This window comes from Perca flavescens, chromosome 4, assembly GCF_004354835.1.
Source record: "Perca flavescens isolate YP-PL-M2 chromosome 4, PFLA_1.0, whole genome shotgun sequence".
In the NCBI taxonomy this organism is placed as follows: Eukaryota; Metazoa; Chordata; class Actinopteri; order Perciformes; family Percidae; genus Perca; species Perca flavescens.
This window is the reverse complement of record NC_041334.1, coordinates 23767553-23907663: the sequence shown is the minus strand read 5'-3', so window position 1 is coordinate 23907663 and position 140111 is coordinate 23767553. Positions and strand designations below refer to the sequence as shown.

At 39.0% G+C, this 140111-nt stretch overlaps 12 protein-coding genes across 18 annotated transcripts; 6 read left to right on the top strand and 6 right to left on the bottom strand.

The window, feature by feature from the left end:
* Nucleotides 1-1499: 1499 nt before the first annotated feature.
* Nucleotides 1500-12992, bottom strand: LOC114554778 (myosin heavy chain, fast skeletal muscle). Its single transcript, XM_028576806.1, has 41 exons — nucleotides 12938-12992; nucleotides 12682-12731; nucleotides 11961-12170; nucleotides 11620-11763; nucleotides 11374-11530; nucleotides 11207-11234; nucleotides 10917-11025; nucleotides 10696-10788; nucleotides 10557-10620; nucleotides 10372-10470; nucleotides 10177-10280; nucleotides 9941-10079; nucleotides 9721-9839; nucleotides 9448-9597; nucleotides 9182-9352; nucleotides 8786-9092; nucleotides 8612-8682; nucleotides 8438-8525; nucleotides 8169-8286; nucleotides 7947-8070; nucleotides 7708-7844; nucleotides 7346-7601; nucleotides 7002-7244; nucleotides 6748-6924; nucleotides 6022-6167; nucleotides 5824-5914; nucleotides 5352-5741; nucleotides 5145-5271; nucleotides 4819-4937; nucleotides 4526-4722; nucleotides 4250-4433; nucleotides 3999-4164; nucleotides 3741-3865; nucleotides 3267-3575; nucleotides 2965-3168; nucleotides 2750-2875; nucleotides 2411-2581; nucleotides 2222-2326; nucleotides 2038-2133; nucleotides 1752-1883; nucleotides 1500-1629 (listed from the first exon to the last, which is right to left on the bottom strand). Exons 3-41 carry the CDS (start codon nucleotides 12156-12158, stop codon nucleotides 1609-1611), a joined length of 5805 nt encoding a protein of 1934 aa, XP_028432607.1. The 5' UTR covers nucleotides 12159-12170; nucleotides 12682-12731; nucleotides 12938-12992; the 3' UTR covers nucleotides 1500-1608.
* Nucleotides 12993-23974: 10982 nt separating this feature from the next.
* LOC114554777 (myosin heavy chain, fast skeletal muscle) lies at nucleotides 23975-41759 on the bottom strand. Its single transcript, XM_028576805.1, has 41 exons — nucleotides 41589-41759; nucleotides 37297-37471; nucleotides 36756-36966; nucleotides 36481-36624; nucleotides 36223-36379; nucleotides 35972-35999; nucleotides 35758-35863; nucleotides 35588-35680; nucleotides 35207-35270; nucleotides 35029-35127; nucleotides 34833-34936; nucleotides 34453-34591; nucleotides 33681-33799; nucleotides 33440-33589; nucleotides 33179-33349; nucleotides 32783-33089; nucleotides 32422-32495; nucleotides 31978-32065; nucleotides 31642-31759; nucleotides 31435-31558; nucleotides 31194-31330; nucleotides 30846-31101; nucleotides 30508-30750; nucleotides 30254-30430; nucleotides 30018-30163; nucleotides 29836-29926; nucleotides 28886-29275; nucleotides 28646-28772; nucleotides 28412-28530; nucleotides 28113-28309; nucleotides 27837-28020; nucleotides 27596-27761; nucleotides 27182-27306; nucleotides 26738-27046; nucleotides 26430-26633; nucleotides 26222-26347; nucleotides 25475-25645; nucleotides 25119-25223; nucleotides 24480-24575; nucleotides 24179-24310; nucleotides 23975-24047 (listed from the first exon to the last, which is right to left on the bottom strand). Exons 3-41 carry the CDS (start codon nucleotides 36957-36959, stop codon nucleotides 24027-24029), a joined length of 5811 nt encoding a protein of 1936 aa, XP_028432606.1. The 5' UTR covers nucleotides 36960-36966; nucleotides 37297-37471; nucleotides 41589-41759; the 3' UTR covers nucleotides 23975-24026.
* A 4020-nt stretch (nucleotides 41760-45779) lies between these two features.
* LOC114553628 (myosin heavy chain, fast skeletal muscle) lies at nucleotides 45780-58849 on the top strand. Its single transcript, XM_028574909.1, has 41 exons — nucleotides 45780-45793; nucleotides 46065-46120; nucleotides 46407-46622; nucleotides 47358-47501; nucleotides 47594-47750; nucleotides 47853-47880; nucleotides 47974-48085; nucleotides 48169-48261; nucleotides 48350-48413; nucleotides 48529-48627; nucleotides 49001-49104; nucleotides 49386-49524; nucleotides 49664-49782; nucleotides 50278-50427; nucleotides 50558-50728; nucleotides 50818-51124; nucleotides 51296-51366; nucleotides 51508-51595; nucleotides 51680-51797; nucleotides 51961-52084; nucleotides 52248-52384; nucleotides 52544-52799; nucleotides 52905-53147; nucleotides 53231-53407; nucleotides 53862-54007; nucleotides 54434-54524; nucleotides 54617-55006; nucleotides 55125-55251; nucleotides 55381-55499; nucleotides 55623-55819; nucleotides 56002-56185; nucleotides 56269-56434; nucleotides 56670-56794; nucleotides 56875-57183; nucleotides 57273-57476; nucleotides 57566-57691; nucleotides 57805-57975; nucleotides 58064-58168; nucleotides 58301-58396; nucleotides 58483-58614; nucleotides 58714-58849. The coding sequence occupies exons 3-41, from the start codon at nucleotides 46419-46421 to the stop codon at nucleotides 58732-58734; spliced, it is 5814 nt and encodes a 1937-aa protein (XP_028430710.1). The 5' UTR covers nucleotides 45780-45793; nucleotides 46065-46120; nucleotides 46407-46418; the 3' UTR covers nucleotides 58735-58849.
* Nucleotides 58850-59682: 833 nt separating this feature from the next.
* On the top strand, nucleotides 59683-68409 carry p4htmb (prolyl 4-hydroxylase, transmembrane b). 3 transcript variants are annotated; one of them, XM_028574913.1, is made up of 10 exons: nucleotides 59683-59726; nucleotides 59908-60685; nucleotides 60799-60880; nucleotides 63447-63637; nucleotides 63726-63822; nucleotides 65293-65455; nucleotides 65642-65827; nucleotides 66081-66171; nucleotides 66340-66463; nucleotides 67633-68409. In XM_028574913.1, exons 2-10 carry the CDS (start codon nucleotides 60350-60352, stop codon nucleotides 67848-67850), a joined length of 1488 nt encoding a protein of 495 aa, XP_028430714.1. In that variant the 5' UTR covers nucleotides 59683-59726; nucleotides 59908-60349; the 3' UTR covers nucleotides 67851-68409. The 3 variants fall into 3 exon arrangements, with proteins under 3 accessions (XP_028430714.1, XP_028430712.1, XP_028430711.1); XM_028574911.1 differs by lacking the exon at nucleotides 59683-59726 and adding an exon at nucleotides 59744-59783; XM_028574910.1 differs by lacking the exon at nucleotides 59683-59726 and having other exon boundaries at nucleotides 59776-60685.
* A 545-nt stretch (nucleotides 68410-68954) lies between these two features.
* On the bottom strand, nucleotides 68955-77572 carry slc26a6l1 (solute carrier family 26 member 6, like 1). The gene is made up of 19 exons (XM_028576176.1): nucleotides 77433-77572; nucleotides 77108-77247; nucleotides 76771-76881; nucleotides 76511-76686; nucleotides 76256-76420; nucleotides 74974-75126; nucleotides 74596-74678; nucleotides 74345-74492; nucleotides 74135-74248; nucleotides 73262-73339; nucleotides 73003-73098; nucleotides 72733-72839; nucleotides 72381-72450; nucleotides 72204-72296; nucleotides 71588-71698; nucleotides 70941-71366; nucleotides 69544-69598; nucleotides 69315-69460; nucleotides 68955-69202 (listed from the first exon to the last, which is right to left on the bottom strand). The coding sequence occupies exons 1-19, from the start codon at nucleotides 77570-77572 to the stop codon at nucleotides 69176-69178; spliced, it is 2439 nt and encodes an 812-aa protein (XP_028431977.1). The 3' UTR covers nucleotides 68955-69175.
* A 1406-nt stretch (nucleotides 77573-78978) lies between these two features.
* Nucleotides 78979-82811, top strand: kbtbd12 (kelch repeat and BTB (POZ) domain containing 12). Its single transcript, XM_028576289.1, has 6 exons — nucleotides 78979-79148; nucleotides 79683-80835; nucleotides 80916-81186; nucleotides 81349-81499; nucleotides 81629-81826; nucleotides 81920-82811. Exons 2-6 carry the CDS (start codon nucleotides 79763-79765, stop codon nucleotides 82087-82089), a joined length of 1863 nt encoding a protein of 620 aa, XP_028432090.1. The 5' UTR covers nucleotides 78979-79148; nucleotides 79683-79762; the 3' UTR covers nucleotides 82090-82811.
* Nucleotides 82812-82864: 53 nt separating this feature from the next.
* Nucleotides 82865-86721, bottom strand: ccdc36 (coiled-coil domain containing 36). 4 transcript variants are annotated; one of them, XM_028576510.1, is made up of 8 exons: nucleotides 86635-86721; nucleotides 86234-86299; nucleotides 85825-85969; nucleotides 84815-84951; nucleotides 84647-84695; nucleotides 84465-84549; nucleotides 84080-84195; nucleotides 82865-83968 (listed from the first exon to the last, which is right to left on the bottom strand). In XM_028576510.1, the coding sequence occupies exons 2-8, from the start codon at nucleotides 86284-86286 to the stop codon at nucleotides 83261-83263; spliced, it is 1293 nt and encodes a 430-aa protein (XP_028432311.1). In that variant the 5' UTR covers nucleotides 86287-86299; nucleotides 86635-86721; the 3' UTR covers nucleotides 82865-83260. The 4 variants fall into 4 exon arrangements, with proteins under 4 accessions (XP_028432311.1, XP_028432313.1, XP_028432310.1 ...); XM_028576512.1 differs by having other exon boundaries at nucleotides 85825-85963; XM_028576509.1 differs by having other exon boundaries at nucleotides 86526-86714.
* Nucleotides 86722-87455: 734 nt separating this feature from the next.
* Nucleotides 87456-93988, top strand: c4h1orf159 (chromosome 4 C1orf159 homolog). The gene is made up of 9 exons (XM_028576010.1): nucleotides 87456-87658; nucleotides 89113-89193; nucleotides 89292-89376; nucleotides 90101-90196; nucleotides 90303-90359; nucleotides 90758-90892; nucleotides 91055-91080; nucleotides 91247-91271; nucleotides 91659-93988. Exons 2-9 carry the CDS (start codon nucleotides 89122-89124, stop codon nucleotides 91760-91762), a joined length of 600 nt encoding a protein of 199 aa, XP_028431811.1. The 5' UTR covers nucleotides 87456-87658; nucleotides 89113-89121; the 3' UTR covers nucleotides 91763-93988.
* Nucleotides 93989-95513: 1525 nt separating this feature from the next.
* perm1b (PPARGC1 and ESRR induced regulator, muscle 1b) lies at nucleotides 95514-102498 on the top strand. Its single transcript, XM_028575475.1, has 4 exons — nucleotides 95514-95598; nucleotides 96691-99647; nucleotides 99749-99865; nucleotides 100240-102498. Exons 2-4 carry the CDS (start codon nucleotides 96716-96718, stop codon nucleotides 100314-100316), a joined length of 3126 nt encoding a protein of 1041 aa, XP_028431276.1. The 5' UTR covers nucleotides 95514-95598; nucleotides 96691-96715; the 3' UTR covers nucleotides 100317-102498.
* Nucleotides 102499-102994: 496 nt separating this feature from the next.
* On the bottom strand, nucleotides 102995-116429 carry rereb (arginine-glutamic acid dipeptide (RE) repeats b). Its single transcript, XM_028575476.1, is given in 18 exon segments — nucleotides 102995-104052; nucleotides 105095-105266; nucleotides 105354-105491; nucleotides 105620-106322; nucleotides 106428-106632; nucleotides 107692-108326; nucleotides 108329-108841; nucleotides 111350-111460; nucleotides 111782-111943; nucleotides 112152-112345; nucleotides 112465-112551; nucleotides 112677-112827; nucleotides 112952-113032; nucleotides 113397-113495; nucleotides 113600-113699; nucleotides 114453-114577; nucleotides 115128-115176; nucleotides 116098-116429. Coding segments are annotated over 18 exon segments (3585 nt in total). The 5' UTR covers nucleotides 116124-116429; the 3' UTR covers nucleotides 102995-104018.
* Nucleotides 116430-117672: 1243 nt separating this feature from the next.
* Nucleotides 117673-132202, bottom strand: eno1b (enolase 1b, (alpha)). 2 transcript variants are annotated; one of them, XM_028575561.1, is made up of 12 exons: nucleotides 131994-132202; nucleotides 126548-126642; nucleotides 125562-125657; nucleotides 124946-125004; nucleotides 124758-124827; nucleotides 123233-123366; nucleotides 122917-123139; nucleotides 121946-122143; nucleotides 119020-119221; nucleotides 118779-118887; nucleotides 118434-118492; nucleotides 117673-118077 (listed from the first exon to the last, which is right to left on the bottom strand). In XM_028575561.1, exons 2-12 carry the CDS (start codon nucleotides 126630-126632, stop codon nucleotides 118008-118010), a joined length of 1305 nt encoding a protein of 434 aa, XP_028431362.1. In that variant the 5' UTR covers nucleotides 126633-126642; nucleotides 131994-132202; the 3' UTR covers nucleotides 117673-118007. The 2 variants fall into 2 exon arrangements, with proteins under 2 accessions (XP_028431362.1, XP_028431361.1); XM_028575560.1 differs by lacking the exon at nucleotides 131994-132202 and adding an exon at nucleotides 130813-130965.
* On the top strand, nucleotides 131508-134093 carry ppil1 (peptidylprolyl isomerase (cyclophilin)-like 1). Its single transcript, XM_028575562.1, has 4 exons — nucleotides 131508-131768; nucleotides 132006-132160; nucleotides 133349-133417; nucleotides 133852-134093. The coding sequence occupies exons 1-4, from the start codon at nucleotides 131713-131715 to the stop codon at nucleotides 134070-134072; spliced, it is 501 nt and encodes a 166-aa protein (XP_028431363.1). The 5' UTR covers nucleotides 131508-131712; the 3' UTR covers nucleotides 134073-134093.
* Nucleotides 134094-140111: the final 6018 nt, after the last annotated feature.

The window sequence follows — 140111 nt, the reverse complement described above, 5'->3', positions numbered from 1 at the left end:
AACTGCGTGTCAGTCACTGCTCATGCACACGCATTCATTCTCCCTTGTGGGGCGAGTGGCTTAAGAGACTGTTTTGGGCTTTAGTAGAAAGGGGGACTGAGAAGTTGTCAATGTTCACATTTTTTGGCTAAGTCCTGGATCTTCACAATCCTACCTACAGCACCTTTAATGCTTTTGTATACACTCTGCTACCTTATACATTTAAAGTACACTACTCCAAATTAATTCTGAATTGTGCTGTTAAAAATATAAGAAGTTTATAGTAATTAGAAGTATTGAGTAAAAACACTGCTATCATTAAACATTTATTGAATATTTATGTTAACAGTGGTGGAATGTTGTACATTGACTCAAGTACTGTAGGCCTACTTAACTACAATTTGGAGGTACTTATACTTGAGTATTTTCCATATTATGGTAGTTTTAATACTTTTATGCTAGTCTACTACATCTCAGAGGGAAATATTGTACTTTTTACTCTACTACATTTATTTGACAGCTTTGGTTACTTTTCAGATGGAGGTTATTTATACAAAATATAAATCAACTAACTATCAACTATGATGTATTATTATAGATTAACTACTCAGCAGTATATACATTAATTATAATGAGCTCCACCTTTACTAGCTGCAACATTAAAGTTATGAACACATCAATAATTATTTATTTATAATATAGATTATCCTGAAATGGGAATATGAATGCAGGACTTTTTACTGTAGTAATTTTTGTACTGCTATTTTTACTTAAGTGGCAATTTAGTGCATGCTCTCTCTCTCTCTCTCTCTCTCTCTCTCTCTCTCTCTCTCTCTCTCTCTCTCTCTCTCTCTCCCTCCCCCTGTTTGGTGTGGGTACTGAGATCAGTTAACATTCTACATTCGTGCTGGAAAGCATATGGTATGGCCCCCTTGCAGTCCAGTTTAAATTAAGAATTGACAACAAGGTGAAAACAGCAATGGAACTGGGAGGGAAGAAGGAACACCCGTCTCTTCACACTTTCTTTGAGAAAACTGTTGTCAGAATTCTGAAGCACTGGTCACACAGTCCGTATTCTGAATACAAACTATTACCTTCAGGAAGATGTTTCAGAGCCAGCATAACAACCGCTTTAAGCCTACTTTACTTCCAATGTCAATAACACAACTCAACAAGAAAACAGGCTAATCCTTACGTTTAGTTCATATGCATACGTGTATGACTTCCCTTCCGTATTTTATAATGCCTGTGTATACCTTTTTTCTCACAGGCAGTGCAATATCTTCATGTGCAATATCTTACATATCCTTGTTGTATGTAAGTTATTTACTGAGTTTTTTGTGCACCACTTTTCTATCTTGTGGCTATGTATTGTTTTGAGTTGTTTGCAGCTGTGTGTAGCACTATTGCCCAAGCAAAATTTCCCTTTAAGGACAATAAAGTATATCTTATCTTAAGCTACACTTTTTGTGTGGTAGTAAATATGTTTGTGTTGTGCAAAGAAAGGTTTAAAGACAGTCTACTGGCAACATCATTTATTTAATATAGATCTACAATATTTTGTGAGAGCAGTTCAATGATAAACCATATTCTATGATTTTCATTTGTGTCTCTCACAGAGGTTGCAGGTTATTCTTCAGCATCCTTTGCCTAAAAAATGGAAAGAAGAAATAATGAATGGCAATTGGCTCATATGTAACTATTTTTTTATAATAATATAACTGCAAAACAACATTAGCTGATGAAACCAATGCGTTTTATGAATTACTTACTTTTCCAATTTCCCGACTCTTTGCCCTCAGCTTGTTGACCTGAGACTCGGCGATGTCAGCTCTCTCCTGAGCCTCCTCCATCTCGTGCTGCACTTTCCTGTACCTGGACAGGTGAGTGTTGGCCTGCTCCTCCTATGAGGAAATTCAACACCGGAGTCAACATCCATCAAGACTGAGGACACTGATTCTGGTAACGGTTTTACATTTTATACAAAAGAAGAGCGTGGTTGTATTTTTCTGTCTTTAACTTTATATGAGACAATACAGTAACCGGTTTCTGACTCACAGCCTCCTCAGCCTGTCTTTTGTAGGCCTTCACTTTCAGCTGCAGCTTGTCCACCAGATCCTGAAGTCTGGTGATATTCTTCTTGTCCTCCTCTGTCTGCAGTTAACATGAATTCATTATTAAAATGTATTAATTTGCACCTTTGTCAGATGACTGTACCAATCAATAGGAAAAAAATGCCTACCTGATAGCTGAGCTCCTTCACTCTTCTCTCATATTTACGAACACCTTTGATAGCATCTCCTCCTCGTTTCTGCTCGGCTTCAACTTCAGCCTCGAGCTCACGCACCTGAAATATGAACGACGTGGTTACTTGGAGGGCAAGATTGTAATGTTAAAACAAAAGTTGATATCAGATCAAATTTGTCTTTACCCGAGCCTCCAGTTTCTGAAGCTGCTTCTTGCCGCCCTTCATGGCCAGATTCTCAGCTTCATCCAGGCGGTGCTGCAGGTCCTTCACTGTCACCTCCAGGTTCTTCTTCATCCTCTCCAAATGAGCGCTGGTGTCCTGCTCCTTCTTCAGCTCTTCTGCCATCATGGCCGCCTGAAATGTTGTTGAATGTTATATTATTGAATATAAGCCTATTGCAATCAAATTTTTCATATGCTATGATAAGGTAGAGAAATGGTCGAACATACAATATTATGCACTAACATGTTATGTACTATACTTACATGCTATACTACACAGAAATGTGTAAGGATGACTCACATCAGTGATGGCCTTCTTGGCCTTTTCTTCAGCATTTCTCGCTTCCTGGACAGCATCTTCCACTTCACCCTGGATCTGGGCAAGGTCAGCCTCCAACTTCTTCTTGGTGTTGATGAGGCTGGTATTCTATTATTAAAGAGGCAAAAATGAATTTTCATGTATTGAACTATAGAAGAACAAAGTGAAAATTCCTATTTGTCAACCTTTGAGCATACCTGAGAGTGCAGCAGTCCCACACGCTCGCTGGCATCCACCAGCTCCTGTTCAGCCACTTTGCGGCCTCTCTCCGTCTGCTCCAGTGCAGATCTCAGCTCCTCGATCTCAGCCAGCATCAGGTTGTTCCTGCGCTCCACCATGGCCACCTGCTCCTTCATGTCTTCCTGGCCTCTAATGGCTTCATCAAGATGAAGTTGAGCATCCTAAATTGTAAAACATTGATAGATACAGTATATCAGCAAACACTTTCAGCTTTTGTTTGAAGCAAGATGCTCTGCCAAAAATCTTTCAGTGGATTTACCTTAAGCTGTCCCTGCACGTTTCTCAGCTGTTTCTGGGCTTCGGCTGACTGGCGGTTGGCGTGGCTCAGCTGAATCTCCATCTCATTCAGGTCTCCCTCCATCTTCTTCTTGATTCTCAGGGCATCATTCCTGCTCCTGACCTCAGCATCCAAAGTGCTCTGCATGGACTCAATCACTCTCTGGCTGTTCCTCTTGATCTGCTCGATCTCCTCGTCCTTCTCTGCAAGTTTTCTGTCAATTTCACTCTTGACTTGGGTGAGCTCGAGCTGAACACGCATAATCTTGGATTCCTCATGCTCCAGGGTAGCCTGTGAACAAGTGTGATCTTTATCAACTAGAGCACAGAAGAGTTCCTTAATTTTAAATAAAGAAAATGAGTCACAGTGAAGAAAAATAGCACTGAGGTGTCAAGTCCCACACCTGTACAAGATGAGGTTCACACAGGTGTGCTCTAAAGCTCTGCTAATATTTACCTCTGCCTCCTCCAGAGCAGTCTGGATCTCTGACTTCTCACTTTCCACTGTCTTCTTTCCCTTCTCAAGCTCATGAATCGCCTTACCGGTGTCACCAAGTTGTTCAGTCAAGTCTGAGATCTCCTCTGTTGGAACAGATGTATAAAGTATACATTTTAGAATATTAAGCACCTTAACAAATAAATGAAGTAATAGAGATACTTCAGATAAACTGACTTGGTGCATATCTGTTAGGGAAAACAGAATAAATTGTCTTACGCTGCAGGTTCTTGTTCTCTCTCTTCAGGGTCTCCAGGTGGTCCAGGGCTTCTTCATAGGAGTTTTTCATTTTAAACATCTCAGTGCTTAATGACCGAGTCTCCTTCTGAGCTCCTTCAAGCTCTGCCTGGCTTTCCTCATACTTCTGTTTCCACTCTGCAAGAACCTGAACATGTAGGTAAAACAATTGAGTGTTTTTTGTCACCTTATATTAACCAGTCTAAGATGTATGTTAATACAAAAAACCTAACCTTGTCAAAGTTCCTTTGCTTCTTGTCGAGGTTAGCAGCCAGAGCATTAGCTCTCTCCACATCGATCATCAGATCTTCCACTTCACCCTGCAGTCTCTGTTTTGTCTTTTCCAGAGAGGCACATTTTGCATTCACAGCCTCAATAGATTCCTCTGCATCCTGAAGACGCTGGGCAAGCTTTTTCCTAAAAAAAAAGCAACATACAGTTAACAGGATTTATAATGATTCACAGAATCAATGCATGTGCAAACATGTGATTTCAGGACTGTTCATTACTTAGCCTCCTCCAGCTCCTCAGTGCGCTGAATGGCATCAGTCTCGTATTTGGCTCTCCACTGAGCCACCTCGCTGTTGGCCTTGGACATTGCGCGCTGCAGCTCAGATTTGGCCTCCACCTCCTCCTCATACTGCTCTCTGAGCAGGTCGCAGTCATGACGAGCTGACTGAACAGCATGAGCCAGGGCGTTCTTGGCCTATGAACCAAATGAACAACTGATTAATATTTGATACCAATCGTCTGCTGGCCTTTAACTTTTGTAATTTTCCTACTGATTTCATAGATCTGTTACCTTAACTTCCTCCTCTATGTGCCTCTTCAGCTCCTCAATCTGCTGAGTGAAAGCCTGCTTGGCTCTTGTCAGTTGAGAAACAAGAGCTTCTTTCTCCTCCAGCTGACGCGTATATTCACCTAATCAAAGATGTTAGTTGTTAATGTACATCAAAACAACATTGCAACAGCTAACGTAATAATGTATGTACGGTGTTCACATTATCATGCAAGAAAGTTTTCCTCCTGGGCCATCATGTTGAACAGAGTGGAGAAACATTAGAGGTAAAGTTTGATTTAGGTAACAGAAGCCCAGTTTTTGAATGCCCCAAACCATGATATCCATACCATTTTCAGTTTGAAGTCTTGCTTTCTGTGCACTCTGGTCGTTTAGCTGACGAACATTTTCATCATTCTTGGATTTGAGCTCACTCAATTGATCTTCTAATGTCCTGCACAGCTTCTCAAGGTTTGTCTAGTAAAAGTAAACATGTGTTAGTATAAAAATATTACCATTGTTTTTTTGCTCCCTATAAGAAAATGTAGCTCTCTCACCTTTGATTTGGCGACATTCTCCATATTGCTGCTGAGGTCATCGATCTCCATCTTGTATTCACTTTTCTCTTTCTCCAGCTTCTGTTTGACTCTCTGGAGGTTGTCAATCTGTTCTCCCAGCTCTGCCACACTGTCTGCCTGCTTCTTGCGCAGAGCTGCAGCGGTGGCCTCATGCTGCAGGGTGGACTCTTCAAGGTCACGGCGCAGCTTCTGAAACTCGGCCTCACGCTTCTTGTTCATCTCAATCTGAGCAGACGTTGCTCCGCCGGCTTCTTCGAGCCTCTCGCTGATCTCCTCAAGTTCCCTGGAGAGATCAGACCTCTGCTTCTCCACCTTGGCCCGAGCAGCTCTCTCAGCCTCGATCTCTTCCTCCAACTCCTCAATACGAGCCTGAAACACACAAGGTTTAAATTAAAATCGTTCAAGATATTTGTATGTTCATATTATCCTTTACTCATAATTCAAATTGTACCTGCAGTTCCTTTATCTTTTTCTGTAGCTGGGTTCCAAGAGACTGCTCATCCTCAATCTTACCCAGCAGCTGGCTTATCTCAAAGTCCTTCCTGCAAGGGACAGAAGAAATCGGCATATTAGAGTTACGTGCTAGTAGTGCCTCTCATGAAATCATTTATTGCAACTAGGTAGACGGATGGTGTTTGTTTATTCTTACTTCTTTATTTTCTCATCAGACTGCTGCTTGTCATTCTCTAGATCCATTATGGATTCCTGGGCCAGTTTCAAATCTCCTTCAAGCTTCCTTTTCGCTCGCTCAAGATCCATACGGAGCTTCTTTTCTTGCTCCAAAGAACCTTCAAGCTAAATAGATGTTTTATAAAAAAATTAAAGTTATATCTAGCTTCAGTGTTTACTATTCACTATTTAAAACTGTGTCAAAGCTGTTATGATTAACTGTGATCAATTATTAAAATGTGTCTACAATTCAAGACAATGATACATTTCTCAGTGCTATGACCACGGTAGTCTATATCCACTTTCTTTGTGTTGGAATAAACAACCGGTTGATTTATGTGGACTATGGTTAACTGCTCCTCAGATCTCTGCATGGTAAATTGGGACAGGTAGCTAGACTATCTGTCCAATCTGAGTTTTCTCTAGCATGACTAAAACAACTTTTGAACATACACTTTGGTTTAAAGAAATGCCAATAAACCAGAGCATGTTTTTCTCCCATCCTGGAATGCTGTGTGGACTAGCTAGACCCTCCTCCGCAGTGCTATGGAGGAAGGTCTGGCAATGCGAAACTATGGCCACGGTAACCACGAGTGTCACCAAATTAACCAGGACTGAAATCATAGGATTACCAAATTTAAAATAGAGATCTTTGCTGCTTTATAAGCAAGTTCAGCTTTTGCTTTTAAATGTAGATGTTACTCACATCGTCCACTTGTTGCTCCAGCTTGACTTTAGCCTTTGACAGAGTGTTGACTTTGTCTTCCTCTGCCTGCAGATCATCAAGGGTCTGCTGATGGGCCTCTTGGAGGGCTTTCTTCTCTTTGGTCAACTTAGCAATGGTCTCATCTTGAGATGACATTTCCTCCACCAGGTTTTTAACCTGTATTCACAATATTGTAAAAATAAGCTTAGTGTTCTGCAAAGAGCAGACTTCAATGCCTAAGGGAAGATACCAACCTTGTTCTCAGTGGCATGTTTCTCCTTTTCCACTTTGGCCAGGGTGAGCTCCAAGTCATCGATGTCTTTCTTTAACTCAGAGCACTCATCCTCCAGCTTCCTCTTCTTTGCAGTCAGCTCAGCATTCATTTCCTCCTCATCCTCCAGTCTCTCAGAAGTGTCTTTGAGTTTGGACTCAAGCTGGATTTTTGCTTTAATGAGCCCCTCACACCTTTCCTCTGCATCACTGAGGTTTTCACTTTCCTTAAAAGTCAATGCAAACAGGTTAATTGCCAAATCAGTAATTTGACGTAGGATATTTAGCATAGGCATACATGCATATGCGGTGTGATGATCCAACTTACAGCCTGCACTTGCAACAACAGGTCATTCTTCTCCTGCAGCAGAGAAACCATCTTCTCCTCCAGTTCTTTCTTCTTAGCCAGAGTCTTTGTCAGATCTTCTTTCATCTTTCCAAAGTCCTCTTTCATTTGGGCCATCTCTTTTTCAGTCTCTGCACTCTTCAGCAGAGGCTTAATCTTGAAGTACAGCTTCATCCATGGCCAGGTTTTGACATTCATGAATGAGCGGATGTTGTACTGGATGGAGAAAATGGCCTCTCTGACAATGACAAAGAAAAAATGTAGTTAGAAAATGTTGAAAAGTTGCAGACTTTAAAAACATGCTTTAAAATTGAAACAACATTTATAACAGGCAGACACATTACCTCCTCTCCATCATCTTGACGAACTCTCTCCTCATAAGGAAACCTCTGCAGAGAGCCTGAGTCATTGTGACCAGTGTAGCAAGTTTATCATCTCTCATCTCCTCCAGAACTCCCAGCAGACCGGCTTTGAAGAACACCTAAGAGTCAATGATTATAATTAATTTTAAGTAATTAAATATTGATGATAGTTAATCTTATACCTCTAAACAGCCATGTCCAGGGAAGCATTTCAACTTTACCTTGGTGTGGCCAAACTTGTACTGAGTTTGGTCCACGTCGATGGATCCCAGCAGTTTCTCTGAGGCCTTCTTGTTGTCAATGAATTGGCCTTCTGGGATGACACTGGCATTCAATACTTTATATCTAAAAGTAAAGATTTCATTCGGTTAGACACACTAGCTTAAAGATAATAAACCGTAATAAGCACTTTCCTATGACTGTTAAGGTTATATTTCTGCTACCTCTGCTTGAAGTCACCATAGAGGATTCTGCTGGGGAAACCTTTCCTGCAGATCCTGATACCTTCCAGCACACCATTACACCTCAGCTGGTGGATGACCAGGAAGTTCTGCATGAGACCTATGATATATCATTTAGTATTTGTTATTAATTAGTTACTGTACAATAAATGATCAAATCACATGATACAATTTCTTTGACTTGCTTTTTTCTTAAATTCCTATAACCTAACTTTATGAATTAAATCAACATTGACACAAAGAGCACATACCTGGTGTCTTTGATTCATTGGGAATCAGGCAGCGCACAAAATGAGGATGTGTGCTCCTCAAATTTGTCATCAGCTTGCCCAAATTCTCCTGAAGAAATAAAAGGACATTACATTGGCAAAATGCACTAAATTAGTGCCATGAAGCACATAGTAAGTCATTCTTTCCTATCTTACCCTGAACAATGCAGACACAGTCTGGAAGGAACCACCTTTCTTCTTGCCACCTTTCTTTGAGGCACCTTCAGCTGTTAGTAGAACAACAATTACATTAAATGATTAAATTCAACACAGGTAAAAGATTTGCATTTGTTGATATCTCATAATGTAGAGACAGGTAACAGCATGTACCTTCTGTTGAAGCATGTGATGCATAGAGGTGAGCCAACAGTTTGGTTGCAGACTTCTGGTAGAGCTGAACCACTGAGTCGTTCAGGGGGTCTTTGTTTTTGTCGAGCCACCCGTTGATGTTATAATCAACAGTGCCGGCATAGTGCACCAGAGCAAAGTGAGCCTCAGCTTTCCCTTTGGTAGGCTTTGGCTTTTCAAAAGCCTTGGTTTTACCAAGATGCTGGTCATACAGTTTGTTCTTGAAGGTGACGTCTGATGCCTTGGGGAACATGCACTCCTCTTCAAGGATGGAGAAGATGCCCATTGGCTGCCACGATGAAAAGATTTTTTAAGACAAAAGCTTCAAATGTCATCAGATAGATTTCTGTTTTTATGAATATACCGCATGTCGCTCACCTTTTCAATCAGCTCAATGCAGGCAGCCAGGTCCATACCAAAATCAATGAACTCCCATTCAATTCCCTCTTTCTTGTACTCTTCTTGCTCCAGGACAAACATGTGGTGGTTGAAAAACTGTTGCAGTTTTTCATTGGTGAAGTTGATGCACAGCTGCTCCAAGCTGTTAAACTGATTAATTTGTAACAAGCCAAAATTACTTCCTGTGAAACAAAATCATCGTCATCAAAAAAAAAGAAAAAAAGAAATTGCGTCATCAAACTTACATCAAAAATTTCAAATCCAGCAATATCCAGGACACCGATGAAGAACTGTCTTGCCTGCTTGGTATCCAGCATCTCATTAATTCTGACGACCATCCACAAGAACATTTTCTCATAGACAGACTTGCAGAGAGCTGAGACGGAATTGTTGACCTGATTTTACAGATACAACAATGATAAACCATTAATAAGGATGTTGCAAGAATGAACAATACAACTATTCAAAGTTTTCAGGGCTTAAAGAGGCTACTGCAGGACTTTATATGAACATTTCACCTGAGGCACAGTCTGGCCCTTAGTCACAAACTCATTTCCAACTTTCACCCTTGGGTAGCACAGTGCCTTCAGTAAATCAGCTGAGTTCAGGCCCATGAGGTAGGAAATTTTATCGGCAACTAAAAAGAAGAGAAAACTGAGAGATAAGATGCCATTTTTACAGAGAATACAAAAGATTTTAACTCATAATTTTTCACTTGTTTTCAAAAGTGCAACTGACCCTCATTGCCATCGGGCTCAGCCTGCTCTTCACGCTGCTTCTGCTTGAACTTCATTGCTCCATGATGCATCACAGCTCCAGTCAGCTTGTAGATGCTCGCCTTCTCTTCAGCAGTGAAGCCCAGGATGTCGATGGCAGTCTGTGAGCATTCAAAGAAAGGTAATAAGTTCTGCATTTACAATTCTAAATGCATACAGCTTTTTTGGGGGTGTGGCTGGATATCATAATTTTCTTACATCAGTGGCTATGAACTCCTCAACATCATCGATACTCTTGACAGTGATTTCACCCTGACTGATCATGGGATAGTCATACGGATTGGTGGTGATGAGGAGAGCCTCTGAAGAAATAAAGCACTTGTGGTTAAATATAAGCCTATACACTATACAGCAGATAATGAATGGCCTTTAAAAATAAAAAAAATGTCTCACCTATCAGCTCAGGTTTGTGGCCTGTCATGAGCTGATAGAAGATGTGGTAGCTCCTCTCAGCAGACAGCTGGAACGTCACTCTAGACTTCTCCAGCAGATCTGTCCATCACACAGTTAGAAAACCAGTCACTTCTGTTCAATGAGCTGAACAAAAACAAGCTATCTGCTTTATTATTTTGCCTTACATGTTTCAATGTCTGCTGAGGCCAGCTTCCCAGTTGTACCAAAATGGATTCTGATGAATTTACCCTATTCAAAAAAGGACTATAAATTAGAATAGTTACTTCTTACATTCTGATATTGTTTAAAAAGACAAACACTTACAAAGCGGGATGAGTTGTCATTCCTCACAGTTTTGGCATTACCATAAGCCTCCAGCAGGGGATTGGCTGCAATGATTTGATCTTCCAGCGACCCCTTCATTCAGAAATGAGTCAGGGGAACACAAAAATTCATGCTTCATACCTGTTGGTCCAAGATCACATTCAATATGTCTATGTCAGCTTTGATAACACTTTTCCCTGAAAACAGATGTGTTTATTTACCTGAATTTTCCCAGTCTGCTCCTGTTTCTTTGGTCCAGCCACTGCGATTGTCGCAAAGTACTGGATGACACGTTTGGTGTTGACAGTCTTTCCTGCACCGGATTCTCCACTTTGAGAATATAAACAGGTAATTTAGCACCAGAAACATGTTTTTTTTTAGGCAAGCTGAACCATCATTAAACAAAATTCCAGTCAATTTTACTGTATGTTGTTAATGTTATAAAATATAATGTAATGAGACTTGTCTGATCTCAGGATCACTGTTTCTCAGATCTATGATTTAAACTTACGTGATAAGGATAGACTGATTCTCACGGTCTGTTAAAAGAACAACATGTTTTCAGATTATTTACATAATTGGAAAGTTTCAAATCTGTTTTGTGTACATTACATATTTATTTTTATTTATGGTTTTCTATTGAAAACACCCAAAGTTTTCGGCACACTTCTCACATACCAGTGAGCATGAACTGGTAGGCGTTATCAGAGATGGAGAAGATGTGGGGTGGAGCCTCAATCCTCTTTTTGCCTCTGTATCCCGAGACAACCACTGAGTCGTACACTGGGAGCCACTTGTAGGGGTTCACAGTGACGCAGAACAGCCCTGAGTAGGTCTGTGGAGACATAGAGGAGTTTTACTGATATACTGTATGTCTTCCTGTAGTCATTGTTTCATCTGATGTGATGATCATGTCAAACTCACATAGATCATCCATGCTGCATAACGCTCTTTGAGGTTATACAGCACAGAAGGCTCACTGAGGTGGGTCATCATGGCCATGTCCTCAATCTTATCGTACTTTGGAGGGTTCATGGGGAAGATGGCATCGTCTTTCACGGTGAGTGTCTGTTACAGGGACAGAAAACAACACAGGACTTCAGTTTTGACAATAGACTGGTGATGTTGCGAGCTTTTCATTATTATTTGTATTACAGACAGAAGTTAGGATTTATAACACCACAAATATTTGTACCTTTTACTTTAGGGTTCACACACAGGAGCACACAGGATGTCACACTTTATTCCACTGCCAACATGCTCACCTTTCCACAGAGGGTCTCCACGGTGGCTTTGCCGCCCTCTTTCTTAATAAGTTTCCCCTTCAGGTACATCTCTGTGGGCTCGCTCACAAAGTATGCAGTTTTAGCATCAAAAGGAGTGTTTTGAGCTTCAATTCTCTCTCGTTCTGGCTTCCGGAGGTAAATGGCCGCCGGGCCAAAACATTCCATTTCTCCGTCCATGGTGACCCTTTACTGCAAGTAAGCAAAAACAGTATTTGTGTCAGACATTATTTCTTCTCATGATGGGACTTCACTTATAAACAAAGCAGTTAACGTTGTATGTAATGCAATATAGTATAGTCATTTTTACTTATTTTTGTTTCATGAAAAATGAAGAAGTTAAACACAAAAACTAAGTTTACAGTTTGTATCAACAGAGTGACATCACTGTACATTTTTCATTAATTGTGTCTTTGTTATTGTTGTTGATGCCATGACTTGTTACATGCGCTAATAAGTCCTTGTTTAAAACTATCATACACTTTGTCATAAAAGGTAAACAGCAATAACACAAAAAAAGTGACAATTTATATTTTCTATGTAATGATGCAGACATTATTGGAGTCAGATGCACAGAATTAGCTATATCAATTGATTTGTCACAGATTCCACACAAGGTTAAGGTTTAATGAAAATACATAGTCACGACTCTATAGCTATTGATTAAAAATGTCTTTAGAGAAAATGAAAATTAATGAATTACCTTGCTCCCTCCCCTCAGATGAAAGAAATATTGATGGTCTAATGAGGGTTCTGAAGAAAGATACAAATATTTTCAATTAATAACTGTAATTAAACTATTTCGTATTAAAAATGAACTTACTGTACACTGAGGTCCTGGCACAAACACGACAGTTCTGTATTCACTTTGTGGTGTCTGGTAATAAGTGGTCATGCCCGGCATTGTTCATTAAGCTGCTGGTTTTCCTCCTGCTAATAAAAGACTGCAACACACTCACCTTGACTTGCGTCTGTCTGTCCTTGGGGGCGTCCAGCCTCCCTTCTTATATAGAGAGATCAGTGTTCACTCATCAGAAATGACTTGCTTTATTTGGTCATGTATGCTCTCATGCTTGAGTATTTTCTGCCTCTTATATGATCTCAGGCATCTTATGTCATGGAACAACACAATTGTTTATCATAGATTTAACTCCTGTCACTTTTCCTCTCAGAGTCACTGGTTTAAAGAGTGAAAAGTGATAAGAATTTAAATGAGAAGTATATTCAAAGATTGTTCTTGGAAATGATTGTGGTTAGTTACAGTGTGTGCATTATAAATGGCGCATTATTGTTGTCAGCAACAGATTAACTAAAAAGTCTTGATATGATGTTTTTTTTTCATTTATAAGGCAAGGCAAGGCAAGGAAAGGCAGCTTTATTTGTATAGCACATTTCAGCAACAGGGCAATTCAAAGTGCTTTACATAAAAGATTAAAGAGCAGTTAGAAAACATTTAAAAACAATTTAAAATTTACAGTGCAGTATAATAATTTAAAGAACTGAGAGATAAAATACACGAATAAAAGTTACAGTGCAGTATAAGAAATTACTGTTATTTATTTTTCATAAGAGTCAATCAGGATCATTTGTTTCAAATAGAACCCACAATGTCCTTCAGGGCTAAAGTTTATGGACGAGACAGAGAATGTTTGTCTCATTGTAAACTATTTTACAAGAAGAGAAATGGTGCCTCACAATAGGCACAGTAAAACTAGAGACTGAATTTAAAAGTGTAGACAAACATCAAGACACTTATAATGCAGCATTTTTTAACCTTGTGTAAATATTGTTCTGGCAAGGCGTATCAGTTACTGAAGTTCAGACATTGTTTTGGCCTTATGATAATCTCCTTAATGCACCTTGGCACTGCAGAGGATCCTACTTTAGCTGTGGAGAAGCTCTCATATGTCACTGGTATTCTGTTGCAGAAGCCTTGCAAGTCTTTCCTGTGACAAAGAAGCACAATTGGGCCAACAGTTGCTAATCTAAGAACCTGTGAAAATGATGATACCTCATGATAGCAGTAACACTTGCAGAGGTCTGCGCTTTATCAAATCCCAAACTTAATTAGATTTATTCTGTAGGGAGGAAGGACAATAGGAAGAAGAATAATACCCATATTTATAGTGCTTTATTTTCCTCTGTTGTTTAATTAATGCATCCAAAGTTAGTTATGTATAAACATGACATATGCATCCTGTGAAAGATAACTTGTCAAACAAATGGTGATGGCATTTGTTTTGCAGTTCCCTTGATACAAAATCCCCAATGTCACCACATCTTAACAAAAGTGCAAATAAAAATATCCCTATTTTACAATATTTACATACAAAATATTGTATTTATACAATGACTGCAGTGTAAAATTCTGCCAGCACAGTGCCATGACATGAAAATCTCCTAAAAAGAGATACATCACTTTAAATAAATAAAAAAAAATGCCTGCCAAAGTGTCTAATTATCTCATAACAAACAATGGCAGAAATCTTGAAGCAGGGCCAATGCTGGAGTTAATGTGACAATATTACAAAATGCCACAACATCACTGTATCAAACTTTTGTGAAACATGGGGTCAAATTACAATTTTGCTTTACTTCAAGTATTTCACATTCATGAGCAGAATATAAACATTTAATAAATGATTAATTAACAATTAATAAACAATTAATTGATGGCAATATAGTATAAAACAGTTGTAATGATATAAACAAAACAACATTTTTTAGCAGATATTTTTTTAACTGGTCTAAGAAAAGCAGTCCTGTTTTGACATATTATCCCAATGAATTTGTGCAATTACTGCAGTCATTTATTGGCCTGATTATATAGTACACAAAGGAACAGAGAGGGGATGATTGCAGTTCTATTTTTGAACTTATTACTTTCCAGCAAGTCTTCAGTCTGAGTTATTTCAATTTGTATGAAATTGTGTCACACAAATAAACTTGAACAAATAAACATGAACTTCATACTGTCTGGAAAGTGAAGGGAGCCTGGATGGAGCCTGAGCTATTTCTTTTTGATTTGGGTCATGTAATGGAAGGAGATCTCTTTTACACTCTCTAGTATACATGACTTAAAGGGAGGTGTCTGGAGGGAAAACATTGTCAAGTTTCCATTAATCTCTTACTGACATGCTCTAACACAGTCATAGCTTCATTTTTACTATTTTTGACCCACAATTGACCCTAAAATCTCCAGCTACTCTTGTGAACCTGCAGGAGGACAAATATTTAGCGATATACTGGCTCAGATGTCTGACTTTTGTCGTGGTTTATGATACTCGAGCTCAGGCGGGTGACGGACACGCTCATCCAAAATGTTGTCGTCTGGCCAGGTCAAAGGGCTTCAGCTTTCTAGGACTGACTCTGAAATCTGATAGCGTGAACATCATCACTCAATGGGTGCCACAGCACACAGAGAGGTATTAGAATATTGTAACATGCCCATTATTTTGGACTAAGTTTATTTATTTTGAAATACATAAACACAGAGTTTGACTCATACAGTAATCTGTGGGGTGTTTTTCAACTGATTATGATTCAAAATACAATACCAATGTTTACAAACAGTAGTGATGTAAACAGAGCGACTGCACTAAATTAATGTAATGTTTCGTTTAGTTAGATTGGCCACCATCATCTTGTGTATTTCTCTTTCTAACATGGTCAAATTTGTATGTTTAGCTTGTGTAAATGAGTTGCTTACATGTCTTTGTGTTTGCAAAGTCGCTAGCCTAAAATAGTCAAACAAGGAAAAAAAATTTAATTTACATTTAGTTTATATTATGAATTATTGATTGGTTAAAGATCAGCATGCTAATGGAAATAAGTGATTAAACTGCAAATTAAGTTAAAAAGAGACAAACTTCCAAACATGCTAATTCAAACTGGATTTGATCAAAACTGATGATTATTTCTTTTTTTTTTTTTTTTTTTTTTTTTTTTAAATGTATTGTTTAATCCAACTAAATTTTGTCACTTTCATTTGATTTTATCATTTAGCAGGAATACATTTTACTGAAAACCCTCTTCAGAAGAGTTTCAGATTAGAAGCAAGCATTTCAGTGGCCTGCTAAAGCAGAAAAGGTAACAAACATGACTAACCAAACCATTAATAATCTATAAGAGGAACAACTTCAAATCAACACATTTGAGTCACCTCACTCTTTACTTTATTTATTTTTTACAATTTAATCATAGTGTTTCCAGTTTGACCCTCCTGAGCTTTACAGCTTGCTCACATAAACAATGAAACTTCAAATGGCTACTGAAAAATTATTCTGTTTTTAACAAATTATTTTTGTCCCTTACTTACATTATCCTGATACATTTGATGAACAAATGTAAATGTTTGTATCTAATATATTTTGTGTCACTTTCAACCTTCATATTTTCCATCATATCAGATTAGACCTCTGCATTTCTGACAGTTTAACCAGTTAGTGTGTGTGTGTGTGTGGGAGGGAGGGGGGGGTGTCAGGAGTTGACCTTCTCACTTCTCATCTCCCCTCTGTGCTGCTAGGGTCAAAGGTTTACAGGTTTTCTGTTGACAACTCAACTGTCAGTATAAGACATGAGAAACGATTTTGACCCCACTTATATCCCTTATTCCACTGGCTCTCATGACTCGGCTGGTGGCTTCAGAAGTCCTACAGTACATGTTGTGCTTCACAAAGTGTTTTATTTGTCAGTAAACTCTATTAATGTCGATTACAGTGCCATTGTCCATGTGGAATCTTCAGTGAACAGGTGATAAGATTTACTTCTGCAGGTTTTCCGAGACAGGCACTTGTGTTGTCTCAAGGGGACAGATGTATTTATAAATCCTTTCTTTAAATGGACTCGTTGTACTGTGTGTCCTGACAGATGAACTGAAGACAAGTTCAGGCTTGTAGCTTGACCTTCCCTTAAGGCAAGTGTTTGTTCCCCATACGTGGCAAGAAGAGGATCATGTTATATGATGTGTAGTAGTTTGCATTCTTTCCTTGTTGAAAGATGACACTGAACTGGCAAAGAAAGGGAGGGGGCATTAGAAGCTAAATACTGAGGACTTCACACCCTTATAAAGAGGCGTATATAGTCAATAAAAATGTGTAACTTGATCACTTATGCTCCCGGGTGTGCTTATTTGGAGAAATACAAATATAGCTGTCTCCTCAGCACTGTTCTCAGAGCTCAACCATTTGTCACTGCCTCAAGTCTTATTGGGGATCAACCTTTAATATAAAACGCTCACTTCCAGTGTGGTCTTAGTCTTAAATATAACAAACTACTAATGCTTTTATTAATATATCATAGTCATAAGACTTTAAATCTTATTGTGTTTATTCAGTGTGTTTCAGATCTTACTGAATTAGCTTTTTGCAGCAGCAAATGCTTGCACTGATCCCAGAAAAATAAACACAATTTTAAAGGATAGGTAAATAATAAGACAGAAAAATCAACCACTTTTGTCCAGTTTCTATAATTGTTCAACAAGCTTTGGGTCTCAAATAAAAGTAATAATAGAATGAGGAATGACACAGTATAAAATTAGTAAAAGGTCCTTAATTGATGGTGATAAACTTGTCTATGAGGGCAGATGTAGTTTCATACAAAATCAATAGCATGAAAGTGAATGTCCAAAAAAATCTATCCAGATTTGATTTTGTAGATAAATGTTTGAATGTATGTATGTATGTATGTATGTGTATGTGTGTGTGTGTTTGGAATGTATTCCTGGCTAATTAAGTGATTTATATTAAAAGGTACTTCATCACCCTGTAAATACAGTATTACCATACAGAAGTCTTGCTCACTGCAGATTTGCCCACAATGCAACAATATAACTCGTATAAAAGGTATAGCAAAATATCTGATGGTAGACAAATATATATATATATATATATATATATATATATATATATATATATATATATATATATATATATATATATATCTCCTCATGGTGTTTATTATTTTGTTCCCTATCTTAAATTCATCTGGGTTCTTTCCTCCCAAGATTAATTTCTTATCATTTTACCCATCTGTCCTTTTGCTAAAGTTCACTCTTCACAAAACCAGTTCTAAACAACAGGATTTCAGAAGTAAAATATATGTATGACTGAGATACATTTTAATACCAGGCCATACTCATAGACTGTAAAAAATAAGGCCAAACTTTGAAATACCTGTAGTATGTGTTAACCAGATTCCTTCTGTCAATTATTATTATCTTACTGTATCTTCTAAAACCTACTAGTGAATATTCATTCATCCTGTCTGTATAGTATTTGCTTATGATGCATACTAAGTTTTTAGATCAGAATACTGGTCAAGCTTCCATTAAGGTTGTAATTTTATTATCGGCTATAAAGCAAAATGCTTTATTTCTTTATGTTAGCTTTTTATCTATATTCTCTAAAGATTTGTCACCAATAAATTGGTGTATAATGTTAACCTACAGCAAGCAGAGACATTACAGCACACACACTCACACAAACACACACACACACACACACACACACACACACACACACACACACACACACACACACACACACACACACACACACACACACACACACACACTGATGTATCACTGTGTCTTGAGGTTCACTAATAGGTCTATTTGCATCACAACTTGACATTGTGCAACATGTGTTTTGAAGCACATAAAAAACTGTAAGGTCACACTGGACTGTCAGTAACATTATCACCATGAGGCAAAGATTTGCAGTTGTTGTAACCTGGAGAACTTTTGTGATAACTGGCGACAGTTGACAACATGGTTATTTTAATGATGAAGCTACATATGCTGCTGCTTAGACACAAATACACCACTCAAAATCTGTTTATTTCTAGTGCTACTATTAGTAATTAGATGTATGTTCTCCTGATAAAAGTTGATTGATTTGTCTGTTTTCAAATAATGATCAATAATTGTCTTCAGTTGTAGCTCATGGCATCTATCTTGATTTTGTGAAGGTGCACTAACTGGCTATGGTAAAGGAATCTATGCATGTAGTTGGTGAATTAATGAAGTGAAATAGTTTTTTTGTGTAATGACACTATGCAGTATATTTTAAATAATCCAGAACAGTTTTCAGATAAATCCTCTTAAGACACTGCCTGATTAGTGTGAAGATATTGTCAGTTCTCTGTCTATTTTAAAAGTGTGTGGCCTTACATTTAAACTTTCTGCTTGTAATGTTTTGTGAATAAATAACTCCATACAACCTTTGAATTAAAGGGATACTTTGCCGATTTCCATCCTGCTCTGTGTCATCTTTGCGTGGGCAGTGTGTTTTGATTAAAGGTGCAGTAGGTAAGCCTTATAAAACTAACTTTCTGTCATATTTGCTGGCCCTGTGTTTGAGTAGAACTACATGAAGCAGGTAATTAAAAAAAAATCCAGCTCCTCTGGCACCACCTACAGCCTACAGTAGTGCGATTTAAGATGTTAAGATGCACCAATCAGGGCAAGGGGTCAGTGTCTAACTGCGTGTCAATTGCTGCTCAGGCACATGCATTTCATAGCATCCTCCCCTCCCCCTTCCCCGCGCACGAGCTGCAGATAAGTTTCCTCCCCTTCCCCCCTCTTCACACGCGCTCTATCATGCACAGCTCTCCCTTGTGGGGGGAGGGGCTTAGGAAACAGTTTTGGGCTTTAGCGGAAAGGGGGGAGGGACTGAGAAGTTGTCAATCTTCAAATTTTTTGGCTAAGTCCTGGATCTTCACAATCCTACCTACAGCACCTTTAACGGTGTTTGGCTGCCCTCCATGGCACCAGTGCTCGGAGCAACTGAATGACCCAAAACGCATCGTTACGTGCCATCTGGTGGATCTCAACAGACCTCAGTTGCTCCGACCCCTGTGAACTGGCACTACAGAGGGGAGCCACACACTGTCCACACTGCTATGACACAGAGCTGGATTTAAATCGGCAAAAGCTACCATCTCTAGGCTCCAGGCCCTGGCAGCCCAGCTACCATCTCTAGGCTCCAAGCCCTGGCAGCCCAGCTACCATCTCTAGGCTCCAGGCCCTAGCTGTCCAGCTACCGTCTCCAAGTTCTGCTTGAGTACTGAGGCCTTCCTAGCCTCTTCAGACCCTAGCAGCTCAGCTTCCATCTCCAGTCTCTACTTGGATATTGAGGCCCTGCTAGCCTCTCCAGGCCTTAGAAGCCCAGCTGCCATCTCTGGGCTCCAGGCCTTAGCAGCCTAGTTACCATCTTCCTTCTCTAACCCAGCTCCAGACCAGCTATCATCTCTAGACTCCAGGCCCTAGCAGCACAGTTTCCATCTTCAAGCTTTATTTGGATCCAGAGGCTTTGTTAGCCTCTCCAGGCCTTAGTAGCCCAGCTACCATCTCTAGGCTCCAGGCCCTAGCAATCCAGCTACGTGGATCCTGAGGCCCTGTCAGCTCCTCCTGGTTTTGCTAACATCTTCTGCTAACATGGCTCTTCTCTTAATGCTGCTTTGTTCATTGTTTGTGCAGAATCCAATATCAAGGGATTTATACTGAGTGAGTACATCTGACAACATTTGTGGCTCTTTGGACATAGCAGACATTGGACATGGATTTAACTGTTCAGCCTTTGTGCATTCCCCTCAAATGCCAAAAGAGTTGGCAGAGGACTTAAATTTAGACTGGTTGCTACCCAGAGATATTCTTCAGCTTCAAAGTCTTTTAATTCTAAATGACTATTTAGCATTTGATGGCGGACATCACTGGGACTCTTATTTTAAAAACTCTACAGATTCTTTGTGTGCTGATGGTAAACAGAGATGGTTAATATTTTTATTGCTGCTTTTATCTGGCAATGTGCAGCCAAATCCAGGCCCTGAGTTGCAGTGTGTTCCATTGCCATCTGATGTGAAATCTATGTCTGGTTTGAGTGTAGTTCACCTTAATGTTCGCAGTTTGTTGCCCAAAATGGATCTGCTTAGAATTTGGGTGAATTTAACAGATGCAGATATTGTTGTGCTATCTGAAACCTGGCTGACAAAATCAATCACTGATATGGATATTGGAATGGGTGGTTATAACGTGTTTCGTGCTGATAGACCAAGGAAGGGTGGTGGGGTTGCTATTTATGTTAAATCTAATTTTAAAGTGAAGTTAGTCTATTCAGAATCAATCGGTAAGCAGCTAGAATTTTTGGCAGTGAAAGTGGAGTTGGCCAAGGGCCTTTATGTTACTGTTGTTGGGTGTTATAGGCCTCCTTCTGCCCTGAGTACTGCATTGCAGACTCTTATTCAACTCTTATCCAGATTGGACTACTCTGAAATTATTTTAGCAGGTGATCTAAACTGGGACTGGCTGAAACCTTGTTCAGATGAATTTAAGTCATTTTGTGATTCTGTTAATTTTACACAGTTAATCAATTCTCCCAATCTTAAGTGTCATGAGAAATCCACCTTAATTGACTTGATTTTGACTAATGTCCCGCACAAATTTTCTGCTGTTGGTGTTTTTTTGCAATGACCTAAGTGACCATTGTGTTGTTGCTGCTGTAAGGAATACTAAGATGCCTAAATATAAACCTCGCGTAATATGTAAGAGGAATCTCAAAAAATTTAATGAACAGGGCTTTTGCCATGATTTGTTTAATTGTGACTGGAGTAGAATAGAGCTGATTCCCAATGTGGAGTCAGCCTGGATCTTTTTCCGGGATAGCTTTTTGCAAATTATAAATAGACACGCCCCACTAAAGAGATTCAGAGTTAAGGGACGGGACAATCCGTGGTTTTCCTCTGAGCTTGGAGATATTCTTCATGACCGCAATTTAGCTTGGGCCAAAGCAAGAAAAACGGGCTCTTCGTCTGATTCTTGTTTTTAAGCAGTTAAGAAATAAATGTTCTTCTGACTTTTATTTGTCAGCCACTACTAACACCTTAAATGATCCCAGAAAATTTTGGAAGGCTATAAAATTACTTTCTCTAAACAAAGAGAGTACTAATATTCCTTCTTTTATTATGAAAGAATCTGTAGTAGTTCATGACAAGCTGGAGATATTGAACCATTTCAATGAGCATTTTATTCAGTCTGGTTCTTTGTTTGACACTGCTTGTCCTTATACTGTGACACCTTGTAGAGATGAACCAGTCTCTACAAGTGTCTTCAATCTCACTCCATTCTTAGTGGCTGACGTTCAAAAAGCCCTAAAAGGGCTGGCTCCTGAAAAACCTCCAGGACCTGATCTTATAGAGCCCTACTTCTTAAAAATAGCTGCTGATTGTGTAGCACAGCCTCTAACATACCTTTTTAATCTTACTTTAGAGAGCAATACTATTCCCAAAATATGGAAATCTGCATTTGTTTGTCCCTTATTGAAAGGGGGTGACCTGTCAATTTTAAATAATTACCGGCCAATTTCTAATTTGTCTGTTTTGGCCAAAACGCTTGAATCCCTGGTGAGTGATCAGATGAAAAACTTCTTGCATGCTCAGGACATTTTATCCCCAGTTCAGTCAGGTTTTAGAAAAAAACATAGTACCATCACAGCTGCAATGAAGGTGATAAATGACATCTCTGTTGCTCGTGACAAGAAGCAGCACTGTGCATCACTTTTTATTGATTTGTAAAAGCTTTTGACACGGTTGATCATGATGTTTTAAAGATTAGGCTTCTTAATTCGGGGTTTTCAGAGAATACTGTCTCTTGGTTCTCAAACGATCTTAGTGACAGAACCCAGTGCATTAAGTATGATGGTGTTCAGTCTGGTATTTTACCAATCCTTAAAGGGGTTCCACAAAGTTCTGTGTTAGGCCCTTTTCTATTTACTATTTATATAAATAACCTTAATCGGCACGTGTTTGATGCAAACTTTCATTTTTATGCAGATGACACAGTTATTTACTGCTGTGCACCTTCTCTTAAACAAGCCATTGCACATTTACAGAATGCCTTCACTGTGGTCCAAAACACGTTGCTACAGCTGAAACTTGTGCTCAATGCAGAAAAAAACAAATGTATGCTCTTCACGGGCCCTCAGAATAGACCACTGAATGTTCCCTCAGTGATTACTCTTGACGGACGTGAAATACAGACTGTTACAACTTATAAGTATCTTGGTATTGTAATTGATGATTGCCTATCATTTAAGCCTCATGTTCACTGTCTAGTGAGAAAGTTGAGGCTAAAATTGGGTTTTTACTTTTGAAATAAGCTGTGCTTTTCTTTTAATGTCAAAAGACGGTTAGTGGCATCCACTTTTTTATCTGTGCTGGACTATGGTGATATATTATATATGCATTCATCTGTTTAATGCCTTCATATGATTGACCCAGCCTATCATGCATCGTTGAGATTTATTACTAATTGTAAAGCTCGCACCCACCACTGTGAGCTTTACTCTCGTGTAGGGTGGTCTGCTCTGGCCACACGGAGGCTTTGTCATTGGTACACATTTATATATAAGGCTATTCTTGGTGTGCTTCCATCCTATTTATGTTCACTTCTTATGAAAAAAAGTGCTGGTCATTATTCTCTCCGTTCTCAGGCTGTTGTCTTGCTTTCTGTCCCACAGGTCAGTACTGAGCTGGGTAAAAAGGCCTTTGTTTATTCTGCTCCCTTTACATGGAATTTGCTGCAGAATAACTTAAAACTTAGTAAATTAATTCCTTTGAGTGCTTTCAAGTTAAGAATGAGGTGTTTTGAGTTGAACTCCCTCACTTGTCAATGTTTTTAATTGCAATTTCCTTGTAAGTGCATAATTGGCTTTCAAACTGTTTCTATTAATTTAATTTATTTGTCTTTATTTTCATGTTTCTTTTTTGGTGTCTTTGTACGTATGTAATGATGTGATGTAACTTATTTGCCTATCTTGGCCAGGTCTCCCTTGCAAAAGAGATTTTTAATCTCAATGGGCTTCTCCTGGTTAAATAAAGGATAAATAAAAAAATAAAAATAAAAAAATGTCTCTAAAAGATTGATGTGAAACCAACAGATTAATGGCACAAAAAAAGACATTCAAATGCTTGCAGATTTATTTCTTACACATTCGAAACATCAGACAAAAAGAACATATTGTATGACTTCTTGCACTGTGCCTAGACTGTTGCTCATTCTTCGGCCTCCTTTCCCTTTAAACAAATACAAAAGAGACAGTGAAAAGTTAGTGGTTAAAAACTCCGTCAAGATATAAAGATACAGAAATTCCTTGTATAAATATCAGGGTGTACTACCGAATGAAAAGAAATTAAAATGAATATACCCTGCCGATCTCACGGCTTTTGGCTCGCAGCTTGTTGACCTGAGACTCGGCGATGTCAGCTCTCTCCTGAGCCTCCTCCATCTCGTGCTGCACCTTCCTGTACCTGGACAGGTGAGTGTTGGCCTGCTCCTCCTGGAAAGTTAAAGTAGTGACGTCTTGAACAATCTTACCAGTTGTATGAGGTGAGAAACACGGAGTCATTATATCACGCTGCATCATACTGTCAGTCCTCTGGTGTTAGAAAAGGTGTTACTGGTGTGACGCCTATTTGCGTTGCATGTTTCAAATATTTCACACTCACAGCTTCCTCAGACTGCCTCTTATAGGATTTCACTTTCAGCTGCAGCTTGTCCACCAGATCCTGAAGTCGGGCGATATTCTTCTTGTCCTCCTCTGTCTAAAGGCGGTAGACAGAAGTCTGTTTAAGGCCAACATTAAAGCCAATACCATCACCCCGATGTTCTTTTAGGATTATCTTTAAAAACACTCAAGAGTATACTATTACATACAACTTAGTGAAGCAACTTTGGAAAGACTGGCAAGAGCAACCAAATAGGCTACAAGCACTAAAGATATGAATTAATGCAGCAGAGAAATTTACATATTTTCCTTTTAACCACTTGTACAATGTCTGTAGGGGATCCTTCAGTGCTGTCAATCAAGCTGCCTGAAAACTAAGTGTACTTGCAAGAGTTAAATATCACATGGTCATAATGTCAGCACATAACTGCATGTATTTATAGCTGCAATGGTAGAATGTTTATTTTTAGCTGTGGCCCACTCTATTTCACTTCAGTATGTCTGTCGGAGCTTCACACATATGATGGTGATTCATGCCCTCTAGAGGTCTGTCTTCAGCAGCACAAATTATAAAATTGCTTCAGAAGATTACTATGTGAAAATAAGCAGTTGCGCCACTATGTTTTGGTGGTGTCTCTACCTGGTAAGTCAGTTCCTTTACTCTGCGTTCGTGTTTGCGGATGCCTTTCACAGCTTCAGCTCCAAGTCTCTGCTCGGCCTCGACCTCACACTCAAGCTCTCGGACCTGGACGATAAGAAGTGCAGATGTAATGGTGACAGAACAGAATATGTTTGAACAGATAACAAATCTTTTAGGAGCTTGTTAGGTAAACATGTTTGTTACAAGAAGAAAAGAGTTCATTGCAGGGGGATGTAAAGACCCTGAAATTAAAGCTGAAAGTCAGCAATGTAACTTCAAATGTGGTTTCATTTCAAAACAAAATTGCAAGAACACAGATCCAAAACTAAAATAATTTTCCTATATAGTAAACTCACTCTAGCCTCCAGTTTCTGAAGCTGCTTCTTTCCGCCCTTCATGGCCAGATTCTCAGCTTCATCCAGGCGGTGCTGCAGGTCCTTCACTGTCACGTCCAGGTTCTTCTTCATCCTCTCCAAATGAGCGCTGGTGTCCTGCTCCTTCTTCAGCTCTTCTGCCATCATGGCCGCCTAAACATGTAGTGATCGTAAGAAGGCCAATGAGCTGAATGATCAAGGACAATAAGGCCTTATTTTTATAAATTAGGCCTTATTTTAGCCAAATGTAAAACAAAAGAGTAGATTAATACAGTGCAGTATTTAGCTGTATTAATAAAATAATAAAAATGTACTTTAAGTTATAATGGAATTATAATGTCCATAAAGTGAATGTCAGATGTCATAATGCATTCACTGAGATCACATTTTGAGATAATTGATTGTTACAGTTTAACAAAAGCAACAACTTTAAAAGTGTGACCAAGCTGCATTTCCATCATCATTTTAAATCTCCTAAATAATATTGATGGCTGTCTGAGACTGTTTTTTTCCATTACACAGGTTCTATAGTCTACTTTATTCATAACTAGTCATGAATTTCATTTAGCTGGTCTTTATTTAAAAACAGCTGGGTACTACTGGATGTTCCAAAGTAACCACTGGAATGTCTCCACTTTAAGCTCCAATCTTGGACCTGCTGTATACAGTAAGCAGCTGGCTTTTAAATGAAATAATAAGTACAGGCTAAATTACTAAAACAGGGCTCACATCAGTGATGGCCTTCTTGGCCTTTTCTTCAGCATTTCTCGCTTCCTGGACAGCATCTTCCACTTCACCCTGGATCTGGACAAGGTCAGTCTCCAACTTCCTTTTACTGTTTATGAGATTTGTGTTCTAAAGAGACAAATATATGGTGAGGTTTTCATACATTTACTTAATGTTCTTCTATTTAACAGTACTCATAACATACAGATACCTGAGAGTGCAGCAGTCCCACACGATCGCTGGAATCTACCAGCTCCTGTTCAGCCACTTTGCGGCTTCTGTCCGTCTGCTCCAGTGCAGATCTCAGCTCCTCAATCTCAGCCAGCATCAGGTTGTTCCTGCGCTCCACCATGGCCACCTGCTCCTTCATGTCTTCCTGGCCTCTAATGGCTTCATCAAGGTGCAGCTGGGCATCCTAAAGTCAATAAAAAAAATCAATTCAGCAATTTACATATATTCAAGCCATGTAGCTGTATTTGTATTTTGTACATTTTGATATATTACATATTTATGCCCGACCTTAAGCTGTCCCTGCACGTTTCTCAGCTGTTTCTGGGCATCGGCTGACTGGCGGTTGGCGTGGCTCAGCTGAATCTCCATCTCATTCAGGTCTCCTTCCATCTTCTTCTTGATTCTCAGGGCATCATTCCTGCTCCTGATCTCAGCATCCAAAGTGCTCTGCATGGACTCAATCACTCTCTGGCTGTTCCTCTTGATCTGGTCGATCTCCTCGTCCTTCTCTGCAAGTTTTCTGTCAATTTCACTCTTGACTTGGGTGAGCTCGAGCTGGATACGGATGATCTTTGATTCTTCGTGCTCCAGTGTCGCCTACAAAATTAAATGTAAGTTGGAAAACGAAAAATAATTAGTAAGTATACAGAAGGTTGCAGTTTTTGGATCAAGATTCTTAACTTCAGAGTACCTTGTTTGGATGTTTCTATGCAAACAAGTCTTTTCAAATACCTCAGCCTCTTCTAGGGCAGTCTGGACTTCTGCTTTCTCGCTCTCTGCTGTCTTCTTCCCCTTTTCCAGCTCATGAATTGTCTTTCCTGATTCAGCAATATGTTCAGTCAAATCGGAGATTTCCTCTGTTGAGAAAAACAAAACAAAACAAAACACATTCAAACAAAATTCACATAATACATTAATAATTCTTATTATATACAGTTTACTGTAGTATATATTATATATAGTTTACTGTTGTAATTATAGTATTCTTTATGTCATTTTCTCTAACTACTGAATACGAAAATTAAATTTTTGGAGCATCATGTTTACAAAAACAATTTAACTTAACAATAATTTTGAATATATAAGCCTTTGTTTTTCTTCAATGTATTTAATGTCAACAATCACACGCAAGATTTGTTGTCTTACGCTGCAGGTTCTTGTTCTCTCTCTTCAGCGTCTCCAGGTGGTCCAGGGCTTCTTCATAGGAGTTTTTCATTTTAAACATCTCAGTGCTTAATGACCGAGTCTCCTTCTGAGCTCCTTCAAGCTCTGCCTGGCTTTCCTCATACTTCTGTTTCCACTCTGCAAGAACCTGAACATGTAGGAAACTAATTAGTGTTTTCTGTCACCTCATGAGTTGAAACAGTGCATAACAAAAAAACCTAACCTTGTCAAAGTTCCTTTGCTTCTTGTCAAGGTTAGCAGCCAGAACATTAGCTCTCTCCACATCGAACATCATGTCTTCCACTTCGCCCTGCAGTCTCTGTTTTGTCTTTTCCAGAGAGGCACATTTTGCATTCACAGACTCGATGGATTCCTCTGCATCCTGAAGACGCTGGGCAAGCTTTTTCCTGTTAAGAATATTTGATTTACAAACTTTCAGTATTCGATTACTCATACTCACTAGTGGTGGGTAGACAAAGTTAAAATTGTAATGTCTTACTTAGCCTCCTCCAGCTCCTCAGTGCGCTGAATGGCATCAGTCTCGTATTTGGCTCTCCACTGAGCCACCTCGCTGTTGGCCTTAGACATTGCGCGCTGCAGCTCAGATTTGGCCTCCAGCTCCTCCTCATACTGCTCTCTGAGCAGGTCGCAGTCATGACGAGCTGACTGAAGAGCATGAGCCAGGGCGTTCTTGGCCTAATAATGACAAAATACATCATGTGGCAAATCAAATTTCTTCTTATTAAGAAATACATTAGACCATTTGTTGCTAGATTCAACAAAAGCATACTGCAGTACCTTAACTTCCTCCTCAAGGTGCTTTTTGAGCTCCTCAATTTGGTGAATATAAGCCTGTTTTCCCCTTGTAAGCTGTGAAACAAGAGACTCCTTTTCCTCCAACTGACGACCAAATTCCCCTGATTGGAAAATTATTCTTTGGTTAGTGATTCGTGCTAACTTACATTGTAAAGTTCTCTAAAACATTAGAGGTTCAGATTGTTTTATTATTCTCTTCCCATATGTTGTACTCACCATTTTCAGTCATCAGTCTTGATCTTTGAACATTAATTTCATTTAACTGACGCATATGCTCTTCATTCTTGGTCTTTAATTCACTTAATTGATCCTCAAGAGCACGGCACATTTTCTCCAGGTTACCCTACAGACACAAATCAACCCAATGTTAAGTCCACTGTAGTCATAACGCTACTGTAGATGATGAAACAGGAATTGTGATAATTATTATTCTTTAAATAAAAGCAAAACGTTTACTTTGGATTTGGCGACAGTCTCCATATTGCTGCTGAGGTCATCGATCTCCATCTTGTATTCACTTTTCTCTTTCTCCAGCTTCTGTTTGACTCTCTGGAGGTTGTCAATCTGTTCTCCAAGCTCTGCCACACTGTCTGCCTGCTTCTTGCGCAGAGCTGCAGCGGTGGCCTCATGCTGCAGGGTGGACTCTTCCAGGTCACGGCGCAGCTTCTGAAACTCGGCCTCACGCTTCTTGTTCATTTCAGTCTGAACAGACGTTGCTCCGCCAGCTTCTTCGAGCCTCTCGCTGATCTCCTCAAGTTCCCTGGAGAGATCAGACCTCTGCTTCTCCACCTTGGCCCGAGCAGCTCGATCAGCCTCGATCTCTTCCTCCAACTCCTCAATACGAGCCTGAGATGCAAAAAACAAAGTACATAGATATGTGTAAATGGCCTGTTTGCCAAGCCCGTATTTCTATAAGATTTGACTCGTTTTTTTGCATTTGTTTTTTCAAAATTATATTATCAAAAAATAAGACAATGTAATTCATGATAATACAGAGAACATCAACTGAACAACTCAACATTTCAAAACTGGTATAAAACAAATTTTCTCTTAGAATTACATTATTTGTCAGAGCAAAAAGACCTGTGAAACAGCAGTTAAACAACAGGACACTTATAAGTCTGAAGTGAAGCCGACACCAATTCGATTATTATGACGTTTAAAAAAAATAATCCTAAATGTTTTTTAATGGCTTTATTATAAACATGCAAGTGCAACAAAAATGTCCACTATATAGTTGTTTTAGTGAGTGTAAAATAACTGCTCCTGATTTGCATTCCCTCCATCCATCCATCTGTCACTTCCATAGAAAGACTGTAAACATATACTTTTGATTGACAAACAATCAAATCACAAACATTCAACAAAATTTCTTCACAAAGCCCAAACACTTATTTACACATTACCTGGAGTTCCTTGATTTTCTTATGAAGTTGAACACCAAGTGACTGTTCATCTTCTATCTCGCCAAGAAGCTGACTCATCTCAAAGTCCCTCCTTTGTTAGCAAAAATAATGAAACATGTTAGATGCACACTGTTATTTTGGGAATTGTGGAGGATATAAATTAAGTTCTCATTTTTACATACTTCTTTATTTTTTCATCAGACTGCTGCTTGTCATTCTCCAGATCCATGATGGATTCATGGGCCAGTTTCAGATCTCCTTCAAGCTTTCTTTTTGATCGCTCAAGATCCATACGGAGCTTCTTTTCTTGCTCCAAGGAACCTTCAATCTAGTGCATTTACATATAGTGTAATGAATACCAGTGGAAATATAGAAACAAATGTGGTGCACTTGTTTCAAACAAAAAACAGCCTCTTACATCGTCCACTTGCTGCTCTAGCTTGACTTTAGCCTTGGTCAGAGTGTTGACTTTGTCTTCCTCTGCCTGCAGATCATCAAGGGTCTGCTGATGGGCCTCTTGGAGGGCTTTCTTCTCTTTGGTCAACTTTGCAATGCTCTCATCTTGAGATGACATTTCCTCAACCAGGTTTTTAACCTGTATTCACAATATTGTAAAAATGAGTTTAGTGTTCTGAAAAGAGCAGACTTCAATGCCTAAGGGAAGATACCAACCTTGTTCTCAGTGGCATGTTTCTCCTTTTCCACTTTGGCCAGGGTGAGCTCCAAGTCATCGATGTCTTTCTTCAACTCAGAGCACTCGTCCTCCAGCTTCCTCTTCTTTGCAGTCAGCTCAGCATTCATTTCCTCCTCATCCTCCAGTCTCTCAGACGTCTCTTTGAGTTTGGCCTCAAGCTGGATTTTTGCTTTAATGAGCCCCTCACACCTTTCCTCCGCATCACTGATGTTTTCACCCTCCTAGATTTGCAATAACATACAATTAAAATGATATTGAGTTATTTGTAAAAAAAAAAAAAAAAAAGTAGCAAATGGTCTTATTCTATTTAACGTACAGCCTGAATTTGTAGCATCAAGTCATTCTTCTCCTGCAGCAGAGAAACCATCTTCTCCTCCAGTTCTTTCTTCTTAGCTAGAGCCTTTGTCAGATCTTCTTTCATCTTTCCAAAGTCCTCTTTCATTTGGGCCATCTCTTTTTCAGTCTCTGCACTCTTCAGCAGAGGCTTAATCTTGAAGTACAGCTTCATCCATGGCCAGGTTTTGACATTCATGAATGAGCGGATGTTATACTGAATGGAGTAAATGGCTTCCCTGGTAATACAAAACAGAGAAAAACAATATTCTTTTTTTGCTGTAAGTGCCACAGTATATTTGTACTGTAGCTTACAACATACTAAGCCCACCTTCTCTGCATCATTTTGGCAAATTCTCGTCTCATCAGGAAACCTCTGCAGACTGCCTGAGTCATTGTGACCAGTTCAACCAATTTCTCATCTCGCATCTCCTCAAGTGTACCCAGTAGTCCAGCCTTGAAGAATACCTGACAATAGATCAAATAACATTGACTTATCCACAAAAAAAGTCAGTTTCAAGCTACACAGTGGTTTTATTATTTCATGATTGTAATTGAGTCTGTTTATTTACCTTGGTATGGCCAAATCTGTATTGGGATTTGTCCACACTTATGGATGCCAGCAGTTTCTCTGAGGCCTTCTTGTTGTCGATGAACTGTCCCTCAGGGATGACACTAGCATTCAATACTTTGTATCTGAAAGGATTTACTCAAATCAGATCATCAACGGAACACAATCAACAAATGTGGACTAAGAGGTCTAGAAATAGCTAGTGTACCTCTGCTTGAAGTCAGCGTAGAGGATTCTGCTGGGGAAACCTTTCCTGCAGATCCTGATACCTTCCAGCACACCGTTACACCTCAGCTGGTGGATGACCAGGAAGTTCTCCATGAGACCTTAAACAGTAACAAGCACACCCAACGTGAGAGCAGATGAAGCCCTTTCACAGATTAGTGGTACTGTAGCGATGTGTCATTAGCAGACTTTTGCAACAGCAACTATGAGACAGACAGAGGCTAACCATACAGTAGAGGAAGTTCTGGGTTCTTAAGACCCTCTGAATTGTTGTGAGGAATATGAGACTTCTGTCTGTCATGACTTTTTTGGGACATACCTGGTGATTTTGATTCATTGGGAATCAAACACCGCACAAAGTGTGGATGAGTGCTCCTTAAGTTGGTCATCAGCTTGCCCAAGTTTTCCTGTTGATGGACAAAACATTTATATTTTGTCAAAATTCTTGACACTGACATGATAAAACTATACTATTGTACTTATTTCATAACTATTAGATAAAAGCAAAAAAATAGTATTTAAGGTTGAAGTTTCAGGTAATAGAGGTTGAAAGGGGGAGTAGCTTCCTGTATAGGGAGACCAGACTACCATGTTGAAGGTTTCCAAATCAATACACCACATTGTTCTGCAGCAATGTGCAAACCTGGCCTGCTACAAGAAGAAATCTATGGTATTACCGAGTCACTAGTAAAATACATATATGCTTCTTGTGTAAACCTTAGTGATAGGATCTCAAAAATGTATCTGTGAAAATTTACATTACCCTAAAAAGAGCCGACACTGTCTGGAAGGAGCCACCCTTCTTCTTGCCACCATCCTTCTTTCCACCTTTACCATCTGTAAAAAACATAAACAGTTTTATTTTCATTTTGCATCCTCATTTGGTATATAAATGATTTCCAAGTATGATGGTATTGATGTTGCCGAATATTCTTTTTATATTTTATCTCAAATTATTTGGGGGTGACTTTGTATAAACACCATGAGCTTCCCTAATACCTTTCCTGTAAAAACTAAACTATGAAATGTACTGGTGATGTCTGGCTGAAATGACCATGATACACTACATTTCCTTCCATATTACATGTAGTGTAGTACCTTAAATACTGTATAAAGAACTCTACCTTCTGTTGAGGCATGTGATGCATAGAGGTGAGCCAACAGTTTGACTGCAGACTTCTGGTAGAGCTGAACCACTGAGTCGTTCAGGGGGTCTTTGTTCTTATCCAGCCAGCCAGTGATGTTATAATCAACAGTGCCGGCATAGTGCACCAGGGAGAAATGGGCCTCAGCTTTGCCTTTGGCAGGTTTGGGTTTCTGGAAGGGAGCACTTTTACCAAGATGCTGGTCATACAGTTTGTTCTTGAAGGTGACGTCTGATGCCTTGGGGAACATGCACTCCTCTTCAAGGATGGAGAAGATTCCCATTGGCTGTCATGATGAAATTATTTTTTAGGACAAAAGCTTTTAACATCATTGAATAATTTTCAGTTTTTATGAATATACCGCATGTCGCTCACCTTCTCAATCAGCTCAATGCAGGCAGCCAGGTCCATACCAAAATCAATGAACTCCCATTCAATTCCCTCTTTCTTGTACTCTTCTTGCTCCAGGACAAACATGTGGTGGTTGAAAAACTGTTGCAGTTTTTCATTGGTGAAGTTGATGCACAGCTGCTCCAAGCTGTTGTACTGAAGATGGGAAAGAAGATATAGTGTCAAACTTTATTGTGCTGGTTCACTCTGTAAAACTTAACACGTGCCAGTGTTGTTTATACTTACATCAAAGATTTCAAACCCTGCAATGTCTAAGACACCAATGAAAAAGTTCCTGGGCTGCTTGGTATCCAGCATCTCATTGATTCTGACGACCATCCACAAGAACATTTTCTCATAGACAGACTTCGAGAGAGCCGAGACGGAATTATGCACCTAAAGATGGAAAGAGTTTAGGTTATATGAACCATTTTTTATATTAATTAATACATATATCTTCATAAACTAATATTTTTATGTAAATTACCTGTGGCACTGTTTGACCTTTTACCACCATTTCATTGCCGACCTTGACTCTTGGGTAACATAAAGCCTTGAGCATATCAGCAGAGTTCAGGCCCATGAGGTAGGCGATTTTATCCGCCTCTGATAAAAAACAGAAACCATTGATTATCACTCAATGATGCTAATAAGTAAAAAAATGGGGATTGGTGATGATGTGAAAATCTACAGTATTTTTTTAAAATATCCATCCATTCATCATGTGCTGCTTATTTGGATCTAGGTTCATGTGACAACAGGGTAAGTGTAGGGTAGCCCAGACATTGCTCTCCTCAGTCAAATCCTCCAGTCCCTCAGGGGGAATCCTAAGGCATTCCAGAGCCAGATGGGATCCCGCATTATCTGGGCCTGCCCCAGGGTCTCCTCCCCCAGGGTTGGATGTGCCCAGAATACATTCGTTAGGGAAGCATCTGGGAGGCATCCTTATCAGATGCCCAAACCACCTCAACTGGCTCCTGTCAATGCAAAGGACCAGCAGGTCTACTCTGAGCTCCCTCCGTTTATCTGGACTCCCTACCTTGGCCTCAAGAGTAAGCTGAGACACCCTGCAACACCCTAGACACCCTCATTTCAATGCCATCAATGTCAAGTGTGTAAAGGTGATTGAATAAGAAAATATACAGTATAAAAGTGGAACTCTGACTAAATGTATGCAGTGAAAAAAAATCATAACAGTATGTTAGTAATGATAAATTGGTTGCACAAGTATGATATCAAGAAATTTGACTGCCATTCACCCTCATTGCCATCGGGCTCAGCCTGCTCTTCACGCTGCTTCTGCTTGAACTTCATGTTTCCGTGGTGTATCACCGCTCCAGTCAGCTTGTAGATGCTTATCTTCTCTTCAGCAGTGAAGCCCAGGATGTCAATGGCAGTCTGCATGAATGATTCATCAAAAACACAGATTTGGTGAAACGTGTTTATTTACAGTATTTTTGTATTTCGGTAACGGATCCTCATTACAGACAAAAGTTTACTGGTTCACTTTGTGTTGTCAGTTGCTCCAACAAAAATCATAATGACATCTGAGCAACCCTTACAGTATGTGAAATATTTAATAACTTTAAAGTTACAGTGTAACTTTGAATGTCTTGGATTTTGCAGCATGTGTACTCACATCAGTGGCTATGAACTCCTCAACGTCATTGATACTCTTTACAATGATTTCACCATGACTGACCATGGGGAAGTCGTAAGGGTTGGTGGTGATGAGGAGAGCCTCTGAAAAATATTTATTGTATTTTATTATACAGACTCAGGTGAAGCGTGCATTAGTTCTATAAAATGATATACAGTATGGCTAAATCTCTCACCTATCAGCTCAGGTTTGTGGCCTGTCATGAGCTGATAGAAGATGTGGTAGCTCCTCTCAGCAGACAGCTGGAACGTCACTCGAGACTTCTCCAGCAGATCTATAAAACAAGCCGCTGAGCCGGTTAACAGTTTGTCCTTTCATCAAACCTTGTGGATGATAATAGGCTGGAAGCTTACATGTTTCAATATCAGCTGAAGCCAACTTTCCAGTTGATCCAAAATGGATTCTGATGAATTTACCCTACAGAAGAATGCAGTTATCAGTGTGGCCATATTTGTAACTCACTCTGCTAGTACACATGACTTATACTTGGTAGTAAATTTGTCAGATTTTAATCATATTAAAGGTCTTTCCACTTGCACCACACAGAGAGTGAGGGAAAAAAAACCTAAAAGTTCAATGTTAAAATCATATTAGCCTACCAAACACATTATTCAGTACTATACAAACAAAAACAGCATGCTTCTGAATTTTGATATTGCACTACATTCTATATTGTTAAGACAAACAAAAATACTGAAAACCAAAAAAACATAATTTTGTGAACCAAAACTTACAAAGCGGGATGAGTTGTCATTCCTCACAGTTTTGGCATTACCATAAGCCTCCAGCAGTGGGTTGGCTGCAATGATTTGATCTTCCAGTGACCCCTTAAAACAATGTTAAAAGAGATGCATTTAAATTTACACTTTCAAAGATATCATACATATTATATCACATTATTTACCTGCATTTTTCCAGTCTCCATTTTCTTTCCTCCAGCCACTGCGATTGTTGCAAAGTACTGAATGACACGTTTGGTGTTGACGGTCTTTCCTGCACCGGATTCTCCACTAGAATGCAGGAAATTAGGGACACACAAGTTGGTGTGAGTCAGACATGATACAGTACATAAAGATATCAGTCCAAATTTTTTCCAAATTTCTTTAGCATTGACTTACGTAATCAGGATTGACTGATTCTCACGATCTGTTGATAGAATGAAATTTTAACACACACACATTGTGTTATTGCATTAATTTATCCTAAATAGTATTATTGAATTTAATTTTTTTACATTATGGCAGTCAGAGTGTCACGAAAAACTACAAAAAATAAAATTGTCTTATCAAAACAGTGTATATACATGTTTGTAAATATTACTCTCTTATGACTATTCAGTACAGATTCCAGCCCAAAAACAGACCGATACCTTGGAGCATGAACTGGTAGGCATTATCAGAGATGGAGAAGATGTGGGGTGGAGCCTCAATCCTCTTTTTGCCTCTGTATCCTGAGACAACCACTGAATCATACACTGGGAGCCACTTGTAGGGGTTCACAGTGACGCAGAACAGTCCTGAGTAGGTCTGTTTGAGGAAAAGGACAAGTATATTAAATGTCAACATCAAATTTGCAATATATACTATATAGTGCAAGAAGTTTTGTTTAATGTTTAAACTGGTCTTACGTAGATCATCCATGCTGCATAACGCTCTTTGAGGTTATACAGCACAGAAGGCTCACTGAGGTGGGTCATCATGGCCATGTCCTCAATCTTATCGTACTTTGGAGGGTTCATGGGGAAGATGTCATCTTCTTTCACAGTGAAACTCTGCACCAAAATAGTGAAGAATTTGTTCTATAAATGTGCAGTAGCTACCATTATAAAATAAAGTGTGAGGATATGTAGCGATTGCCTTAACTTGTGTCTATTGTATTACATGACAGTAGATCTCTACATACCTTCCCACCCTGAACTTCAACAGTGGCTTTGCCACCCTCCTTTTTCAATAGTTTCCCCTTCAAATACATCTCAGTGGGCTCTGTCACGTAATATGCTGATTTGGCATCAAAGGGAGTGTTTTGAGCCTCTATTCTCTCCCTTTCGGATTTCCGGAGGTATATAGCCGCCGGGCCAAAACACTCCATTTCCGCGTCCGTACTCATGGCACCTCTGGAAAAATAATTAAAGTATGAATAAAATGATACAATTTGGATTAATAGAAACATATATATATTAGATATATAAATAATAAAAAGTGCATGGCTTACTAATACATTTTTAATTTGATTTAGTATCCTTTTTCCAGTCAAGTCACTTAGTCATTTACCTTTTTGTTGTCAAGTGATGCAGTTGTTTATGTAGATACAAAAACAAAGGAACATGCAAGTCTCACTAAAGCTGAAATTTAGAAACGTTATGCAATCTTGCAAAAGAACTGCTCTTGAACTACTTATTAATTAAAAGCACTGATCACAGCAAAAAGTGTGATGAAAGACTCACCTTCGTTGGCAGCCTGTCAGTTCAAACTTCTGACGAGCCTGGGAGTGCTTCTTTTATACTGAAATCTCTGGACCCCACGCAGGAGCAGCCCTCCTGTTTAGGTCACTGAGCTAGTCTTGAGAATGATGCCAGATGGCCTTTTCCAAACCATCATCACAACTCATGTCACCTTATCCTGGATGATACAAAAACAACATTAACATTAAATAAAAAAATAATTAAAGAAAATAGATCAAAATAGCAGATTCCTGTCCAAAACTCAACCACCTGGCTATGACTATGCATTTTAACACCTCATTATGTTGTACTAAGTGGTTTAACTATGAGGAATAATGGGTATTTACTGTATTTTTAATTACTATAGGATTGTTGAATCAATAATTAATAATTGAAAATTAGGAATTAAGCTATTACTTAAAACCAGTGTGGGCCATCTACATGCACTCAAGTTTGTTATACCATCAAACAAACCTTTGGGAGTGACATTGTTTCAAACATCTCTTGAGCATAGATTCAAGTGTTCAGTTGAGGCTAATTTAAGATCCCATTATGGTCCATTTGTGCTTTCTCTCCAAAGAAAGATGACACCTTGGACGCTGTGAAAGTATTCTCTTGTGGTGCGATTAAGTTAATAAAAGATGACATACAATATGTCTGGCCTTTCTTTACAGTCTTATTAGGACTTAAAGCAAATATAGACTCCAGCTCGCAAATGCCCGTGCTCTTACCATTGCAATTGTTGACAAATTCATTGAACGCTTCTGTTAATTACATGTCAGATGTATTTCAGCATCCAGTTACTAAGCACCTCAGAAAAATTCCAGGCTGTGAGCTCCTTATTCTTGCTTCAGACTATCGGTATTGTGACTAGGTCATGAAGTTCAATTTAGTTAGGTTCAGTATCGTGGTATGTAGAGGTCTATAAAAGTTTGTTGTTGTTTCTGTTCCTCTGTTGTTGGATGAGTTGTTTGAGTCCTGCAGAGGCCTCTGATACTAGAAATGCTTGAGCTGTAAGTATTTCGAAAAAATGTGCCACCCATATGAGCAATGCATAACTGAGTTGTTTATGGGCTTATAGTTAATATAGTTTAGAAAAATAAGCTATTTTTCATTTTTAACTATACCGTAAGAGTAAAGTAAGTGCAGCGTGCTGGTTGCCAGTGGTGACACATGTTGGTAACAATGGTTGTATGAGCTAACGTTCTTTACACATTTCAGTCAGAAAAATAATACAAGATAAGATTCATTTTTAATACATTTTACCTTAACATTTAAAAAATATTAAATCTATTATAGTTCATGGATTACGATCTAATCTAATACATTTATAACTCTTAGAATCTGCAAAATTTGTTTAATACATGTCTAATATTTCTTTTCTATCACATAACTAAAATAAAAAAAATAGGCCAAATAGGTCAAAATTCCAAGGCACATCCAAGATGGGAGTTCCCGGTATATTCTCTATCATCTATAAGGTCCTCTGCTGAAAAAAGATTGAAAATCTCTGTACCACAAAATATGCTCTATTTTCTGAATTGGTTTGTCTATAAACCTTCAGTTGCATCCACTGTATTAATTTGTAAAACGAAAAAAAAATAGAACCAATAATCAACTGCAAATATTTAACAACGTTTCCACATAATAGACCACCTGTTGGTTTTGGGTAAACACTGTCTAGTCTTCATGGGGGCCAAGACATTTTTGAATTCCAAAGCAGCTAATATTCCCATGAGTGTGATGAATAAGATATCTCTTTGCAGGTGTTACACAGCACACTGTGTGTGTGTGTGTGTGTGTGTGTGTGTGTGTGTGTGTGTGTGTGTGTGTGTGTGTGTGTGTGTTACCGTTTACTCTTGCGTAAGAGAGAAATTCAGATTAAGAGTGATGCTTTTTCTTTACTGTTTTCTCGAGTTGACACAGAAATGGAAACATTCGAAATTGCGTTTAGAATACTGAAAGCGGCAAGTTCAAGTAAGTTAAAGACTTAAAATAAATGTATGCATTTAGATGTGTATTACTTCTAATATTGAAGAGGTTACCTGTAAAGTATAACTCTAATGTTTGTTTTTCTTAATTGATGCATGATGCTAATATGTTTGTATTATCCGAATATCTGTTTCATTTGAGACATTATGAAATTATATAAACATGTTTGTATACAACATAATGGCTTTTAGTTGATATGTGATGCAGAAATAGTGCATGCTGAAACTCCCTGATCTGACCTGAGAGTAAAATGCCTTTTCCATTAACTAAAATTCCATAGTTGGGATATCACTTCAAACCAGGTGAAAATCCTCTGCTCCTGTTCAGGTTGTTTTGATAATTTTCAACATGTTTGTCTTCATATGCTGTAGTAATACTCAATACTTGCATAACTGAATAAAACCTGAGTAACTGGAACTGAAAGTCATGTAATAAAAAGGTCAGTGTAAACAACTTTTAACTCTTTTATGGTCAAAAGGTGGTTGCCGAGTAATGATATCACTCTAAATTAGTTTGTGAGTGTGTGCACATGCATGCACTAAACTAAGAGTAGGCTATTAAAGGCTTTCTTTTGATCACTACAACTGGGGTTAAACTATCAATGTACAGTATTTCATCAAGATTAGTAGCCTGGAAACCAGATGAATCTGCGAGCTCATACCCATTACAACCGTCTATCTAGTATGGGGCGGGTTTGAGGCAATGATTGACAGGAATGTCACAGTTCTGTATGTCCGTTCAGCGCAGCGCACCAGGCTCATGACATTTAGATCAAACTATCAAACTATGCAGTGCTGATCAAATATGAATTAGGACTCTGTTACTGTCTGTATTGCTTGTTTTTTGCCTCAAATGTTTTCAGAAACACATTTTAGTGTACTGTTTAGTTGTAATTTAAGAAAGTTTGTGACGCCAAAACGGATCAAGCACCACCCCAATTTGCATGTGTCACTCAGCGCTACGTTTCACAGAATAGTCAACTTTTTGAATATTCAACCATGAAAACTACTAATCGACGCCACACATTATTGTTGAATGTTCGTTTAACTGTGGTTTTAACATGGTGCAGTAATGAAGTAGTGGCAATGTATCAGAAATGCATGTAATTATCAGATCAGTTTATATGTAATCAGCATTTTGTCTTAAAATGTAAATACATTGTCTGTATTTGCATTTTAGCTGTCATCATTAAAGTTTTGTTTGTTTAGTTTGTTAACATGAGTATCAGAAAGTTTGTTAACATGAGTATCAGAAATGTCAGGTAACCCCTGCACATTTCCAGCTGTTTTAGATGTCAACAAACAGATAGGTGAGTGCATGAGGGTGTCAGGGATTGACTCTTCATGAATTCATTTGGTAAGTGTGCATAGTGCAAAAGTCCTACTAAAGTAACTCTTTATTTGTGAGTGGTGCATTTTACACAAAACTACGGACAACCATTATTTTTATTATTATATTTATAAATGTTTTTTTGCCTAGCCCGTTGATGAATCAGCATCGCATAATTTTGGATTCCAAACGTGAATTGAGTTGAGTGACATGCCAAGTTATAATGTACTTCTGTTCTAAGACAATACAGGTTTTTTAACACAAGACTGTTCTACATAAGATATGCGCTTTAACAAATTTTCTTGAATACACTTGTGCGTGGAATTTCAGTTACCAATTTAAGTATATATACATAGTACAGTATTTTTTTTTAATTCATTTTAGTAAAATGGTAAGATTTTAATAATTAAATTCAAATGACTATTAAATGTTCCATATGCCCATAATAAAGTGGGCATATCAAATAAATGTAGTCGTCTCTGATTTGTTAGTCTAAAAATTTTTTTTCATGTTTAATGTTTTTTCTTTCATTTTTCATAACTACATGTGTAAAGCAGTTGTGGATTTCTCTGTGTTTTGCACATTGCTTCATCTTGCATTTAGTAATATATTCATTAATTATTCATATACTGACGTGTTTGTAATTCAGGTCATTTCTGTCCCCTACAGTTAAGTTCTCTACATTGGGATACAGACAAATAATCAGTTATTCACTTCACTGAGCCTTCCCATTATACTGTATTCAAAGACAACACTTTTTATCACACAGCCTGCCAAATTATGTGTTAATTCCATGAGTGTGCACACCAATGCAAATAAAGGTCAATTAGATGATTTATTGAGAATTGTTGGTACAATTTTCCTTTATCATCGAATATTTTCTACTTTGTCCTGGAAAAAATTGCAAGCATATGTTCTTTAAATAAATTAACGACAGACTTTAATACAACAGTTTCAAGTAGTTAGTGTTATACCTTCAGCTATCTCTTTTCTTTGATGTTTCTGTCAGTTGGCATGGATCCATCTCACCCAGGTCTTTCTTCCACTTCCAGTGTACTGTAGCTAAGGAATAATATAGCATTCGTTAGTTTAAGTTTATTAGTTATTGTTACATTGTATGCATAGCACAATGTAGTGAGAACAACGGGCAGCCACTGGGGAATTTACCCTTACATACATTTTGGTGGAGGAAACCGGAGCACCTGGAGGAAACCCACACGGACATGGGGAGAACATGCAAACTCCACACAGAAAGGCCCTGCCCTGAGCCTGGATGGTTTAGTTTGTTTGTTTTCTATATTAGGTAACTGGTTTTCTTTATTGGAAAAAATGTACATGGTATTTAGCGAGGGACTCTTATAGGAGCAAAAAAGTTTATTATGCATTAAAGCAACACTAGATAACTTTTCTTGCTTCGGTCCCTCTACAGGTTGGAAGCGGAATTGTCCATTACATTCCGCTTCCAACCTGTAGGTCGACCGAAGCAGGAAAAGTTCTCTAGTGTTGCTTTAAAACTGTTAAATTATCTTCTAGTTAGTCATTATAAAATTATGGTGAAAAGGGAAACTCAACCTATTTACACAAGGCGTTTGGTTTAAGGAGTAAGACACAGCCTGTGAAAACAGTTGTACAATGTCTTCTGTGGTTCTGAAGGAGCTTTCAAAGTTTGAAAAAATACCCTGATGATGTCATCAGGGTTATCCCAGCTGGGGCTTGGGATTTTTAATGGAAAACCTGCGTCACAAACTGGTAAATGTAGGATTTTTGGTGCTTGACCAATATTAGGGACTAAAATTCCGGATATCTTCATCTGCTGCTTTGATTTTGACCATTCTTCTATTAAAAGGATAGGTTCACAATTTTCAAGTATGTCTTACAAATTGTTACATGCCTGTATGAACATTTAAACAGAAAACTCTGCCCGGGGAAACACAAAGAAGGAATTTCGTACTTAAAAGAATAACTTTAAAAGATACCTCCTTAATTTGTTTAACTCAGACTGTAGCCGCCCCATTTTGAAACATTTAGGAATAGGAACGTAATTTAACACAGAACAAGAGCTGTAGATTTTGTTCCCCCATCACAAGGGATCTCTTAATGGCCGATATGAACAGGAGGAATGGTTACAGCAAGTAATAACTGTTTCAATGTACATATGGGCATGTGAGCACTGTTTTGAGACAGACTTGAAAAACTGTGAACCTTACATTTAATCTGTTTTATGTGAGTTTCCTAACTTTAAGCAAGTGCAATACTAAATTGCTGGAGTACCCCTTTAACAAAAATATACAGTAACTGCCAAGCTCACTATTGGCCCCTTGGGACAGATAGTCTACTGAAGTAATGCAGTAAGTGACACAGCAGTCTTGTAACAGAACTCTGCACCTGTCTAAACTGGTTTTATTTTAGTTGCACATTTCAAATCATACTCTCAAAAGGCAATACAAGAGCTGCCCAATATTAATTTAAATAATGACCTATGGTACTTCCCTACATTTGAAATTACATAATACAATAGTGAAGAAATGAAAAATTACAACCAGAGACCAGAGTTTATACAGGAAAGCAATGAACTGAATTTTATCTTGGCTTCCATATCTTTGAAAACATAAAATGTATACAAAATATTTCAACACAGCTGCAGTGAAAAGAATAGGCAAAGACACAAACGGTGACATAATGACATGGATGCCTTAAAACCTCTAAACATGAATCACAATTTGTGATATCTAGATCTGTAAATACCATACCATATTTTATGTCCAATGCGTTGTGGGATAGATTCAAACATGCCTTTGTGACTCTGTATAGGAACAAAGTAAAGATGAAACATAAGTGAATTCATATTTCTAAATACGTATTTACAATGTTGTATCAATAACTTAACTTACCTCTCAATGCACTCACAAGATGGTGAGGTGCTATAATGTTAAGGGACCTGAGGTTAATGATAGAGAAGCTGGTAACAGGCAGCATGTTTACACCTTTGCAACTTGAGGCTCCCTCTGTTGTTTATATGATGCCAGTGACCCCCCGCCCCCACCACAAACATTATTACACACACATCCTTGTGACAGCCATTAACACCACCAAGGAACTGACAGCACCCCCAGCAACCACTCTCATTGTGGTCATAAAGAAAAGCTGTTACTGCAACACTGCAAAGGTTTTGATTCAGCTATTAAGTTTCATTGTGACACAGAGTGGCCAATCACAGTGTATATTGAAGAATTGTATACATAATTTGCTCAGTGGCATGATGATGTCAAATGTCATCTACGTACATGAAGTCAGAAGCTTTCAAAATATCAAGTATGACTAATAGAGTGTTGGAATCCACAGTCACCTCCCACTTCTCACCTTCTCATTCTCCCACCCTCATCCCAGGGGCTTTACTGCGAGATGGACAAGTAAGCAGGGTCAAAATCAATCACTGAGACCTAATTTTAAGCAACAAACCCTAAACCTTGTCAGAAACATAATGTTTTGGCATTCTTCAAAATGGCAGTCACTGGTTGTTGGAGAGCTATTGAGTACAGCTTAATGTGAACTTTGATGAAAGATTTCAAGACAATACTACAATGTACCTCCTGTCCTGAAGCATAAATGACACCAAAGCAGTTTTAAGACAGAAGTTCTTAAAAAGAAAAACACATTTTTGAGATGGGCGAGGACCTTGAGGCTACAGCTGCACAGTTAGTGAGCTCGACACACGCATCCTTGTTTATTAAAAACCAAACACATGGGTGCTGAAAGTTTGAATCATTTCACTTTACCATTCTAAAACAATAACATCACAATGCAGAACCATAAATACAATTCAAAAATGTATTAAAAATTTGTACTTACAATGTTAAACATGGATGCTGCTGTTACTGTAAATATATATCCATGCGCTTTGTGGCCTGCTTTTAGACTGGAATGTTACTTAATACTCACCTTGTTTTGTTATCTTGGGCCCAGTTGTTGCTGCTTGACAAAGAAACTGACAGACGGAGATCAAAGACCATAAGAACACAATAAGCCTCTTGAGCATTTGGCTCGAGCATCAACACAAGCCTGGTGCTATATTTGAGTTTTGCCCTAATAAGACAGAAGGTTTCAGAGCAGGTATCATGTAACACATCTTCATTAAAGACAGAGGCTCATTATATCTTGTGGGTAACCACTTCAGAATTTCTTCTTCTTGATCACAGCCGTAAGTAGATACTCTTTGCAATGGAAACAGTGCTGTCTACCCGCACTTTGGCGTGCCACGATCTTGGCAAATACATTTGGAGACGAGTACATTTGCCATCGATGACATCTTCTTTCTCAGCATTTACTGCAGACTTTTAATAAACAAAACAACTTAAAATTGAACACCCTAAACATTCTGAACTTGAGGTGATTTGTAAAACATAAAGGAAATAGAGCTGGAATCCATCTCTCAGCTGCTCTACATTTAGGGACTGTCTCAGTCTCCCTTGTTTATCCCTTAAGAGCAAGAATGAGACCAGCTGTTGGCACTGTTGTGAGAAACAATCCCTAGGCAATCTTTTACTTTTCTTGATAGCTCATTGGCACTCATTTCCTTTTTTAATAATTTCTGACTTGTGAGGACTCTGAAACAGTATATCAGTGACTTTTTAAGGCTTCCCCAAAGCATGGGGGCACGGGGCTACTGTTGTGCCAGGGGGAATAAAAAAGATGTATTAGTCACACCTTTGGGCTGTCTTCACTGAACGGACATTGTGCAAAAACTGAAGCAACTTCCTATCTGTATCTTATTTGCATACACAATAGTATCCACAAACACAACCAACTTCAAATCCACATGCTACACTAGCATGTATTAAACTTACTTAAGTACAAAAAAGAAATATATGTGTAAACATCTCAAAATATTGCTCCTTTCTTCACAATATGACAACATGTATTACTAAAGGCAACACAACAGCCTAGTCGTTTACCAATAATTACAGGAATATGGAGAACACCTCAATTCCAGAGATTGACAATGATCCAGCGTGGAAGACATCCCATAAACTGTGTAATGTGACAGCTAGCGGTAAGAACTACTGCACAAGCATTATGTCAGGCAACATGACCAAATACAGCAATGCACATGTGATAGGCTCCCATCACACTGGTATAAAAGGCACAGCAAACCTCCACCAAGAACAGGCACCCAGCAAAGGTGAGTTTCTTAGTGGCTCAGACATGTTTAGAGTCATTAAACTACTCCAAAACAAATTAGTATACTTATAATACTGCCATGCATCGTTTTCATCAAGTCAATATTGTGTTTAAAATATGGAAGATAAACATTTATAGGACTACAAACAGTTTGTAAAGTATTATCAATATATTTGCATTTAATTTTACTCACTATGTTTTTAAATAAATTATGATAGAGTTAACTCTCTAAGTAGCCTTTCTGGATCTTACATCTTTGCTCTTTTTTTCAGAGGTCTGCACTGAAATCTGCCAGAACAAACCTCCTGCTCTCCTGGTGTCATCAAAGGTAAATTCTTATTTGTCCTGGAGAATAACTATGGTTTCAACAATTACTATTGCATATGTACTATACTTGTAAAATAAAGCTTGTCCCCTACAAAGATCACAATCGTGTTAGTACTTTGCTAAGTTCTGGTATACCGGTACCTATATGTATTTAACCAAGGTTGATGGTAGAGCATTTATTTGACGACAGTTATAATAGACATTGTAGAAGTCACCACATGGCACTCATCTATTATCTTTCCTGGCATTTAAAATGAATGACTTTTGTTTTGTTTCCTATTGTGCAGTAAAGGGTCATCATGAGTATTGATCCTGAAATGCAGTGTTTTGGCCCGGCGGCCATTTACCTCCGGAAGCCAGAACGAGAGAGGCTTGAAGCTCAAACCAGTCCCTTTGATGCTAAAACTGCATACTTTGTGGCCGAGCCCAAAGAGATGTACCTAAAGGGGAAACTTATTAAAAGAGAGGGTGGCAAAGCCACCGTGGAGACCCTCTGTGGAAAGGTGAGCATGTTGGCAGTGGAATAAAGTGTGACATCCTGTGTGCTCCTGTGTGTGAACCCTAAAGTAAAAGGTAAAAATATTTGTGGTTTTATAAATCCTAACTTCTGCCTGTAATACCACCGTGGAGACCCTCTGTAAAAAGGTGAGATCGAACGCAGTAGAATTAAATGTTTTACAGGGCTTAACATTTTTTATGTAAAATCTGGACAGCTGTAATACATGTCAATTATTTGATGATGTAAAAGGTTTAAATGAAAATCAAAGTTTGAAGGCATAGTGCGTACTTTCTGTCTCCCCCATGAGGAGTTGTAAGTAATGACAACAAAACTGTCGGCGCCTCCACATGATACAAGCCCTCCGTGATCACGCACCACCCCCAACCCTCTTTCACGCAGTTGCTTGTAACCAAGGAGGACATGGAGCATCTTCGCTCGATTGTCTGCATGCGAAAGTCCTTGGATGACCCCATTTTCTAAACATAGCCATAATGAGAAAAACAGACAGAGGAGCTGAAAGTCTTAATTAGCTTTGTATCAACTCATTTGGCAATGGCTTGAATGTAACGGACATTCATTAATAATAATAAAAAAAACATTACGCACTAAAGATTTAAAACATAATATACCGTCAAACATTTGTTTGCAGACAGACAGATGAATAACAACAACAATACATTAGACAACACATAACTGCTTGACAGTAACTAAACATATTTTTGTGGCTCTTCTGTAACAGACTCTCACTGTGAAAGAAGACGACATCCATCCCATGAACCCTCCAAAGTACGATAAGATTGAGGACATGGCCATGATGACCCACCTCAGTGAGCCTTCTGTGCTGTATAACCTCAAAGAGCGCTATGCAGCATGGATGATCTATGTGAGTTTTGTGGAGAAGAGAGATAACTTTAATTGCATATACATGTATTTGTTGAAAAATGTATTGTTGTTTCATATCACACACTGTTACAGACCTACTCAGGACTGTTCTGCGTCACTGTGAACCCCTACAAGTGGCTCCCAGTGTACGACTCAGTGGTTGTCTCAGGATACAGAGGGAAAAAGAGGATTGAGGCTCCACCCCACATCTTCTCCATCTCTGATAACGCCTATCAGTTCATGCTCCAAGGTATCAATCAGTTTATAAGCAGCAGTGTGTCCAGAAATATAGCAGCTGCACTTCAGGAGAAGTCAACTACTAACTGTTTTACACCATTTTGATGCCTTGCAGATAGAGAAAACCAGTCAATCCTGATTACGTAAGTGACAATTTTCTATATCATCTACAATATACTGTAAGTATTGGCAACAGAAGTAAAATCATTTCAAAATATATTCATAAACACACCCAGTGGAGAATCCGGTGCAGGAAAGACCGTCAACACCAAACGTGTTATCCAGTACTTTGCGACAATCGCAGTGGCTGGAGGAAAGAAATCTGAGCAGACTGCTGGCAAGATACAGGTAAGAAAACGTTAAACAATATTAATTTTAAACATAAAATGAAAAGTATTTTGAGTATTGTCATATTGACATGTTATTTCTAGGGGTCACTGGAAGATCAAATTATTGCAGCAAACCCACTGTTGGAAGCTTACGGTAATGCCAAGACTGTGAGGAATGACAATTCTTCACGTTTTGTAAGTTATTTTTGTGATTTCTCTTTGACTTGAAATTGTGTGTTATTTACTGTGACATTAATTGAAATGTTAATCTGTTCTTGTAAAGGGAAAGTTTATCCGAATTCACTTTGGGACAACTGGAAAGCTGGCTTCAGCTGATATTGAAACATGTAAGAGTTTTCTTGGAACTCATCCAGAATTATCTGTTTTATTGCATGACCAACTCCTTCAGCTGTGCTTCACTGGAGTGTTCCCTCCATTTTTCCACAACATAAATCTATATAGATCTGCTGGAGAAGTCTCGGGTGACGTTTCAGCTGTCTGCTGAGAGGAGCTACCACATCTTCTATCAGCTCATGACAGGCCACAAACCTGAGCTGATAGGTAAGAGATTAGTGAATAATATTATCAGCTATTCTTAAATCCCTAAATTCTGGAATCAATTGCCTCTACATATCAGGCTGGCTCCAACATTGTCTGTTTTTAATCCCGTCTAAAAACATATTTTTTATTTAACACTTTACAATAGTTGCCTTTTGATATTACTGTCATTTTGCTGTTAAACTGTTGTCCTTTTGTTGTTTTGTGTTTATTGTGTTCTTTCTATGTTTTTTTGGTCAACTGTGGTTGTTTTTAAATGTGCTCTATAAATAAATAAATTTGGATGGGATTGGATTGGAAGTAAACAACAATAGCTTATCACATGTATAGCATATATATTCAGTTATATTTACATGTTTGTTTTCCCTTTCTTCAGAGGCCCTCCTGATCACCAAAAATCCATATGACTATCACATGATCAGTCAGGGTGAAATCACAGTCAAAAGTATCGATGACGTTGAAGAATTCGTCGCCACTGATGTAAGGACAACTTCACTTTGATTATTACATTTGCAGCCATTACAGATCAGTCTTATGTTCACTTTTATGATTACTATTTCTATTACGTACATTAAGTTACCAGTTACCATTATCTCTGCAATAAATCCTATCTTTATCATTTGGACTCAACTCTATTGTAAGTTTTGAAATCGTAATGTATGGTAGTGTTGTACTGGATTGCGTTAATATAAAGGAATTGTGTTTAACATCCTCCCCTATTTATAGAAGTTTGTGTTTTAAACTGACTCTTTATTTCACAGACTGCTATTGACATCCTGGGCTTTACTGCAGAAGAGAAGGCGAGCATCTACAAGCTGACTGGAGCTGTGATGCATCACGGAAACATGAAGTTCAAGCAGAAGCAGCGTGAAGAGCAGGCTGAGCCCGATGGCAATGAGGGTATGAAACCCAAACACCATGAGCTTTAATGTAGTAGTCAAGTTTTTGCCACTTAAAATAGAACTTGTGATTTAGAAGTAAATGTTTTAAGTTATGCTAGAATAGGTTTTATAGATGACTATTTGTGTTCTTCTTTTAGAGGCAGATAAAATCGGCTACCTCATGGGTCTGAACTCAGCTGATTTGCTAAAAGCACTATGCTACCCCAGAGTGAAAGTTGGAAATGAGTATGTGACAAAAGGTCAAACTGTCCCTCAGGTATGGGATGTCAACAAGAGCGCACGCACACACGCACACACACACGCACACACACACACACACACACACACACACACACACACACACACACACACACAAAAGAAATGAACACATACAAAATACTTCTTCCTTTTCCCAATTAAAAGACACTTTAACATAGATAATATTTTTTCTGAATTGTTCTCGAAATACTGAAAAAAACAGCACTAACATGAAACAGAGGAGCTTGGATTACAACACACATAAAGGCAGTGTGACTTCATTCTCTGCTCAGGACTCCATTAGTCCGCTATATTTTTATAAAGCAAATATTTGTTTGCTGCTATATTAACATTCTGAAGGTTAAGGCTCACAATGCAACTCCGACTCTCATTACGTTCTTTGGACCATAGCTTTTAATGCTTTTTAACCTGTTCAACCCCGGAAATGTTGAATAAATTTTGTTCGTTTTTACAACATCCTTATTAATATTGTATTATTCATTTGTAAAATCAGGTCAACAATTCCGTCTCGGCTCTCTGCAAGTCTGTCTATGAGAAAATGTTCTTGTGGATGGTTGTCAGAATCAATGAGATGCTGGATACCAAGCAGGCAAGACAGTTCTTCATCGGTGTCCTGGATATTGCTGGATTTGAAATTTTTGATGTAAGGATGGTTGGCTGATACGGCATAATCTTATGCAGATTCATTTAAAGCTGAGAGTACAACTAATTACGTTTTTAGTTACCTAAAGTTAACAGGCCTTTGCTAACCACTTGTATTGTAATTTCTTCAGTACAACAGCTTGGAGCAGCTGTGCATCAACTTCACCAATGAAAAACTGCAACAGTTTTTCAACCACCACATGTTTGTCCTGGAGCAAGAAGAGTACAAGAAAGAGGGAATTGAATGGGAGTTCATTGATTTTGGTATGGACCTGGCTGCCTGCATTGAGCTGATTGAAAAGGTGAGCGACATGCTGTTTTTCACATAAAACAGAAAACTATCTGATGACATTAAAAACTTTTGTTTTAAATAATCATTTCATCATGACAGCCAATGGGCATCTTCTCCATCCTTGAAGAGGAGTGCATGTTCCCCAAGGCATCAGACGTCACCTTCAAGAACAAACTGTATGACCAGCATCTTGGTAAAAGTGCTCCCTTCCAGAAACCCAAACCTGCCAAAGGTAAAGCTGAGGCCCATTTCTCCTTGAATCACTATGCCGGCACTGTTGATTATAACATCACTGGCTGGCTGGATAAGAACAAAGACCCCCTGAACGACTCAGTGGTTCAGCTCTACCAGAAGTCTGCAGCCAAACTGTTGGCTCACCTCTATGCATCACATGCTCCAACAGAAGGTAAGGATAATATTTTAAAGAACACAAGTTGGAAGTGTTTTCAGGTGTTTTCATTACATCTTTAAATACACTGGTCGATGTGTGGCTTACATACTGTATATGAATGCAGTTTAAATAAAATGTTCTATATTTGTCCAACTTAATAATTCAAATGTAATCTCCATGGTACAGCTGAGAGTGCTGGAAAAAAAGGTGCCAAGAAAAAGGGTGGGTCTTTTCAGACAGTATCTGCTCTGTTCAGGGTAAGTATCACAAATGATGAAATTATTCCATAAAAATACATAACAAGATGTAGACAACTAAATTCTCAAATCCTGAGCATCCACGGAAATAAGCCTAGTCAATTTTTATTAGGTAAAAATTTGAATGTTTCCATATTTCAGGAGAATTTAGGCAAGTTGATGACCAACTTAAGGTGCACCCATCCTCATTTTGTACGTTGTCTGATTCCAAATGAGTCAAAGACTCCTGGTAAGCCTAATATCTGTATCCATTTATGCATTTAAACACTACTGTAATTATGCAAAACAAGACTGAACTTACCATGTCTTTAAGGTCTCATGGAGAACTTCCTGGTCATCCACCAGCTGAGGTGTAATGGTGTGCTGGAAGGTATCAGGATCTGCAGGAAAGGTTTCCCCAGCAGAATCCTCTACGGTGACTTCAAGCAGAGGTACACTAGCTATTTCTGGACCTCTTAGTCCACATTTGTTGATTCTGTTCTGTGCATGATCTGATTGAGTATAACCACATTTTTGACAATATTATGATTACATATACTGTATATGATCAATACAATGAATTATTCATTGAATTATTAATTTCCCTCCAATCAGATACAAAGTTTTGAATGCCAGTGTCATTCCTGAGGGACAATTCATCGACAACAAAAAGGCCTCAGAGAAACTCTTGGGCTCTATTGATATTGACAAAACTCAGTACAAATTTGGACACACAAAGGTAATCTGTTTGTCTGATATGGGTGTGTGTGTGTGTGTATATGTGTGTGTGTGTGTGTGTGTGTGTGTGTGTGTGTGTTGTCTGTGTGTGTTTTTTTTTTTTAAACTGCCAACACTGATACTGCAACTAAGCATAAACATCATTGAGTAACACTTTGTTTTAGGTGTTCTTCAAAGCCGGTCTGCTGGGAGTTCTGGAGGAGATGAGAGATGATAAACTTGCTAAGCTGGTCACAATGACTCAGGCTCTCTGCAGAGGTTTCCTCATGAGGAGAGAGTTCGTCAAGATGATGGAACGCAGGTACATTAGATAGTTAGCTTTATACAACAAAAGGCAACTGCATATGTGTAGTATTCAAGCCAAATATTTACTTTAAAAAAACACTCCATACTTCCTGTTAATACAGCTTTAAGAATCTAAATGAATCTGTTTATTTACTTCAATACCTGTTTTCCCAAGGGAGGCAATTTACTCTATTCAGTATAACATCCGTTCATTCATGAATGTCAAAACCTGGCCATGGATGAAGCTGTACTTCAAGATTAAGCCTCTGCTGAAGAGTGCAGAGACTGAAAAAGAGATGGCCCAAATGAAAGAGGACTTTGGAAAGATGAAAGAAGATCTGACAAAGGCTCTGGCTAAGAAGAAAGAACTGGAGGAGAAGATGGTTTCTCTGCTGCAGGAGAAGAATGACTTGATGCTACAAGTTCAGGCTGTACGTTAAATGGACAATTTAAAAAGACAATTTGCTACTTTTTAAAAAAATTTTTTTTTTACCATAACTCAATATAATTTTAATTGTATGTCATTGCGAATCTAGGAGAATGAAAACCTCAGTGATGCGGAGGAAAGGTGTGAGGGGCTCATTAAATCAAAAATCCAGCTTGAGGCCAAACTCAAAGACACTTCTGAGAGACTGGAGGATGAGGAGGAAATGAATGCTGAGCTGACTGCAAAGAAGAGGAAGCTGGAGGACGAGTGCTCTGAGTTGAAGAAAGACATCGATGACTTGGAGCTCACTCTGGCCAAAGTGGAAAAGGAGAAACATGCCACTGAGAACAAGGTTGGTATCTTCCCTTGAAGATTGGCATTGAAGTCTGCTCTTTGCAGAACACTAAGCTTATTTTTACAATATTGTGAATACAGGTTAAAAACCTGGTTGAGGAAATGTCATCTCAAGATGAGACCATTGCTAAGTTGACCAAAGAGAAGAAAGCCCTCCAAGAGGCCCATCAGCAGACCCTTGATGATCTGCAGGCAGAGGAAGACAAAGTCAACACTCTGACCAAGGCTAAAGTCAAGCTGGAGCAGCAAGTGGACGATGTATGTATATAATAGGGTTGCAGCGATATAAAGGTTTCACGGCATACTGTTGTATGAAAATGTATGGTTATTGTACCGTGTACATTTGCTTACTCTACTGCACTGAATTTCTTTTCAGATTGTTTAAACCTACTTATATTAAAAAAAGAATGGTTTCAAGTTTCAAATATAATAAAGCATTTGTTCAACGAAAGAAAGCTTGGGGGGGGGTCATTGAAATGGATAATAGTAATAATAATAATAATAATGATAATAGTAATACTACTACTACTACTAATAATAATAATAATAGTGTATTCCATATACCGTGATACCGTGATACATATATTCTGAGGCAGTTATTTTGTACTGTAAAAATCTTATACCATTGCAATCTAAGTATATTATAATAAACTGATTTCAGTTCCCTTAAAAGTAAAAAACAAAAAATAACTCCTCATCTCGGTTCAAACAGCTTGAAGGTTCCTTGGAGCAAGAAAAGAAGCTCCGTATGGATCTTGAGCGATCAAAAAGAAAGCTTGAAGGAGATCTGAAACTGGCCCATGAATCCATCATGGATCTGGAGAATGACAAGCAGCAGTCTGACGAAAAAATAAAGAAGTATGTAATAATGACAACTTAATTTATATCCTCCTCAATTCCCAAAATAACAGTGTGCATCTAACATGTTTCATTATTTTTGCTAACAAAGGAGGGACTTTAAGACTCCTGTAGCCAAAGAGCATACTTATTGAAAAGGTTATACACAAACCTACAGTGAAAACAGGTAGTCCTGTTCAAATGTGGTTCTGCAAAATTTTAAGTTACCATATCACTGATTATAATCAATAAAAACGGATTTCCTTATGTTCAAAATGATGTTAGAAAACTAGTGTAATTGTGATTTTATCAATGATTTTAAGACTAACAATAGACAGTCAAGAAATTAAGCTAAGTACAATTACAAATTGCAACTCGTTTTGCTTACTTCAAGACAAAAAAAATGAACACTGAATGAAATATTTATGAATTTTTGTCCCCGCACAGGAAGGACTTTGAAACAAGCCAACTTCTTAGCAAGATTGAGGATGAGCAATCACTTAGTGTGCAGCTTCAGAAGAAAATCAAAGAACTTCAGGTTGGTACAATATCCATAAGTGACTGCATTACACAAACATAAAATTAGATTGTGGCTTTGTTTATGTTTTTTTTTCAACATGTAAATATTAGGCTCGTATTGAGGAGTTGGAGGAAGAGATCGAGGCTGAGCGAGCTGCTCGGGCCAAGGTGGAGAAGCAGAGGTCTGATCTCTCCAGGGAACTTGAGGAGATCAGCGAGAGGCTCGAAGAAGCTGGCGGAGCAACGTCTGTTCAGATCGAGATGAACAAGAAGCGTGAGGCCGAGTTTCAGAAGCTGCGCCGTGACCTTGAAGAGTCCACCCTGCAGCATGAGGCCACCGCTGCAGCTCTGCGCAAGAAGCAGGCAGACAGTGTGGCAGAGCTGGGAGAACAGATTGACAACCTCCAGAGAGTCAAACAGAAGCTGGAGAAAGAGAAAAGTGAATACAAGATGGAGATCGATGACCTCAGCAGCAATATGGAATCTGTTGCCAAATCCAAGGTAAAGTAAAAATATTGAGTCAATAACTGGGTCAACAAAACTTACTCTGCTACATATCTCTCATTGAATTAGACTACATTGCATCATTTTAAATCAGCACAACTTTTGTTAATTTCAGGGCAATTTGGAAAAAATGTGTCGTACTCTTGAGGATCAACTGAGTGAGATGAAATCCAAAAATGAAGAACACGTGCGACAGCTGAATGACATTGGGGCACAAAGGGCAAGACTGCTAACAGAGAATGGTGAGAGAGAGAGAAAAAAATATATATATACATATATATATTATTTTAGTTATTAATACTAACCTTATGTTTTCAATACAATACACACATTTGCATTTAGATTAGTTCTAAATCTCTGTCTCTCCTCAGGTGAATTCAGTCGCCAGCTGGAGGAGAAAGAAGCCCTTGTCTCTCAGCTGACAAGGAGCAAGCAGGCTTACACCCAGCAGATTGAGGAGCTCAAGAGACACATTGAAGAGGAAGTTAAAGTATGTGCTCACACAAACGCAAACACCATCACAGAACTGCAGTGTTTCATGATTAAATAGACTAAGTTCAAAGGTTGAAGTTAGACACATTTCAGTTAATAAATGTCTCTATGTCCTTGTAAGGCCAAGAACGCCCTGGCTCATGCTGTTCAGTCAGCTCGTCATGACTGCGACCTGCTCAGAGAGCAGTATGAGGAGGAGCTGGAGGCCAAATCTGAGCTGCAGCGCGCAATGTCTAAGGCCAACAGCGAGGTGGCTCAGTGGAGAGCCAAATACGAGACTGATGCCATTCAGCGCACTGAGGAGCTGGAGGATGCTAAGTAAGACATTACAATTTAAACTTTGTATAAACACTATCAATGACAAATTTAAGCCATTCCACTGTAGCGCTGAATGCACTTTTAGTTGGTTGTTTGGGAGGGATGCACCTACTGTACATAAGAGCTTGAGTCTGTTATCACATGCATCAATTCTAATAACTCACCCTAACGTGTTTCAACAGGAAAAAGCTTGCCCAACGTCTTCAGGATGCAGAGGAATCCATTGAGTCTGTGAATGCAAAATGTGCCTCTCTGGAAAAGACAAAACAGAGACTGCAGGGTGAAGTGGAAGACATGATGATCGATGTGGAGAGAGCTAATGCTCTGGCTGCTAACCTCGACAAGAAGCAAAGGAACTTTGACAAGGTTAGATTTTCTGTGTGCCTTGTGTGCTTAAATGAAGACAGTAGAATTGGGAATTAATTACATGGGTCGTTTTATGTGTTCAGGTTCTTGCAGAGTGGAAACAGAAGTATGAGGAAAGCCAGGCAGAGCTGGAGGGAGCTCTAAAAGAAGCTCGTTCTCTCAGCACTGAGATGTTCAAGATGAAAAATTCGTACGAAGAATCTTTGGACCACCTGGAGACCTTAAAGAGAGAGAACAAAAATCTGCAACGTATGCAAACTTCAAAAAAAGAAAGCAAATAGGCTACTAGTACCATGAATTGTCAGTGACTAACTAACAGTGACTAACTAAACTAACATCAAATGTAATACAATATTGCAGCTTTTTGTAATTTAATAAATGTACAAGTATACAGTATTTTAAATCTAATTGTCTACCAAAGACACAAAGCAAATAATTCAGTTCACACCTACTTAAATAACCGCTTAAACCTTGTGTCTTACAGAGGAGATCTCGGATCTAACTGAGCAAATTGGGGAGACTGGAAAAACCATTCATGAACTGGAGAAAGGGAAGAAGACTGTAGAGATTGAGAAGTGTGAACTACAGACATCACTTGAAGAGGCAGAGGTACTGTTTGACAAATATCTCTCATTAAACACAATTTTAAGTGATGCTGGGCCTACACAAGATATTTATTTTTTGTCAAGGCTACCCTGGAGCATGAGGAATCCAAGATTCTCCGCATTCAACTTGAACTCACCCAAGTCAAGAGTGAAATTGACAGAAAACTTGCAGAGAAGGACGAGGAGATTGACCAGATCAAGAGGAACAGCCAGAGAGTGATTGAGTCCATGCAGAGCACTTTGGATGCTGAGATCAGGAGCAGGAATGATGCCCTGAGAATCAAGAAGAAGATGGAGGGAGACCTGAATGAGATGGAGATTCAGCTGAGCCACGCCAACCGCCAGTCAGCCGAAGCCCAGAAACAGCTGAGAAACGTGCAGGGACAGCTTAAGGTATGGTGGCTTATTAAACAAAACTGAAGGTAAAGTTTACTTAATTCAGACTTCATTGCAAATGTTTTTTGTTTTGTTTTTAAATTTAGGATGCGCTTTTGCACCTTGATGAAGCCATTAGAAGCCAGGAAGACATGAAGGAGCAGGTTGCCATGGTGGAGCGCAGGAACAACCTGATGCTGGCTGAGATCGAGGAGCTGAGATCTGCACTGGAGCAGACGGACAGAAGCCGCAAAGTGGCTGAACAGGAGCTGGTGGATGCCAGCGAGCGTGTGGGACTGCTGCACTCTCAGGTAAATAAACTCCTGACAACTAAAAATGACAGCATGTAATCCAATCCAAACTGTAATCTAAACTGTAATCAAACTAATTATTTGTTTAGAATACCAGCCTCATCAACACCAAGAAGAAGTTGGAGGCTGACCTTGTCCAGATCCAGGGTGAAGTGGAAGATGCTGTCCAGGAAGCGAGAAATGCTGAAGAAAAGGCCAAGAAGGCCATTACTGATGTGAGTCATCCTTACACATTTTCTATGTAACTGAACATCTAGCGTTATAGCCTTTGAAACATTAGACTGCAATAGGCTTGCATTAAATAATATACAATTCAACAACATTTCAGGCGGCCATGATGGCAGAAGAGCTGAAGAAGGAGCAGGACACCAGCGCTCATTTGGAGAGGATGAAGAAGAACCTGGAGGTGACAGTGAAGGACCTGCAGCACCGCCTGGATGAAGCTGAGAATCTGGCCATGAAGGGCGGCAAGAAGCAGCTTCAGAAACTGGAGGCTCGGGTATGTGCCATAAGGACCAACCTATTCATATTTACTTTAAGGCAATGCAACATAATGCATTGTAAAATCACTGCATTCTTTATTCAAGGTTCGAGAACTGGAGGCTGAAGTTGATGCTGAGCAGAGGCGAGGTGCTGAGGCCATCAAGGGAGTACGGAAATATGAGAGAAAAGTAAAGGAGCTCACCTATCAGGTAAATTGCTTTTTACAAAACTAAAACTTAAACTACTGGTAATAATAATATACAGTTTGGTGATGAAAACAGTAGGCTTAAGCTAGTAGTTAGCTTGTATTACAATGTTTTATGATTCCTGGTTTACAACAGTTTGAGGAGGACAAGAAGAATATTATCAGACTTCAGGATCTGGTGGACAAGCTACAGCTGAAAGTGAAATCCTACAAGAGGCAGTCTGAGGAAGCTGTGCGTACACCTAAGTATTCATCATGACACATTCTGAAAATGTCACTCAGGCCACAGGTTTTGAATCACTGTGGCTTATCATACAGGAGGAGCAGGCCAACACTCACCTGTCCAGGTACAGGAAGGTGCAGCACGAGATGGAGGAGGCTCAGGAGAGAGCTGACATCGCCGAGTCTCAGGTCAACAAGCTGAGGACAAAGAGTCGGGAAATTATCACGGTAAAAAAGAGCTGTCTGAGATGAATCAAGTTTGTAGAAATGCAATTTGTTTGGATTATCTGGCCAAATGTTTTACATGCTATTGTTCTGTCATTTCAGATCAGGAAAGTAGAAGAGTGAGGAAGAAATCAAGGTTATACAGTAGCAAGAAGCCATACAATATGAGTTACTTGTTCACTCTAGCAAGTTAAGCATGCTGTGATAACCTAAAGTCAATAAAAGGTAGTTTGTTGCATCTTTGTTGTCAGTCCTTTCATTTTTTTATTACTGGTTTAAAGATTGAATATTTAATATCCATGGATACTGAATGTCTTTAAGCCTTCAGGGGCTTACTCTAGGATCCATTGTGTAATTTAGACCAGAACGATACACGATGATACAAAGTTATTAAATCATATATAAGAATCAACTAGATGCCATCTTGAGATGGGATCACACCGGCCACGAAGCAAAATCGGACCAGGGCCAAAAAGTGGGTAAACTCAAGTCACTACTTTAACAGCCATCCTTTAATTCATTCAACCTTTCTACACTCTGAAAGAAGACAATGGGTGACAGGATTTCCAACATAAAACGAGTAACAATAAGCAGTGTTAAAAGGTAGCCTAGTAATTAAAGAAAATAATCAGAATAGTAATCACCATAGTCAGAAGCATTAGGGTATTAGTCAAGAGCTCACTGCCAAGAGAGTGAGAGAAGAATGTCAATCATCTGTGTATTCCTGCTCTGACCGTTTGCACTGGGCTGATCTCTGTACACAGACATACTGTAGAACAGTTTTATGTTGTATGTTTTCCATAGCAATGAAGCCCCTTTGAGAGAGAGAGAGACAGAGAAAGAGAGAGAGAGAGAAATGTAATTGCAATAATGTATAATGTAATTGCAGTAAATGTTGTTTCCACTACAAAGCATCACAATACCAAGAGCGAAACAGAGAAAAGTCCCCTCAGTCAGCTAGCCCTCTCCCTCAGCTCCCTCACCTCACAGGGAGAGATAGAGGGAGAGACACAGAGAGAGAGAGAGAGGGGGGGGGGGGGGGAGAGAGAGAGGGAGAGAGAGAGAGAGAGAGAGAGAGAGAGAGAGAGAGAGACGCATGTACTGCAGACTGTATGGTAAGTAAGAGAGGAGTGTGTTATTTTGTTTAGGTCACCAGAGGTCAGCATTGCGCGGTAAGTAGGCAGACTTGTGAACGGAAGCGCTTGGGCGATGGCGTGTATAAATGTAAATAGTAGGATACTGACCGCGATGTTTTGTTTTGTTCAAATATAAATTATCATGTTTCTTTTATTTTAGAGTGTGATTGTTGTAGTCAGTGGATGCTGGATCACGTTTATAGAGCAGGTCTCTGAGATGAGCTCCGATGTGGCTTGGGATGCGCAGTGCGCTTTGCTGCCGCTGCTGACTGGGACTGCTGCAGTGTAAACAAGACTATCCGAGCCTGCAGCGCTGCTGTCTGTGGGCGAAAAGATAACGACACAGCGCCAATGGTAGTTGACTTTTCATAATTCAACGAGCACAGTTTCATCATGAACCCCCCGTCGTTTTTCAGTGCGCAACGACGTCATTTCTGCAGCGGAGAAACTGGCTTATTGCTTCTTTAATTAAACTGGACAAATCTGTCAGCCAGCATCCTATGCAACCAGCAAACGTTCATCCTACCGTTTGATTAATCAGATGGACTTTGCTGTTGAGGGAGAGGGAGTAGCCTACCAACTGTTTCTTGTGTCGCAGAAGAATGAGTGACAACCAGGAAACATCAGATGCTGAGGAGGACATAACTCCGGCCGGGAGCGCGACCTTGCCGCTTCGGCCGCCGTGCGACCGCCTCCCTTGCCACAAGAGCAGCGTGTGCTCCCGCTCCTACTTCGTGGTAGTGATGGTGTTTTTTCACGTATACATCATTAATGTTATATTACTGCTATTTTACGTGCACTACAACAGCGGGCAGGAAGATGCCAACCGGAGTCGTGATGCTCCGAGCAGTAACCACCAGCGCCCCGAGTCGCGACGTCCGCCATCAAAGCCTGAGTTCCTGCGTGATGTTTCCCTAACAAGAGTCGAGGGGATAAGGGTGAGTAGTGTGATGATGCATCACTCCCACTCTTTTATTTATTCCCTCTGTGTTTCTCTTGTCACACACATTTAGCACCACCACATCACTTCACTTCTCTGATAATCTCTCAGGTGGGACACGTCCAGAAGGTGTCACTGGTGCCAGGCAAAGTGCATGAAATGCGGACTCTGAGTATGAAACCTCTGCTGTTTGGTAAGAGCCAAAACACCCATGTGTCAAAACAAACATGAGCCGTTGGTGGCAGTGGCGGATTTAGCAAATTGGGGGCCCAAGGTGAAGGTATTAATGCGGCCCCCCCATCCGATATAAGCCATAAAATCGCAACCTTCAATGGTAGACTTAAAACCAGCTACGACATGACTGAGCGATTGTGCTCTTATAGATGCCAAAAGTTCATGGGTCACCAACCTTTTGAGTTTTGAGATAAATGTCTTTTATTCGCAATGTCTTGGATAAGTACTCCATTAGCCTACCCACAATCCTGAACAATCCCACAGTGATGCCTCTGATTGGTGGAACTCATGCTGGTGATGAGGGGGAGCTGCCTGCACGATCCGTCATGCGCATGCTCAAAATGATAATCCTGTTTTACGAGCATTTACGACACTGCACGAATCACGATCTGTTCCACGCTTCTGCCGTTAGCCTCCACCGGGAAGCTTAGCTTACAGCTAATTCGGCTAACCGCTAGCTGACAGCTTGATTCAGTCTCAAATAATGTTAACTCAAACTAAACACTGGGTAAAGCAGGCTACAGCTGACGTAACAGCTGTTATATTTTAACGGTTATTTTCAGGTTTTATTTTGAGGGTCTTTTAAAGTTTTTACATCTCAGTTAGCGTTAGCCGAATTAGCTGTTAGCTAAACTAACGAGCTTCCTTTATTCAGTGGTGCGCAATGGTTTATGGGATGAGTAGGCTAGTTCCTTCGTTCGATAATGAAAATATTTACAGTCTTGTACCTTTGACTTTTTTTTTGATTTTCTGTTCGTTTTTTCACTCGAAATGATATGTTGTATGCTTATGAGTCACATCATAGCTGTTTAGCCTAAGCCATGGTCTAAAACTCTTTATGTACGGATTTTTTCAGACATCAATGGGAGAAATGAATGTTCCACAACACATGTAACGTTATCTTACCTGATGGGTTTTATCCAGTCAAGTGTTTTCAGCAGATAAGCAAAAGAACAAGCAAGATCCTCTGCTCATTTGAGTAACGTTACATCCCCGGTACAATACACACAGACATCATAGCTTCAGCGAGACGTCATCCATGAGACATTGAAGTGTGTAGTCTTTCTAATTACGTATTTTCACAGTTATACTTCAACAGTTTAACAATAAACGGAGACTTTCTTCGGTTGAAAAATAATATTTTAAATTGACGAATATCATATTTGTAATGCATGGCTCAATTCAAACGGGATCAAAAAATAATTATTATCTCTCCATTGACTCTCATTCATATTTTTTTCCGAATTAAGGTCCCATCGACCGGAAGTAGAAGGGCAGGACTTCGGCTCGCTATTACAGGCTACGGACTAGTCCATTTCATTGTGAAAGTAGGGGGTGTATGTGTAGGGACAGATAACCATGAACATGACATTTTAACTACTACTTCAATGTTTCAACGTTTTTCTTAAGAATATTAATACAATGTACCATGATTTTTTGAAGGATTCATGATGATAAGGGGCTTTTTTATTTTATTTTATGTATTTATTTTGAGGTTGGTTGGGGGCCCCCCTACTACGACTGCTGGTAGGGGGCCCAAAGCAGCCGCCTACCAATAACTCTATGTTAAGACTGCCACTGGTTGGTGGCCAAAAAGGCTTTTTCTTTTGATTAAAGCAAACATGCATTCAACACACACTCGTCCTTATTTACATCTTCATCACTACCACCACCCCCCAAAGTCATACTGTAACCTAGTTTACACATAATGCTCAGGTCAATCAAGCCTACAGTATATGAAGTGGGCCAATAAGTCCTGAGGCAACTATTCCAATTAAGGGCTCATAGCTGAATGGCTAAAGAGCAGAAATAAATCTGTACCTAACACAACTAACAATGCAAAAGCATGCAGAATGTAGCCATTGTGTGCTAGAGTAAAGATGGTACAACCATTTTAAAAAGGAAGGAGGTAAAGTGTAGGCTATTTGTTTTTGGTCTATTCTCTTCATTAGTGTTTTGATCAATAACAAGCATAAATTAAATATAAGTTTATATGACTGGTTCAATGTTGATATTAATGGTTCTGCTCTAGGCTGCCAATTAATTGCTGATGATTTTCTCTATTAAACCTTACACAATAGTGAAAAATTGTCTATCACAATTTCCCAGAGGCCAAATTGGTGGTGGTAACTCAAAGGTTTTCAATATACTGTACTTTCATACCAAAAGAGTAGCAAATCCTGCAAGTGGCGAAGCTGGGAAACTTTTGCATTCATGCTTTATGAATAAAACAATTAATAAAAAATCTAAATAATTGCTGATTCAGTTACTGTTGATTGACTAATCACTTTAGCTTAATTATTTTTCCTTATCCAAAGTGAGCGTCTAAGGAAAGAGGGTGTTGTATGCTGTACAGATTGTAAAGCCCCTTGAGGCAAATTTGTGATATTGGGCTATGTAAATAGAATTGACTTGACATAAAACTACACTACAAATCAGAAAAAGTTAAGCATATTGAGAAAATGCTGCAATCCCGTTGACCAAACTCAGTGTATAACTCTGTCGGTCTCTGGGTTTTTCTGCAGAGATCCCTGGGTTTTTGTCAGAGGATGAGTGCCGTGTTGTGATGCAGCTTGCACAGCTAAAAGGTCTAATAGAAAGCCAGCTAATGGTGCAAGATGGCCAGGAGGAGCTGGCCAAGGAACTCAACCTCAGCCCAGAGGAGATCTTCAACCTTCTTGATATCAACCAGGATGGACAGTTACAGCTCCATGAGGTGTATGTCAGTTTTTGGATTGGGAGCATTTTTTTTTGGTTCAGAGTTGGTTAACTAATCCTGTCCTTTACTATCGTGCCTTCAACAGATACTGACTCATTCTCGAGTGAGGGACGGCATCTGGCTTACACCAGAGAATCTGCGAGAAATCTATGCTGGGCTCAAAGCTGACAAGGATGGTAATGGTAAGAAATCAACGTTGCATTTTCTACATACATGTATCTATTTGCATAGATATTATTTTGAAAACATTGTTTGTGTTAAACTTTAGTAGTTCATGTACATATTTGTATGTAAAATTGTATTTCTAAAATTGCAAGTATAATTTGTGAGATAATTGAATGTTTTTATACATTAGACTGAAAATGCTACCTATGAACAACAGTGGTGGGTTTTGCCAATAATGTTGGGTGGGAGAAATCTATCTTTTTTGTTTCAGTATGGTAACAGTTTTTTTGTGGTAAAACACAGTACAATGTGTTTAAAGGAATACGCCAAAGTTTGTTGAAATAGGGCTTATCACGGTCTCCCCTAGCTGTAGATAGGTGGGCCAACACAGTTTTTGTCTCAGTGCAAGTAATTAGGTTGTTTTTTTGTCTTTTGTTGGCTCACTTTTACTCACAACATGCTAACCGGCAACATAGGATTCCATTCACTACGCTAAGCTAATTAGTGGCGGCGCTGCCGGTGTTGCACCGGACCAAAACAATGCATGCACAAAAAATGCGTTGGCCCAACTATCTACAGCTAGGGGAGACCGTGATAAGCCCTATTTCAACAAACGGTGGCGTATTCCTTTAAATCACACATAATGTGGTTCCTAAACTTTTTACTGTAGCTTGTGTGACCGCTTAAACTGAGAACCTACTTGTGACCCCTCTTCAAAGCTTATGGTCTAGCATGGACATGTGAGTAATTTTAAGAGCCATAAATGATATGCAGTGTATGGACAAAGTTCATCAATATAAAACCAATCTTAAACTCATATTAGCCTCAATTTAAACATGTGGAGTTGGAAATGCATCAGGAGTCTGTCTAGAAAAGGCCTGCAGGTCTAAACAGAAATCTAAAGTATATATATATATATATATATACACACACTGGTGAAAAGTTTGGGGTCACTTAGAAATTTCCATTCCACTCCATTATAGAAAGAATACCAGCTGAGATCAGTTGCATTGTTTTTTTAATCAGGGCAGCAGTTTTCAGATCACATTATGTGCTTACATAATTGCAAAAGGGTTTTCCAATGTTTTCTCAGTTAGCCTTTTAAAATGATATCAGATTAGTAAACAGAATGTGCCTTTGGAACATTGGATGAATGGTTGCTGATAATGGACATTGTAGATATTGTATTAAAGATCAGCCACCCACTCAGATCAGCTGGTATTCTGTCTATAATGGAGTGAAATGGAAATTTCTAAGTGATCCCAAACTTTTCACCGGTAGTGTATATACAGTAAACACACACACACACACACACACACACACACACACACACACACACACACACACACACACACACACACACATATAAAAGAGTAGTAGATTTTCCTAAACTATTGTACTAATGGTGAAAACTGGGCCAGTAAGGCAAGAAATAAAGACGTATGCATTAGAATAATACTGTATGTACATTCTCATATTTTGGGCAGGTTTGCTGAGTCTGGAAGAGTTCAGGCTTCTGAGCAATGATGCCTTCCAGCGCTTCCTGCTGCAGCGAGGGGTGAAAAGGAGTCAGCTGGTGAGAAACAGCAGACACACCTGGCTGTATCAGGGCAAAGGAGCACACCAGGCCCTCCAAGACATTAAGACCAAGTAAGTCAAACCATGTTCTCCTATTGCTGCAGTGCTATAATAAATGTGATATAGTCTCGCATTGCCAGACCTACCTCCACAGCTATAACTATAAGGTTTTTTCTCAAATGGAAAGCATCATTTTAATTGAATGTTTTTTCCAGACTTTGCAACTTCCAGATTTTTTCTTACCTTTCTCTAACAAAGGGTGACCCGCCTCACTCGGCTCCCGCCCGCATTAGTGGACCTCAGTGAGCCGCTCCAGGTGGTTCGCTATGAGGAGGGAGGACACTACCACGCCCACCATGACAGCGGTCCTGTGTATCCTGAAACAGCCTGCACACACACGCGCCTTGCAGCCAACACATCCACTCCTTTTGAGACGTCTTGCAGGTGAGATCACTGAGGTGCACAATGTTGACTGAAGCAACATTTCTCAACAAAATATCTGTGAATGTTCAGATCTGAATTCATCTGTGCGGTGATTACTGAGCTCCATTGTGACATCTGGCATGTGATGTGAGTTTGTGTGCTTCGACATTGTTTAGCTGGAAAATGTGTTCGCAAAGTGTTTGTGTATGTATGTAGTTATGTGTGTTTGTTTGCACCATACACATGTCAATATAAATCTGTGTTGCAAATCTAGGTACATCACAGTTCTCTTCTACCTGAACTCTGTTGAGGGAGGTGGGGAGACCGCATTCCCTGTGGCAGACAACAGGACCTATGATGAAGTGGTGCGTAATTGTTTATGGGTCTGAAAATGTGTAGGGTGAGCTCTGCTAGTATTGTATTGTGTACTTACTATGCATGTCTTTCATATATTTTGTTAACTCGCATGTTTGTCAGTGAGTGCATGGCCTGATGTTAAGCAAACTGTGTTACTGAGTTTGAGTGTGTTTTAGTCTCTCATACAGAATGACGTCGACCTTTTGGACACCAGAAGGAATTGTGACAAGAGTAACCTGAGGGTGAAGCCTACCAAAGGGACCGCTGTTTTCTGGTACAACTACCTTTCTGATGGAAGAGGTAGGATTTAAAAAAAAATAATTACAGTACACTGCCAACATAATGTTGCAATAAAGATGCAAATCAGCCACTACTCATCTCACTTTCATTTGGATTTTTATTTTAAAATATTGTTCTGGTATACACTTTGTATGCCAATATTAAAAAGCAATTTACATATACTTGCAAATCCTATCACAATAGAGTGTTGCAGGGATGAAGTATTTTTGTAGGCTGACCTGGAAGTTAACATCACCCTGGTTACCTTGACAAAAAGGCAATGGGTTTTTTCTATAGAAAATAATCTCTGTGGTAAACAAACTTTTATGATACTTACACGTTTTGTTCAGAAAGATAATCTTCACAAATGAACACCACTTTTGGGATTTCTGAATGCAATTGCACGTGAAAAAGCTAACAATAGGCTATAAACGAACGACACCAGGGTCACATGACAACACCACCATCAATGGCTTCCAATGGATTTTGCATGTTCTCTGTGATGTTTTTTTCTCATTTAGCCACTTGTTAGCGACCGCCTTTTCTGAGACACATACAAGCTTCAAAATTCACGAATGTGGTATTTACTTACGTATTTTATGCTGTAGAACAAAACATGAAAATGTCTTAAGCTTTTGTTAACCACAGGCATCTAAAAAAATAAATATTCAAAAAAAACCATTGACCTCGAGAAGAGAAAACCAGAAGTGCAAAAATGCTAAGTCATTTCCGGGTTTCAGGACTCATTCGTGAAGCGCTCTATATTAAGGAAAATTAATAATAATTAATAAGAATAAGAGGCTACAGCCATGCTAGTAGCACTCTGAAGCTATACCTAAGTGAAGTGGTGCTTTGAGATAAATGCTAACGTCAGTGTGCTAACATGCTCTTAAATTATTGGTGTTGTAAAGATTAAAGGTTATCTAGAAAGACAGCTACATAATGTTAGAATACAGCAAATATACAGTATAAGAACATGTATTTAAGGTTTATATCTGGCTAATTTAAACTAATAAATAAACTCATATGTTAGTTGGGAGAACAAAACTGCTAAAGTTATTCATCTTGACCAGTAGAAGCAGCGTGTTATGGATATCAATCCATAACAGTAGTGTGAGCCCTTTAAAAAACAGACCTGATATGAAAGACATTGCTAATCAACATTAAATTATTTATTTTTTGCTCAATAGGTTGGGTGGGAGAGCAGGATGAATATGCTCTGCATGGAGGCTGTGTGGTCACCCATGGCACTAAGTGGGTCGCAAATAAATGGATCAACATTGATCCAGATTACCAGCGGCAGGCTCGCTACCAGCAGCTGGTTTCACAGCAGTCAGAGGACGAGGATGATGAAGGTCTAACCCTGAACCCGGACATACAGAGTTCTAATATCCATCAAGACTTGTAGCTCATAAACCAAATTTATATAGTATAAAAAAATCTACCTAGCCTTCCTTAGTCCTGTGCACAACGTCTTTGGCAACATCCTGCGTGGCCAGTATGTAGAGACAAGATTTATTCAGGGAATGAGGTCACAGTGGGTTTATGCAACTGTAAAGAGATGCTTTTGTTAAATATTGCTTGGATATTGTTATCCTGTTATTTTTTAAACTCTAATAATTTCCCATTTCAGGAATGTTGCACTAGAAACTCATTGAAGGAGTTGAGACAAAAAAAAATCCCTTTGCATGCTTAGCTTCACAGATTTTGCTGTTGCTATGAGCAGAAATTGCACTTGAAAATTGAAATGGCTACTGTAAACATTTCAATGTCCTACCTTGTTATTGCTGCCATTACCAAAAAAGGCTCACACACTGTCAGTGTGATGCATGTTGTCTTGTTACTTGTATTCCTCATTTTCTACCAGATTCTTCTTGAAACATATTGTTTGTATGTTTAATTTTATTAGTTTTTTTTTTCTCTCTATACATGCACTCTGTCATTCTCTCACATTGAATAAAGGTAAATTAAGCTCACATGACTTCAGTCTTCCTAAGATAGGATGTATAAATATTAGTGGTGTCACAGTTTCGATTTTCCCCCATCTCCCCATCGGAATGAGCTCTTGATTTCAACTATCAAAATCAAAAGCAGGACTTGTGATTCACCCAGTATTCTTTCTCTCTCCACCCCCGCCTTCTTGCACACACAAGAAAAGAAAAAACAACAGACACAGCATAGCTTACCGGCTTGTAGCATGCAGCCAAAGACACAGGGTAAATTAGCTAACGGGTAGCCTGCAGCCAGACTGCTAAAGTCGGAGATGACGGAGAAATAACAGAACTAGAAAATACTTCTGCTCTAATGAAGTCGCCAGTGTGGCAACATTTTTGCCATCCCTGTGAGTGAGTTATGTAAACAAACAACAAAGGCAAAGCATGTGGGCTCAAACAGGACTCCATGGTGCAATCATGTGCACCTTGTTAAACTAATGGTGCATTCTATTGCACTTCGTAAACTCGAAACTCAAACTGTTGTTGCAAAGTACCCTTCTGCCATCTAGTGGTTCTTATGTGGTATTGCCCTCCCTGTTGAAAACAAAATGTTTAAATTAAAAATGTAATCAAATCGTGACCTTAAAATCGAGAGTCAAATTAAATCGTGGATTTGGAGAATCATGAAACCCCTAATAAATATAACTCAACAATCATCAGCATCTATTCATTTTCAGATAAGATTGTTGAGATAGTTTTCTCCATCTTCAGAGCTGGATGTCCAGTTTGGTTGAAGTCCTTAAAGTTGTGTGCTGATGTATGTGTCCTGAAATCAAACAGAGAGTAATTTAGTTCAAATGACAAGATTAAATGTTTTTAGTTCAATCAAAATGTTGACCATCAAACCATCCAACTGAACATCAGTAACATATACTCACAACAGATGGCTCATATCTGGGAAACGACGTCGCTCCACGATGGTCCAGACAGTAGAGCACAGCATCATGAATGGAGGCAAAAAGATGCCTCTTCGTAATTGACTCAGAGAAGAAGTCACCACGCTCTAATTGTTCCACCACAGAAGCTGAAAAGAAAACAGTTTACAGGTAAATTATGAAGCATGTTCATGTAGTACAGCCTCAAGGAAGTGAGAAGGTGTTCACTTACCTTGACAACCAGCAATGTAGATATCTACATCAATCTCACTGAAGTCCTGGAAAATCTGTCAATAATGTAAATACGGAATATTTAAACTCATCAAAAGTTATTAGTGCACCAACCTTTAAAATAAATCACATTTCTTCCCCACCAGGTGCTACTAATCCTAATCATTCTAATAATCTCTCACAGTCAATCATCAGGGTTAATTTAACTGTTAGACTATGCGTAAACTCCCACTTCAGTGAACACCTGCCAAGACTATATTAAATCAAAATCTGTTTGTATGTGTTGAAGATTTGTCATCTTCCCTTTCTAATGAGGACCACAATAGAAAGCTTCATTGTGTTTTCATCCTTTACAATTTAATTATATGTCAGGACTGGTTGATTGCAGCCCTGTATTTACCTTTAGTATTGTCAAATAAATCATCCTATAAATCTACTGTATGTATTAACATTGTTCAATTTGCTGTTTATAAACCCGTAACGGTATCACTTTATAACAGGGGCACAAATCATATACTTAAAGTACCTATGAGGAACTTTTAAATGTTTCTGAAATTGTGTAATTTTCCTCTGATGATCATGAATGACCTGTAACACCAAACGAGACTAACAGTGAAAAGAACGTTATTTTTATGTAGTATTTATTAGTGCCTTTGCCCGGGTCCGATTATTCCCGCAAAGTCACATAATGATTTACGGCAGGCAAACCATTTCTACAGTAACACAGGGTCACAGATTTCGGTGTAACATCGCAAAAGCCTGTGTTTGAGTATCCAGCCAGGTAAAAGCAGGAGATTTCTTTATATAGGCCTAATTGTATTTTAATTTTATTTTAGAAGTTATCTGTTGTAGTTATGGCTGATACTGGGGCAGGGCCATCACAGAAAAAAGGAAATTCATTCATTCATAAAATAACTTTAAATTGTGAGACGTGGTTGTCAGTAGCCTTCATGAAATTACGTGCCCCTTCCATTTAGCGCCCAGTTTTTATTTCTTTTTTTTAGTCCATGTTTTTTTTTATATTAGTTAAGCATAACTTAAGTATATGATTTGTACCCTTATTATAAAGTGTTACCCACATAACTAAGCTCTCCTTGTAAAACTCCTACGGTAACGTGTATACATTACTCATTCTTCTCAAATTACAATTACATTTGAAACATGAATGACTTAAAATTAAAAGGGTGCTCCTTAAGTGCTTTGTAAATATGCCTTGTACCTTTTATGAATGATTGTTATATTGTTTTTAACTTAGTACATTGTTTTTTTGTTAAGGTGACCTTGAGTGCTTTGAAAGGTGCTATAAATAAAATGTATTATTAGTATTATTATTATTATTATTATTAAGCTTTTAAAACAATTCATGTCTTAAAGAATATATGTCTCTTTAGTACTTACATTTTTCATAGTCTTGATAGCCACTGTGTCAATAAAGTTAGCTGTGGAGAGGTCGATAATGATGGAGTGAATGTCCCAGGTCCACTTGCCCAGTGACCCAAGAGAGACCCGCTCCAGATCGTGACTCAGCGTGTCCTCACTGCTGGAGCCCAGAGTGGTGGTGTCCCCGTCCTGCTCAGACATCCACCCTAAGCTGGTGCAGTCTGGTTCTCCTCCCTTCAGGTACTCCCATCTGCAGGGGTCGTCTGGTGTTCGAGGAGTATTTGGGATGACAAACACTGTCCCATTCTCCCTCTTTGTCAAGCCCTGTTCCTCCTTGTCTGTAACATTCCCATCCACGCATGTGTCCCTCCAGCGGCTGGCCTCTTCCTCCACAAAGAACACCGGCGCTCCAGACAGCTGTTTACCTGCTCTCTGTGCTCGACTCTAAAGAGTGGTAGGTGAAAGAAATGATTCAAACTAGAGTATGTTGACCTTTTAGTAGCTCGGCCATGGGTCACCTAACGTAGTTCTGTCCATGTGACAAGAGGTACTCTTCAGCCACCTTTACTTAATATAACTGTCACAGGATTTGTTGCCAGTTTTGTTCACTTTGATCATTAAAATCCATGTGTCTGCAATTATGTTATACATTTCCAGCATATTACCTCTTTCTTGGCTTGCCTTTTTGCCCGTCTCTCAGCCCTCCTTTCTTTACGTCTCTGTTTGGCCTCCTGTCTCCTCTTATAGATAATCATTTTACTGATGTCAAGCCCACTCTGAAAACAGATCAAAAATAAAAATAAAACGTAATCTGCATTTTATGAAAAAATGTTGAGAAGAACTAAGAAGAACTGAGAAGAGATTAGAGCTGAAATAATTAGTCAATTAACTGAATAATCAATTGGCAGAAAATGAATTGGTATTTTGATAATTAATTAATTAATTAATAATTTTAGTGAGTTTTAATTCAAAAATTCTAAACATTTCTCTGGCTCCAGCCTCTCAAATATGAGGATTTGCTAGTTTTCTTTGTCACATATGATAACAAACTGACTATCTTTGGGTTTTGGACTTATGGTTGGATAAAATGAGGAATTCAAAGCCGTCACCTTAGATTTTGGTAAATTAAAATGGCCATTTTTACTACGTTCTGGCATTTTATAGAAAAAAAAACAAATTAATTTATTAATTGAGAAAACAATCATTAGATTACTCATTAATGAAAATAATCATTAGTTGCAGCCCTATAATAGATAGTATTATCAGGAAAAGGGAACAAACCTTTTCTTTCAGAGCCTCAAGGTAGAGATCAGCATTGGCGAAATATACCGTAGCAGAAGAGCGAAATATAGTAACACCTGGAATTTCTCTTACCTGCCAAATAGCAAAAAGTAATTAGCTTTTTTGCAGTGAGGGTAGAAAATCTTTTATGTATGGTTTCCCATTTTTCTGTTTCACCTCTGTGTGGGTCTCTATATCCACGTAAAGTTCTGTACCTGGAACATTTCCCAGAACAGAGTATGTTGGCCTGAATGGAATGAAAAAACTAATTATTATTATTTATATTATTATAAACAACATTATTATGTGTGCTATATGTTTTTGTACAGTATTGTGTCTAATTTGGCAGATCTTACAGCCTAACATCAGATACCAATATTGGCATGCACGCACGCACGCACACACGCACGCACGCACGCACACCCACACGCACGCACGCACGCACACCCACACACACACATGCACACACACACACACTATCCTGAAGAAATATAGAAATATACTATGATGAGGTGCATAAGAGTCTTACAGCTGAGTTCTGAAGGTAACAGTAAGTAGAGCAAAGATGATCGATGCTGCCAGACCCAGATCCAGATTGAGCAGCAGTGTTGACACCCAAGTGACCAACCACACCACCTGGGGGATGTAGCATGACATTATTTTTTTTTTGTGTGAACATGAAAAGGAAACAATAACATTGCCACTTTTTCCAGATTCACCGCAGCAAATTCTGTCACAGGTGTTGCTTTTTCGTAATTTAATTTTTTTTTGTATTTAAAGTAACAATTGAACTTCCTACCAGATCAATTTTGCTGCTTCTCCACAGTGTAACAATGTCAGAGTGCTGCTTGAACATGCCCTTCAGATTTACAAAGACAATCGCTGCAAGAACTGCCTAAAACAAGCACACCCAAGTTTTAACGTGATTAATCAGATGTATACACAAACGTGTTAATGAGGAGGCAAATAAAAATTAATTTCATCAAAAAATGTCATGCATCATTTTTATTTACTGCAAATCTACTCTACAGTAAAGACAAGTGGGAGAACAACAGAACCTTTGGCAGCTCCTGGAACAGGGGTCCAAGTTTCAGTATAGTCACCAACACAATCAGAGCGGAGGCCACTCCAGCCATCTGCAAGAACAACACAAATGTTGTTTCTGGTTTTATTGAAATATTGAGTTCAACAGGCTAACATATTCGTTTGTTTAGCAGAGATGGATCAAATCCATCGTTGGAAAATAGATTGATGATTTGACAGCACATTCATTTCAACATTTAGTGGTAGCTACCCTAACAACTATTAAGTCTGGTTTCCAATAATTATGTGATTTGGTATATTGTTTAGATAAATAAATAAAACATGTCCATGTGCACATTCAGGTACATTACCATTAACTACAGAAACAGGCTTACTGGTCTCCCTGAAGAGAAAAGATTGTTATGTGATTTAGGTGAAACTAAAGACCAAGTCCATTTCATGTTTATGATAATAATATGATTTAAGGGTGACTCTTTCTGCTGTCTATTTCTGATGAGTTCTTCTATATGAATCACTATTAAAACCTCAGATGTGTTTTAAGAAATGATGTCTTTTGTGCGGCAGATTTTATTTGTAGAGCATGGGGCAGTTGTTTGTTTGCAATGTAATGTAAGAAGTCCATTTGGGCTGGGCACTACTAACTAACAAAACTATCTAACTATTTTGCTGCATATGTTCTTGTACCATGAGTTTTGAATTTCCACATGTTACTATTATACATAATGGTTATATTTTATTCAACATCATTTACTTTTTACCATACCTAAATCATCCTTAAATAGGTCATAGGCATTGCATGTTTATAGTATCTTGCATGTTGCATGTTCACAGTACTTGTGAGGTCATGCTTATGTAAGGTTGTTACTTCTGTTGCTCATTTACTGTACTTGTGTTTTTCCTCCGGTGGTCTCTTGGATGAGACTTCGAGACATGGAGGAGCAGACTGAGAAGCACTGGAAGAAGCCTCCCACTGCATTACTGAGACCCAGCGCCACCAGCTCCTGCAGCAGGGTGAAGACAGAGACACAAGAATGAAAACAGAAGAAAGGGATGCAGAAGTATGATTGAACAGGTATTTGATTATAGTTGTGGTTTACCTGGTTACTGTCCACCTTGTATCCATGTTTCAGTGCAAATGTTTTGCCAAGTGAAATGGATACGGCATATCCAACCACAGCCAATGCAAACGCATCACCAATTACTTCTCTAAAAATACTCACATCTGGTACACTAGGAGAACTTAGACTGGTGCACAGGTGGAGAAGAAGAACATGAGTTAGTACTAAACAAGTTAGGAATATGACTCAACCAAAAATTACAGCAGTATAACTTAAACCCAAATGCTTACCCACTAGGAACTTCTCCAACAACTGAAATAGTGTAGTTGTTGTTCAAGTGGGTATAGGTTGATATCAATGTTCCTGCCACAATCTAAAGAAAGCATATAGATCATAAACACAAACACACACAATGAAGCCACATTTCAGAACACATTTCAAACCTTTAATCATTAAAAATTCTGGTAAATCATATTGTAGACATGAACCTAATTATTAGCCATAAATATTTCCTTTTTGCTGTGAACTGCACAAATGCAGAGCCCTGCCAACTGCTGATTCAGCTGCTTGGCTCCACTGTGTCTGTGCTTTGCTAGTGCTGCAACAGCAGCAGCACAGAGGTGATAACATTAAGAGAGGCCAGAGAGTGTTTCCACTTATCAACTGACTGTTATGAGTTCCACTGGGATGGGCACTGGCAGCTTCGGACTGAGATAAGAGTTGAGCTCCTTGGCTGCAATTAGAAACACCATGGACACAGCACTGACCACCAGTGTGGAAAGATTAGTGTGTGGCAGCAAGGAGCAAACATCCTTTAAAGTCTGAAAATGGAGAATGGAAAAGCAGAAGGTAGTTATGGTTATGCTTAACTGCACAGACCTAATGGTTTTGTCATTTTAGGTCATAATTAAGTATAAAATACTTTTCACCTACGCGTATTCTCCAATCTATAATGTACACTTATCTTACAATAAATACAAAATTAAGATTGGCTTATATTTTGTTATCAAAGGTCCATTGCTTTTAGTTGTTATGACCTCATGTCCTATTGGTTTACACATTTCATTGATCCCTGATGTCCCACACTCAAGCCTGAAATACATTATATTAGTAGAATCTCAGGACTCATCTTAGTGTTGAGTGTCTGGGTGCACAAGGGTGCAAGACTTTAAAGAGCCATTTAGCAGTAATTTACACATGTTGACTGGATGTGCTTCGGTAAAGATATAGAGAAAGATTCCTATGTACCTTTTTATCTTTAGAGCAACACTAAAGCACTTTTCCCGCTTCGGTCCCCCTACAGGTTGGAACCGGAATTGTCCATTACCGCTGTCGTAATGTGTCATTATGTCTCATTCGAAATACAGATCCGCTACCTGACATTACGACAGCGGTAATGGACAATTCCGCTTCCAACATGCAGGGGGACCGAAGCGGGAAAAGTGCTTTAGTGTTGCTTTAAAGCCATTATTTGGTAAACTTCCTATTTACCTTTGTAACCCTTTTCCTGTTTCTAAGTTAGACCAGATCATCTACTGTAGATGGATAATCTTCAGTTTCCCTAGTCTGCTAAGAACTTGATAAAACTGTATTATTTTACTGTAATATGCACCCCAGCCATTTGCAAGATAACTTCATCTGGAAATGCTGCCTTCATATCGGGCATTCACATTCAAATGTTTTCATGTCTTGTTTTATCACTCTTGTGTCCCTCAGGTCCTGTTTTGTTATAAAGCAATTGTGTGTGTGTTCCTATGTAACTATGTGATATATATCTATATGATATAATATATATTGATTTCCTGGTTAAATAAAGCTTAAATGAAAATGAGGAACACACATCAAACTCTTGTTTGTCATTATCAGTGCCAAACAGATAATGCAATCAGATCAGTGCCGCTGTATTAACAAAAACACAACAATTAGAACCAAATACTTGACAGTACTCACATACACCAGTGACAAGGGACCACTAAACCGTGTTGGTGAAACTCCAAAGATGTGCTTCAGCTGTGCCACAACAGCATGAGCTGCAGCAGCTGTTGTGTAAGCCCGCACTAGAGGTTCAGACAAGTACGTTCCCACAAATCCAAACTTTACCAAACCCAGTGCCACCTATGTAAACAATTGTTTATGTATATGAGTTTTGGTAGCTGTAACAACAACATAAGACATTATCATTTCTGTGGGGTGTTGTATTCAGACCTGAATAAGTCCTCCTAGGACAGTAGTAGCAGCTGCCACCTCCACCCTGTATAAGTCCCTGGAAGTTATGTTCACGTCACCAGTGATGTTGGTCCCATTTTTTATGAGGAAATTCATGTCTGGAGCAAGTCTTTCTGTCACACTACCCACCATGATGCTAAGCACTGTAAATGTACCTGAACACAATGAAATATAGCAACACGTATTATTACAGAGGTTATAATGACCACGGTAAAACGTGTGTGTCTCTCTCTACTTACCGATGGAGATATGACGTGATGTTCCAAAAAAGAAGTAGATCAATGCTGGATAGAGCGACGTGTAGAGCCCAAATACAGGAGGTAAGGAAGCCAACAATGCATATGCCAAACCTGGGGAAAACAAAAGTTTATTTACACCTTTCTCAGTTTACTAATGAACATTTTTACGAGGCTGTGCTATTTTAACTGTAGTCATACTGGCAAATGAAATATTGTTTTTTTTTTACAAAATATTGCTTATGACAAAAAATAAATAAAATCAGGCTATAGGGGAAAAAAATGACTTTTTTTTCTGCAATGTTAACATTTACTTAACCATGATGGACTATTGTCATACCTTGTGGCAGGTGCATTATTCCCACACTGATGCCGGAGATGAGGTCTGGCATGCCATAGTCCCAGACTGAGTACTTAGGCAGCCAGTACAAGACAGGCAAGCTGCTCACCACACTTTGTTTTAGTTTGGGTACTGTACATCTGGAAGAGATTTGAAGAATGCACACAGACAAAAGTGAAAGTCTTTTTATTGGCTGATATTTTAAAGCATAAATTTGCTGAAGATGGGTCTCTGGTTGTCTTTGAAAAGAAGATCAGACCAGACATCTACATCTACAGCACAGTAAGGGTAAAAAGTTACAACATCGTCATACAATTTGCCTTACCTTAGGGATTCTTTAAGGTGTTTAATTAGAGAAGGGTGAGTGTCAGAGTATGTTTTTCTCTGTGTAACCTCTTCCAGTCTCTGCTCATCAAGCACTTCCCGCTCCACTCTGTATTTCCCAAATTTGTGTGTAGAGTCCATTGAGCTGAATCTGTCAAAATCTGTGCAACTTATTTTTTTTACTCTTTACTACCAATGCTTCTGTACTACTGTCGCTAGAACAGCTGTATATGCATATGTACATCATATTGCCTAATGGTTAACTATAGTCAGGATGTTGTGGGCGGAGCCTCTTCATGACAATGATGACTGACTGGAAGAAGCAAATGATGAAGGCCTAATTATGGACTTAATAGGAAACATATTAACTGTGTTAAAATCCAATGGATGTTTGACAGGTGTGTTCCTATCCTTTCATTTTTTTCCATTCACTAGCAAAAGAAAAGGTAATGAACCATGAAATTTCACCTTAAAGGTGCTCTAAGTGATGTGACGCGTTTTTTAAGCTACAACATTTTTTGTCACATACAGCAAACATCTCCTCACTATCCACGAGCTGCCTGTCCCCTGAACACACTGTAAAAAAAAAACGCGGTCTCTGTAGACAGCCCAGGCTCCACAAACGGCAACAAAAACAAACTGCGCCAACCTGCCCCACGAAACATAATAAACAGTGTTTCAGACCAGTAACCGACAAGAAGGAGCTGGTTGAGTCATAAATACGCATTGTGGAAGTAGCCTACGTGCTAACGCTGCTGCAATGATGGCTCAGGCAGCTAGTGGTTAGTGAAGAGATGTTTGCTGTATGTGAGTAAAAATGACTTAGAGCACCTTTAAGGTGACATTTCATGGTTCATTACCTTTACTTTTGCTAGTGAATGGAAAAGATTGGAAGGATGTGAACACACCTGTCAAACATCCATTGAATTTTAACAGAGTTAATATTTTTCCTATTAAGTCCATAGCACATAGCAGCCAGCACCTTAAAGCTCAAATTATATTGGTCAAGTGAGTCTTCTTCTACTTTTGAACAAAATACTTGTATTATTGTAATATTTAAGAAGTAAAAAAATCCACTAATGGTCACTTGATATCCAACACATTGCTGGCAAGTCAGAAACTAAGATGTTTACATACATTTAGTTTACAAACTTATTGTGGTTGGTGCAACAATCTCAAGATCTTTGATTTTATGAATCAAACTTAATAGACAAGGTCTGATTTTTGCAACATGTGGGCATGCACTATAGCCTACTGGGCCTTTAAGAGAGTGCCGTCATGAAACCTGAACCTGAGCTAGGACCAATGATTCATTTCAGTCATTCCAGAGCTGCAAGACACGTGACAGAGGCAAACAAACTAGAATAGAGAATTACTTTCATCACATAGTACAACATAATGTCAATGAGTCAAATTAGGAATGTCAAAATAGATCACAATATTTGTCACTGTCATGGCTTAAAAACCAACTCGCTTCTGATCACTCAAACCCTTCTGACCTATTTGCTGTCTGCCACAACACTGTCTATTTTGGGTTAGTAGCTCAGAGGGCCACAGCAGCAGAGGGGGTACATACATACATATCTTTGTCTCTTGCAATTGCTCAAACAATCTCTAAGACCCTCGACTGACACATTTGGGAACATCAACAATACATGAAAAACATGGACATTTACTGGTCTTTTTAGACCAAAGAAAACACAGGAGCTGATGTATGGTAAGGCTTTTACAAGGGAATGCTGTAGGATGTGGACAGATGTAGTGCTAACTTAGAGGAGTGCACGTTATATGGACAATAGTGAACTTTGCTAGTATTTGTTATATCTAAGGCTAATTAGGAAATGTAGTTTATTAAAATGGTGGCTGCTTTATATCTGAAGTTGATGAAAATATCGCTATAGGTTTGCCATTTTTAGCTATTATAAAAATTGGGTTTTGTATTACTTAAATATGCTTAAATGGTTAAAATCTTTTTAATGTTACATTGATTTATTATGGTTACTCAGGTAATACAATACATACTATCTTTTATCTACATTGTCAGGAAACCTTAGGTTAACAAATACGTACACAAACATTCATAAAATAAAAAAGAGATTTGATTTGACTAGCAAATTTAGTATTACAAGTAAATGTCAAACTAGCCTGTGCTTACAAGTAAATGTCAAACTAGCCTGTGCTTAATAAACTGCTGTTTGGTATCATATTGATGACTGCTCAACATTTGTTTTTGTTTTTGTTTTTCTATTAGAGACAACCTCCTGACCAGAGTGCATAAAACTTCCTGTGTAACTTTTGAAATATTATTGTGATTAAAAACGTTGAGGCAAAATGGATCTTACAGCCAAACATGGGCTGGTGCTGCTGGACCAGCTGAGGAAGATGAGGGAGAGTGAGCATCTGACAGATGTGGTGCTGGTTGCTGAGGGCATTAGCTTTCCCTGTCACCGGGTTGTTCTATCCGCCTTTAGTCCATACTTCCGTGTGATGTTCACATGTGGCCTACGTGAGTGCAACACCAGAGAAATATTCCTGCGTGACACCCCTGCAGACAGCCTGTCCCTCCTCTTGAACTACATGTACTGCTCAGATCTTCCTCTTACTAACGGCAATGTACAAGGCATCTCTATTGCAGCTTTTCTGCTGCAGATGGATGACGTCTTTACTCGCTGTCAGCAGCACATGACCGAGAACATGGATGCCTCCAACTGCCTTGGTGTGTATTACTTTGCCAGGGACCTCGGTGCAGAGGAACTGGCTGACCATGCTCAGCGCTTTCTGAGGCAGCACTTTGTTCAAGTCTGCCAAAATGAGGAGGTCCTGGAGCTGGAGGCCCATCAGCTGGGAAAGCTCCTGACTTCTGATGACCTTAATGTTTCACGAGAAGAGACCATCTTGGATGTGGTCCTTCGCTGGGTCAAACACAGCACTCTGATGGATGGAGAAGTCCGTGTTCTGCACCTTCCAGAGCTACTGAGGAAGGTCCGTCTGCCACTGATAAACCCTGACTATTTAAGAGAGGCGATGAAGAGGAACACGGCCCTGCTGGCTGATGCTGAATGTCTAGAGATGCTCAATAAAGCCTTGGAGACCACAGCGATGCATCCCTCAGCTGCCCCACGCAAACTAAAGCTGCGGTACGGCATGGAGACCACAGATCTGCTGCTCTGTGTTGGAAACGATGGTGGTGGGATTAGGTCAAGATATGGGAACTATACTGAGCGCAGCTTTTGCTATGCCCCATCCACAGGCCGAACCTACTATATCACTTCACCTCGCTATGCAGAGGCTCTGGGGTATGTGTGTGCTGGAATTGTGACTGAAAGAAATGACATAATAGTGGCAGGAGAGGCAGGTGCACGAAGAATGGCCCGACAAAGGGACATGAATGTTGAGATTTACAGGTAAGATATTAGGTGTCACATTTGATAACTCTGTATTTGCACACACACAGAGGTTACTGATTGTTATCTTGGGTTGCCAGGTACAAAGTAGAGGCCCAAGGAAGCTGGGAGCACCTGACGTCAGCAGAGTACCGTGATTCATATGCCGTGGGGTCACTGGGTGACACTCTGTATCTGCTGGGTGGGCAGATGAAACTGAAGGATCAGTTTCTCATCACTAACTGTGTAGAACGATGGTCTCTGCAAGGAGGACCTTGGCGCAGTGCAGCACCCCTGCCTATGCCTTTGGCCTATCACAGCGTGGTCAAGATGAAAGATCGCCTTTATGTGATGGGTGGTCGAACGCCTCAGGTGATGTCAAACATCTTTAACTTCTTAGCATTTGTTGTGAACTCTAGAAGATCAGACTTCATGTGCACATTTCATATGAGCTCTTACAGTATCTGTATGTGACTCCTCTCTGACTGCACCTGCTCTGCTTTGTCACACACTACCTCCCCTTCAACCATCCAGTCATACCGGATGGATGATGAGCCTGACCGTCTTAGTAACCGCCTCCTGGAGTATGATCCAAACACAAATAAGTGGACAGAGCTAGGTCCCATGAAGTACTCAAAATACCGCTGCAGTGCTGTTGTACTCAATGGTGAAATTTTTGTGATGGGTAAGATTATTTAAAATTTTAAATCTCTCTTGGTATACATATATAGACACACTAGTGTGATGATCCTGCTACATGCATTGAACTGCTTTGATTCATGTAAGAATCTGGTGATAAAAACCTTTTTTGCAGGAGGTATTGGCTGTGAGGGTGTCGACTGTGGGCAATCACGCCGCTGCCTCGATGCTGTGGAGATCTACAACCCAGATGGAGATTACTGGAGGGACGGACCTCCTCTCCCATCTGCACAACTCTCACTGCGCACCAATGCCTCAAACGCAGGAGTGGTGGGAGGCAAGATCTATGTGTGCGGGTACTACAAAGGAGCAGGTAATGAAAGAATATCCATATCCAATGAACGAAAAGTGTCTGAAAGATGTTTCCAAGTGACTGTATTACCCTTTCTGTTTCTTAACTATTTAGATCGCCATGATGATATAACAAAGGACATTTTGGAGCTAGACCCATGGGAGAACCGGTGGACAGTGGTGGCTCGGCACGCTTTAATGCATGACAACTATGACGTCTGCTTAGTGGCAAAACTCAACCCAAGAGGACTCATGTCCCCACCTGCAGACTTGGTTAAACAGTGACACCCCTGTCAGATCAGGTCAAAGTCTTTATGGGAGAATTAGCAAAATAAATTATTTATTAATGTACTTATTGCTGGGCCAAAGGCATTCATTTTTGCAAGCAGAAAATATTTTAGTGGCCTGCATGAAATAGGATCTACGCTTAATGATTTGCATGTTGCTATGTGAGAATGTCAGGTTTATGAGAATAGAAAGATCATTTGTAAATACAGTATTTTTGTCTTTTTTTTATCTTATTGTGCAACACCTGCAGAGATTGAACTCCTGAAACCATGCAGCTGTGTGGCACATAGCATTATCAGCAACACCAGGAAAGTATTTCCTTTGAAATTAAACATACACTATAGTTATAATTAGGGCTGCAACTGACACTTATTTTCAATATAGATTAATCAGCCAATCATTTCCGTGGTTGTTTAGTATGAAATGTTAAAAAAAATAATAGTGAACAAATTGCATCAGAGTTTCTCAGAGGGCACTGTGATATCTTCAGTTTGTATATTTTGTCCGAATAGGCCAAAATCTTAAATTCAATTACTGCCCTATACAACAAAGACAAACAGCAAATTGTCACATTGGAGAAGCTGCATCCAGAAGATATTTTGTAATTAGTAACTAATTAGTAACAGCTTGTTGCAGCTCTAGTCATAATTATGGACTATGCATATACATCTGATTATTTAATATTGTAATAATCCATTTGTTTGTTCTTTTTGTGGTATGCTTGCTTAAGTATAATAAAATGTTTTTTTCTGCAATAAACATGCACCTTAGCGATATTATGGAACATGGTTGTTTATTTGAACACAAAAACTCAATTTCTTTTGTTAATTTTCATTGTCAATTCAGTAGAATACATGCAGAGACATTTAATGTTATAATATTTGTTGTCAGAAGAAAAACTTGTAAACTAAATATGTGTATTTGTGGGTCAGTCTATCCTAAACTCACTAGTTATTAGTATCTCTTTACACACATCCACAGCTCTTCCACTGAAAGTATAAGACAAAGACAAAAATAATTTCTGAATTTCTCAAAAAAACTGAATGACTTTACAACTTAGTAGGTGACATAGGTCACAAGTAATAATAAATATAACAAACATTTTTGGCTTTTACTGTAAAAAATAAGAACACAAATGCTTCACTCTTCTGAGTCCTTTACTCATCCTCTAAAAGCCTACATTGTAATCCATGTCAAACAACTGCCAGAACCCTTCGGGTTCCATCGGGGTCCCTGTCTCGGACTCAGATGAGAGCTTCTCTAAGACGGGCTCGATTCCTGCAAGGCACACAGAGCTGTTGCTGTCCTGAGACCAGCAGCTGAGAGGGGTGATGAAACATCCTTCAGCTATAGATCTCGCCTCCCTGTTTTGGCTGGTTACCGTGTTCGGATCACGGCGCTCGCAGAGAGGTGTTGAAACGTTTTGTTGTTTGCCACAGTTCACGAGGGGTCGACTGTTTTCATTCGTCACAATGCGCTTATTCCTTTGTGAGAGCACCAGCGGCCTCTTTTTGCGCCTTCTATTGCTTCTCTGAGTGAATTTCCTCTTTCCTGCGACAAAGCTGGGACCCTGAGGGAGAACTTTAGCCGGATTGTGCTCATGGTTGTATGAGTTACATGTAAGCTGTGTGCTTTCAAGCTTGTTCTCCTGCAGGATGTTGGAGAAAGGCTGCTCCAGCCCTGGTGATGTCTGGATGGCAGTGTCTGTCACTCTCTCAGGGCTGGGTTTGGCCGAGTGCTTCGAGACTAAGGTGGTGAGCAGCTTCAGAGTCTCTTCAAGCATGTTTCGTTCTCTCTCCTGCTCCTCTCTCAGACACTCCAAACTATTCTTTAAGCTTTGCATATTTGAACCAAGTTCTGCTGTGGTGTCCCCACTCTAAATGGTAAAAATGAACAGTCATTACTAATCACATTTATTAACCACAACTACTTTCTCCTCATTGAAACTGCAGCAATCTTGACCATAAGATAAATACATACTATTCACCTTTTGCACCCTCTCCTCCAGTTCAGTCATCATCTCCTTCTGGGAGTTCACTTTATTCAAAAAAGTCTCAAACTGCTGGGAAATGTCACACTGAAGACTGTTAAGATTATTGTGCACTAGAATGAAAGAATAAAAAGATATAAATGCATTTTTAAAACAAATACTTCCTACTGAAGTCAATACAATGTAAAAATGCAATGTAATTTTCCAAAATTAGTGGAGATTATGGGTGATCAATGTTTGATCATTGGGCAAAGAGCACCATCTACTGGCAATAATAAATGTTTGCTAACTGCCTTAACCAGATCTACAGTATGCTGAGAGCAACTCTCAGTCCAATCATTTCAACAAGAAATACATATTATCAACAAATTAGGAAACTTACATGTTGATGCAAAATTGTCAACATTCGCAAGGACTGTTTGGCACACAGCAGTATTTTTCTCTGTGCCAGCAACCAGTTGTTGGATCTGAAAAACATGGCAGCATTTTTCACATTTTACATCTACAAAAGAGGAGCTGTGTAATCGAAAAAAAGGAACAGAAGGGATGCCTATGATCACTTACATTGTTGAGAGTTTCTTGAAAACTGAAACATTCTTTGGCTAAAAGATCACTGTTAGAGCAAAAAGGACAGATTTAAAATGACAGAAGTGATTAGGCCTACTCCTTTTTATAATCCCACAAATATAAATTCAAGGTGAGTTGCATGTTTCAAGTGATTTTGAAATGTACCCGTCAGTTTTTTCTTTTGCCTTTTTCCTGTCCTCTTCAAATTTATCTAGTATTCCAAAGGCTTTGCTCTTGTCCTTTAATTCTCCAAATAGGAAGGGTTTAGTGTGATAACTGCTTGAAAACTTTGGGTCACTTCCCTAAATAAAAACAAAACAAACAAAAAAGGTTAAGAAACTATTTTTCACATAATCTGAGTGATGATGATTAATTAAACTGTATTCACTCATGGCCTTAAGTTTTCCTATATGTTATCCACCAAATGGAAAAAGTTTACATAATGCAAAGAAACAGGTGGCTGAATTACTACACTGAATCATCATTGCCCATTTATGTGGACTAAAGAGTCCTACAGTAATGTTTAATGCAATATAAGAATAAATTGCCATTACATGTCATTTAGCTGACACTTTTACCCAAAGCGACAATTGCTATATATGTCAGAGGTCACACACTTCTGGAGCAACTATGGGTTAAGTGTCTTGCTCAGAGACACATTGGTTGATGTATCACAGTGGGAACTGAACCCACAGCTCCCACACCAAAGGCATGTGTCATATCCACTGTGCTATCACCACTCCATTGCATGCTACTTATGGTAAAAAAATATAGCAAAATCTCTGATGTAAGAAATCTCTATCACATTAAATATTGTCATACTGCCAAAACCTATCTATCTATATATATATATATATGATAAACATATTTGTGTATAAAATTACTAATGGGAACAAAAGCACAAAAAGGTGGTAGCTCGCAAATAGCATCCAATCTTTTTTTAACTTTTCTCACAACAACACACCTGCAAATATCCACATCAGCTGTCGCATTAGACCCATTACTCTGCTCACTTAGAAATAAAATGAGTGTAGCATAGCTTAAAATGCATGTAAGTAATAACGCCATTAAACCAGTGGGGTTTGTCTATGCATTTGGGTACTCTAAGATATTACTTCCTCACGTCACCAACAACCACCAACAACCAATTTTAAGATAAAGTTGATAAATCTCACCTCTTGTGAACTTTGTTGGGATGTCCTGGCTGACAAACTCATATCTTGAGACATGCCTTGAGAATTTTCAGGCCAAAACTGAGACCCAAAGAATACCTGAGAGTCTGTGAAACTGGAGTAGCCGCTAGTGGACATATTTCTGTTGCTTGTTTTGACCCCACAAGTATTGATGAGTAAAGAAAACACAAACACAAAATGAGTTGGTGCAGCAAAACAGAGAAAGTGTTTGTATAAATCAGGTTAACACAGACACACACATTAAACATTAGCTCTACAAATGCAGGGTTTGATGGTCAAGAGTTATTACACCATTTTTTCAGATTAAAAACTATTAACCACAGCGTCATATAACATTATTCACAGTTGGAGAGAAGAAATAGCTGATGTCATTATTAAAAAAGCATCCCACCTGCTTCCAGTTGGTATGCTCAGCATTTCTTTTATGTTCCTTGTATGATTCATTGCCTTTGATGACCTGTTTGTAAAGATAAGTTAGTAGCAATTTCAGCAAGCTATGTCTTCCTATGCTCATTAATTCAGCTGCTGTCATTTGTAATTAATCATGCGAGTTAGCGTGAGTTTAATCCACAGCGCTATGGAGATAGGTGTAGGCAATGCGAGACTAGTGTTAGTTAACATTAAGTTAGCATTAAGGGCTTCACTAGCTAACTTTAATTAACATGGATTAAAATTGTATTTACCTGTTTAGCTAGAAAAATCCGTCAAGCCCTGCTAGTCATCCTACATTTAGTGAACAATGGTTATCGTGGATTTAATACTAAACCCTAAAATATGTTTAAGTAGGCTTACAGTAGGCCGTGATGAAGAGGGGGAAGTAAAAAACGGACAGTAAGCAAGCTCGCGAGGGTTTAAGTCTCCCGCCAAGTGACCTTCCAGACAGAGCGAGGCTGAGCGGCATTCAAAGGCCGTCGAAAAGTCCAAAATACAACTTGACAGGACCAAAACAACTCAACTAAACTTAACTTAACTTACAATTTACATACTACTATTTATTGGCTCTATCACATTTATTTATCCAGTGTAGCTATATATTCAATTTATTGGCTTCCTCAGACAAGCCAAAAAAAAACTGAATTTAAATTCAGAAAGTAACCTTTCATTTCAATAATATTCAATTTCATTCACATTGCAGTTACATACATTTCAGAAACATATTGATATCCAATGTCTTTTCCCATTTAACTTCACAGTATTGTACTGTATGTGCTTTATTGGACGATATTGTGTCCTTTTTATGACGCACCAGAATAATTCACCCTGAGGTTTTATTGTTATGCTTTTTATAATACAACAAACAATACTGCAAATCTGGAAATTAAATACCAAGTAGGCTACTCCTGTTATTTTATTTGTGTTATTATGGGCCTATTCGTATAATTATTATTATTATTATTAGTTGTAGTAGTGACGTTAGAAGTAGTAGTAGTAGTAGTAGTAGTAGTAGTAGTAGTAGTAGTTGTTGTTGTTGTTGTTGTTGTTGTTGTAGCAGTTTATTTTTAATATTAATTTGAATCTTCGTTTATATGTATTTATTTATTTATTTAGGTTTTCTACGCAGACATGTTAAAAAACACACAGTCAGAGTTTTATTTTGGAAATCTTACCCGGAAGTGTCCGTGCTAAATGAAATCAAGCAGGTAGCTATGAGCTGCGCACTGACTATCTGTGGTTGAACTGCGGAGGTGTGTTGATGACAGATCTGCCAAAACCTAAAGTGACTTTCTGATAATAGCTCTGCGGCGGACCTGACCTGACGGTCATTAAACCACACCTAGGAGTTTGGTCAGGCCAAAGCCTAGTGCTTGTTTGGCTGGTGAGTTAACTTTTGTTATGTGCAGCTGCTCATGTCTGGGATTGTACATGCAAGATAATGTAACACATATTTAAATAATGTTAGATTAGCAAATCTGTATCTCTTAGGCCGACATCATTATTTTAGCTCTGACTGCTAGCTAGCACAGTTACGATTTAACTTCATCCCAGTGACAGGTGCTAGCTAACGTTAGCTAAACACCTTGGTTGTATCCTGTAACTCAACTGACGTTAGAACATGTCATGCCATTTTCTGAAACATTAAATATGTTGCTTAATTATTTCGCATTTAAAAACGTAGGTGTAAAGATAGACAGCAAAGTAAGCTGTGTAGCTATACAAACTCGTGGTTGTGGGTTACAACACTGACCAATATCAAACATGTGTTTAACCTATCCTCAGCCAGAAAGGAAACTTGTCAAATGTATTGTAATATCAGGCAAGTTTAGGCAGTTACAATACACTTTGTTTATAAGACACAAATTTAGACATTCACCTAAAAATCCTGATGTGGTACACTGTTTTGTGACATATGGCGGGGAGCAAAATTTATAAATTAACGTTGACTCTAATAAACATAATATGCTGATATTATGTTTATTTATACTTGCAAGAAACCTCAAAAGTTATGTTTAAATTATTTGATACTGGTGCAGAATCTGCAAGATATATATGCTCAAGTATTGCAGATTCTGCCCCAGTATACCCATAAACCTGCTGCCTTACATTTAGACATTAAATGTCCTTTCTACAATACCTCTTTTTCATTTACCAAAAGAAGCCTAACAAAAAATAAATGTTGTCAACCGGGACAGCTTACAATAAATATATTGCACCAGATATAGCACAATGCTAACTTCCTTCCTGTTGTCCCTGGGCGTGTATATAATGCTCATATAACAATATAAAAAAAGATAATTCCACATAATATTAGTAAATACTTGTAGGATAGACCAGTGCGAATACATTCAGAGAGGCATTATCATGACCTACGTTTTAAACTGACTAAAACTAATACACTCCTTGTAGGGATAGCAGCATTCCACTGTCCACTGTGTTGCTGTGATCAAAAAGTGTGTGATAAGAAAGAATAAGTTAATAAAATTGATTGCTGGCTGTGCAAGACAACAAAACAGCAAGACTACAAATGTGACACGGCATTTGATACCAACTGTTTCCACGAAGTATAGAAACTTGATACCCAGCCCTAGGTATTCATTATATTTAGTTTGGTCAATAAACAGCAAATTCCACAAGACAGAACATTAGCAACTTATTAGAATTATTCCGGTTATCCTAATAATTAAGAATATGACACATTTATTAGATAAACATCCAACCAGTCAAATATTGTGTTGTTTGATCATTCTCCTCTCCTGTTGGACTATCTGTCCTTCAGTGTGCCTCGTCAAAGTCGTTGATGTGTATCTAATTTGAGTTTGTTTGATCTTTAAGGGTTTGAATATGGCTCTGTCATTCCTTTTGGTCTTGGCTGCAACTGTGATTCTTATCAGACCCGAGACACCTGTAACTAAGGTAGAAAAAGAATGTTACTCAGCCAAAGGGCCAATGTGTTCTTTGATCAGATACTGTAACACTGATTTATTAATCTGCGAATGCTGTCCTGTCTGTAGGCTTTACATCAGAACTCACTTGAGTGCTGTGGCGAGAAACAGAAAGTGAACAATTCATGTTCAAACGACACACACTGTGAACCAGGTAATGTGGATGTTTTCGAACAGCTCCAATTCAAGTTGACACACATATACAGCATGTTACTAAGAGTTTTGACCTTTTTACATCAGTATGATTTTATCGTAATCAGTTAGATTAGCCACAGTGCTCTGGCCATTAAAGATGCAGTAGGTAAAACTAACTTTCTGTCATATTTGCTGAAAATGACCCTATGTTCCAGTATAACTCCCTGTTCAAATCCTCTAATCAGCGTGTCAATCACTGCTCATGCACATAAATTAATTCTCCCTTGTGGGGGGAGGGGCTTAGGAGACCGTTTGGGCTTTAGCAGAAAGTCGGGAAGGGACTAAGTCCTGGATCTTCACAATCCTACCTACGGCACCTTTAATCAGTCTATCTCATATAAATACTTTGATTAATTCATGACAGTGAGGAGGTGTTTTAAACGTTCCATATTATGCTCATTTTGGGGTTAATACTAGAACATGTTTACATGCTTTAATGTTTGAAAAATAAATATATATATTTTTCTCATACTGCCCATGGCTGCTGCATGTTCCTTTCTTCACCCTCTGTCTGAAACACTTTGTTTTAGCACCTGTCTCTTAAACATGTGAAAATCATAGATTTTTTTCATGGTCACTTCTATCTTGTAACTTAAATTGCAGGGTGAAATTAAAAATGTGTTGGTACCAAGGTATCCAAGTGCAAAGAAATGTGAAATATGTTCTTGTTTTTAATTCTTCAGGATGCTTCTTGCGTGTCCTTGACAACAGCAACACTGTTTGCATATTCTGTGACTCCGCGGCTGTGGATTTGGAGAACATAACAGTCTGCACTTACAGTAAGGATAACTGGGAACTGTCTACTTTTAAATAGACAAATCTGAATGTTTAATGTATTTTTATTTTTTTATTTTTTTTAATGTGCCCTCTTTGTATGCTCACTAGACTATACAATGGAGAGGAAAAATCACACAACCGTAACTACTGTCATTCCTAAAATTGGTAAGATATCCACAGTCATAATGGACTGATTTACCAATTTCCCTATGTAGGCCATAATATTTATTTCTTGGTATTTACTGTCATGTTCAACAGTTTTAAATTATTAGCAAAAAATACTGTAAATTAGTTTAAATTATTAGAAAAGAAACTGTAAATTCAGTTTTAAAAAGAAAATGTCTTTTTAAAGTAAATCAATAAAAACAACTTTAAGGGGTAATATAGTTCTTATTTATCAAAATGAGTTTGAAATTTAAGTTTGATAGTAGAATAAAAAATAAATAGAATCCATGGGTATAAGCTGTGTATGAGGGTGTAAAATGTAAATGTCTGCAGCAGCCGGTAAGATATTCACCATGTTTCTCATCAGCCCTTTCCGGTTCTGTGATGTTTCTGAGCAGGAGGGCCAGGTGTGGCAGCCTCGCTTCTTCTGGGAACACTGTTGATCAGCCTGTTCCTGATCCTCTCCGTAGCCTCCTTTTTCTACCTCAAACGCTCCAACCGACTCCCGGGCATCTTTTACCGCCGCGACAAAGGTAAAAACGGCACAGCTACAAACTACACTGTAATTATACAGGCAGGGTTTTGTCGACTCACCACCAATTAAATCCACTATATAAAAGCATGGGAACACAATGCTATTGCTATGCTTTAGTTGTAATAATTGCTGTTAACAATTATTTTGTGTACTTTTACAGCCTTCATGTTCCAACCAAGTGAGACAGTAAGTCAATTTTATTGTTTGTTCCTAGCACACGCACAGTGGAGCCTTGTGTCAAGACAGACTGTATTTATTGTCTCAGCAATGTTCTCTTGTAGTACAAAGACATTGTTTGTAAAAATGTCTCAAAAAGGGATGGTTATAATTAGTTTTTTTTCTCCCCTTCTAGGCTGTCATGATCCCCTCCTCGACCGGTAAGACGACTTCACTTATCTCTATCAACTAAACGTTTTGAAACTCGTTGACCTTGCTGAACAGGTTGCAAGACTGTGTGAAGCTACTGAGTAACCCAAAGTAGTCATAACATTACACTGGAGTACAAAACATGTTTGGCTAGGAGCGTTGACACACAAGTAATTGGCAACGTTAGCGAGGAGTGTTCCATACTCGAGGACTGTTGTAGCAAAGACCGGCTTGTATTCACAGAAAAAGGGGATCTTGGGCATAAAAGTTGTTCTTAAAAGCACAATCCATGCAAAAATAGTTAGTGCAAAGATCCTCTGATTCCATTGCATGTCTCCTCTTGTTTTTTCCTCACAGGTGATTTATATGTTCCCTTTTGTTCTGTGTTTCTTTTGAAGTGAGGAAGCCAAGATATGTCCGAAGGGAGCGGCCCTCTGCAACATCAACACTGAATAATGACACGGTACCCACCACATCCACCACCCAGGTCTACAATGTGTAGGAGGAGGAAAAGGAGGAGGTGGAGGGGAGGGAGTGCCAGGGCAGGTAGGAGAGAGAACGCTCAGGAACGATGTTAGATTTAGTCAGCACATGAAGCTTCAGCAGCGTGAAGAAAGACCTCGAGTTGACTTGTAGGAAGGTGGCCATATTTAACTGTAGCTGCTTCTGCTGCATTCTTGTCACGAGGGCTCTTACTTCGCTATCGCTATTTAACAATAATTTTAAGTGTGAAATTGAGAAAGAATCCAGTAACTAAACTGTCAATCGTTTTGACACAGCCTCTTATATTACATAATTAATGTTTTTTTCACAGGATAACTTAATCATCCCAGGAAAAATGTTTTCAGAATTTCTCTGTAAATTTGGTCGGATTGTATTTTTTTTTTTCTCCCGCCAACAGCACTTCAGGATCACTCCTTTTTGTTTTTAAGTTATTAAACCAATTTGATCTGCTGTTTGACGGTGCATGTTCGCTTGACTTGATGGATTACATGAATACAGGACTGTTAAATGAATAGTTTGACATTGAGAGGGAAAAGCTTGAAAGCTCTATATTTAACACGTTGTACCTCTTTTTTTAATCTTTACAAAAACCAAAGTGGAAAAACCACAATCCCTATCGTGCGGGCCAGACTTTTCCGACGAATTAAGGTTTTTCCACTTTGGTTTTTGTTCGTATTAAACCAACAACATATAACATTGTGATTATTGAGCTTTAAAGGTGCTGGTAGGTGGATTGTGTTGCCTTTGGACAGAGCCTGGCTAGCTGTTTCCCCCTGTTTCCAGTCTTTATGCTAAGCTAGGTGGCTGCTGGCTACAGCCAAATTTTTAATTGATCCAGGAGTGGTATCAATCTTCTTATCTACCTCACTGCCAGAAAGCTAATAAGCGTATTTCCCAAAATGTCAAACTATTCTATTAAAGCAAAGATTGATCGAGCCAGTGACCAAGTTCAGCGACGGTGATTTTTTTTTTAAAATTTGGGACAAAGTCATAGCCCAGTGACGTTTGATAGAGGCCTGTGTTTGTTAATTAGGCTGTTGTTTACATGTGTGTATTTATTTACATTTTCTTGCTGTGCACTGAATTTTCCTGATTTAGAATCAGACCAACAGAATAAATAATGCGTCTAGCAGTAGAGTTCTTCTGGTGGACCAGGACATTTTAGGGAGAGTTACTGTAGGCGCTGACTGGATGATTGTTTGATTGGTTGTGGTTTTTATTATTGCATTTGTATTTATTATTTTTTGTGAGCTTAACCAAGAGGAATGTATTACACATGTACAACAAATTACGCATCATGAATTGCATACCACAACAGACCCAGTCGAACATGAGAGATGTGAACTCATTTTCAACAGAATCATATTTTTTCACATGAAGGTCTGTGATCCTACAAAACATTTTAAAATGCCAGTTTTGTTCCATGAAGTAGATTCAAATTCCAATAGATTTCTCTCTCAAAACATAAAATGAATCCTAGTGCACTTTATATGTCTGAAGTCATCTGCTAATGTTGGACAAGTATGAATGAGATGTTTTTTGTATAGATGGCAACAATATTGTTGCATTGTCGAATTTACGTGACTACTATAAACTTTTGCCAAATGTTGTCTGAAGAAAATTGACAAAACTGTGTGCCATTTCTGTGATTACTGTGCCATCATGAGCTTTAAATGCATCCAGGAAACATATAGTCATGACGTGATGAATAATTGGAATTCTATCCAGTGGCCTTTACTGTACACAATTCACAAGGCTAGATATCCAAGTTTTATTTGCTATTTAATTACATAAAGTTTGATTATATTGACAACAATAAGGTTGTGAAAATTATTTCTGTCATCAGTATATGTGAAGCAACATGAAGTGAACCATGATAAAAAGGCAGACACCATTCCATGAATATTCCCTGTTTTGCCATTGAACAGACAACCATAAGCTGACATGTACATATTGTTTTATACAAAATGATGTATTGTTTTTGTAATGATGTATAGTACATATTTTAGTTTCAATGCCATAAAGAATGTTCTAAAGATGTATGTAAAGTTTGGAGAAATAAAGCACCTTTCCATAACTTTCCTCCGTGCAGTTATATGAACTCTCACTATGCTATTTTTTTTGTGTGACACTAGTTAGCTGTTATTGTTCAAAGACAAATTTGAATAATGTTAATGTTTCTTTTGTGGTTCCTGCTGCTAATAATAAACAATGCCTCACTGTGTGCCAGAAAATAATTTCTTTATTATTCTGCTGATTACTTTTCAATTTCCTCATTGGTTTATTGATTAGCTCTTATTCCAGATAATTAGGAATTAAAGTACTTAATTTATCTTGATTGTTAACATTACAGTATCTTTATTTTCACTTGTGGTAATGTATATCCAAACTAATTTAACTCAGTACGGTACTTTTATTGTCTATACAGAGGAAATATACCGAAACAAGTCTTAATGTTTGGAGATGGAGACATTTGCGTAAAGACAGTGATGTTGTAGTCTTAATGCTGTTTTTGTTTTAGGATAAATTTTTAAAAACTTGTTTCTCTTTAAAACAAAAATCTCAAGATTTCTTGAGTTGATGCTCTCCTACATACACTTACAGGATCTGAAGAGTGGATGTCAAAAGTGGACAAATTTGATAGTATTTAAGACAGGTGTATAATCCCACAATCATGTTTTTGATTTCAAAGGGTTTTCAAGGTTGTTGTTTTTTGTGTAAGACCGGAGACCACGGCTTGATGTTAAATACTCAGTTGTGTGATGAACCAAATATTTTGAGAAAAAAATCTTATTAATGCAAATTAAAAAATAAATAATTTATGCATGCCTTTGTAGAAAATAATTGACATTTGATCAGATGTCATTTTAAATGCACTAGATACACTACCAGTCAAAAGTTTGGGGTCACTTAGAAATTTCCATTCCACTCCATTACAGACAGAATACCAGCTGGGATCAGATGCATTGTTTTTTTTAATCAGGGCAGCAGTTTTCAGATTACATTATGTGCTTACATAATTGCAAAAGGGTTCTCGACTGTTGAAGAAAGAAGTGGCTGATCTTTAATGCAACATCTACATTGCCCATTATCAGCAACCATTCATCCAATGCTCCAAAGGCACATCAAACAACACTCTGTTTACTGATCTGATATTTTAATAGGCTAACTGAGAAAACATTGGAGAACCCTTTTGCAATTATGTAAGCACATAATGTGGTCTGAAAACTGCTGCCCTGATTAAAAAAAACAATGCAACTGATCTCAGCTGGTATTCTGTCTGTAATGGAGTGGAATGGAAATTTCTAAGTGACCGCAAACTTTTGGCCGGTAGTGTACATAAAATATCCATGATCCATTCAAAATGTGTCATGTGTCAGGGTGACCTATAGCTCACCTAGTAGAGTGTGCGCTCCATGTAGGCTGAGTCTTTGCCAGTGGCCAGGGTTCGAATGTGACCTGTGGCCCTTTGCTGCATGTTGTCCCCCTTCTCTCCCCTTTCTGGTCTTTAAGCTATCCTATCAATTAAAGGTCATAAAAGGCCCAGAAATAATCTTTAAAACTTATATAATGTTAATAATGGAATTAATTATTGATCTCACCTCTAATAACTGTAAAAGGGCTTGTATTTTAGGGTACTGAAATGTCATACCTCTGGTAATAGAGGGACGGATGTTTGCAGCTACATGTGACTGGACATACTCTATTTATAACCGCTGAGTGCAAGGCCCCAGTCTGACATAAGCAAGGACAGACGGACATCAGAAGTGAAATGTCCCTGCAGGGAGAAAGTACCGACATCTTCAAACTGGATGCTTCGTCCTTCTGCAACAGGTAGGTCTCTTTTTACAACAGAAACACATTAACATGAATGAACTGTAGCCAAAGGCTTAATGTTGTATCAATAACGTAATAGACGAGACCTTCAATGACTTTGACATAGAGCAGTTGAAACAATACTACAAAAGAATTGTGTTGATGAAATACAAAATATAAGGAGGAATATTTGAGTTGGCTTTATTTTAAGTAAGATCATATTTAATTTTTTTTGTTTACGTATATCGCATTGCATCAATGACCCCTACCGAGTATGTTTGTTAAGCTGATACAGTATGTTGTGTCCTGACATTGGACAGCTGATTTTTTTCATATCAGGTCATATGACCAGAGTATTTTGGGCTCTGTTATAGAGCTTGTGACCACAGTGCTCTGGTGTTGCTTTAAAACCTCTCAAGCTTTTTACAAGAGCTTTTTTGCCTTTTGCACAGCAGTTTCCTAATGACAGCTGATGACAAGCAATGTTGAGCTCAAGACAAATGCACGCTCTATATTTAACTCAAATGTGTTGATGGAACTACAACTATAACTTAGTGAGGATGCCAAGGATGTACTGCTACTTCTTGCATTTCATCAATTCAATAACTCTATTAATCCCACAAGTGGCAATTAGTTTAGAGCAGCTACAGACAACACACACCTACAATACATACAGCACACAAGCCTACATATAGGCCTACACCCTAGAGAGTAGATACATAAACAAAAATAAAAATATAGATTTCATCCATTTAAAAGTCGAATTGCAGAAGGGATAAAAGAATTAGAGTAGCGATTAGTTTTAAAAGCAGGTCAAATATATCGACGTCTTGATGGCAACAGAGAAAATTCACTCTGAACAACATGATCTTAAGCAGACAAAATGCTTGTTGCTTTACGCAAGATTTGTTGATTACAAAGATAATTTAAATCTCTTTGTTTCACACTAATAATTTTAGGGCAGGTTTTGACTATATTCTTCAGTCTGTTTCTGTCTTCAACTGTGACGCTTCGAAACCAGCAGATATAAGAAAAAGTCATTTTGCATGCAAAATACCTAAATCTGCAACCTTCTAACACTGATCCTCATGTTTCCTCTTTTTTCTTCAGATTGAAGAGCATGTGAGGTATCAAAATGGATGATTTAGATCACAGCATCCACATTGCAGAATATGACTGGACAAGCTTCTATGAGGAGTGTGAGGAGTGTTGTCTGCTGCAGCCTTCGCTCGCCTGCCATGATAGCTTGAGCCTCACTGATTCAGAGGACTCGGAAAACTCAAGTTCAGTTTTCGGCACAAGCCAACAGGAGCCAGAGCAAAGCTCTGCTGCAAACCGTGATGACGCTGAAAGCAGCGCTGCAGGATGCTGCATGGAGGTAGAGAACTGCACAGGTTGTGTAAAGTATATATCAGTGGAGATTATTCAGAGTGGTTCAGGAGCAGGACAAGATGATCTTACAACAAAAGCTGAACTATGCCTTAATCATCCTGAAGGAACCACCATCCCCATAGCAGGGCACAACACAGAGAAGACAAATGACAACATCACAACCACACTGCAAACTGAGCAACTAAATGTTCAGTCATCAGATGGAGATGTGCAAATGGAGAGTGACATTCGTGAACTCAAATCCACGCAGGAATCTGACCCACTTTCTTGCAGCCGAACAGAGCTGAATGTGACTGAGCCGCACACCACGGGCAGAGCTGTGAGCGAGGATGTGAGTGGAGGAGCTATAAGAGCAGAAAAAGAGCGCTGGTTCGTGACAGTGAATGACGGTCCTGCACGACAGCGAGTGTGTGCCGCCTCTGTGAAAAGAAAACGGAGACAAAAAAAAACTCGTAAGGACGATCACATGAGACCTGGGCAAGAGAAATTGCTTGAAAGCAGCCTAAAGTTTGAGATAATGAAAGCTACAAATGAATCTGAGGGAGTAACATACACAGAGCATGTCACACAAGCAAACCAAAACTTGGTACAACAATCAGGAGGGTATATGAGTGCTGAAGAAGATCCTGAGAAAGTTCAGATGGGAGGCATTTCAGATTCATCGCAAATGTCTTCAACGTCTGGCGAAGAAGACAATTTGTCGGAAAAACTGGTGATGTCTCACGCCGCCAAAGACAATATCACTGAGCCAACAAGAGACAGAACATCACAAAACGCAAGCACCTCAGCATCCACACCCCACAAAGATCTGTCACAGTTTGACAGTGTAGAGCCTGATGAGCTTGAGGACGACGTCAAGTTCTACTCCACTCACAGTTTTGATTCTGAAAGCTATCTGTCAGCTGCTGAATCAATGGAGGAACTTCGACATCTTCTCGTGGAACACCAACAATTGCAAAGCTCATCATCTCTGGCAGAAAACAGCCATCTATTCAATCTGACTGAGAATACCAAAGCAGACAATACGCAGGACAGAGAAGTGCATCCTTGTGCTAGCATTCTCTCATGCAATGTAATAGCTACCAACGCTAAAGGTCATGAAAGCACTGATGTTCAGCCCACCCTGACATTTCCATCTGCTGGCCAAAGTGCTGCCAAAATGCCAGATGACAACTTCACATGTGATAATGACACACACAGCACGCTGCCCCCGAACACACCTGGACTCCAGAAACATGAAGTTAATCTTACAGCATCTGATTGCTCTTCAGGAGATCAGCTTCTCCCCATTCCTGATTTAACTGTAACATTCTGCTCTGTGGCGGACAGCCCTGAAACATATGCCGAAGCCGCGGGCCACGCTCGCCCTGTGTACGCCATTTCTGCTTTTTGGGATGAAATGGAAAAATTGACGATACGTGACATTTTGCAGGTCAGGATGGGTAGAAGCACCGCTCCCAGGGAAACACAAGAAACAGTGACACCAAGCGTAGACGATCACAGCTCCTTAATTGACCCTGCGGAGTATAATTTGTTTGATGGAGGTCTGATGGATACATCTGACACTGCTGACTCAGACTATTTCACACAGCCTGACGAATCCAGGCCGGATCGCTCAAGCTGTGAGTTTTCCACCTCCGATTTTGAAGAAGAGTACTGGCAGTTTCTTGGCGCCAGTAGGATCCACAGTCCTGACCCTCAAAGCAAAAAACAACGAAGCACATGTGACTCTCCTTTCTTAGCACATGAGGAAGAGGACTCCACAGGCTCTGAAGGAAAGGAGACACCCGTGCCTTTAGAGGACTTCGCAAGTAAACGTTTTGAGGATCAGGACTCAAATGCTTTCATTTCAAGCGAACTTGCATGGCCGAGACAGATAACAAAAAGCAAAAGCATGCACAACGTACAAGCTCTCAACACAGAGGATTTATCTTTGCAGTTGCTACTTGGGAATGATGAGAGCAGTCTGTTGCTCAGCAGCTGTAGTCCATCTCTGGAGGAAAAGGTGGTTTTAAAAGCAAGCGACAGCGTTGGAACACTGATGCCTCCACCTTTTCTGGATGAACATTATCAAGTATCCTTCCCTGAAGTGTTTGAATACTTACTCAGAGAGAATAAAACAAAGAGGGACTCGCGGTGTGTCACCTTCTATGATCCAGAAGACATCTCAGTGGCTCCTGTGTTTGACTACACTCTTTGTACATTTAGGGATGAAATGTCGTTCTTTTCCCTTCACGATTCCCAGCGCAGCGATGAGAGACCCATACCCATTTTCTCCTGTTCTCATCCCACTGTCAGAGAACTCACATTCCCACATCTAAACTATGTTTTCTTGAGCGCAGACTGCGAGGAGGAGGACGACGACGACGACATCTCTCCAATCAGAGTTGTGTCTCGCTCTTTCATCCAGGGGAGTGATTGTGGGGCAGCGGCCCCACATGGATTTCATAGCTGGAAAAGTTTGATAAGGAAGATTCACTTTCCCGACAAAGGTAGTATCTGGTGCAGGAGATCTGGTGCCTGGGTGTTCCCAGTTGAGGCTGAGAAGATCGCGATGAAGAGTGCGGATCCACCAATAACAGTGCTCACTGAGAGGAGAGTCACTTCAACGCCTTCTCAGTTGTTTAGAGAGCTAGCAGTGCAGCAGAGGGTTTTGGAAGCTATACAGACAACGAGTAAGTCTGAGCTCTCTCATACAGCGGGCTGAAAAAAAAACACACACACCCAATGCAAAACTACAATTAAATGAAATCTACTGTGTTTGTGCATGTGACAGGACGAGAGGGCCTCTTCTCCACGCTGAAGCAATCAGATATGTGTTTGGTCTGCATTGCTTTTGCCTCCTGGGTGTTAAAATCCTCTGATCCGGACACTGCTGATGCCTGGAAAGCAGGTATGAAACTTCTTGCATTGCTATTCTGCTGTTACAGTCATTAATCTATATATCTATATAATCTAAAATACAAACATGAAATGCCCTGAAAACAAATTCTCTCCATCAGCTGCTTCCTGAAAGGTGACGTCAAGTATTTCTGTGCACCAGAGTTTAGCAATACTGTACTTAAAATCTGACAGTTGTTTTTTGAGTTTTTGAGTATTGAACACTTAATAAAATAACTATGAATATTAATTGTTAATGGGAAACACTTATGTGAAACCACGTTTCCAGGGGCTTTAAGTTTATTGAACATGAAATGTAGCCTACTGTATAACTTGGTGAATTGACATCCACTTCTTCAAAGTAACCTTTATTGAAATCCTGTTCAGCTCTGCTAGCAAATGTGAGTGCGCTGTCGGCTATCCAGTACCTGCGGCACTATGTGAAGAAGAAGAATCCTTCTTAAGATGATCCCTGATATGTGTACACACAAGAGAGAAGAGAAGAGTCATTTCCAAACTTTTTCACTCGGGTCCATCCACAAAATGCTTTGGGTTCCAAGTTACAATACAGCATGTAAAGGTAGACATTAGCAAACTGATGTTTTAAGTTCTTTTCAGCCTAAAGCTAGTTGGTCATTTTTAGTGAAAGGAAGTTAAAGTCTGGTGATATTCTACATTTCTTAGGATTCCATGAAAACCAACAATGAATTGATCCTAATAACAAGTATTGTCTGTGTAGACTAACTAAAGCCTGATAGCGTATTCCTCCATTGTTGTCCAACAACATCTTACATTACAATTAATATTGACGCTGTAGAGTGACTAGCAAATAAGGGGCTGAATATAGTTCCCAACAAATGCACTATTTCAAGATTTAAGCTCAAGATTCAAAGATGTATTGGTCACATATTCATATTTTCAATGTGTGCAGTGAAATGTGGGGGTGGTATACTCTCTGTGCTAAAAGGCTAATGTGCAATACAAATACAGAATAAAAAATAAGTATCGGACGCAGATTACATAATAAAAAAAAGACACGCTCAGACCGACATTGTGGTTACGTTTGCTAAAAACTAGTGCCTAGTTGTTTGAGGAAATTATTTAGTTTTTAATTTTTTATTTATTCATTTTAATCAGTATATTTGAGATATATTTGATACTCTAATAGGAACAAATTGGCTTGGGGTTGAGAGCCACAGACAGGATAAGGAAGTTGGAAAGTATTGAGGTTTTGGTCTTTTAATGGGATTTGATGGGAACACACCGGTCGTGTATAGCAGCTATTTTTATTTCTGTGCCCCATATGTTATCGAATCTGTCCGTTCACATTGGCCGCGTAGCTCCGCGTTGGCCCGCGTGCGAAATTCTTTTTTCGTAGGGTGGTAGGGGAAGACTCATCCGTGATTGGCTCGCCCTGACATTCTTACCGTAACCAATCCCACTCCTCTTGCCTAAACCTAACCAACCCAACCAGAGCAGGCAAACGAGTACTAGCCATTCAGGGATGAGTTCCCTAATGAATATTCGTGAGTTTTCTCCTACCATCCAAAAAGAAAATGTGCGGCCCACGTGTTGCAGCGATGAGCTAGGTTTAGTTTCGGCGTCTCCTCTATTTCTTGCGCGAGACGCGAGCGTATGTGTCAAGCCAGGCAGGTAATCACATACAGGAAGACCACAGTGCAGCCGGATACTTTACAAAAATAAAACACCTACCAAAATAAAACACCTAGGTTCATGGTGATTTTGGCTGTCTTGACACGCCATCAGGCACACGGAGAGAAAGACCGACGGACGGACAGAGAGAGTGACACGCACGCACGCACGCACGCGCGCACACACACACACACACACACACACTCATCCTGTCTCTTTCTATCGGAAAGAGAGACTTTGATTGTTCAGTTCTGGTTAAACTGAGGTTGGTATGAGGACCATTATGTAAGTAGAGAAGGTCATACTTTTTGTTGCAAGAAAAGGTTCAGTACGTGACTGCGTGAGCGGTGCATGAAGGGTAAGCATCGTCTAAAACAGTGGTTCCCTAACGTTTTGGCTTTGTTAAGCTTTAATACAAAGTCACATCTACTTGTTACCTTTCATCACAGGCTGCACAAGTTGTGAGCAGCTCAGAAGGATTTTCCACTTTTAGACCATTTCATTTTAATAATTCCATACAGGCAAGTATAGGTAAAACTATACAGCCTTAAACTACACAGAGAAGAATGTAACTGTGTAGCAGTTTTAGTTTTTGCTTGTCTCCTACTCTGGTAATTAACTCACAGTGCCTTAGATTAATTCCAAACCCCCAGGATGGGAACCACGGATCTAAAATACTTTGTAGTGAAAAGGCCGGGTATCTTAGAGCCGTCACATCCTGTGCTGGAACAACATTTAAGCTTTAAAAATAGCTAATTGTTATACATTTGCCTACAATATACATAAGCCAAATGTAATTGACATATCTGTTCTCAGATGCTTGTATGAATTACCCCTAAGTATTCTGCTGTTGCCACTGTCACATTTTGTGTAAAGATCTACAAGCAACACTTCATATCTCTTGTCAAACAAGACTGGGTACATATGATTTTACATATATGACAGATTTTGTGCAATAAAGTGATTTAATGCAATAAAACCATGAATACACGACGCTCCTCTCTGTCCAAGTTGACGTGTGCAAGAAAAAACTTATTTTCACAGCATAAACCCACTGTTGCCAGTTTATTAGGTTTACCTAGGCTACCACTAATGCAGTCTAATACATTACATTATGCAGAGAGCCTGACGTCGTCATACTCCGATTCCCAACCTCAAATGTTGTGGGCGGGGCTAAGTTCGGCTGGCATCCAGGCTAAAGTTTACCTGGTATTTAGCCCTTATTGACATCAACGGGGTGGACAAAATAAAAAACACCTGTCAGAATCAGAACCATTAACTACATCCTCCAAAATGACCATACAGGTGAATCAAAACACCTCTCTACAGTATAACAGTTTCAACAAAAACAGATCATTATAACCTTCATGAAGGTAGAATTTACTGTAGGACTGTTGTTTTAGACAACATTAGTTTCAGCTCGGTATGCCTAATAAATTGTGTATACCACAGGCTGTTGGTACAGAGGAACTCCCAAGTGCAAAAAGAATGTCATTGCAGAATTATTTATTGAAATAAATATGCAATGGATACACTTTCATATTATGTCACATAAATATTGAATTTAGAGGCAGTTCTTTTAAAAATTCCATCAAAATGCTTAAGATTTAGTTTCTAATTCAGTTACTCTCATCAAAACAATGTAAATACATCATTCTAATAAAACCTGTCTGTAGCGACAGATCATGGTCCAATTAATAACGATCTCTCCTTATAATACTATATACTGTTTTAGCTTATGATTTACTGCTATCGTGCTGAATCGAGGGTCAAGTGTCCACATCTACTGCTATATCAATAGTACTTATTTGTATAGAACATTGTAAACATGTAATATTTACAATCTCAAAAATGAGCGAATAAAAGCTTCGGTTATACTGTGAAAAGATATCTTGATATATAAAACTTTAGGATTTAGACAAATATTTAGCAGATTTAAGAGTGAACAGAACCTCTAATATGCTTTCAAAGTCTAAACACCACAATGCAACTTTCTATTCTAGTTTTGTGAAAAAAAGAAGGCTATGTCATGCTAGGTCATTACAATCATTCAAACACAGATTTAAATGTCATTCTGTACAAGGAAATCATTTAGAAATCATAGATAGATATTTAAACTTAACACCAAAGTCAGTCTGTTGTCATATCCTTTATAAGAGCTATATTTTAGCTAATTCGTATCACTGCATATGAAACAGTTGTACAGTGATTGTTTTTAGAGGAAATCTTTCACTTTAAATCACACATGAATGGGTGAGATTGTTCATTATGTTGCTAATAAAACCAGTATAAAGTCTAAAGTGATGTGAAAATCTCAGACGGACTTTGACAGTCCCATTAAGTGCTAACAAGGAATGCACATAAAGATCCACAAAGATTTTTCTAAAATATATATATTAAAAAAAAAAAAAAAAAAAAAAAATGGACCAACAAATATTTTCTTACAGTCTTAAAAGTACACAGTATTCTATTGGGTATGAGTATAGGATTTCAGGGCATGCACCATCTGGCACTCAAGATGGCTTGTCACCTTCTTTCTTCAGACGGCTTTTAGAAAACAGAAACAAAGAAACGAGGTAAACACTTTTGCGGTGAAACACATTTTGCGTGAGTTTAACTGAGCAATGTGGAATCATGTTGATAATTTTTGCTCCATAGTGGAGAAAATGTTAACAACAAATGCACAAATACGAAGGGATTTTACATATTATGAAGTCCCATTAAAGTGACAGTTTGGAGTAATTTGCACCATGACCTCGAGCCAAACACCCCCCCAGAAGCTTTTATCACCTGGATCGAACAATGGGAGAGTTAGCGTTATCAGCTGGTTAGCTTAGTGCAGGCGCTAATGGATCTAACTGTGTATTTCTTAAGTTACCCCACTAATAATGCCCAAAATGATACCAAACTTCTACAAGTAGTACAAATAGGTTATGTACTCATAAAAACGATGGATTGGAAAGTTTGTAAGTACACCAGAAGTTTAATTAAATAACACTTGCCTGTTGGCTTCTGCTCTCTGCTGCTACTGCTACCGGCAGTAAGACGAGTGCTTAGGGACGTCTACAAATTACAACACCGAAAAGAGATGCAACAAAAATATTTATTAATTTAATGATTAAATAAGGTAGTGTCTCCAAACTTACCTCAATTATAATTTCTCTCTTGCTATTTGTACAACAACACTTACTTTAAAAAAATAAGTTAAATTAATACATTTTTTTTTGTATCTCTTTTCGGTGTTGTAACTTCTGGTGTACTTACAAACTTTCCAATCCATTGTTTTATGAGTACATAACCTATTTGTACTACTTGTAGAAGTTTGGTATCATTTTGGGCATTATTAGTGGGGTAACTTAAGAAATACACAGTTGGATCCATTAGCGCCTGCACTAAGCTAACCAGCTGATAACGCTAACTCTCCCAATGTTCGATCCAGGTGAAAAAAAGCTTCTGGGCGGGGTGTGAAATTACTCCGAACCATCACTTTAAGCTGCATAGCTACGATAATAATGTGATGCTTTTTAATCACTGAAAGATCCTATTTTCTTTTCTCTCTAGTGTAAGATAAGACATTGAAAAGCCTCACCTGTAATAATCTTCCTGACTCGGGAGAGGGCCTCCATGCAGGTGATGCCCATGCAGCCACTGCTGCTCCATAGCCATCCTCTGCAGCTCTGCAGACTGAGCATGCATGGCCTGGAGCTGATGAGCAGCAGACTGGGGAATATGGCCCTGCAGCTCTCGTTGATATGCAGCTCCTATGGAAGACACATAAAAAGACCAAATTTGGAGGAGATGGACTCAGAAAGGATTCAAGTGGTAGGCTGTGGGTTGAGATTACGAACCAAACAGTGGGTGGCGCAGCATCTCATGATCATGAGGAAGCTCGCTGAGTAAAGCATTGGGAATCGGGCCGCCAGGGAAGGGGAACCTAGCAAAACGTGGTCCTGTTCCCAGGTGGTCTAGGGGATGAGGGCCTGAACCTGGATGAAGAAATAAAATCATACAGTAAATGAAGGTCAACTTCACCCAACCGGATATATTAATGCCGACTAATTAACTTAGCAAAACCCATAAAGTCAATAATAATAATCAATAAGTCCAAACCCACCTTGACTCAGGAGATCCTGTTGGTGCAGGTGGAGGTGGGAGTGAATGTGAGAGTGCTGGTGATGATGTGGCGTCACATTGAGCATCTGTAGCCTGGCAGCAGGGTCGGTCGCCACAGATGCCATCCTCTCCGCGTGAAGCCGCTCTGCAGTGAGTCGCTCTGCGTAACTCAGCTCCGGGCGCATCTGAGGTCCTGCCAGCGCCATCCTCTCCCGCTCCAGGTGGTGCAGCCCGGGATGAAAGGGTGCAAAGTGGTGGGGAGGCCCGGGTATGTGGGGAAGAGCGATCGCCCCGTGTCTGGCAAAGTGCTCCATGTGGTTGGCTGATTGGTGTAAAGTTTCCATGTCTTGGGGCTTGACCTCAAAGCCAGGCTTCATCCTCTCGCGGAGCTCCCTCTCTCGGAGGTTTCGGAGCTCGCGCTCTCTAAGGCTGGGTTCAGCGCTGTACAGGCCGGGCATGTGGTAGGCCAGCAAGGGGTCGCCAGGGCTCAGTGACACATAGAAAGGGTGGTTGCGGTTGTTGGGCGACATGACATGAGGTCGGGCATATTCACTCAGGGTGCGCAGAGCAGGTGTATCAGGGCCGATGTATGGGGGCACAGCGGCTACAGTGGTGGGCGGCTGCTCAAAGGAGGGGCGCCCGTGGCCCTGAACCGTCATCTGAACATCACTCATGCGACTGTCGTGGGACGAACAGGAGGCTCTCTGTAAGCAAAGACAGTGCGTGAGATAACTCACGTTACAACTCAATACATGTTTTGTGACAAAGAAGATGTTGAAAAAAAGGAACGAATGGACTGTTGCACTCACAGCATTTCTGTCTGCCTCCCTTTCTCTCTCTCTCTCTCTGTCTTTTTCCCTTTCACGTTCTTGTCGAGCACTGAGCTCAGCCTCTCTCCTAGACTTTTCAACTGCGTCTTCCCTTTTCTTGGCCAGCTTGGAGGCTGAAAGTGGAGTAAAGAACAGGTCTGTTCTGGCACAGGAGTTGTAACCACGATCCAAGTGTTTGATAAACCTGAAAGAAATAACAGATGTGCATTTTCTTTTGAGTATGACTAATAAACCTTCACACATAATCGCAACTTTCACACAGAATAATGATTCATTTAAAAAGGTAGTTTTGGAAACAATTCCTGTCAGTTATACTGACGGAGCGATATAATGAGATCTGGGAATCATTTAACTCAGCAAGAACTGCCTTTACAAAGTTTAATGGGAACACCACCAGCAATCAGACAAGTCCACAGTTTAAATGTATTATGTGAACCACTTATTTGTAAAGGAAAACAAAAGCAACAATGGTTAACATGACTACTTGTATATGAAAGGGGTTGCTCCAAGTGATGAAGCTACAGAGAATTACAAGACTCTACAGTCCATTTCAGCTTTACAAAACTTTCGTCTTTCAGCTCATTGTTTTAGTTTTCCGGCCTGCGACTTTACTACTTTAATTCTCTCTCATTGCTCTCACAGCGCAGTTGTGATCAGCAGCGGGCAGCTGTTTTCAGCAGAAATGACTCCAAAGCCCAAGACAAGACATTTAGCGACTAGCTGGTGAATGTACATTTTCCTCAGGAAGTGGTGGAGACCAAACCAGAACTAAAACGATAACGAACATCGGACTTCCATTTGTCACATTAGCGTCCAATGAATGTTAGTGTTGCTCTTAATCTGCTGGATGCTGCTGGAAAAAGGCAACAGTATGCCAACTAGTTTGTGTGTTCACAGCTTTTTTTCGACTGCCCCCAAGTGGTCAGTTATTGCAGGTTTTAGGGATTTTGTTTGAAACGTTTGGTTGTCTGAGTACTTTTGTTGCTTATATGTTAAGTAAAATGTTCTCATAATTGGTAGGACTGGTGTGTATTTTTTCTTTAAATTGCGCATTTGATACTCACATGTATAATAAAAGTAAATATATAATCAAAGAGGCATCATTATTTAAACATTGTGGTATAGCGGTTTTCACAACAATGCATAGGAATCTGAAAACCTTCCAATTATATATAAATACAAGATGAGTTATACACTTATTTTTTTGGTGATTTTCCTAAAAAAATAATGTCTTCCAACATACCGTGCAGACTGGCTGGCATGGCTTGCCATGTTGACAATGGTGGGCTCTGGCGAGGGGCTCCGAGGTGGAGAGGGTGGGCTTTCAGCCTCTTCTATCTCATCCAATGGCTCTTCTTTAATCTGAATGTGTGATCCCCCTGCTGCGGTGCTCGGTGAGGGTCTCAGAGGAAGAGGTTGGAATGCAGGCTGGAGGCTCGGGACAGGGCCAATAGCAGAAGATGTTACAGAGGTGAGAGGGTGTGAGGCTGCGGCCGGTGGGTGAGAGGAAGTCACGCTTTTTCCAGGGTGGGTCTGCACCTGAGAGATAACTGGAAGCTGGGTAGGAAGCGAGTGCATTGGCAAAGGCTGTGGCATGAGCTGAAGAGGAGGAGGGGGGGCACCTGGAGGATGCTGGTTGGGAAGAGAATTGAGTGGCTTCAAAGCAGGGGGAGGGGGGAGATTGGAGGGCATCTGAGGGAAAGGTGTAGCAGACTGGTGTGGCATCTGTTTGTGTGAAGGTGGAATTGGAGTGGTGGGAGGAGGCTTGATTTGTGGGCCAGATAGAGGAGGTTGGGGGAGCTGAGACTCCCTAAAGAAGGGAGGGGGTCGCTGGGGCGTCTGAGGTGATGGGCCATGAGGCTGCAGAGACTGTGCAGAGTTGAGAGCAGGTGGGACCTGAAATGCTGGAGAAAGTGGAGAATCCTGAGCCAGCGCTGAAGGAAGACTTGGTAAACCATAAAGAGAGTGAGAGGCGGGCTGTGGTCGGCTGTTTGGGCCTGCTGTGGCAGCTGACTGACCGGCAGCTTGCTGAGGGGGGTCCTGAGAAGGAGGGGGGGGGCTCTGAGCAGGATCAACAGGGGGGTGCTTTGCATTGGCTGAGGAGTGATGGGATGGCCCTGAGAGGGGAGGGCCTGTGGGACTGGTGCGTCAGCCAGCACAGCAGCAGTAGCAACAGGCTCTGATGGGCCACCGTTCGGCTGGGCAGATGAGTCAGAGTCGCTCTCGTTGCCCTGCTGAGGGCTGGGAATGCTGGGAATGCTGGGAGAGGAGCTGCGGTTGTCCTGATCGATGTCTTTGGTGTCACTGCTGCCGTCGTCCTGAGCACTGCGGCTTTCTGAAGAGCTTTCCTCCTCTACCTCGGCCTCTCCCTCTGACCGCGAGCCCCGTGAATCCTGGAGGAACAAACAAACAAATGATGTAACCAATTCACACCGAGCAAAATACGATTACTATTAGAGAGAGAGAGAGAGAGAGAGAGAGAGAGAGAGAGAGAGAGAGAGAGAGAGAGAGAGAGAGAGAGAGAGAGAGAGATGTTGGTAATAAGAGCGGAGAATACATTAGCAGTAAAGTTGCCAAAGTGGTAATAAATGTACAATTCATGTTTCAGTTTGGTCTATTAATAAATTCTGTAGCTCCTCAAGACCAAGTAAAGTTCCTGTGTCTTGCTTCCCAACTGCTTGGTGAAGTGAAGCTGGTTAGCCCCGAAATGAGCATCAACTTCGGCACTGGAGGCAAAACAAAGTCTCCCCTGTGCTTCCCACCACAGTCTAGAAGCTGAACCAGGAACAGTTAATACTGGCTTTGCGTTGCATATTAACTAGGGCTGCTCGATTATGGAAAAAAATATAATCACGATTATTTCGGTCAATATTGAAATCACAATAATTTAACACGATTACTCGTTGACTTCTGGAAAGATGTTGCAATTATTGAACTTAAAAACAGTGGAAAAAGTTAAATAAATCAACAATAAAAAAAAACATACAACTGTGAAAATTGGCTTAATACTTGTCCTATTTAAACTTTATTATTTCATTCAGAACACAAGAGAAAATAAGAGTTTACTTGCAAAGCTAAATAATTGTTTTTCTCGATTATTCTGTTTTTGTGATCATTGGGAGCCAAAATCATAATCACGATTACATTTTGATTAATTGCACAGCCCTAATATTAACTTTTAAAAATAAAATTAAGCCTCCTTCTACATTAACTAGCTGTCTTGAATCACTTTTTCATTACATTAGGTCATCCTGGGTGGCTCAGAGGTAGAGGGGGGGGGGGTCAGCCCTCAACCACAAAGATTGGGGGTTCGATCCCAGGCTCCTCCGGCCACTTTCAAAGTGGCCCTAAGCAAGACCACTGAACCCCAAGTTGTTCCCCGGACGCTGTATAGGCTGTCTACTGCTCCTAATGCAGACCTGCCAACCTTGAAAAACGTTTTTGAGTAGCAACTTACTGATTTATTGTCGAAGTTCTGGTTCATGAACACGGCGGCACGCACGTGGAATAAATGTGCCATTAAATGTCAAATCTGTATACATTTTAAACCCTAGAAAATAATTATGTTCAAGTAGGCTACTTGAATTAAATAAAACAATTTAAATTATCCGTCATATTTAATACAATTAATTGGATCATAATATAATCCAATAAAATATATTACACTGCATAATGAGCACTTTTACTTTTGGTACTTTAAGTATATTTTGATAATACTTTTGTACTATTAGGAAGATGTTGAATGCAGGACTTGTAACTGACAAGTAATTTGTAATTCTACAACACAGTTTTTTCTACTTTTACTGCAATACATAATCTGAGTTAGTCTTCCACCTCTGTCTGTAAATCGCCAACAGTCGTGCATGAACACCTGCAGCAGTGTTTAACACTGAAAACAGCTCAGTTCAGCGTTTACTTGCAGCTCTGCTACAGTAGCAGATAACCTTTAACATTACCTGCCGGTCACATGGACTCTCACAGTGAAGTCCTGCACGGATCAACCAAGGGGGTAAGCTTCGCTTCAGAACTCGAGCCATCATGGCGCCATTTTGTTGCTAACCGGCCATCACCTCCTGTTAGCATTCCGCTGACCGCCATTTTTTTTTTACGTCACTTGACTGTGAATAACTTTACATCTGAAGTGTTTAAAGACTCTATTTGTCCGTTGTTTAGTTCCAAAGAAACACGACAATGTATAAAAGGCTCCATTATCTTGTACCTCACGTTATGGCTCCGTAGCAGACGTTTTTGTAAAAATAGGCTAACGATTGTGTCATAACCAAGTGACTTACTGTCGCATAGTAGAGGAATTACCGTATAGTACAGGAGAAGCTCGCAGGCAGTTTCGAGTTACATGAGATGTTTAGGTTTAATTACTAATGTTAACTAGCATGTTAGTGATCAATAATTAGCCTGTGCCCATGTTATCTCCTTACATACACCTACAGTCTCCGTATCTGTAAGATTGGGAATGATTGAGATTTCTCTTGGCACAGCTACCAGATGCAGGGATTGAGTTTCACTACCTTGTACTGTACGACTGTATCTGACGAATAATAAAGTTTATTCTTTTCTTCCTTCACAACAGTTTTAGAACAAGCTAACGACTGCATCGTTCTGATGAGCAGCCATTGAAATTGTCAACAACGATTTAGGTCTAGTTGCAAAGCCAGCACCGCTGTGTGGCATAAAATGAACAGAAAAAGACAATTAAATTGTTAATCGCAATTGATCGTCAACTAAAATGTTATGATTGTGACAGCCTACTTACACTTTGAAACTCACTGCAGAATTTTCTATGACAGTTTAGGACTGACGTTCACTGCTCCTGCTACACAAAAATGGCACCTTTGGGGAAGTTTTTACCCAAATGATATTTGACATAAAGTGTTCCATCTCACCTGTGTCTTCGGCCTTTTAGGTGTAACTTTTTCAGGCTCGTCATGCTCCTGAGCAGGACTCTCCCGTACACGTTTTGTTGTCTTTTGTGACGTTACCTCCTCTTTTATCTTCTGTGGACACAGCATGATTTACACAGTGGTGTTAATTACTGACAGAAAACGGTGATGATGACACAAAACCTCAACGAGTGATATTCAACAAGCATCTATGGCTGCAGCAGCATTAAATGTATCCTCAAGGGCCACATTGTTTAAATCACTTACATATAATGTGCATGTATGATTTCCGTTACATGTAGGTTGGGACTGAATTCTTTGAAGAGTTCCTCATCAGAATAATATGCATCCAACTGTAACAATAATCCAACTGGCCTGATAAGATAATGTCACACAGGTCCAGCATCTATATGAAAATGTGTAGATTATGTTTACCTTGTTTGTCTTCTTGCTGGATTCATTCTTATTATCGGTGGATGACGATCTCAAAGAATTCGAAGATGCTCCACTTGGAGAGGGCTGGCTACTGGACTGTTGATCCTCACTGGTGGGGGATCCTGTGAGCCTCCTGTGGCCACTTCTTAAAGTTGACAGCTGCTTTAAAAAATTAAAATTAAATAATCAGTAATTTATTTTGGTAAAACACATGCAAGAAAGACATGTTTCACAGTAAGTGAAACCTTTGGACAGATTCAATAGGTTGTGAACGAGACAAGACATTGTATTTGATTGAACTACAATTTCTTTTGAATGCTCATTACTAGCAGTAAAGATGATGTGATTGATCTGCTAGTCTCAGGCTTACAGGTGCTCTGCTTCGCCGCGTCCTCATGCCATGCTTGCTGTTCACTTCTTCTTCCTCTTTAACAGGTTTAAACATGAATGGAGCGCCTGCAGATTTTGGAGCTGGCGGCAGACATCCATGTTTGTTTTCATATGTGCGACAAGTCGTGCATAGCAACGGGTTGTCTCTACGCCCCTGGTGCCAATCCTTAGAACCTGTTTTGGGATAAAATGCTTTAGGCAAAAGTTTCACAACCCGTTTAAAGCATTATCAAGTAAGTATTAAAAATACTGGGCAGAATTTGATTAATCAAAAACAAAAGACGTGTACTCACTTGTTGTGCCACAGTGGCTGCAGCTCTTGACTTCCTGTTCACTGTCTTCACTATCAAGATCATCCTCGCTGGCGGAACTCACATCCACTGCAAAGGAGAAGATCAGCTTCAATGAAGACGTCCCATTCATATGACCGCACACTTAGTGACCGCACAACTGTGAAGATCGGCATGTAATAGGGGAAACACAAAATGGAACACTAAGTGTTCACCTGAATAATTTCGCGATGGGGTTACAGGAACTGTCGCAGAGCGAGTCTTTGCTTTGCGAGAGGACGGCTGTCGTCGTTGCTGTCGATAAGCTCTTGTTCCTGCAGCCTCAGGAGTTTTCTTCCAGTGGTAATAGAAAGTGATCAGCTCCCCCTGATGAGAAGAACACAGCACTTTTAGGAACAATCCAAGTTAGACATATAAAAGATATCGCTACAATGAAATTACTGCATGCATGACGAATTGTTCTGTACGCAGAAACATAGTGTTCAATTACAGTCTTTTTGCTGGGCAGAAAGTCTTTCCGGATGCGGAAGAAATTCTTTCCATACTGTCTCAGGCCTTTGATGAAGCGTTTCTGTTGGGGAAAAAAAAAGAGGGAATGGTTGGTGGTGGATAAAACTAAATGATATACAGCTGCGAAACAAAAGGCTCCTGTATAGATAATGTTAATCTCGTAATATCTATATGAGCATTTATTAAACATATGTCTGACATAGTTATAACAAAATACTAACTGATTTTCCATTCAAAACTAAGGTAGCTGTTAAAAAAATACTATTTTACTGCAGGCTTGTATCATACTAAAGTGAAAAAAGTTGAGTAAACTGCCAATTTCTGATCAGAGAACTTTTATATTACACTCACTGCATTGTTAAACATGCTAAGTATAAACAGTTTGCGTCATTTTCATCACCATTACTAGCTAAAAGTTGTCTCACCACATCATCCTCCGACCAGCATTTCTCAATAAGCTTCGGCAGAGGCTTCTTAACCAGACGCTGGAGAGCTTTTGCTGCATCATAATGACTTGCATGTAGCTAGAATTGATGAAAACATAGATGTTTGTAAATCTGCAATGTAATATTTTGGGTCTTTGAATTTACAAGATACTGATGAATATAATTCAAGTTGTTTTCTGCACCATGTTAAGTGCGTTGAGTGTGGTATCGTCACGGGAGGCTGCTAAACATCCATCCTCTGTGGATCCACCATCACACATCCCGGCAAACGCTGCCATGCTCCTTGAAAAATAAAGAGGTGAAATAGATATTGAGGGTGCATTTTTACACTTTAGCCTGATTCCAAGGAAAGATTCTGAAATGCTTAAGAGTACAGGTGAACAGTATTTCTCTTAATACCTTCCCCCAATTAAATCCATATTTCTTAGTTGCATGACATTAAATAAATCAGGTAAATAGAGAAAGTAGACTATACGCAGGGTGCTTTCACACTGACATTCACATAACCAGACCAAGAAGGTTTCGTTTTGCAAGTACTTCCCCATTTGTGACACTTTTTTGATTACCCTTGTCAAAAAGCTAGTAAGTAATACTGGTTATTTTGGGGCTTTTCCCTTTATTAGACAGTGACAGTGGATAGACAGGAAAGGGGGAGAGAGATGGGGGATGACACGCAGCAAAAGGCAGCAGGTCAGAACCTGCGCCACTGCAAAGGACTCAGCCTACATGGGGCGAACGCCCTTACTGGGTGAGCTAGAGGCCACCTCCCATTAGTACTGGTTTGACATATAGTGAAGTAGTATTTGTATATAGGTAAGTAACATAGTAAAAGCTATTCAGTAAAGCATTAAACAGCATCTGCATCTTGTTGCTCAGGAAGGACATGGCTGCAGGTTAATTATCGTTGTTGATTGTAAAATTCTCCAAAAATATTTTGCCCCCTTTTGCAAAGGTGCCAGCCTTTATACACAACTCACAACTGACCAAGTTGACCTTAGTACTAGTGATGTTAAGCAGTATAGTGCAGACACTGACCTGGCAGCTCTGAGGTACATGAGAAGGTCACAGTCATTGACCCCAGGCATCCACATCAGTTCCTCACTCTCTGTCTGAGTCTGTAAGCCAGGAGCAGACCGCAGCTGGAACTCTGGCAGTTTGGCCTGTAGTGAAACCATAGAATTGACAAAAACAGCAACCAACACTCATTAGACCACCTTAAAGAACAGCAGCTGAATGTCCTGCCAAGATTAAGGTTTTAAAAAGGGAGAATTACAGGGCACAAATGCAAGCACTTTAGAAAACATTCAACAGTAATTTACATTTTAAGAGTGATTCACATGTAAAAAATGTGTATTATTATCATGTGTAACTCATGTAATTAATAGAAAAAGGATTTTGTTATAATCAAATAGACTTTTGCTGATGTTTGGTAATAGTACCTGCTAGAATCAGATTCACATAATAATAATGTATTTATTCAAGGAAAGGCCCATTAATTATGTAATACATACTGTATGATATGCAAACAAAGCACACTGAACAGACAGGTCTGACTAGTTTCATAAGGATAATGATAACAATAACAGGCCAATAGGACCTAACGTTACTCAGCAGGTACACATACTTCTCTAAGAAGAATATAGAAGTGTATTAATAATTTCAAAACTTAATTTCATTCAAATGTGACAATAATATTTCAACAGGGTGTACCTGATGACTTGGTCCCACTCTTATCTCGCCCTGTGTGCTGTTCAGGCTCCTGAAACAAACATTTTCATCATATGCATTAATATTAATTTGCAACCTACAGTCTTTCTTTGACATCGGCAAAGTGTTAAGAATAAAGGAAGAGTAAATATAATTGTGTCACACAGTTAAGTCAGTCTGCTATGAACTGTTGATTAGCGGGTCTCTAACGCTGTAACGTTACAGACGTGTGATCAATATGTCCAGCTTTAACTTGGAAGTCAGAGCAGCTTCCCTCCCACTGCACACAGCGATTTCAGCAGCGTAATACCATCCCGCCCCTCCATCACTGTGAACCAATCTCAGCTGTGACCTGCGACGTTTCTTTATATTATATGAATGAAATCCGACGCTAGAACCGTAGAAGACTGTCAATCAGTCATAAAAGAGCTGCTAAATTTTACGGTCACCATTACAAGAACAGTGTGTGCTACTTTGGAGATCCTAACAGGTTGACAGTAGCTGTCTGCCTCAGTCTCTTGGTTAACTGCTAGCTAAAGTATGCAATCAATAATACAATATAAATGTTAGCATGCACAACATGCCATTGACATACATAACGTTACAAATAGCGACAACGACCCATGTCAATACACGCCAAGCCCAGAGGAAATAACAGCTGGTTTATTAAACGATGTATATGGTTAATCTGCATTACTGAAATTATTTAAAACAATAGCTGCAGAAATAACTGTTAGCTACATTAAAGCGATACAAAAAAAATACATTTTCCAGCAGGAGCGGCTAGCTGCTAACGAGACAGTAACATTACGCTGTTATTTGGTTAGCTTGTTAGCCAGATACGAACTTCGTGACCACTGACAATCCGACTATTTCATACAAACGTATCTTAAAGTAACGCCACAGAACACAGAGACATATTTAATACATAACAACAAAAATATAAATGCAAAATGTAAGTTAATCAAGTTACCTCCGCGGACTGAACAGGTCGTCCATGTCGAAGGCTGTTTGGATGTGGCTTGTTGACACTACGCAGCGCAGTGGGCGATACACACAAAAACTATGCGAATCCCCCATTACATGGCTATTCAAAATGGAGGCGGTATAGCGGAGGGAGTCGGTCTATTTTCTTTCCCAGTGCAATGACCTCAGCAGCCACAGCTAAGCCTTCAAAGTTGTCTGGGTGTACATAACTGAGCATGTGCCGCGGATCAGCAAGCAGGAGCAGGAGCCACTGAGGCTGCTCACCAGCTGCTGCACAGGCCTCCATGAATCAAACATCGTATCATACTGTGTGAACTGCTGTGGTTATTAAACGTTATGTAAGACATTAACCTCCCAGCCGCAGAAACAGTTCCGTTAAATGTAAGGCTGTGGCGTGTAGGAAACCACTGATAATACACTGGCAGTTGTATCGAGTTTACAGCTATTTACTGGTTTTGAGGTAATTCAATACAAAAATTAAATCTCACAAATATATAGCTTCACATATGAAGGATTAATTTGTAAAAACAACAGATATGATTCTGCAATAAAATAAATTAATAAAAAAAAGAAAATCTTTAATATTATCCATATTGCTAATATGGAAGCAGTTTGGTGTTGCAGGTAAACTTAGCTTATTATTACATTTACAATAAATACAAGTAACAACTCCCATGGTGAACACATGCATAATTTCCTGCTCTTCATTTATTTATTTTTTATTTATCTCGAAAAAGCAAGCATTTACAAAGCAAATAGATATGAAATTACAGCATACAATTTTCCAGGTCTTACAATAACGTACAACAATACCTTTACATTACAATTCCATTCCTGTGTTTCGGTCTATTATTTTCTGTATTGGTCAAGTAATGATTTCTTTAATCTATTTTTGAACTTTGAACTTCAACAAGTTTAATTTATTGATGTTTGAATAAATTATACGATTAAAAAGGTCTGAGTTAGGGGATTTAATCACAATGAAGGAATTTAAACATTTCGGTAAAGATGTGATTAACAAACTTATTTTCCCAGAGAGACTAATGAGAGTGACCATCAACGAACCAACAGATAACCGGTTATCATTTCTTTGGTTGTCAAATAAAATGGTTAACCACTGAAAATTAGACCATCTTACTGGAGACAGGTACCATGTACCACGATATGAAACGTTTCCATCCAAAGTGAAAGCATCAATTAGTATCAACCTGCAGAAATAGATTTTTACACGATACATACCTGAACTCAGGTACACAACACAATTGTATGAATCCCCCTGCAAAGGTGCAGAGGACTTTTTTATGATGCAAGTGTGTGTACATGAGAAGAGATGAAAAAGAGAATCAGGAGCCAGAGTTGAGGGAAACATGGCTTTTAAAATGAAGTAATTCACCAAGATAAAACACGTTTTAGAGCGATATACTACTACTTTATTATATATGTATTTAAATAGCTGAAATAATTAAAAAGATGTAAGAAGTCAATCTCCTTTAACCCAACAAAAACATTTACCACAGCAAAATAAACGGAAACATGGGAAAAATAATCACAATACATTCCGTCACTAAGAAAACTTTTTATTAACTCTCCAAGAGCAGCTTTAGTAATTACAGTTTTTCAGTCTTGTAAATAAATATTACTCAAGTTATAATCTTGTCTATTATTTCTCTCCACATTAGCACAGGACAGAATAAAGACTACAATAATAAAGACTTTATTGTTAAGGGTAACAATTTCAGTAACTACAGTAAATTCTGTCCATCAATTATTTTCAATGATTAGTACAGAAGTGGATCTACAGTAACTATTAATCGGTCTGATGTGTTTTCCATTATTATCTGATGTGTTGTTATAGATTTGTGTGTATGAATCCATTTGTACGTGAAGTAAATTGATTTACTCTGTCAATGGGTTTCTGAAATTCTTTCCAGCAAAGCGAGCCTTGTCTCCCAGCTCCTCTTCGATTCTACAGTAAAGTAAAAAATATAAAAAAATGTAATGTAGATTTATTTTTTACAACAAGTAGATAATTTGCCCAGTACTTTAATAAAAGTCCATCAAAGATATGAGCCAAGTACATACACAATGTTTAAAGGATTGGAAATGATACAGACTGAGATTAATGCACCAACCAAAATAATTAAAACAACATAATGTATGTCATTCGAATCAATACAGCACAACTACGTAGTTGTAGTTTAGCAGAAAGGCATTGGCGGTATTTTATTTCACAAATTAGAACACCACGTGTACAGTTGCATTTTATACTTTTTTAAAATGGCACAATAGGGATAAAATTCCTATTTTTGGTATAAGACTTGCCTTAGAATCTGGTTGTATTTGGCTAAACGCTCAGAGCGACAGGGTGCCCCAGTCTTGATCTGAAAGTGCATGACAAAATGTATACAATGATTTCAATCAAAGTGATTCAATGTCTCCATTAATCTTTGTCCAAGTCATTGCATTGTGATTACTGTCTCACAGCATTTAATATTGCATTTTGACTAATGGTGTTGTTTATTCAGAAATGTATCAAAGTAGTTTATGAAGTGGCAATATGGAAAATGGACAGAGGAGATAAATCCATATCGTTTGTAATAAATGTCCAATTTACTGTTCCTCGAAATACGCACTCATACAACAAACATTTTTATTATCTGAATTTACCTGTCCAGTGCACAGGCCCACCACCAGATCTGCAATGAAGGTGTCCTCAGTTTCACCGGAGCGATGGCTGACCATCACACCCCAGCCACTCTCCTGAGCCATCTTACACCTGTCAGGACGACAAATGGGAGACCATCAACTTCTAGACATTACAGGACATTGTAAGGTATATAGTCTAATATTCAAATGATCTATAGCCACATCCCAGACTTATTTTAAATTGAAAAAAGTGTTGACTCACGCTTGCATGGACTCAGTAACTGTGCCAATCTGGTTGACTTTAAGCAGCAGGCAGTTGCAGGCTTTCTCCTCCACAGCCTTGCTGATGCGATTAGGGTTTGTCACCGTCAGATCGTCTCCAACAACCTGAATGTCTGTGCTTCCAGTGAAACTGGTCCAGGCCGCCCAGTCGTCCTGGTCGAAGGGATCTTCGATGGAAACCACTGAGTGGGAAAAAAAAAATGCAGACATTCCTCATTGGATATTGACACAGATGATCAGTATGGTTATGTTTGTGATCACGTTCAGCTGTTGTTCCATCAAGAGATCCTTCAAGGACCAAACATACTTTTGATCCAACAGGGCAAGAAACACGAACGATGAGACAATCCGACGATTCAACAGATTATCTACAGTAACCCATGTTATTTCAAGGTAAAAACGTAAGGTCCCTCATTGCACGGGAAAACTGTGCATGTACAACAATGTCAAACACTGTATGTCAACGATGAACCAAGAAATCAATCTATATACTGTGCTGGATGTTTACAACGGACAGATTGGGTAATAGTTTTAGCTTTCCAAATAAGTTTGCCAAACCTCTGGGAGTAATGATCATCATGCTCATTTTCTTTCCCCATCAGACTCTCTGCAGTTAACCTGGTTAGTAAAATGTAATTATCACTGATAAGAATGATAGCCAAACACATGAGAAAAAGACCTAGAAGTTCTGGCAAAACCAAAATATCCTTTCATTCTAAAAGGATCATGGAGACATTTGAACATCACAGTGTACTTATATTTGTAATCTCTTTTCAAAGTACATCCATGCTATAAAAAGGGAAATTTGCAATAATATCAATATTCACCAGTATATAAATACCTGTGTGACTATGCCACGATGTTGCAATAATAATCAGGACAATAGTCAGGGCTCAATACTGCGACCAAATTTACACGTTTAACGTTGAAATTTCGGTACCTGAGAGCGCGTAAGCCTGAAAACACAGAGAGGACAGAGAGCAGAGCTCTGACACAAACTCGCACACACGCAGAGCTGCAGACAGTGCAAACTACGTGGGCTCTGCAGTTTTGTTGAAGTCACAGTGAGTCACGGAAATGCCGATAAAGCGGTTTCAAGTGTGGTTACAGTTTTTCATAACGTCACGAAGACAGCGTTTGCTGCGATATGATAACGGGGAGCCGAAAGCGGTCGCGGTCCTGTTGACGTTACACTTCCTCGGAGACAAGCAGGTACAACAGTGGCTTCTGTGCCCTTGTGACTGACTGACAGGCTGAGGTTGTAAGGCAAGGCAACTTTATTTCTACAGCACCTTTCAGCAACAGGGCAATTCAAAGTGCGAAACATTAAAGAGCAATAAAAAACAGTCATGATGAAAATAAAACAGGCTAAAAAATAATATACAAAAATACAATAATAAAAAAATTATGTTTTTTTTACTGACATGACAGCGATGGGGCTGTCAGTTTACTTTCTATGCATCTTCAAAAGTGACACTGAATTTGAAACAGCACATTGTAATTTCTGCATCTATTATCAAAGTATTTATTAGTAATACAGTAGAAATGTGAATATTTGGTTAGCATGTTAATTTACGGTGTGTGCCCCTACATTTTCTGGTTGTGCCCCTAAAATTTTCAGTTGGGGGCCACTGTGTTCCTAGTGAAAAAAGTTAGTCTGGAGCCCTGATAGTTTTCACAAGCTATTGTGCACTATGTATAAAAGCAACTAATAACATTGTTGACATGACACTTCAGTCTTTTTACAGGTCTATTTTTTCTTTTAGTACAAACAAAGAAGATTGTTGTAACAAAATCATTTGAATTTAAGCTCCTGTTGGAACTCACAATTGTTTTTGCCAGGGCAGTCATTGTGAGTTGAAAGCACAAATCTGTCTAATCTATATTTTGGCAAGTGCCTTTGATTTGGTTTTACTCTTTTAAAAAGTGAGATGACTTCCAACCTTTTATTTTTCCTTTTCTGGTTCATATCTGTTTAAAACTTGACTGCAGATCAAAATGCTGAATGCTTTCTGTTATATATTTGAAGATCCAAAAAATTAATTTTAGGAAGAAGAAAAAGAAAAAAAAGATGAACTAGGAATATTGTTGTTCTTGAAAGCTTTGCAATGATGAAACAGTTTTTTGATGTTGTAAACCAGTGCTGACAATAGCACACAGTCAATTTGTCTGGCTCTTTTAGATGATGAATAGATTAAAGCTAGGGAAGTTAATCTATATTCCAGATCACTTTCATCAGCACTTTCCATTGTAATTATGATTTACTACCATTTAATTTCCTCATTGGTCTGAACGAGTGATGCATACAATTGCCGATATTACAAAAGACTATAGTCTCCGTACTTTCCAGGAAATACAGCAGCAGTTTAATATACCGGCCACTTCATTTTACTTGCAGATGCGATCTGCCTTTTACGTGCTTATGGAATCCCCTGGGGGAAAGAACATCTGTTGCATAAGTTACATTGTATATATTCAAGTGTGGGTACCAGAGGTCTGGTCTCCCAATTATAGTCCATGGCGGCAACTCAAACGAATGCCAACCAACAATATATGGAAAATAAAATAGATTTATCATTAAAATAGACAGGTATTAATTGGTTCAGACTCTGATCCAATATTTAAATTTCTTCAAGAAACCCAAATCATCAAAGGATACATTATAATTTTGTTTTGAGAGCATACTGCACACCTTGCAAATTATTTCTGATGAAAGGCGGACAATCCCCAAACATATGTTGGTCTGTTCTGTATACGTGTTCTTTTTATAATCAATAAATTGATCCTACGAATAAAAAAAAATAAAAAAGCAGCCTGATCCCTGACATTACTATTACGTATGTTGTGTGTCCTGCTCTACACCTGCTAAATAATGTGTAAAAAGATAAAAAATGTCTGGAAGTTACCTGGATAATCCTTCACAAAGCTCTTGTAGAGATCAGCCAGCTCGTCTGGAGTGATGTAACGGCTCGAGTCGTCAGGAGACTTGAAGTCCAGATCGTATTTTCCCTCCCTGTAGAATTCAGACGCTGCCACATCCATGCCAATCACAACCTCATCTGTGTATCCTGCTTTAGCAATGGCCTCCTTTATCAACTCCAGAGCTGCAGAGTTAAACACAAAAATAAATTGCTGGGCATTACTCATCATGATTTATGCTATAAAACTTGCATGGAGCACCACAGAAAACAATAAATGAGGATGATGATTTCCACACAGAGTGACCAGAAAAATAGAAACCCCAAAACATTGTAATGCAACCCCACAGTCCTGTAACAAATATTACTTACAAAACATACATGTTTAACAGGTTGACACTGTGTCAGATAGATGTTGTTTAAATGGTATTTATTTTGAAGTGTGTTTAGCATGATTGTGTAAGGTCTAATAAATTTTGCTCCACCATTTATAAAAATTATGTGGGGATATTTTTAGAAATACCTTTTCAAGAGGACACACTCCAATACACCACTACCAACTGAACTCTAAAAATGTACCATAGAAACAAGTCAACAAACAAAAAACTGAAGTCCCAATCAAACAGGATTGTATTTGTTACTTGGCCTGTGTTCTGCATTACATTGTGTACTTGTTTGTATTTTTAAGGTCACTGTATGATCATACATCATACCTTGACCCAAACGTCTTCTTTTTAGAACGAGAGGTTTCTTTAAAAGCAGAACATTGTGCAGATTTCTTTTTGTCTAACGGTTTACAGGCTGCACATTTGGTTTACAGCACAGTTATTTTCTTTATTGGGATAATAGCAGTTTGACTTCACGCTGGGCAAGATTTCTTTTGGAAAGGAACCTGTAACCTGTGCTAATCTTGCAGTTGTAAGAGAGTTTCAAACAAAATCATTCCTCCCCCTCCATACCTTCCTGGTTCTCCAGTATGTTTGGAGCAAAGCCACCTTCATCACCCACATTGGTGGCATCCTGACCATATTTCTTCTTGATGACATTTTTCAGATTGTGGTAGACCTCAGCTCCAATGCGCATGGCTTCTTTGAAGTTGCTTGCGCCAATGGGCAGGATCATGAACTCCTGCATGGCAAGCTTGTTGCCTGCATGAGAGCCACCATTGATCACATTAAAGGCCTGGCGGAGGCAGAAGGGAGAGAAACAAGATCTGTGACTTCACAATGAACTGGAAGGCAAACTGAATAATGAGGAAAAAATAAGAATTCTCACTGGCACAGGCAAGATGACCTCAGGGTTTCCTGCAAGGTCAGCAATATGACGATACAGGGGGACGCCTTTCTCTGCTGCACCAGCTTTGCAAACAGCTAAAGAAACACCCAGGATGGCGTTTGCTCCAAATTTGGCTGTTTGGAGGAAAGCAAAATATAAACATTCACCATCTTTTCACAGAACTTTCTGTCCTACTACTGCAACCAGCAGTGACATTATTAATGAAACATCTCAGATCTGAACATATATGCATCAGATTACACTGGAAAGAAGCTTCATAATGCAGCAGGACAATGATCTTAAACAAAGAGCCAAACAGTAAAAAGTACTTTACTGGTCATCTGACCTCAATTCAACTGAGCAGAGGCCTATACTACAAAGCAAGATTTCGGGTTACCTAAGTGAACTTCAGGTTCAACCCAGGGTTTTGTGTATTACAACGGTGGGTCACTTGTTACCAGGTTACGTCGCCATGGTAATTTATGCTGAACACCTAACCTGCTCTGGAGCAGGTTACGCTCTAGATTAGAGATCAACCGGTGTTAAAGCACCGCCTACTGACCAATCAATACTCTCTTGATAATGGCGTCACCGTTCTTAGAAGATCCGGTGGAACTTGGAGGGAGGGAGGGAGAGAGAGAGAGAGAGAGAGAGAGAGAGAGAGAGAGAGAGAGAGAGAGAGAGATGCACTCAGAAAAGCTAGAATATTTAGAGACAGACAAAACCCGTTGACATTCCCTGATGGGTATCTTTATGAAAGATATAGATTTTAAGCAAAGGGGATTTACGTATCTTTGTCAGCTTCTTGAGCCATATATTTATTTATATTGCCAATGCGACACATTGGTTTGAATTATGTTTTTATATAATTTTTGTATCTGCTCCCACGACCGCTTACCATTGCCAGGGTTGCAACTGAAAGACTAGGCTACAGCAACGAAAGTTTATGGAACACACAAGTGTAATATATGGTCAGATCTTGTTGTGCCTTACTAATGGGGCAATGATATTGATAAGCCTTAATTTACGCATTTACAGCGTCTGCAATGTTTTGCCAGCTTTCCTTCCTGGGTTCAGCAGCAGCGACTGTATTGCTTTTTGCCTGTATTACGTGTCTGTGTTCTTCATATTTCTGCAGGATTTGCTCTTCTTGTGTAAAATATGCAGCTCTGGTAGACTTGTCCATGTTTGTGATTGGTCATATAGTGCAAACACCATCCCTTTTATGTGAAGGCGCTCGTCGCTAGACTGGGAAACCCTGGGAACAGGTTGATAACCACCGTTGTGTCACACCTTTTGCGGGACCGCGGTTGTTAGGTTAGGTGAAGCCGAGTAACAGAAATAAATTCAGGGCATGTTGATCAGGTGTTCCACTTGTTAAGCGAAAGACTGGAGGCATGAACAAGCAAGAAGTGAAAATGGCTGCTTCAGTATAAATCTGCCATAGTCCAGATGGTTATGAAGACTGTAGTGCAATGTTTCGAACTGTTTCAGATGTCACAACAGTACGATTATTGTCACTTACATTTGTTCTCTGTGCCATCCAAGTCGATCATCATCTGGTCAATTCTCTCTTGCTCAACCACAGATACATCCTGACGAGATGGAAAGAGCAAGTTGGGAATGATTCACATCAGCAACAATGAACAGTCGATATCTTAATTTGTACAAAATTTGGGGAAATAAAACACAGAGTGAGAATTATCTTCTTACTTGGCCAACAAGTGCAGGTGCAATAGTTGAATTAATGTGTCCTACAGCCTGGGAGACTCCTGCGACAGAGAGATTAGTGTGATTATTCTACACAACGTTATGGGCAAATCTTGTAAAGCCAATGATAAAAACAGAGATTTTGAACACGTGCAAATTTTATTTCTCAAGTACATATACAGAAATGCATGCAGTTTTATTTTCCAGTCCATCAATCCACAGGCTAAACATCAATATTGAAGTGTGAGCATGCTTTACTGACAATTCACCATGCACATCACATCTGGTTGATTGCCAAAAGCATTCGATGATGAATTGTTATGTTGTCATGTAATTAAATGACAGTGTAATTAATAGTTGTACTGTCAAATGGACAAATGTTTGTTCTTAATCGAGAGGGACAAGCAATGGAAACTCACTAACCCTTTCACATCTGGAAAAGAGGAAACGAGAGAATGGAGAGTAAAGACGACATCCAGAAAGATGAAAACTATAAAATATAGCAACTTTTCCTTGAAAATGTATTCTTCTTACTGGTAGTGAATAAGAAAATCACACCTAACATTTAAGTCAGTCATTCTATCCTAGTAAAAAGAAACCACTGAAATGCCGTACAGACCTTTTCCAAGGTAGCGTGACTTGTCATTGTCCCTAAGCTCCAAGGCTTCGTAGATTCCAGTAGATGCACCGCTTGGAACAGCTGCCCTAAACAAGCCTGTGGAATGTACATGGGAGCAGAGAGGAGACATAATATGGGTGACATGACAATCAATAAAGATTAGGGCTGAACGATTAAGTGCATTTGCAATTAAACTGGGATATGTTTCAATTGCAGAGGCTGCGACTAGAAACACCCCAAAGCGATAGTTATGATAGTTGCATGACTAAAAAGCCTAACATCAGGGTGTCAACTGTCAAGGAAGCGAAATGCCATCAGACAGGGATCACTGACCGCGTAACTCCATATGAACATACTGTAAGTTCAGTAACAGAACATGGACATTACTCAAGTAATAAGTTTATCACTAAAGAAAGTTTGCACCTCAGTACTGTGACCAAGCCTGGGCTGACACTGACGGCTTTGATAAATACACTGGATAAGCGGTACAACATGCCCTCCGCACATATTTTAGCAAGGTCGCCATACCGAAGCTAATGTTACACAAAAATTTGAAACAGAGAGTCACAACTGACGTGGTCAAGCCGTAGGATCACTGTGGTGTTTACACCAGGCTTATTTGTCAGTGCTTTATGTTGTCATGGTAATTATTACATGTCATTGTATTACAAGGCTGGACGTTCAACAAATCAGTCACTGTGATTAAAGTAGTTTATAAATAAATAATGTCATTCATATATTCATGCATCACCTAATTGAATCAATATAATAAGTAAAGGACAGGTTGTTTAATATTGCGTTATCATACAATAATCTTTTTGACTTTGTTAAATAATACAGCAGAAGAGCTTGAAAATAATAATCGCATTTTAAATCGATTATTTTCCAAAATCGTTCAGCCCTGCTAAAGATGATTAAATAAAATGTTGTTATTGAGGCACATGGGCAATACGTTTATAGATTATTTTAGTTATATTTCTGCCTACCTTTGTCAGTGTAAAGGTCAACCTCCACGGTGGGGTTTCCACGAGAATCAAAGATCTCTCGGGCGTGGATCTTGAGTATAGACATGGTGTAGGACCTTGAGATGAGACAGAAGTTGAATTTGTTACTATCCAACAATCATCTGAACAAATAATCTGTATGCAGCCTGTAGCAACTCTGGTTTGAGACAGAAGAATAAATGAAAATAAACACTCAATGCTATCTTAAAATCTAGTTTTCTGTTACTACTTGCACACCTCTTTTACACTCTTTAGTCCTTGAGGCTCAATCACGAAAATATCCTGACCTAGCTGCAAGATTAGGAGTGCTAACACAGGCATGCTACCATCCTAATTGGATTAGACCTTCTCATCTGATTAATCACATGGCAGTAGGGCAGTAGAAATTGCTGCATCTATCAATGCTAGGTTAAGCTTGCTATCCTGTGTTGCAGTAAAGTGTATATGAATTTAAGTTCTAGCATGGAGTCATTAGGCTACTTTGATTACAAAAGAATGTATGCCATAGAAAAGTACCTCTGCCATTCACCACAGGACATGCTATCCACAATAATCCCTCCCCTTTGCATGCCAGATACATAACCAGGCTAACTACGCAATGACGCTTCCTGCAGACTGGGTTGCACACCAGAGACAAGAACATTAAGGAAACAGCAATTTCTGTTTCAACATATGACCAAATGATTAAACACTGGATTAAAAGGGGAGGCTGATGCAGACACACATAATCTAACTCAGTGGCAAAGCAGAGTCACTGCATAAAATCCAACAGGTCAAAGACAAATTGTTCCAACCAATAACTTATATACTCAGTGGCAACCATACAATTTAAAAAGTAAAACACCTCACTTTCCTTCTTTTAAACAAGAGACTTGGAGCTGAAATAACTAATGATTAATTAGTTGAAAGACAATTTAACCAAGTAGGTATGTTAATATTCTATTTTACCTTGAGATCAATTTACAAAATGAGAATGACGTAAATTCAGTGGTTCCATTTCCCCATATATTAAGATGTGATGCTTTTCTTACTCTTAAATTATATTAAATTAAATATCTATGTGGGTTTTTGACGGTTGGTCAGACAAAACAAGACGTGTTATGATGTTGACTTGGTCTCTCTGATGGACAATTTTGATTGATAATCAATGATGGCAGGGCGTTTGGCCCTGCCATAGTAGGCCTATCAAGAGTTTCACATTTAGTCTCGACTTCAGCCAAAGAACCGTCAGCACCGTCATTGTTTTGCATGTTACTAGTAAGTCTGAAGTCTTGGCTATGAAGACCCAAGTCAACACTTACAAGTCACATTTGGACAGTAGTAGAGGTCGACCAATATGGGTTTTCTCTGGCCGATGCCGATCTTTAGAAATCAAGGTCAGCCGATGGCCGATAAATGCTGCCGATTTATTTTGCCCAATATTTGGCCGATATGTGCTTGTTTTTAAACCTCTATTTGAAAGATATAATGTAACACTAATATACACAGAATTTCTCAACAAAAACATTTATTGAACACTTCACCAATCTACACTTGTATACTTCAATTAAAAATGTATAATTTAAAAACATACTGTGAAAAATATATTAAATAAACGAAACAGGTAAGAAGAAAATAAACTTTGTCAAATGAAGTTTAGTGCACTTAGCAGCATTTATTAAATTCTGAGAGACTAGGGTTATCTAAAGTCAATTCTTGTTCACCTTGTTTGTTAGATCATTGTTCATTTGTTGAAGTGTTGTATCTGTGTTTTGGGGATCCTACTGTTACATGTCCTGTTGCACTCATTAGGATCAAAACTCTGAGTTGTAATTTAAAACTCGTCCAGCCAATTTAATAAAATTAAGGGTTTTATTCATGCTCGAGTCCATAGATGCAGTTAATGGATACAGGCACGGAGAACTGAAGGCTCTGTTAGCAACGATTAGCTCCGTTGGCGGTTAGCTCCGTTAGTGGTTAGCTCCGTTATAGGAGTGGATGAGACTGCCACGCACAGGGGTAACGACCAGGCTTTGATAAATGACATTCGGGGAGCTTCCACAGCGGTGTGGCCGCTGTGTTTTGTACGGTTTTATTAGTACAGTTAATCCCAAGGCAAGAACACCAGCAATATGCTAGCTACTACTAACGGTAGCGTCGGAGCCTGAAGTGACTGTGCGAGACACAGCGCAAGAATTCACGAGGGGAGGGGCTGGAGGCAGGTGGTCTGAGTGCGCTGTAAAAAATGTCACCTATTCATGTTTTTAACACTAGGCTGCCCGCAGATGCGCCTGCCTATTAATCGGCTTGATATACTGGGATATTGGCCGATGCCGATTATGTAAAAAAAAAATGCCAAAAATCGGCCGACCGATTAATCAGTCGACCTCTAGAGAGTAGTGTCATGAGACTTAAGACAGGAAATCAGTGCGGACCATTTTAATTTTGATAGCGACAAGGGACTAGGAAAAAAAAAAATTGTAGATGTTTAAAGACAAGTTAAAACATGAGATAACTTATGATTAATTCACTCTAACTGTCACTGCTAGCTATTCCTGATAAAAAAAATTACCAAGCCATGTGAAACAAGCTAGACTTGAATAAAATCTAGAATGTCTGTTGTAAGAATTATTGTGGTAACTAGGGCTGCTCCTTCTTAGTCGATTAGTCGACTAATCGATCATTTTGTTCTTAGTCAACTTAGATTTCTTTAGTCGATTAGTCATGATTTATGCTTTTTTCATGCTGAATGACTTATTTCCATGAAACGTATGAGCACATCTCTGTTAAATACAAGAATTAAAGTGGTGCTTTTGCAAGACTCTTTGCGGAGAAACTCAGATTTACAAATCTGTCGTTTAAATCAACTAATCGATTAGTTGATACAATTGAATCAGTCTTAGTCGACTAAGAATTTCTTCAATCGAGCACAGCCCTAGTGGTAAAGGCTATTTTCAGCAACAGGTCATCAAGTCTTTAGCAAGTTACAACAACTGAACATATTATAAAACCAAATGCATTATGAAATAGGCTATAGGTATGATCTTGCCAGTACCAATTGTTGTCGGTGTATGAAAACATGGATGTGTTTGGCTAAACTTGAACCTTTTTATATATATATTTTATGGGAAAGTCAAATGAAAGTACACACGCATTATTAATTCACTTTACATACTTATGTCGATATGGATCACTGTCATTATGGAAAATATCCCTTTATCCCAAGTAATTCTTAACCTTGGAAATAGCAGATTGACACACAAAAATTAACTCAAGGTCAATTTACTAGTGGAGAAAAAAAAACTAAAGTGGACATGGAGTAAAGTTTTTTTTAATTTATTTTTAAAATCACTGCATCTCATTAATATTGTGACTCCAAACTCCTGTCTCATGCCCTTATTAATAACATAATATATTAGTAATATACAGTCTATGCTCCCGTCTCAGCTGGGAGGCTGGTGCCGTGCTCGAGCTGTAATGTTTAGTTCAAAAACATCCAAAACACCAAAGGAAGACGAGCCGACCAAACGCGAGCTTTATTTTGAAAAGTCGAAGCTCGAGCACGGCACCAGCCTCCCGGCTGAGACGGGAGCAGACTGTATATTACTATTATATTATGTTATTAATAAGGGCATGAGACAGGAGTTCTCTTTTTACTATGCAGCCATACCCAACTCTAATAAAAAGGCAGAAAAGGGGTCGAAAATCCAGCTGATTAGCTTTTCCCTGTAGAGGTCTGGAGAACTTCCGTTGTGGAATCTGGATGCATCGTTTTTTTGTTGCATTTGTTTTCGGGGTTTGTGTGCTTTTCTTTTTGCATCGTTTTTTATTTGCATCGCGTTTATGTATTTGGTTGTGTTGTGTGTATTTGCAGCGCGTTTGCTGAATGCTGCGCATGTGTTGTCAAATTAATGAAGTTGTTTTTCTTTTTGCATCGCTTCTTTTTTTATAAGAAGTTTATGTATTTGGTTGTGTTGTGTGTATTTGGCGCGTTTGGTGAATGCTGCACGTGTTGTCAAATTAATGAAGTTGTTTTCTTAATTTGCTTGTGTTTTGTCTATTTGCATGTGTTTTCTGAAGTTGCAGGGCGTTTGCCCCTGTCGGCCACCGTACCAAACGCATCGTGTCCCATTACTGATTCGGTTGCGGGCGGACAACATTAGCTAACGTTAGCTAAACTGAACTAACTGACTTAAAAGTTACACGTAAACAAGAACAAGAGCGTGTTGACAGACTACGACCAGAACGCACAAATGAAATATCCCTACCTTGATGTCAACCGCAGACAAGTTGAGACAATTCTGTTAAGAAATGTGTAGCTACAGGCCCAAGTGAAGAGTCAAGGAAGCGTTTCTCCTTCTTCTTCTTCTCCGTATGCATTTCCGGCACGCATGCGCCTTGTATGCGTGTTGCTGCCCTAATGGTTGCTGCCTGCTGTCCCCATTGTAGTTCAAATATACTGTCTATGAGTTCAATGTGAAGTACAACACGGTAAAATGTAGCCTGAGAGATGGGTGTACTTTAGGTTAGATTGCTGAGATCATAATTTGTTTGTCCTAAATGCTTTTATTGGGAAGCGCTTTGTAACTTGTGTTTTAATAAGCAGAAAATATATATTTCTTGACTTACTTACTAAAATGTCTTCTATTACTTAGGCTACTTACTTACTAAAACGTATTATAGGCTACTTACATAATTACTTACTTACTTACGTACTACTTTTTTATTACTTAGAAAACAGGGTTAGTGGAGTGGAGGCCAGTGTAAAAAGTAAAAAATAAAAAATAAAAACAATAAAGAAGAGTGTTGAGACTAGTGTGGATGGCAGGAAATGGCTACTTGATTTTTTTTTATGAGAACTACTGGACTAATTACACGCCTTAAAAAAGGCACTGATGAATATACATTAATATTATTATAATATCGAGAAGGAAATAATAAGACACCGTTAAGGATGCCAACTTCCGTATTTTGTTCAGTAGAGGGCAGTCAATTGTTGCCTCCTCCCACATGCAGAGTAAACGAGCGGCAACCACAGAAGAAAAAACTCCCCCTGAAATGAATTGAATGAATGTGCTAGGCTGAAGAAGTAAAAAACAAAACAACACTTACTTTTTATTTAAACTGGTTTGTTTAAAGCCCACCGAAGGGTATATTTTGGAGTGATAATGTCAGGGATACCTCCAGACACATGGCAGCCGCCAACAGTGGCTCTGGACACGACGTAAGTTTTTAGTAAAACCGCTGATGCTAACTCGGTTAAGATAGCTCTCAGTCATAACGTGATGTTAGCTAGCTAGCGGTTTGGTGACGTTAATTAACTTCGCGTTGCGCCGACTAGGTTAACTTCTGCGATACTAACATTTATTCTAAGGCTTTGGATAATCTTTAACACACCGTCAGAGTGCTGTCTGTGCTATCCAACGACGCTACACATATTAATACTGACCATGCATTGCAGGATGGGGACGGTTGTGGTGGAGCTGTACTGGAAACATGCACCAAAGACCTGCAAGAACTTTGCAGAGCTGGCCAGAAGAGGCTACTACAATAACACAAAGTTTCACCGAATAATCAAAGACTTCATGGTGCAAGGAGGAGACCCTACAGGAACAGGTGGGTTCATCACATACACGACATATCCAGACAGGATGCAGAGGCAGGCTTGGTCACGTACTTTTGTGCTATTTTGACCTGGCTGGTGAAAGTTTCCCAGAAAGATTTTCGCAATTTGGCACCAGGTCAACGTGTTCAATTAGTATTGTGGAATTTTGGCACTAGGCAAACATAACATAATTCTACTTTTAGAAAAAGAATACATATTTATTTGGTATAAATGGAACAATTCTCAAAAGTTTCTTTGGAAAGCAACAACAGTTTATAAACTAAACTCAAACTGCCTCAGAACTTTGTCTCTATTTCCTATAATTTGTATCAAATTACATCGTTCTTACAAGGAAGCTTTCAAAACATTTCTTAGGAAATAATGGGCCCTATGAAATAAAGCATTGCTGGGAAATCTTATGCTACAGCACTCAATGATATTTAAGAAAATGTTTTGGTTCCAACTTTTGTAGCAATAGTTTGGGAAAAGGTCCTTGTTTGGAAGTGAAATTTGTGTTACAAGTGCACAGAGCCCAAACCTTTACCCTATCCAACACCTTTTAGGCTGAAAACTATAAGCCAGGACTTACTACCCAACATCATTGGCTCACCTCACTGATGCTCTTGTGGCTGAATGGGAGCAAATGCATGCAGCCAGGCTCCACATGTGTAATGTTATCAATCAGACTTCTGCATATTTCAGTGGGCCTCGTGTTTTAATTTATGCTTTAAATTAGTATTGTAGCAGGATTTACTTTCTGCATTCTTGAATTAATAGATTTCACCCAACCAAAACACTTAGCAGTGCAGCCTGTGTAGTGAGGATCACACCACCACACTTCTTATTTATGAGCATTTAAAAAAAAAAAAAAAAAAAAAAAGGAAGGTATTTTAATGTGTGATCTTTTGAACATTTTGTTTTTCTAATTGACGTATATTTCAAACAATGTCTTACACCACTTGTAGTAGCTCATGCTCGTACATTTTTTTGTCATCTTATCCATAACATTCACTTTACTTTGTAAACCTGTCTCCCTGAAAACACAACTTTACCTTTTTGGCAAAGTAAGGGTGAAATATACTGTAGACACAGAGCATTGTTGAACCTCACAGTTCAATGTTCATGATTGTATGTTTCCTTCAGTTACCTTATTTGAAGATGGCAAATCTGTAGTTTACTGGTCTTTGGTCTTCTAACAGGTCGCGGTGGTGCATCCATATTTGGTAAACAGTTTGAAGATGAGCTGAACCCAGAACTGAAATTTACAGGTAATCACAGTGGAAAAATCCCCAATTGAATAAAAGTTGGTAGATGTGGAGGAGACAAGTATAGGTTGGTAAATAAAGAAAAGGCTCCTCTGCCCTTTTCAAATAATTTACCTGTCAGTACGGAGTCCTTAATGTTATCTTTTTTACAAAAATTAAGTTAGGTTTTGTTGCAGTGCTGTTGTATTTAAGTGCATTGGTTTTTAGCGAGGTATACCTAATATACTGGCAACTCAGTGGATTTTCAAATATATTAGTCAATGTATACCAAATGTTAAAAGTTGTTGTGGTTTTGCCTCAAGAATTTCTTGATTTGAAATCTGATTAAAATGGACCAATTGTTACAGATTTCTAATGTTTATGTGACACTTGAGGGACTTTTAACAGCGAAAAGTCACAAAATTGTAATTCTCTCTTTTCATTTGTGTATCTGTTAGGTGCTGGTATTCTGGCGATGGCCAACGCAGGACCAGACACAAACGGAAGCCAGTTCTTCTTCACTCTCGGACCCACTCAGTGGTTAGATGGAAAGCACAGTATTTTTGGAAGAGTATGCCAGGGGATGGGAGTGCTGAACCGGATTGGGATGGTGGAGACAAGTGGTCAAGATCGTCCAGTTGATGATATCAAAATCATCAGAACTAATGTAGCCAATTAAACAAATACTGATTATTTTTTACACAGATTCTTTTTTTTTTTTAAATAAAGGTTTCAATGTTTTAATGTCATGTTTTTATTTTATAGTATACCGCTATGGCAATGATCAATCTATGACAGTATTGCACTAGTACCAACTGAAAGGTTGAGTAACAGACAGAATTTAAACCCAGCTACATATCACTATAAAGTAGAACTGCAATGATTGTCGATTAATTGACAGAATATTAATTGGCATCTATTTTGATTATCTTATCTTAATTGCTGTTATAAATGTCAAAAAATGTTTGGTTGTTAAACACTTAAGACACAAAAGTGTAATGTAAGGACAGCCTGAGTAGATGCGAATAATCTGAAGAAGAAGAAGAAAAAGTGAATGGCAAGCAAATTCAGTCAAATATTTCTTAGTCAATTACAATAGTAAAAAAATCTAACTTTTGAGGTCACTCCACTAACATATATAATGAAAATGAACAAGTCATATTGCCCAAGAAAGTATTTTATTATATAAATGTAAAGTTGGGTATAAAGAAAAGTTATTTATATAATTAATAATATATATTTATAAAAACCCTCATCAATACGATAATCCAAGGAAATACCATACAAGTCTCTTAAGTCAAAATCACTCACAAAGAAAATGTAATCAAATGAGATGAGTTTGAGTAAGCTATTTAAAAATCACATCAGTGTTTGCTTGTTATAGTTGGTTTTAGATTAAAACCAACTGTCCAACTATATAGTTTAGTTTGGCATTGTTAATGTTGATGCCATAGTGTCAGGACCTTTAGAGAGTTTCGCAGATGGAATCACATGAATGATCCGGCCTGTTCAGTTTGAAAAATAGGAGACTGACAAGAACAAAGGGGAGAAGAGCCCCAGGGGTCACATAGTTGAACAGCACAGTTATGTGTCTGACCTGAACAAAGCGTTGGCACCGTGTACACAAGAGGTGGTTTTAAAAGGTAAAACCCATAGATCTGTATAACTAAGCCATGTCCACCCACTATAGTGTTTGTTTTAGCTTGTTATTCACTTTCTTGCTGAGAGAGTAAGATAAGAAGATTGATACCACTTTCAAGTCTCCACAGCCAGGAGATGCTTAACTTAGCATTGAGATTAGAAGCAAGAGGAAAAAGTAAAAAAAAAATCTGCCTTCCAAATCCTCTAATGCAGGGGTCTTCAACGTTTTTTTAGGCAAAGCAACCCTTAACTGAAAAAGAGACTGAGCAGGGACCCCTAATACATACATCGTATCAAATTTAGTTCCAAATTAAACTGGAACGTGAAGGGCGGCCTACAGCCTTTACACATACCTTCGTATGGTGCATACAATACTAAGCTTTTAAAATAAAATTTGTTTCCATATTCATATATTCATACATCATGTTTTAATGTTAAAATGTGGCACAGTAAAACCTTAAGCTTAACTGTCTGTGGATGGCTACCTTATGGCTACCTTAGCTGTAGGCCAGTAAGCCTAGCATCAATGTTGTGTACATTAAAAAAAGCTTTATCTTTACTAATAATATGTTGGAATCATGTTAATGTATATTTTCAGACTTTTCTTTTTTTAATTTCGCAGGCCCCCTGTAGCAAATCTGATTATCTGAACTATTTTTGTTATTTTACATGAGAGATTTCTGTAAATTATCCAATAAATACATATACATACATACACACACACATATATATATATACATACATATCTAGTTTCCACAAGGTTAATGTTAAGCAACCACGCTGTTACAAACATTTTAAGACGTAATAATAATATATATATATATTTTATTATTATGTCTTAAAATGTATGTAATGTTTTTTTTTTTTTTTCTGAGGAATTAACTAGAATGACTACACAGTGTCCTCAAGTATAAACTGCGAGCAAGTAGAGTGGAAAAAAGAAAGGCCCTACTTTATAAGCATACTGTAGAAGCACTAGGCTTATTATTGCAAACTAGAGTGATGGCCTACGTACTTTAAGTTTTCAAGTCTCAGCAAGTTCATTTTGATACATGATGTGAACAGCTATACCTTAAAGATCTAAAACTGCAAAAATGCTCTATAGATGGCACAAACAAAAGAGTTTGTAGTTAATGGGCTAAAACGTGCAGAAACACCCATGTCCTTTAGGGTATATATGTATTTAAGATTTGGATTGTATAAATAGGTTGCAACTCAATGTAGTATTTTCATAATCAGTATCTGTAACAAATTCATATTCATCAAATAATTTCAAAAACTATACTAAGTTATAGCATAAGTTCAATCAGGAAGACCATATTTTTGCATGCTTAGGCCTGTAGTTTTACTTGTCATGCATCTGCATTCAATCCTCACACATGCTCACTCATTTATTCCTTGCTGTCCTGTCTGGGGCTGTCAATTATGTTATCAGCTGTTCTCATTAGCTGGTCACATCAGCTGATCTCATCTATCTGATAGCTCAGTGACACACATTGTTATTCTATCATCCTGCTGCTGCCTCTGTTTAAATATGATTCTCTCTCTGCCTTTTCATGCTGTTATGCGTGCGATACGTTCACAGATGTTACACTATTTAAATCTGTCCTCTCTGTTGCTGTCAGCTGTCATTTCGGTACAAATCTGTCGCAAATGGCCCCTCCACCTCCCCATCACCGCAAATATTCGCAGATTCATCAACTTCTTTAGAATCATCAGCCACGACCACCAACACCAACACCACCAATGTCTGGACTCCATGGGGGGATTTATCTTGCTGCTTCTCAGGGCAAATGCCCCTTTTTAACAAATCTCACTGTAGAGTTTAAGCACCAAAGACTTACTTATTACATATCATCTTGTTATAAAAAACATTCATCTTTACTTTATTCACTTGTCTCTCCTGATTGAACTATATTAGATTTTTCATATACTGTATTCAAATAGGTTGCCACACCTTAAAAAAATTTGTTAATGAATACTAACTAACTAATATATGATGTTTGGATGGTTAGATTTTAGGTTAGAAAGACATTTTCAGTTGTGCTGCGTGTACCTTTGAAACTGTGTTTTCTCCATTTGCAAATGTAAATAAATACTCAAAGACCAAACTTTGGCTTAATTCTCAAACGGTCGTTATTCGTTTTGATTTTATCATGAATATCACTAATGCTGCTGCTTCAAGGAAAACTTCCACCACAATTTGGCGTTGTCGGCAGGATGGATGAGTTAACAGAGAAAAAGAGCTCCGTTGGGTCGCTGATGACTGGCTATCCAGGGATTAAAAATCACCTGGCTCATACCTCTAACCTTAAAAAAGGTTTTTCAGATAGAAGAGGGTTAGGACCGCGGAGCACTCTTGACTGTTTTCCGTTAAAAACGAACAGGAAGAGATTTCAAGCAGCACGGTAAGATAAAATTGATTAATTACAATTGGATTGTGAATTCAAGGTTTGTTCAAAACATTCTAAACAAGCAACCGTTGTTAAACGAATTAAGTAATGAATAATTGGCAAATCATTCTCTTAACTAAAGAGAATAAATGAAACTAATTCTGACTTTTTGGAAGTGAGTAACTGGGTATTTCTTTTGGGTCATTAGATAGGACAAAGATATAACTGAGGTTATGAATTACATCTTTTGGCAGACACGGACAACGTCGGACATATTTATGATTGAATTCTCATATGGTGATAAGACAATTGATTGACGGACAAGACCAGTAAGAGAACTGGCAGAACAGTAGGTAAGGCCTAAAGAATTAATCTACGAAACTGATAGCACGTTTCTTGATTAAAGAGGCTGACTGCAGAGTAAAACAAAACAAAAAATAGTTAACTATTTAAGAGATTTTTGACTGCAGGGTCGCACCGGGTTTTTCATACAAGTTTCCCGAGCAAAAAACAAATAGTCTAAACTCTAAACGAGTTCTGGACCCTTTAAGGACAACCTGCAGGACGGTCTGGGTTGTAACGTTACTCTAAGAGAGCCTCTTGATTATTTAGAGACAGACTGCAACAAGGCAAAACATACTAAATAGGTCAAGTTATTTGACTATTAAGTTGAATTTGTCCACAGGGCTGTACACGGGTTTTCACGCAAGTTTCCCGAACAAATAACTTCGCGGTGTGGTGACGATCACATCGACCAAGACATAGTATACTATAAAGTCCAAGAATCAATTATGGGAAACAAAATTTCCCCTTCCAGTGATGCAACTGGACCCATAGTGGGTGAAATGACTCATAAATATGGACCGGAATGTTTGCGATGTCTGTCATAACTGGTCATAAAGCTTTGGCTTTCCGAGAAACGGATCTTTGTGTACAAAGACACTGAGAATGTTAAAGCAAGATTTTAGAAGAAGTAGAAAGAAAATTAAAATGAAAATCAATAATTAAGACACAGGATTTAAAGCTACTGAGTAGCCTACAGGAAAAACAAAGAATGTTTTAAGAAAACAGTGATCTAGGGAAAGAATGCAAACACACATGCACCAATAACCTCATCAGTTCTAACCAAAGCCTATTTCTGAGCTTTCTCTAAAAATCAGGAAGACAAGCTGGAGAAACGGAGGGACGAAGAGGACACGGACTCAACAATCGGACAGGACCAACAGCATCAGTCACACCTGCCTCGGGTGGAAAGACCGAGTACGTGAGAAAACCATGTTTGAAGCGTTTGTCTGCATGTTACAACAGGCTGGTGGGCAACATATGGAGCGCAGACCCAAAGGAAAAAAAAGGCTGCTCCCACAAAGGACGTGGTCAAGCCAGAGAAAGGCCGAGGCGGGTACCGTGGGCAAAATGGTGAGCCCTACAACCGAGACCAGTGTTTGTACTGCAAGGACTTTGGACATTGGGTATGTAAATGCCCGAAGAAAAAGCAAAAAACACCTCCGACAAAGAACAACACTTCTCTCGTCCCTCTGTTTGACTAAGTCCAAAAGCTGAGGAAGGTAGTGCTACCACACACACACACATGCATTGAAGAAATGCTTTTTACTGATACACTTTTGTTTTTGCTATTAGGGACAATTGATAGGTTAGAAAGTTCTGAAAAATAATCTATTCAGTTAAACCATTAACCCTTACTTATCTTCTGAAACCTAGAAAAAGATGCCTACTACTGAGTGTAAAGTTAAAGGGGTTCCACTCACATAATTTGATTATTAGAGCTATAGATTTGACACTGAAGATTATTTGGTCATTCTATTTGGTCAATTGGGGTTACAGATCAAACAGTAAGAGAACAATTCTCTGTTCCTCTCTCCTGTACATGGGAAAAACAATTCTTGGTGTATGAAGTTTCCACTTATTTGGTTTAGGTAGTGATTTAATGTGCACTTTTAACATTGGTTTAACCTCAACACCTGACGGATTGAGAATTTCTCCTAATGTTCAACTGACGAAACCACATGATAATTACAGTGTGGCTAAAATGACCTCACTAAGGCGGCGTCTGTAATCAGCCCTGCCTCTGACTGCATGAAACGTGACAACCAATACATGACTCAAGGCTGCATCTGCTTTTTATCCCTCATGAAAAGTTTTTTGGTGCGGTGCTCTTTTCATGTAAAATGAACAGAATAGCAGCTTGTTCAGTTTAGTGTTAACAATTAGATTTTTACTTGAGCCGGTCACCTAGAATGTCTCTATACGTTCCTGATGTCACTGTAAGACTTTTGCTGCCAAAGCTATTGAAGCGTTCGTGAATATGAAACTGTCTCTGCAGTCTTCCCCGATGCTGGGACTGCCAGATCACTAAAAACAGTTCATACAGACATACACGTACATACACATGCTTGCAATGAAGACATGCTTTTTGCACGCTACAAACACTCCCCACACGATAGACAGATCAAATTAGACGCAAAAACAGCACAACAAACAGAAATAACTTTTGGAAAATATGTCCAAGTATTCAATGTGTTTGTCTGGTGTGTATACAAATTGCCTACCATGGTGTTAATTATACAAGGGAAGAAAATTGGATTTTTAGTTGATTCGGGAGCAACAATTTGGGTTTAGTGAAGTTTTGTTCTTCAAATCAGAAGCTCTCTGCTAAACTAGGTTTT

Excerpts from the sequence above, each read along its gene's own strand:
- LOC114554778 (XM_028576806.1), bottom strand. The coding sequence starts at position 12,158 with ATGGACGGAGAAATGGAATGTTTTGGCCCGGCGGCCATTTACCTCCGG. Across the intron at positions 11,235-11,373 it reads CTACCAGTTCATGCTCACTG|ACCGTGAGAATCAGTCTATC; the intron begins GTATGTGAGAAG and ends TTCTTTTAACAG. Across the intron at positions 10,789-10,916 it reads AGCAGACTGGGAAAATTCAG|GGGTCGCTGGAAGATCAAAT; the intron begins GTAAATAAACAC and ends TTCTGAATGAAG.
- LOC114554777 (XM_028576805.1), bottom strand. The coding sequence starts at position 36,959 with ATGAGTACGGACGCGGAAATGGAGTGTTTTGGCCCGGCGGCTATATAC. Across the intron at positions 28,021-28,112 it reads GAGGAGCTGGAGGAGGCTAA|GAAAAAGCTTGCCCAGCGTC; the intron begins GTAAGACATTAC and ends TATTCTTAACAG. Across the intron at positions 26,634-26,737 it reads ACGTGCAGGGACAGCTTAAG|GATGCCCAGCTGCACCTTGA; the intron begins GTCGGGCATAAA and ends TATTGACTTTAG.
- LOC114553628 (XM_028574909.1), top strand. The coding sequence starts at position 46,419 with ATGAGTATTGATCCTGAAATGCAGTGTTTTGGCCCGGCGGCCATTTAC. Across the intron at positions 56,435-56,669 it reads AGAGAACAAAAATCTGCAAC|AGGAGATCTCGGATCTAACT; the intron begins GTATGCAAACTT and ends TGTGTCTTACAG. Across the intron at positions 57,976-58,063 it reads TTCAGAAACTGGAGGCTCGG|GTTCGAGAACTGGAGGCTGA; the intron begins GTATGTGCCATA and ends TCTTTATTCAAG.
- p4htmb (XM_028574913.1), top strand. The coding sequence starts at position 60,350 with ATGAGTGACAACCAGGAAACATCAGATGCTGAGGAGGACATAACTCCG. Across the intron at positions 65,456-65,641 it reads CTCCAAGACATTAAGACCAA|GGTGACCCGCCTCACTCGGC; the intron begins GTAAGTCAAACC and ends TCTCTAACAAAG. Across the intron at positions 65,828-66,080 it reads CCTTTTGAGACGTCTTGCAG|GTACATCACAGTTCTCTTCT; the intron begins GTGAGATCACTG and ends TTGCAAATCTAG.
- slc26a6l1 (XM_028576176.1), bottom strand. The coding sequence starts at position 77,572 with ATGGACTCTACACACAAATTTGGGAAATACAGAGTGGAGCGGGAAGTG. Across the intron at positions 77,248-77,432 it reads CACCTTAAAGAATCCCTAAG|ATGTACAGTACCCAAACTAA; the intron begins GTAAGGCAAATT and ends AATCTCTTCCAG. Across the intron at positions 76,421-76,510 it reads TCCTAGGAGGACTTATTCAG|GTGGCACTGGGTTTGGTAAA; the intron begins GTCTGAATACAA and ends TTGTTTACATAG.
- kbtbd12 (XM_028576289.1), top strand. The coding sequence starts at position 79,763 with ATGGATCTTACAGCCAAACATGGGCTGGTGCTGCTGGACCAGCTGAGG. Across the intron at positions 80,836-80,915 it reads ATGAATGTTGAGATTTACAG|GTACAAAGTAGAGGCCCAAG; the intron begins GTAAGATATTAG and ends TTGGGTTGCCAG. Across the intron at positions 81,187-81,348 it reads TGGGTGGTCGAACGCCTCAG|TCATACCGGATGGATGATGA; the intron begins GTGATGTCAAAC and ends TCAACCATCCAG.
- ccdc36 (XM_028576510.1), bottom strand. The coding sequence starts at position 86,286 with ATGAATCATACAAGGAACATAAAAGAAATGCTGAGCATACCAACTGGA. Across the intron at positions 84,952-85,824 it reads CCCAACAAAGTTCACAAGAG|GGAAGTGACCCAAAGTTTTC; the intron begins GTGAGATTTATC and ends GTTTTTATTTAG. Across the intron at positions 84,550-84,646 it reads TTCAAGAAACTCTCAACAAT|ATCCAACAACTGGTTGCTGG; the intron begins GTAAGTGATCAT and ends CATGTTTTTCAG.
- c4h1orf159 (XM_028576010.1), top strand. The coding sequence starts at position 89,122 with ATGGCTCTGTCATTCCTTTTGGTCTTGGCTGCAACTGTGATTCTTATC. Across the intron at positions 89,377-90,100 it reads CGACACACACTGTGAACCAG|GATGCTTCTTGCGTGTCCTT; the intron begins GTAATGTGGATG and ends TTAATTCTTCAG. Across the intron at positions 91,272-91,658 it reads CATGATCCCCTCCTCGACCG|TGAGGAAGCCAAGATATGTC; the intron begins GTAAGACGACTT and ends TTTCTTTTGAAG.
- perm1b (XM_028575475.1), top strand. The coding sequence starts at position 96,716 with ATGGATGATTTAGATCACAGCATCCACATTGCAGAATATGACTGGACA. Across the intron at positions 99,648-99,748 it reads GGAAGCTATACAGACAACGA|GACGAGAGGGCCTCTTCTCC; the intron begins GTAAGTCTGAGC and ends TGCATGTGACAG. Across the intron at positions 99,866-100,239 it reads TGCTGATGCCTGGAAAGCAG|CTCTGCTAGCAAATGTGAGT; the intron begins GTATGAAACTTC and ends AATCCTGTTCAG.
- eno1b (XM_028575561.1), bottom strand. The coding sequence starts at position 126,632 with ATGTCTATACTCAAGATCCACGCCCGAGAGATCTTTGATTCTCGTGGA. Across the intron at positions 123,140-123,232 it reads AGGTCATCTTGCCTGTGCCA|GCCTTTAATGTGATCAATGG; the intron begins GTGAGAATTCTT and ends TGCCTCCGCCAG. Across the intron at positions 118,888-119,019 it reads GTTACTGAGTCCATGCAAGC|GTGTAAGATGGCTCAGGAGA; the intron begins GTGAGTCAACAC and ends TCGTCCTGACAG.
- ppil1 (XM_028575562.1), top strand. The coding sequence starts at position 131,713 with ATGTCAGGGATACCTCCAGACACATGGCAGCCGCCAACAGTGGCTCTG. Across the intron at positions 131,769-132,005 it reads ACAGTGGCTCTGGACACGAC|GATGGGGACGGTTGTGGTGG; the intron begins GTAAGTTTTTAG and ends CATGCATTGCAG. Across the intron at positions 132,161-133,348 it reads AGGAGACCCTACAGGAACAG|GTCGCGGTGGTGCATCCATA; the intron begins GTGGGTTCATCA and ends GTCTTCTAACAG.